The 144,179-nt window shown below is 45.0% G+C and overlaps 1 protein-coding gene and 2 pseudogenes across 2 annotated transcripts; 2 read left to right on the forward strand and 1 right to left on the reverse strand.

Moving 5' to 3' along the window:
- Positions 1–25,501: 25,501 nt before the first annotated feature.
- Positions 25,502–93,063, reverse strand: LOC147901051 (Guanylate-binding family protein). 2 transcript variants are annotated; one of them, XM_087376261.1, is made up of 5 exons: positions 92,925–93,063; positions 50,806–51,060; positions 50,479–50,691; positions 25,971–26,243; positions 25,502–25,854 (listed from the first exon to the last, which is right to left on the reverse strand). In XM_087376261.1, the coding sequence occupies exons 1-4, from the start codon at positions 93,057–93,059 to the stop codon at positions 25,980–25,982; spliced, it is 867 nt and encodes a 288-aa protein (XP_087232387.1). In that variant the 5' UTR covers positions 93,060–93,063; the 3' UTR covers positions 25,502–25,854; positions 25,971–25,979. The 2 variants fall into 2 exon arrangements, with proteins under 2 accessions (XP_087232387.1, XP_087232388.1); XM_087376262.1 differs by lacking the exon at positions 25,971–26,243.
- A 14,933-nt stretch (positions 93,064–107,996) lies between these two features.
- LOC147901052 (uncharacterized) lies at positions 107,997–116,984 on the forward strand (annotated as a pseudogene).
- Positions 109,116–109,874, forward strand: LOC147901053 (uncharacterized; annotated as a pseudogene).
- Positions 116,985–144,179: the final 27,195 nt, after the last annotated feature.

The following is a 144,179-nucleotide window of genomic DNA, read 5'->3' on the forward strand; positions in this document are numbered from 1 at the left end:
TAGCTGAGCGTGCGTGAATGCTTGGAAGCTCAGCAACTTTGTGGGAGGAAGAAGAAGCTCTGTGGGAAGCTTTGTGGGTGACTTTACTTGCATCCGAGTGTGCAGAGACCTTGGAGGAACCTTTGGAAAAGTCACTTTGGCTTTGCGAAGTGGTTTTGAGAGCCTGTTAAGAGCTTTCAAAGAAAAAGTCGTTTTTTGAGCTTTTCCCTATTCCGTTCGATGACAGAGACTCCGTATTGACTTGTAGAGGCAACTATTGCTTGCTTTTGGTGTCCACTTCACTTCAGGAGCCTGGAAACACCTTCATTCTTGAATCTGGGATCATTTCATTGGATTTCTGACTCACTGTGTCAGTTCCTGCGTTTTTTGCCCGGGTGTTGGAACTCAAGTTTGGAGCAACCATTTGCAGATCTGTCAGTTCCGGTGGACTCAGGAGGTCCTAAAACTTCTATGTTGCTCATCATTCGCACTCCGGTGGAGTTTACAAACAGCTCTGTTTCCAAAAACGTTTTTCAGTCCGTGTGTTGGACCCAGTGATTGAGACCACGGTTTCCAAAACCGTCTGTCCCATTGCGTTCCGGACGCCCAAAAACCCATACCTATCAGTTCTTGGGTGATTCGGTGGAGGATCTTCAGAGTTATAAATCTCTGTGTATTCGATTTCGTCTCTCTGTTATGCATTTTTCATACTAAGGTTTTGAAACCTTAGATTTATGCCACATGGCAGTGGATAAGTGTTGACTCCCATTTCTCACTCATTGGTTGGGATTTTGGAGTTCTGGCAGAAGAGAGATATTTGCAGATTTTCTTGCTGAGTCCAATTATGCGATGGCGCCCATGTTTTGAGGCATCTCAGGTTCTATTTTCAGTAGCGCTCATTACCGTGGGACTATGATTTCTTGAGCATACCTTATGCAGATCACTCTGGTTACAGTTTGAGCAGTGTAGTTTGAGCAGTGTGCGCTCATTTGTGGTATGCATTGGGTTGCAATGGATGATTTATAGGCCATTTGGATGCATTGCGGTCCTTGTTGGATGCGCTGATAGGCCCAAATTGCCTTGTGGGATGCTATTTTTTATGGATGCTTTGCACATGGATGCTATTTTATGCTGAGGGACAGCTTTGACACATTGCTGGTGATGCACTGATAGTGCTATGCTCTCTTGGATGAGATATTATTGATGCATATGCCAGTGGACGGTGTTTATGCTTGAGTCATTTGGCACTTATTGGCATTTTCTTTTAGGTCAGATTTGCTCATATGGATGCATAGTATATGCACATGAGTCAGATGCATCTTTTGATGCTTTGAGCTTTGAGTTTTGGTGATATTTGACTCTATTGTGGCATACACATTTGGGTGCACCTGGTATTTGTTGTGATTCTCTCTTGCAGGCACTAGCATTTGGGATTTTGCTTTATTTGCATCATGGCATCCTCTTCCATGTCTGAAAAGGAGTTTTTCAGCATTAAAAAGTTTGATGGGACAAACTTTTCTTTGTGGAAAGAACAAATAAGGGATGTGCTTATTCAAAAGAAGCACATTAAACCCTTGGCAGGGATTGAAGCTAAGCCTGCGGATATGTCTGAGGATGATTGGAATGAGTTGGATGCATTAGCAAAGTCTACTATTAGACTTCATCTTGCAGAGTCAGTTTATTTCACAGTAGTAAATGAGCAGACTACGGAAGATTTGTGGAAGAAACTGTGTGCCACTTATGAGAAGGAAACTGCCTCTAATAAAGTTTATCTCATGAAGAAGTTGTTTGAGCTGCAGATGAAGGAAAGGGTCTCCATTGCTTCTCACTTGAATGAATTCAACATGGGATACCTTCCGTACAGCTGTCAGTAACTCTGCACCTGGTGGAGTGCTGAAATTTGATGATGTTGTGGGTAGCTTGTTGGCCGAGGAGATTGGACGGAAGTCTGTGGATGGCAACAAGCAGGATGCAGCCTTAAATGTGCAAAGGGGCAGATCACAGTTCAAGGGGAAGTCCCAAGAAAGAGGAAAGTCACGTAGCAAATCCAGGGCACGGAACGTTGAGTGTTACCATTGTGGCAAGAAGGGCCATATGAAAAAGGATTGCTACAAGCTGAAAAGAGAGCTAGGATAAGAAAAAGAATGCAAATTGGGGTGCAAATAAAAAGGAAGAGAGTCCAAGGGAGGACAAAGGAAAAGTGAAGATCGAGGAGATCAATGCAGTCACACATGATAGTGACAATGATGTTCTCTTCATGTCTAGTTTATCTGCAGAGTTGCTTACCACTTCAGATGATGCATATTCCCAGGATTGGATTTTGGATTCTGGTGCTTCATTCCATGTTACTCCCCATAGGGAATGGTTCTCCACTTATGATAGTGGAAAGACAGGTTGTGTGCATCTTGGAAATGACTATGCATGTGACATAGTGGGAGCAGGTGACATAAAGTTTTCTTTTGCAAATGGGTCTGCATTTGTTTTGAAACATGTGAGGCATGTGCCTAAGCTGACCAAGAGTCTTATTTCAGTGGGTCAGCTAGATGATGCTGGTTTTCACACCACTTTTGGATTTCAGAGTTGGAAAATTCAGAAGGGCTCTATGCTTTTGGCCAGGGGTGCCAAGTGTGGGACTTTGTATCCCTTACATGTATCAGGGGTATTTGATCATGTTGTTGCAATAACCGAGCAGCCAAGCACTTCTTTGTGTCATTGCAGGTTGGGGCACATGAGCCAGAATGGAATGAAACTCTTAAGCCGTTTGGATTATGTACCGCATTTGAGTTTCTCTGATTTTGAATTTTGTGAGCACTGTCTCTATGGGAAGCAGACTAAATCAGCCCATAAAAGAAGGGGAAAGAAAGAGTTTGAAATGCTTGATTTGGTGCATTCAGACGTATGTGGTCCCATGCCTACACGGTCATTAGGCGGGGCTGAATACTATGTGACATTCATTGATGATGCAACTAGGAAAGTGTGGGCTTATGCTATAGCTCGAAAGAGTGATGTGTTCTAGATATTTCAGAAATGGCTGGCCTTGGTTGAGAATCAGTCAGGTACAACGCTTAAATGCCTACGAACTGACAATGCTGGAGAGTATCTCTCTCATGATTTTCAGCATTTCTGTGATACACGTGGGATTAAGAGGGAGCTCACATCCCCTCGTACTCCAGAGCAAAATCCAGTTGCAGAAAAGATGAACCGTACCATTCAAGAAAGGTTGCAATGCATGCTTTCCAATGCAAGTCTTTCTGGTGGTTTTTGGGCTGAGGCAATGAAGACTGCAGTGCATGTGATCAATAGATCACCTAGTAAGAGTTTGGATGGTGGTATTCCTGAAGAGGCATGGAGTAGCAAGAAGCCCTCTTACTCTCATTTGCGTATATTTGGGTGTGAGGCATATGCACATGTGCCAAAAGAGCTTCGAAAGAAGCTAGATCCTAAGTCTAGGAAATGCATCTTTCTGGGTTATGGTGAAAGTGGAGAGATGGGCTATCGTCTCTAGGATCCAGAAGCAAAGAAGATCATACGCAGCCATGATGTGGTCTTCAATGAGAAGAAGATGCATAAGGCACCCATGAGGGATGTGGAAATGAGGAGAATCACTTTCCAGGATGTGAATCCACCTACATATGTTGATAGGCAGCAAGCTGTCCATGCACCAAATGTGCAAGAAATGGTACCACCAAGTACTCCCACAGGTATACAATCAAGGGTAGATGATGGATCATCTATTGGTGGAAATGATGAGCCAAATGTGGCTGATATGCAGGTGGGACAGCAAGCTGAAATGCCCTTGAGAAGATCATCTAGAGTGTCTAGACCGCCTGATAGGTTTGTTCCAGGGGTAGACTATGTGATGCTTACTGATTGCGGGGAGCCTTCTTGCTACAAAGAGGCTATGATGCGTGAGGATCAACGCAAGTGGGAGTATGCTATGCAATCAGAGATGAGTTCACTTATGAAGAATAAGACTTGGGACTTGGTTTCTTTGCCACATGGAAAGAAAGCATTGCCATGTAAATGGGTCTACAAAATGAAGGTCACAGGTGATGATGTGCCTAGGTACAAGGCCCGTTTGGTTGCTAAAGGGTTCAAGCAAGAGAAGGGTGTGGACTTTCATGAGATATTCTCTCCAGTTGTGAAGATGACCACACTTAGATGCATGCTTGGACTAGTGGCAGCAGAGGATATGGAGCTTATGCAGATGGATGTCAAGACAGCTTTCTTGCATGGGGATTTGCATGAGGAAATTTACATGGTGCAGCCGGAAGGCTTTGAAGAAAAGGGCAAAGAGCATTTAGTTTGCAAGCTGAAGAAGAGTCTCTATGGTCTTAAGCAAGCGCCTAGAGAATGGTATCAGAAGTTTGATGCTTTCATTCGGTCCCAGGGTTTTAGAAGGAGTGAAATTGATCACTGCCTCTACACTAAAAGGGCTAAGGATAATAGCCTCATAATCCTGGCACTATATGTGGATGATATGCTATTGGCTAGCAAGAATACTTATGAGCTAGATGCATTAAAGGCCAAGTTGCATGAGGCCTTTGATATGAAGGATTTGGGATTTGCAGGTCATATTCTTGGTATGCGCATCACGCGTGATCGGAGTAGGAAACTCCTTTGGCTTTCACAAAAAGAGTATGTTACAAAAGTATTGCAACATTTCAATATGGAGGGGGGGAAGGCAGTGAGTACTCTATTGCCTCCATATGTGAAACTGAGTCATACAGATAGTCCCAAATCAGATGAGGAAAGGGCCATGATGGCCAAGGTTCCTTATGCATCAGCGGTTGGGAGTCTTATGTATGCTATGATAGCTACTAGACCAGACATTGCATTTGCAGTGGGAGTTGTTAGCCGGTATATGGCTAATCTAGGAAAGAGGCATTGGGAGGCAGTTAAGTGCATCATGAGGTACATGAAGGGTACCAAGGAGATGTGCATCTGCTTTGGTAAAGGAGACATGCGTGTACTTGGGTACACAGATTCAGACTATGCAGGGCATGTGGATAGTAGGAGATCCACTTCTGGTTATGTGTTCACCTTTGCAGGTGGTGCAGTGTCGTGGATGTCTCGCACACAAAAGTGTGTTGCTTTATCTACCACAGAGGCTGAGTATGTTGCAGCCACAGAGGGTTGCAAGGAGGCTATATGGCTTGATCGGCTAGTGGGAGATTTAGGGATTCATACAGGTGTACCGACATTGCATAGTGATTCCATGAGTGCTATTCAGCTAGCACGGAATCCGGTCTTTCATGCAAAGACCAAACACATTGAGGTCAGGTACCATTTCATCAGGGAGGTACTTGAGGACAAGCGCATAGAGCTTGTCAAGGTTCATACAGATGATAACCCTGCAGATATGCTGACGAAGAGTCTACCTAGTCAGCGGTTTGAGTATTGTCGTGTATTGATGGGCATTGGATAGTATGCTCACTAGTTGTTCTCTCTTAAAGGCACATTGTCCTTTAAGTGGGAGGTTGTGGGGGTTAAAGGTCACTGTGCCTTAACCCCGGTTATGTACAATACTCAAACACATATAAATGAATGAAAAAGAAGATTAGGGTGGTTCTGCACCCACCAAACATGTGTGGCTCTCTGTCTCTCTCTATCCTTCTTCCGTTCTTGCTTCCGTTGAGAGCACTCTCAGGTGGCTGCGGCCTTTGAGGAATAAGGGAGGGGGGATAATCCCCCATGGGAGAGAGGAGAGCACTCTCAGGTGGCTGCGGCCTTTGAGGAATAAGGGAGGGGGGATAATCCCCCATGGGAGAGAGGAGAGGAGAGAGTGGCAGGAGAGAGAAGATGACAATGGTAAGGATGATGACAGTGAGAGGAGAGGGAATACGATGGCGGCAGTAGGATAGGGAGGATGGTGGGAGAGCAAAGATGGCAATGACAGGGTGACAACAGCGGAATGGCATGGGGCATGAGGGAGGGAGATGCTAGAGAGAGGAGAGAGAGGCAGGTGAGAGGGAGGAGAGGGTATGATCCCCCCTCCCTTACCCCTTGACAGTCGTGGCCGCCAGGGAGTAAGGGAGAGGGGGATATGCTCCCCCCTCCCTTATCCCCTAGCAGCCACTGCCGCCAAGGGATAAGGGAGGGGGGATAATCCCCCAAGGTAGAAGAGGGGGATATTCTCTCTCCTTCATTATCCCCTAGCAATTGTGGCCACCGAGGGATAAGGGAGGGGGGATTAATCCCCAAGGCATAATCCCCCATCTCCCATAATCCCCCAAGGGACCCACATAGGATTGAAATAGACCTTAAGGAATGAAGCGAGAGAAGCGAGGAACAAAAATAGAGGTAATAGAATAAAATGAAAGAATAGGAATGGAGGGAATGGAATCAAATGAAAAGAATAGGAACGGAGGGAACAAAATGAGAGAATGGAATGGAATGAAAAGATAGAGAATGGAATGAAATGAGAGAAAGAAATGGAATGGAGGGAGAGAAGCAAGGGATAGAATGGAGGGAATAAAATGAAGCAAGAGAACAAGGGTGTGGGAACATTGAAATGTAGAGGGTGTCAAAACAATGAGATGTGGGAGAGAAACACAACACAGAGAGAGTGTCAGAATAGTACAACAAAATAGAACAAAGAATGTTGAACAAAGTAGATGGAAGGGGTAGAACTTACCAACGTACTAGGAAAAGAATGTCGAAAAGAGTGTTGTGTATCGAAAGCAAAGAATAAGGAATGTCATAGAGTGAGAGAATATCGTAAAGTGAAGGAATGTTTAGGAGAATGTTGAAGAGAATGACAACACTTCTCTTTTTTAATTGAAATTTAAATCGCCCACGATTCTATTCCCGCACTTCTATTTTCTTAGTTCAAATTTGAATCTCCTAGGTAATCCCCTTTTTAAATTTGAATCTATCTGCACTATACTTGAATCTATCCGCACTCCCCTTATCTTTTCGCATCCTATCTTCTCTCATTTTGATTCCCTCCTTTTGACTCTTGTTGGTAAGTCTCCGACTCTCCCATTCTCTCTCACTAATCTACGTCTTCCTATCCTCTACCTCATGACTACTCCTTCCCTACCCATCTCTTCCTTTTCCTTCTCCTCTACTTTCCCACCCCTTCCTTTATGCTACTTTTGTTCTACCTTCGGATCCTCCTCCTTTTGCTCTTCCACAAATGATAAAACATGAAATCAATCATTCACATGGAATCAACGTAATGGGATCCTCCTCCTTTCGCTCTTCCTTTAGTGAACGACATGATATGGAATTGGTAGTTCACATGGAATCAATGAAAGGGAGGATGGAGAAAATGGAGGAGCTAAACCTCCAATTTAGGGGTTATCCCTAAATTTGGGGACAAGGGAAACCCCCAATTGTGGGGTACCCCCACCCTTATCCCTCAGTAGCCACGACTGCCAGGGGGTAAGGGAGCGGTGGTAATCCCCTCTCCTTTACCTCCCCTAGGTGGCCCGGTTGTTGGGAAAATAGTAAATTAATTAATTTAATTTATTTTTTATATTAATTTTGAAGTCCCCTCTCACTTATTCATTTGGCAAACGTGGTAGTAAGGGAAGATAATAAATTAATTAATATATTTTTGTTATATTAAAAATAGTTGATTTGATTTATTAATTTAAAAAATGAAAATTAGTTTATGTTTTAAATAAATTTCAATTTAAATTTTATCAATAAAAAATAAAATTGATTAGTTTGTATATATTAAAAGATATATTTGATTTAACATAAAGTTATAACTTAAATCAAATATATACCTTTTAATCTATACTAACTAACTAATTTTAAATTTATATTTAAATGAATTTAATAATATATTCAAATTTCTTTGGATTTTTAATTTTAAATTAATTATTGTATGTATGTATGTATGTATATATAAATAAAGTATATTGAGTTTAGTAAAATATTTAAAAGTAAATTATATATATATATATATATTATAGTCCTACGCTCACATGCAGTTTTTAACTCATAACAATACCCTATGAGAAAAGATTCAATTGATAAATCAATGAGCAGAGTTAGAGTTTCAGTCGGCACATTGCAAATTTTAATCATGGGCAGATCATACTTTCATTCAGTTTATATTTTGCATGCCATAATTGTAAAGCCTTATTGGCTATCTTTTTTCAATTTATGTACATATATGAGCCTTATAAAGCCTTTAGGGCTATTTTCCTGACCATCCATTTGAGAGTTTTCAAAGATTTTGTTAAATGGGCACACAGACAATTGTATCAGTGGGCACATTACATGTATTATTACAACTTTATGAGTGTCCCTATGCAATTGCACATTAGCATGGGTACATTACAATTGTATGATGGGCAAAATACATTGTCTTTCAGTTTATACTTTACACATCCTCTTTGTAAATCCTTATTGTCTATTTTTTTTGATGCATTGTATGTATCTAAAAACTTGTGAATCATTTTTTATGTAGGATTTTCAATTATTATGGAGCACTCTCAAGATATTAGAGAATTTCTCTCTAGCACCACCTTACATTTCAATGGGAAAGAGTATGCCCTTGATAACTTTGAAGAGAAGTGGACTCACATACACATGGGAAGAAAATTTTAGTTTCTCGTTCAAAGAAAAATTGAGCTACATCTTATGATGTCAAGGAAAGATATCGAGCAAAATGAGGAGCCATGGAATGCAAGCTTTTCTAAGAAAGATATAACTTCTAGCATGGTTGCGAGAATCACGATGGAGCCAAAGAAACCATACTTAGAAATTTTTGTGAACTGCTCACAACCTGATATTAGGGGCTATCATTTTATCTTATTAAGAACTCTAAAAAGGTTCACAATGCCACCTCCTCCACCATCAAACTTTATAGAATTATTTCTTTAAGAAAAACAAACTTTATAGAATTATGAGCTACATTGGAGTCTCTCATGGATAATGGATCAATGGAGCAAATTCTCGAGTGGAGAGACTGCATCAAAAGATTATGGTTGAGTACTTTAAGACATCTTCACACGAGATAGAACATAAATTTAGTCAAAAGCAGAGAGGGCACAAGCAAGATCAGAGCGATGCTAGTTTAGTTCAGAAGCAGGAGGGCACAAGCAAGATCAAAGGGATGCTAGTTTGATTCAGAAGCAACCTAGAGAAGGAGCCCCACATCAAGTGTCTGCACACAAACTCTTCCAAACAGAAATAGAAGCAGATGTTGTGAGTGATAAAAAACTAAAGAAGCAACACAACCATTGCATGCAAAAGAAGTACAAAAGATAGAAGAAGAGGACGAACGAGCCACGGCCATATTAGTGCAGCTTGTCAAAGGCAAAGAAAGATGCAAAATGGAAAATATTAGTACTGCAAGGGCCACAAATCACAATTCCATTTAAGGCTAGCTTCAAAAAAGACCATGTCCCTCCGTTAAGAAACTACAAATGAAAGAGGAACATAACAGAGAAGAGAAAGAGGAAGAAGAGTCAAATCAAGAGGTTGAGGAAGATAGAGATGAGCTCATGTCAATAAAGAACCTCAATCTACGCTCAATCTATGTCTTAATGAGAAGATGATGTCAGGTATATATGGATACAGAAGCCCTATGCTATGAATGCTCAAGATGTGGAGTTAGCAACCATTTTTACCAATAGCACGAATCTTGATATATCTTATGCTATGTAGATATTCAAGACTTTGGTAGATGGTAAGAAACCCATGGTCTCTAATCTAGTCATGCATCCAATGATGTTCAGCCCAAATATAGGTAGCCATGACAATGGAATTATGTTTGAAGGGCCTACAAAGATTGAGCAGATGTTCACCCAATTCTTCACACCATATCTTTGACAAATTCTGTATGAAGATGGTGAAGAGGTAAACGCCAAGAGAATTTTGAAAGAGGCAAAGAGAAAATTCTTGCTGCATGGTAAATCTAAGGTGATTGATGGTCAGCATTACACTTATTCTTGCAATGAACTTGCTAGACAAGCAAGGGATTCCAGAAGATTGACTCCAGAGAAAATTTTGAAGGTTCTTCGCTTCCATTTTTATATGGCCACAATATGTATTTTCAAGCACCTAACAAGATATTTAATTGAGTCTAAAAGACTGAATCATGATATTTTTGCAAAGCGTAAGATAACCTTGACATGGAAAATCCTAATGAAAGTGAGGTGTCTATGAATGACACTTGGTTCTCCAGCAACACATTTGAAAAGAATACCACAAAAGTAGATGCAGACACATTGATCAATTTTTATATATGTTTAAGTGCAGTTGTACCAAGGAGAAATCAAGAACGGGAAGAATCTCTCACAAGCTTCAAGGTAGTGAGATATAGGTAGACTATACAATAATTTTTCAGCCCAATGCGGTGTTTGAGCAAGTTGTGGCAATTTGTCGTGCATACAAGAAGGGTGACATCACCTATAAAGTTCTTTTGTTTCTATCCACAAAGTCAAAGGTTGAGAAAGAAGAGGTGACAACAAGAATGTGGAGGCCTACAAAATATTTGCCGGACACATATATGTATAACAAAGTCAAATGTTGAGAAAGAAGAGGTGACAACAAGAATGTGAAGGCCTACAAAATATTTGCCGAACACATATGTAACCATGGCAGGAGAGAAACTTCTCAAGAAAGAATAATTTTTTAGCAAGAAGGACAAAGATCATTGCATGTAGGAGTGCATCAACGTACAGGTGAAACATGATGCAGTGGATAGTGCGATTAGATATTTGCTCATTAAAAAAGATATCCATGTTGGTTAATGCAATATTGACTCTAGTATTGTGAAGCATATAACCGCTTTATTCACAGCTAAGAAAAAGGCATGGGCACATAAGTGGATTAAGAATCAGGAGTATGGGTCCAAAGTAGTCACCTCATACATGAGAACCCAAATCTCACCACATGTGATTGTGTATGTTGAGAAGATGGTGAATGTGCATCAAATGAGAATATCAAGGAATGTCAACCACGGCTTTCAATTCAATGTGAACATCACTTAGAATCTTGAAAGGTTATAGTGTACAAGGGTATTTCAGATGAGGACTTTCTACTTGATGAATCAAGTTGGAATAAGCCCCAAGTATTCTTCATCGATGAGGTTTCCTCCAATGATATTCACCAATTCATCAATAGAATACTATATACCACCATTAGTAGAGCTGCAATTTGCAATATTGTCATTTTTATTAATAAAGAAAACAAGGACAGATGCATAGCACTTCAGAGAAATTTTATGCCTCTGATTTCAAGATCTACAATGGTGTGTATGCAACCAAGAGAAGCAAGTCTTAGAGAGAATGCATATTAAAGTGCCAATGCCTCGAATCATTGCTATTATGCATGCGGAGTCCATTTCTGACCACTCGTGACAAGATAACATAAGGGGACTTCCAAGAGTTTGTGTCTCATGCTAGAAGAGAAAGAAATCCACATGCCCTCTTATCATTTAAAGCACTCCAAAATCTATGAATGTCAAGTAAAACGTGGAATCCTTTTGATTACTATATTGGAATACTTACAACCACCTAATTGGGAGGTCACCTTATTGAGGATGGGATATCTTTTTGAACATCTTCTCAGGAAAGGATATTCCACTAATATTATTGAAAGAAAGGCTTGCATGGCATAATTTCACTTGCAAGCTCATCTCACTATCGGCTATGAGAAAGAGGTGGAACATAAGAGGATTGGAGATGATCACATGGATGTGCTTAATGGCCCCTAAGATAAAACTTACACAGATAATAATGAATAGGATGCATGTAATGATGTAGAGACGATCATAGATGATGACATGGATGATCTTCATGGCTCACAAGATGACACAAAGAAACCACAGATGTATATCCCAGTATGATAATTACTTTTTTTTACAAGCATTATATTTAACTATAAACTATCAATCTCACAAGCTTTGTATTTTTTCATACACAGCAGAGGGGAAGCATGAAGAAATGTTTGCACGTGGATCCAAAGTCAATGCTACAGTAGGGAAGGCCACAGTCTTCCTTTCAAGTTTAAACAATATGGTGATTGTTGGAATAACTAAAAAGCAAATGTATGAGACTAAGAGGATCACTGAAAGACTTCCCTAACATAGAGAATCAACTACTTGGATTATATGGGAACTCAGAGCATAAAAGTTTGGCGCAACTCACACTAAAGAATTCTGAAGATATGTCTAAGCTATAAGACATGGGAAGCAAGTTTGATGTTTAGGCTCTCATTGGACAACAACATCAATATTTATCATTTGGTGAAGAAGAGATTCAAATCCTCAAAAATCGTGAGAAATAGGTTAATGATAAATTTATAATGGCCACGCTTAGGTTTGATACAAACTTTATCTTGGCTTAGTATTTATATTTTGATAAAAAATCTAATGAGCTAATGCTCGTTTATTTTTTGGTGCAGAGTATAATTATAGTATAATTATAGCTTAATTCCCAACAATTTTTGGGAAGTGTGTATATGTCATAGATTCCTTGCTTTCAAAAAGTCCATAGGAGATGTTTGTACATGGCTGCAATCTCTCAATATGGACAATGTACGAGTTATCATTATGCCATATTATGAGAAGTAAGTGACCCCACAACCTCATATTTACTTTTGCTAGAGGTAAGATGTAGTCAAATAATAAAGATTCTTAATTGGCCACGTAGTTCACATTGGAGTTTGCTGACTTTGGACCTTCATAAGAAGAAATGTTATTTTGCCGATTCAATGGCAAGATATCATGGCAATGTGTTAGCGTAAGTGTACTAGTAATGCCTTATAACTTTCATGGTATGTATCTTATGCGATGCATGTATTCATTCCCTTATATGTTATGATGGACACGTCTATATCAAAGTTAATAAGTGCAATCGGACAAGTTACAAAGTACGATGATGACTTATAGAAAGCAATGGACTTACAAGGATGCAAGGTTATAAAGCAAAATGATGCACGCAGCTTTGGGTGGAGAGTGTGCTATAACTTCAAGTTACTCCTCGATGAAAATTTTAATGTCAAGGGCCGACAATCCTCAATGTCAATATATTTTGATGCAGAACTATATACATTTGTGGCTCATACCATTTGATACGTAATTGCTCAATATCGAATTCAAGTAAACAACAAGACACCCAAATCTGCATCAAAGGCTCTCAAGGAAGTAGAGATTCAATATACTCCCAATGCATCACAACCTTTAAAGGAGTCTACTCCCAAAGCATCATAATCAAGTCCATGAGCAAAAGTAGAGATTCAACATATGCTCGAGGAGTCTACACCCAAAGCATCACAATGGAGTTCACGAGCAAAAGTAGAGATTCAATCTATGCCCAAAGCATAACAACATTTATAGGAGTCTACGCCCAAAGCATCACAACAAAGTCCATGAGCGGAAGTAGAGATTCAATTTACGTTGCAAGCATCACAGCCTCTAGAGGATCTATGCCCAAGGCATCACAATCGAGTCCACACTCAAAAATAGAGATGCAAAATATGCCCGGAGAATCACAGTCTCCAATGAAGTCTACGCCCAAACCGTCACAACCGAGTCCACACTGGAAAGTAGACAAATTCTATGCCCACAAATTCTATGCCCAAAGGAGAAGTCCATATACACCAAAAGAATCAAATCCTCCAGAGAAAGAGTCTATTCTCAAAGCATCACAATAGAGTCCACAGCAAGCATCAGAGTCAACTTCATTGTGAAGCATGTAGATAAATTTATTTTGAAGTAGCCAAAACTTTCTTGGCAAGTGATGCATGTACAAGTCCAAAGTCGCTAAAACTTTGTATTTGTTGCTTGTTTTCATTGGCTCATAATATTATTTTGATTGATTATATCAAATGCTTGAATACATAAGGGCCATTTACTCATGGATACATAAGGGGCATTTATCATGGATACATATTAAATGTCTGATGATTGAACTAAAAGCATCTTTCAGTCCAATTTATTATATACATTAAATGGACTCTCATGATAAGATTGCTTTATTTCTTATATTTCAATTTATTCAAAATTTATCGTCTCACATTATGGTCTTGCACTTGTTACCTCACACTATCTAGTAGGGCGTTCTCGTCATTGACAACTCATCCTCTCTCAAATTATTTAATTGGTTTCACTTTATTCAAAGTCTAATGTATTGTATACAATAAATATCTCATGATAAGAATCTAATAATTATATCATTCTTGTCCTCAATCACGTTATTTCATAGATTTTAGTGTTTCGAAATCTATCGTCTCACATGTCTCACATTATCGTCTTGCATCTGTTACTTCAGACAATCTAGTCATCTAGCATCCTCCAACATCATCATAGAGACATCTTAGCCTCTCCCAATGCTTTATTCTAAATCTTTCATCTCACATTATGAGCCTGCACTTCCTTAAATCCCTCTGTTGTCGTTTTTCTTCTATCTCACCTCGGAGTTTTATTGTCAGTGCTATTCTCCTATCCTCAGTCTTACTCCTTCCATCTCGCCTGCAACCTTATTCTCGAACTCTTCTTCTTATTTTCTCTCATTAGCATTATCCTATCCTCAACCTTCCTCCTTCCATCTTGCCCGCAGCCTTACTCTCAAACTCTTCTTCCATCTCTCCTTGGAGTCTCCTGTCGTAACTATTATTGCACTCATCTCGCCTTACTCCATCACTTTCTCTTGTTTCTCATTCCATCTTCTCTTAGCTCAACGCTTCATGGATATTTTTGAAGTCATCTCCTCCGTGGAGGTTGCCATTAGTAACAATAAAGATTGAATCGCGTAGAACTAGATGAATAGAGAGCAAAGAAAGGGACAATGAGCTCCATTAACCCAGGATGAAAAAGAAGAGTTTGCTCTTCAGAAGCATCTAAAGAGGGAGGGAGAGAAAAAATAAGTAGTTCTACTACCAAAATAAATAGTTTAATTTCATGTAAAATAAATTTTACTTAAAATAACATTGTTTTAATTTAAAAACATAAAAAATGTTCAAATTGTCCAAACTATGTTTTTTGCAACCGGGTACTTGAAATTAATTGACCCAAAACTTATTGCATGGTATATCAAAATCACCTATATTAAATGCATTCATATATTAAATTAATTTAATATATCCATAAATTAAACATGTTCAATATACATACTATATTCAATATATCTTTACGAAAATACGCATGCCTTACCACACAAAAGATATTCGAATCACACCAAATTTGGGAGCTCGTGTATCTTACTCATATTAAGACGTTTGCAAAGTATTATAGCCATTGGATGATGGTATAAGTACATCGATGCATATTTTTTGGAGCACTTACACAGTCCATGATAAAAAAACACAAAAATACGCATGTCTTTCCACACAAATGATATCCGAATCACACCAAACTCTACGAGCACATGGATCATACTCATATTAATGCCCATTAAAATTATGATACCCATTGGACACACACACACACATAATGGTATAAGTACACCGATGCATGTTTTTTGCTCGTTTTTTAAGCACTTATGCATGGTGCATGGTAAAAATACTAGGAAATAGGCATGTCTTACCACACAAATGATATTTGAATCACACCAACTTTTATTAGTGCATGGACCTTACTCATATTAAGTCCTTTGAAAAGTATCATACCACATTGAACACATATACATGATATAACGATGCATATTTTTAAAAGTACTTAGGCATGGTGCATGGGACAAGATTAAAATATGCATGTCTTGCCATAAAAATGACATCAAATGCACACCAAAACATGCAAGAATATGGATCTTGTTTATATGAAGGATCATGCAAATTATTTTACACATCACACACCCACACATGATGGTATTAGTACACCTATGCGTAGTTTTTGGAGCACTTAATCCATGGTACATGATAAAAATGCTAGAAAATATGCATGCCATGCCACTAAAATCATAACCGAATCACACCAACATTTGCAAGTGTATGGATGTTATTCATATTAAGATTGTTGCAAATTAATGTACCCATTGGACACATCCACATGATGATAGAAGTACAACTGTGCATATTGTTTGGAGCAGTTACACATGCTGCATGATTAAAAATTCAATATAGTCACATATTTTCAATATCTTTAATATATCAAATGTCTCAAACATATTCAACCTATCAAATATATTAAATACACAATAAAATACCACAATACTAGTAAGTTATTACATGGTCTAAAGCTTCTGCTTCTGTACAACAAAGCAAAGCTTCATTTTGTTGTAGAAAAGATTCAACTCTTGAGCGTAGCATTCGATAGCATATGTCTGATCTACTTACCAACCATGTACCATATCTAATTCTTGATCAATTGATATTGAGCTACACACTCCAATACTACTAAAGTTATAATTGTTTAATTGTCTTCTCTATGAAAAATCGTTTAGTTCTATCTATTGCAAGATGCCAATCAAAACATGAACATGATTTAAATCTAAATGCACGGTTGAACTTAAGACTCCTCGAGGACTCTTCAAAGGACAAAACTCACAAAGAAAGTAGTAAACAAATCAATGTATAGTTGATAATGAATTACATGCATTGACAATTGCCAAGTCCATGTATACTTGATTGACTGATTTTTGAACTAATTCATTGATTGAGTTATTTTTGAACTACATTTATGGCATCCATTTTAAGGTTGAAATTGGTCATAGAACTCTCAACTACTTCCTATCTTAGACCCATCCGATCTCCTAAGCAAAGAAGGTGGTTATGAACTATGCACAATTATGATTTTGATGTTGAATATATAGTGGGAAAAGAGAATATAGTGACAGACTTGTTTTCCAAGATGTGGGAATGTATTTTTTAAGATCTACAAGGGTTAGATCCATGGGATTATAAAGGAGTAATTCTTAGATCGTAAAGCTACTACTATATTCCAGGATTGCAAATCCTTGACTGCTAAGACTACCCCAACTTCAGTTTACACAATGGTTTACTGTAATATATTGGAAGAATATTTCGTACTGAAAATTTCACTTATAAGCTACGTATACATAACTAGCTCATAATCAGATATAATTAGGTTATGATGCATGTATTTTTAGATGTTAGCGGTACGTTGCTAGTATTTCTTTACACGTAATATGAATTTGTTGGCATGTTATGTTCTTATTCACTATACACAGGGCATAAGACCCGTGGATAAATGGAGTAAAAGAATACTAAAAAACACAATATGAAGAGAGAAAATTCAACCTCATTAGTTTTCATAATCAACCTAACGTTTTTTTGGCTATTTTTTGGAGCACATCAACACTCCCCTATACTCAACCTTCTATGAGATTTTTAGTTCTAGGCTGCTTCTTGAGCCGCTAGGCCAAGGCTTGATATGCTTGATCCCAAAAGGAAGGAACCGAGCTTGTTGCATCCCCAATAGGATCTAACCCTAAACATAGTCCAAACACAATCGACAAAACATAATAGAGATCAGCACATGACTGACCTCCCAACTACCCTTAAGCACATGGGCTAGAGATTGGACTCCCACAAGCCTATGCCCATAGCTCTAGTGCCCCATATGACCAAAACCCATCCCCAAGGAACCTTCATCATAGTATCTCATGATCCACCATGTAGAAGGCAAGCTTAAGATCCAAACAAAAACATCAAATGGTGTATGCACATTGAATACCAACACAATAGTCTTGGCAACTCTTACATAGAAGAGCATCCCATTTTATACGCTTAAATGAAATTGGGAAAGTTCTTATGTAAACTAGCAATCAACACCCAAGTTGAGTACTCTGCAGGCCTATTCATCCACTTAAATTTGCACTCCTGAATTAACTTATTTCAAAGTTTCCTTTCCCTGAAATCGATAACTCTTTTAGTTCATATAGAACATAGGTCAAATCTCAACGTCCATAAGTTCTTGGGGCGAAACGAGACTGTCCACTTCTTCCAATCTATTTGCATGAAAGACCGGGTGAAGTTTTACATCTGAAGGCAACTCTAGTTTATATGCAACTTCATTAATATTTTTCAATATTAAAAAGGATCCATAGTACCTAGGGGATAACTCTTATACCAAGCCTATCTGTAGCATCTTTGAATCCTTTGGTATTCGCAAGTGCATACACATCTCCTCAGAAAACTATATGGGTGAATGCCACCTATCGCCATAAAATCGTGCTCTATCCTAAGCACTCCTAATAAATTCTCATGCAACCAAGAAATTTTTAGCTGCATCTAGATGAATATTCTTCAATCCAACCGTCAAACAAGAGACCTAGGGTTACCAACAGATGTATGCTTGGCACGATTGTAGGCAAATACCACCATTGGAATGTACTTCTCCCAGTCGTATGGGCCCTTGGAGACATAAGGTCAAAGCATATCTCCCAAGACATGATTCATACTTTCTATTTGCCCATCAACCTCAGGATTATCAACAAAAATCATGCTCAAAGTGGTTCATAACCTTTTAAACACTTCTTGCCAAAAGTGGCCAAAGAACTTTGGTTCTCTAATACTGACTATATCAAAAGGCAACCCATACAAATAAATCGTCTTTGTAGGTGAAAATCTAGCCATCTTTTTAATCTATCCATCACATTATCAAGCTAGTTTTTTTAGTTTCACAGTATTTGTAAAACATATTACAATTTTATATTTTTTCTTTTGAAATTTAAAGAAAAAGTCGTAAATCCTAGCGAAACTTTAATTTTTTTCGCATAAAAGTTTCAAATCTTGGCGAATTTTTCAAACCTTTATTTTCATTAAGGCATACAAAATTTCAACACCTAGCATTTTACCACATAGTCAATAATCTTTAGGCCAATAAAATGCCCGTTTTACTAAACCATAGGTTTGCTCGATTCCCAGATGACCTGTGATTGGAGCCTCATGACATTCATGTAAAGTTTTCCTCCTAGCCTTTATGTTATTAAGAACATAAGCCTTTCCATTTCGGTACAACAAATCTAGAGAAGACCACCCGCAATCTGAACACATGGTATGACCCCTGAGTCTTAGTCTTTGTGTGGAGCTGCCTGCTTCGATCTATAGCCAATACTGGCTGAAATGACTGTCAGTCATACATAGCCCTCTCAGGTTATTATAAAGGTCATCTCCTATCTCGATAAAACTTAGAGTTTACCTCACCAATGTGACTCAAAGCATTGGCAATCTTGTTCAAGCTTTCCTTCCAATATCTAATCTCCATATCAAAGTCTTGCATTAGTTCAGCCGACTGTGTATTCCTTCCCTTCAACTCAAGCCTATCACGTATGTATTTGAGAGACTCTTGGTCTGTCAACACAACAAACTTGGATCCATACAGATAATGTCTTCCACTTTTTAATGCATAAATGGCAGCATATAAGTCCTCTTGAGTAGGCCACTGAACTTGAGTGGCATCTAGCTTTTTATTCTTAATAGGTACACGTTGGTCTTCCTATAATAAAGTTGCACCTACCGCAAAAGCACTAGCATTAGCCTTCGACGATGGATGGTGAGCTCGGATTCGATACAAGAATAAGTATGCTTCTTTCACCTTGAACTTGAGGGTATACAAAGCCTCATCAAGCTTATCATTCCATGAGATAGGACTGTTGGACCACAGCCCACATCCCTCAAGGAGGTTTGTCAAAGGAATGGTTAGCTTCAAATAGTCCCTCACTGACTTTCTAAGAAAGATAGTAAATCCTAGGTTTTGCACGAAGGTGCCTTACTGTGTGAGGAACGAGCCAATAGTCCAATATCTTTTGATTCTCTCATTGTCAATGCTGATGCCCTCTCGAGAGATTTTATGTCCAAGGTATTAGAGTTCTTTACGAAAGAAGTCACAGTTAGACTCCTTCACATACAACGTCTCACACCTTGGTGTCGCTAACACGATGCCGAGATGGTCGATGTGGTCCTCGAGAGAATGGTTGTATACCATAACACCGTCTGAGAAAACCACCAGAGATTCATGAAAGATATCATTCATCATGTGTCGGAAGGTCGTAGGTTCATCAACATTATTAACTACAGGGAGGAAAGTATAGTGTGGTATCCGGGCATAGAAGCTTCTTTTTAATGTCGCTTCTCAATGATAAATATCTGTCACTCAGTTCAAAAGTAGTAGGAAGTGAAGAGGTGTGTGAAGTTTATTATCCCCAACTTCATGTCATATCTTTTGGTGGAGACGTCAGGTATGTTTGGTATTGGATTCATCCCATCTTAGTAAAAGGTCTTGGGTATACTTGATTGCATGTTATGCCTAGTATAGGCATGTGTTTTTTGATGTGATAAAGATGCTTGGAAGAACTTCATTAGAAGAGATTGCAGCCCGTTTAAGAGAACTAGAAGATTATGAAGGTGATGCTCAAGCTATTAGCACGGTCAACATGATCATATCCTTTATGTTTGCACTCTTGAATATGTTGGTGAATCGACAACGCCGTCAGCAGGCACAATGATAGATTGGGGATTGTTTCATGCAATGGCAGCTTGGTATGAAGAAGAGTTAACTCTTTGGGTAGTTTTTGACCAGAACAATGGAGTGGTGATTCTCAATGCTTTCAACTTATTTTGCTATGCAAATGATGAAGAGTACAATATCTTGAAGCGGTTTTTCCCCCTATAAATTTTGAGAAGGGTGATTCTTGAATGCATGTATACACAATGTTTCCATGGTGCTGGTTGGTCACTTATTTTTGAAGATTTTGTTGAGGATCACATTGTGGAAGGTTTTCAACAAGTGGTTATGCATAATAAGTTAGTCTTGGTATACTAAGGCTCTGTGGGATCTTGTTTGGGATATTAGTTGGATCTTGGTGTTTTCTTTTTATGTTTCATCATGGTGAAGATTCTAGTGTTTCGAGGGACCCAAGGGCAAGACCCAGAGTCTTATCTTTGGGATTTTTTTCAAGGATGCCGGCTTTCTGGATGGTCCATGAAGAATCGGGTGGAGATTTTACTTGATTTTCTTGAAGATGTAGCCTTGAGTTGGAATGAGGCCTTGCCGGACTCTACCAATGAGGACTGGGACCAAGTGGTGGCAGCAAAATGAAGTAGAGATTTGAGGCAGTGGAGTCGCCAAATGCTTTGATCTTGCAGTTGGATCGGTTCTATCAACGAGAGGGTGAGATGGTCTCTACGTTGATAATTCGATATGAAACTTTATGGACAAAGTATGAAAGAGCAGCTTTGCGAGCTATAACATCTGCATCATCGGTCCCTCAAAGTCTCTCAGGGATGGAGCACTTAAAGATGACCAAATTTGTTATGTCTTTGGAGCCTCTTCGCTCAAAAGTAATGAGTAAAGATCCAACAACATACATGAAGGCACTTCGCATTGCGACCAAGAAAGAAGCTTCTCTAAAGATCGAATCCTCTTTTATGTCTTCAACAACTTCAACTTCTAAGGTGGAGATAATGGGCACTCCTCAGGTACCAAAGTCCTCTGAGTTAGATCATAATATCTCCCAATTGATGGCAGAGTTTGCTGATTTAAAATTGCATTTGGTTAATGCATGACAACCTAGAGCACCAAAGAGTGAGGATAGGCCTCAAGATAAGAGTGGGGTCACTTGCTATGAATGTAATGAAAAAAGTCACTATTGTCCCAAGTGTCCTAGATTCAGATAGAAAGAAGAAAAACAAGTATCCTTGTTAGAAAGGGGATGAGGAAAGAGAGGTAATGATGGCTAAACGGGGGCGTGGTAAAGAAAAAGAAGAAGAAGAAAGCAAGAAAGAAGTAGATGAGGAACATTAGGAAGAGGAACGCTGTAGTAAGAAAAAGAAGGCATCCAGAAGGAGAATTAGCCAGTCAGACCTTCCTTTAGAACAAGGCATTGGAAGCTATGACTTGTTGTCCGACCTTAAAGAAAAGGAAGCTCATATCACATTTGGTCAATTCCTTACTTTGTCTCCAAAACTACGGAAAGAATGGGAAAGCTAGCAAGCACAAGAGTGTCAAAGAAGAAAAATAAGAAATGAAAACAAAGTGAGTCAAAAATAAGTGTACTAGGTGTCTAGGGGGTGTTTTATAGTCTAGTGAGTCCTATGGATGCCACGTGTCATATTGGGAGTTATCCCATATGTATAGGTGTTCATATGAGTGTATGTGCTCTAATATAAAGGTTGTACTTGCCTAGTGTCAAATCAATCAAGTATCAAGCTACAAGCTCTTTGGTCTACATGTGAGTACTTTCATTTTGGTTCATTGCTATAGTCATTTCATTTCCATTTCATTATGTCTCTCTTTGAGTATCACTTCCTCTCTCCCTAGCCTACCCCCCCTCCCCTCTCTCTCTCTCTCTCTCTCTCTCTCTCTCCACCATGTTCCTTCATGTGGAATCAGAGCCTCCTTTCCTACCTTCCCGTTCTTCTTGCTCTACCTAGAGGATGAGAGAAGCCCGCAAATGGAAGCTCCTCTCTCCTCCATGATTGAGCTCCCTTCCAATCCTTAGCCTCACTTCGGGAGCTGATTTGGAGCTGATCTACCTCGCCATCAACTAGTTACCTCTTCTTCAACCTGAAATGCCTTGCCAATAGCCGCTTTTGGTTCCTCGTTAACAGTCGCTTCTGGTTCCTTGCCATCAGCTGCCTTACTAACCTCACCTCCTGCTACTCCATCAACCTACAAACAGACCGTACAACCCGCGGGCTGTAAGCAGACCGTACAGTCCGTACAGACCGTACGGACTGTTTATGTGCAGTCCCGTACCGTACCAACTTGCCTGCCTGTCCGTACAGCCTGCCCGCTAGACCTGTACACCTACTGCTCACGCTCCTGCCCTCGCCATTTTTCCTTGATACTGCCACCAACAGTAGCTGCTCCAGCCTCGATTGCGCCACTTGCAGCTGCCCCTGCCCTCAATTTTTACGCCATTTGCAGCTACTTATAGCCTCGATTGTTGTGCCATCTAATGCTGTCTACTGCTGGTGCTCCTGCCCTCGAAATCCATGCCAAAACTTGCTCGTGATCCGCCATAGATTGCCTCTCTTACCGCTTTCATTCGAGCTTCCACTCACGGATCTGATTTGAGTGGCCCACGATTTGCATCTTCAACTGAGAGGCTCCCTTGAACATTTGGTGACTCTCCGATCGGCACATTGAGAGTCATGAGAGTAACATTTTTATGGTGTGTGACTCCATGTTTCTAGTTAGTCCCTGGAGTCAAGAGGGGGATGTATTGTGGGAGCCATGTATTGGCATTGATAGGTCTATTTGTTTATTAGGCATGTGGCTTGAGAATTCCAGGATGTTGGTGCATTGGTCTCCTAGACCTCTGAGTTGGTCATGCATCCATGCATGATGAGCCTCTGAGCCATGCTAGATGAGCTTTCTATGTTATGCTCGCAAGCCTCTGAGCCATGCTCACTTGCCTCTGAGATTGTGTGGGAACCATGTCTAGTTCTAGACCGGCATGCACAGTTTTGATGATCGTCATTGTCATGTTCTGTTCTTGGTTCCATTCCAGTAGTCTCTCACCTTGCCTTCATGGGGGGGTGTTGGAATATGAAGCCAAAGTGAGTCAAAAATGAGTGTACTAGGTGTCTAGGGGGTGTTTTATAGTCTAATGAGTCCTATGGATGCCACGTGTCATATTGGGAGTTATCCCGTATGCATAGGTGTTCATATGTGTATGTGCGCTCTTATATAAGAGCTGTACTTGTCTAGTGTCAAATCAATCAAGTATCAAGCTACAAGCTCTTTGGTCTACATGTGAGTACTTTCATTTTGGTCCATTGCTATAGTCATTTCATTTCCATTTCATTATGTCTCTCTTTGAGTATCACTTCCTCTCTCCCTAGCCTACCCTCTCTCTCTCTCTCTCCACCATGTTCCTTCAGTTTGCATATGATACAACCCTATTTGTAAAGGGCTTACTCCAGAGACTAGAGGGACTTTGGCTCTCCTAGAGGTGTATCCTTTTGCTTTGGGAGCCAAGAACAACTAGAAGAAGTCAATTGGTTTTAGCACAAGCTCCAAAGAGCTCCAGTAATGGCACATTAACCTTCCCTTCCATTGGATACCCCATGCGCAGACGGCGAGATCCAAGGCTATCAGGTGCATTGGATAGTTCAGCAGAGCAGCAGATTTTCCTAGTGCTAGAGAGTTTTCGCCGCAAGCTCCTCTACATTGGAGCTTGGCTAGGCTCTCATTGGTAGGGCAAGCTTTGGTAGTGAACCAGGCCCTTTTGGATTGGCCTGGTTCATTGCCTACTATTGGTGCTTTCATAGGAGTTCATGGTGCAATTGAGGCACTTGGTGCATAATTTTCTTTGGGAAGGTGACACACAAAATACCTGGCTAGGGTTGGTTCTCCACTAGGCAAAGGGAGACCTAGTATCATTGATCCATCATCCAGACATGTAAAGAAGAGAGCCACAGTGGAGAACCTTATCGGTCAGAAGTCTGGCTCCAGGCTCGAAACCTTGGAAGCTCCTAAGGAACACACCTCGCATAAGAGGACAATGGCAGGAGTCTCACCCATGGATCTTCAAGGTGGCCTCTCTCATAGGGTAGGGGTTGCCACTGGTGCGAAGCTTGATGAGAGTGTGGTGGCATCTCTAAGGCAACCATCTGAGCCACCACCTAGAGTAGAGCTGACTTCCAGTGGCAGCCCCTGATTTGGCACCTGGACTCCAAGACTAGGACGGTCATGTGCTAAGGCAACACATACGCATTGGGTGGGCATAGTGGGACAACGAGCCAGCAAGAACACCAACGTATGTAGTCGGTTTCCCCAAAAGCTGGAGGAGAGGCTGAGGACTCTTGCCCACCTGATAGGGGCCAAGAACTGAATGCAGGAGATTGAGGAGGCAATCGCAGAGGCACAATGGGAGGGGCTTGACTAAATCCCAGATAACGCATACCCTCCACATTGGTTTGGGCAGTCTCCAAGACAGGATTTCCTCGAGATCACCATCATATGTAGTCAGTTTTCCCAGAAGCCGGAGGAGAGGTTGAGCGCTCTTGCCCACCACCTGATAGGGGCCAAGAACTGAATGCAGGAGATTGAGGAGGCAATCGCAGAGGCACGATGGGAGAGGCTTGACTAAATCCCAGATAACACATACCCTCCACATTGGTTTGGAGACAGGGTTCCCTTTAGGAGTCTTCTACCTATGGCAGACCCACGATGCCCTACCCAATTTTTTTCAGTATGAGCTCGAGCGATTACTCCATGTAGAGTCAGAGCAAGGGGATAAAGACCTGGGGGATGCTTGAATCTCATACTGATAATCTCCAAACACCTAATGATACCACTACTAGACTGCTTCAGGTGCATCGAGATAGCTTCTGCTTTCTTGAATAAACCAGCAGGATGGTGCTTAAGGCTCTTTTTAAATCTGAGAGAGCAATAAGCTGCTTTGTAAATTATTTTTACAGTAGAGGCCAAATCTAGCTTCGATTTCCATTTCCGAGCATCTACTCACTTTTTAGACTTTACACAAAATGATATTGGGAAGAAAGTAAAACAGTTGGGTGGAGTCAAACTGAACCACATGAGATCATCCTTCAATATTGCGTAATAAGGGGACTAAATTTCTATTAGTTCCTTCATCAAAATAGAAATGCTCAACTCCAACAAAGAACCATTCAAATGCAGGTTTTTGGCACCTTGTTTGCCTCATGGGCACATTTCAGATGTATACTGCACCTTTTGGACACCTTCAATAATTGAGTACCCTTGACACCGGTGGTGCATGTTGATGTCACTAAAGTATTATCCAGATACTCATACATGACATCAGGAGTAATTACTAAATCAGAGTACAAGCTGACTTGGTGGAATCATTTTTTAATGGAAATCACAAGCACTCCAGCAGAGCCCACTTCCAGTAAGTTGTGAAAATTCAAGGTTGAGCACCTCTCCATGTACGGGAATGAGCTCTAATCCTTCTCTTAGACACATGGAGAAATACCAGGACTGTAAAAGCAATGGAAATAAAAGGAATTGCCCACCTGCAAAAAACAAGTAGCTATAATACAAGATTTATCCAGAAACACAGGCTTACTTGCACATTAAACTTGATGTTTACAAACTACAAAAAATGCCAGCTCAACATCAAATCCTTCACCTGTCAGCATCAAAACATGGAATTATAAACAAGGCCCTCCCAAACTAGAACCACACTTTGCCATGCTGGATTGTAAAACAAAGATTCCGTCGACCAGAATAACTTCTTGTATGTCTCTAAACAAATGAAGGAGGACCATGCTGCAAATTCTACAGTTTTGACCTTGATAAAAAATCTTCCAACCACAACCATGGCCAATGAAAATATCACGATCAGATTGAACAATCTATCGTTGTATTTGTCAAAAAATGCAAGCTTTCCTTTTGATAGCATCTGTTTATATCAAAGTGGTGCATATCAGTCCCTGCAGGTCAATCTTATGCACTTAAGAGGTTATGTGCGATTTTGAAAAAAGTAAAGAGTAACCTGTGCTTGACTTTGCAGCAATACCTTCTCGTAAGTGCAAATCTTGTGAAATAAACTCACATTCTTATCACTATCCATACTTTCATTCTAGCTTTAAAAATATATATAAAGATTGTCAACCGAGAAAAGATAAAGATTAACATAATGACTTCTGAACAAACAGGCCAATAATTTGGCAGTGCTTGATAATGCTATTATTCAAACTTCAAATGCAGCAGTTGGAAGTTCTTGTTGTTTTATGTGGTCGAGATGCATCGCATTAGGATGAGTTTGTTTACAGGTCAGACAGCATAGTTCTCTTGGTAAAACAGAGTCAGAATTTTATGTGGAAACGTCTTACTTGATTTTTGGTAGAGAATGTGAGATTTGGATTCGTACATAAAAGGATTTAGAGCTTTGAGACACTTGAAAACAGTTGCTAGAATCTTTCAACCAAGGGGACATAGATTACGCCATAAAAGCAGTGAGACAGGTGCGCATGTTAAGCTTCTTATCCTTGATCACAGCTGCACCAAGTGCCACTTCCATCCCATGCTACAACCACTTTGACTCAAGAAGAGTCAAGATGCCCCCTAGATACCTGTATACCTAGGAACTCCTAGATCTAAAAGAGATCATGTGGCTTTCCGATCAAGTAAGAACATGCAAGGTTAAACGAAGGCATTGAACAACTTGCGGTTCGACGGGGATTGATGATGCATGATTATGCAATCTCTTTAAGTCTAGAGTGTTGGAGGCATGTAGGATTTTTGAGAGAAGTGTGAGAGAGAAAGGAGAGAGAGGTGTTCATGTTGAAGGTGGTCTGGAGATGTGAATGTACAGTTTTTCAAGGTGTGCAACAAAGAGTATGACTTCAGATGTGTGTCTCTCCCTCCTTCACCCTTGCTTGCAATACCGAGTACGAAGCATACACAGAACATTAACAAATAAAGCTTGCTTCAATAGGATGTCAGTTTCATAGCCAATGTGATCTTTTGGGTCATGTGGTCATATCTTTAGCTAAGTAGTTAGCCCCAATATTGCGAAGTGTAAAGGAATAGTTATTAACGTACCATACAACACTTATCATTGGGTGGAAAGGTTTTGATTGTTGACTAGGTCATTTTGTCAACATTTGATGTACTAGTTGCTTTGGAGTTCTAGTAAATGAAAGAAAAGTGTGTGATGTATCACCGAATGAAAGAAGGGAGTGAAGAGAAACACTAGTTCCAAACCCCTATAATTACAACATGAGGGGCGGAGAAAGTACATACTTGTGAAATTCAAAATAAACATGTCAATCATTCTTGACCTTGAGCAGTATTCAAATGAAGCCAATGAGGAGGGGCATGATGCCAAGTCATGCCATACTCCATTAAATATGAAGAAAGCATTTCTACACATGAAAAGTCTCTATTCTAAGTCTAAAGAAAAACAACAAGTGGCGGGTCTGCATCGACTATAAGAAACTCAATGCAGCCACCAAGAGGGACCATCATCCTCTTCCCTTTCAAGACCTCATCCTTGAGAAGGTAAGTGGTCATGAGATGTATACTTTCTGTGATGGTTACTCTGGGTTTTATCAAATCAAAATTGCCGAAGAAGATGTGCTCAAAACCACATTTGCCACACCATGGGGGACATTTGCATTCAAAGTAATGCCATTTGGCCTCACCAATGCTCCTGCTACCTTTCAAAGATTTATGCAGATGGTGTTTGCTCCTTATTTGGGAGATTTCTTGGAGGTGTTTTCAGATGATTTCTGTATATTCTCGTCACGTAAGGAGCACGTCATGAAGGTTAGGTTGGCCTTCCAAAGGGTCAATGATGCAAATGGTAGTCTCAACCCTGAGAAATGCACCATTGGAGCCACTCAAGGGAGGTTACTGGGACATGTCTCATTTGAGACATCTCCTTTGCTGTCGGGTTATTGTGTCAATTTTTTGCCAAACCTAGGGAGAATCATTGGAAGGAAGATCTGGCGTACATATGGGATTACATACACCACACGGATTGAGTTAGGCGGATTCCTGTGACTCAGATTGGACAGGTGACATTGACATCAGGGTGTTGTTTTGTGCTTGCATTAGGGGCCATTCTTGGATGACCAAGAAACAACCCTCAGTTGCCCTTTCTTCTATAGAGGCGGAGTACCGAGCTGCTTATAGTGCAACATGTGAGACGTTGTGGCTCTATTGGATACTTGAGAATATGGACATGATTCAAGAGGAGGCACGATGGTCATGTGCAACAAACAAAGTTGCATAGCCATCGCACAGAACCCAGTGTTTGGGATGAAGCACATTGAAGTCCATTACCACTTCGTACTAGAGCTCATCATCAATGATGTCATGCTGTTGATGTACTGTCCTACCACCAACAATCTTTTTGACGTATGCACGAAGGCTTTCCCATGGGAGCAAATGGAACCCCTCTACAATATGCACACTCAACTAGATCCATTAGATCTAGTAAGATCTGATGGTTCAAATGCAGCCACCAAGCAAGTGGGGGCTCATTCAATGTCACCTGCTCCACATTCTCTACTCCATTGGTGGATCGTGGGAGATCAATGGTTGTGGTGGGGAAAAATGAAGGCCGTTGAGGGTCTTAAAAAATCCGATGGCCACAAGCATTTCTCAATTTTTGAAATTTCTTTTTACCCCGAGAAGGTAGAAGTCATGAATCGGTTCATGTATCCCGTTCTATTTGCTTCTCGACAATTGCTCGACACTGAGCGACGCTATTCAAAGGCTAACAAGCATGCCTTGTCTTTGGTGTTCTGCATTGAGAAATTTAGGCATTATGTGGCTGGAAAGTCCTTCATTATACTCACTAGCACTGGTCTTGCAAAGCAGGTTCTTCAATCACCAAACCCCATGGGCCGGTTGGCCAAATGGTTGGCACTTTTACAAGAATATGATTTTTATTTCAAAATTGTAAAAGGGGGTTGTTCCAACTTGAAGAATGCTTTGATTGATTTAGAGGAGTGCCTTGATGTAACCCTTGTAGCGGCCATAGAAGTTGGGGATCCATGGTATGGTGGTATCTACAGGTTTCTGACTGCTTTCTCCTTTCCTCCAGAAAGTACTAGCTATGAGAGAAAGAAGATCCGCAGAGATAGTAGGCGCTACACCCTCTTTGATGGGGTGTTGTACCGTCAAGGCATGGATGGGCTACTAAGACGGGCCATTGATGCAGATGAAGTGCCTAAGGTATTGAAGCATTATCATGATGGATTTTGTGGAGGCCACTATGCCAGTGACTATACAGCTAAGAAGATTTTACATGCTGGATACTATTGGCCGACCTTGTTCAAGGATGTCACTTTGTATTGCAAAACCTGTGAACCATGCCAATTCTTTGGTAGGAAGGATTTGCGTCCTAGGCAACATCACCCAGTGATGTCCATCCATCCGTTTCAGAAGTGGGGAATAGATTTTGTCGGGCCCTTGCCCATGACTATCCGCAAAAAGAAGTATCTTTTGGTAGCCACTCAATATGTCACTAAGTGGGCTGAAGCTATGGCCCTCCCCGCTGCAAATGGTAAGGCAGTTTCAAATTTCATATTTGAACGTATCTGCACAAGGTTTGAGACACCCATGGAAATAGTCTCTGACCATGGGAGTCCATCATCTATGGCCTGTGTGCCCGGATCTGCAGTAAGAAGGGATGCAAAAAAATCTGAAAGCTATATGCATGACAGCATCAGGATTTGATTGTAACACCCCGTCTGAGTCAACAAGCTGCGAGACACTATCTCTACTATGTCTGGGTCCACAAGTAGAGAAAAAGTGTTTGTTGACCCTGCCACCCATCTGAATCCAAAAGGATTCTCGTGCATGAAAGACATACTCTGCTCTCTGATCCAACAATGTCTGCATATGAGCCCTTGCTGTAACAAGGCGCTCCTGAATCCAAGCATCTGTGGGCCTCTTCTGCTTTTCCCTTTGAAGGGACGCTAACTATTGGCGTATACCAATCTCACGTCTGAGAATCTCATGTCTCCTGGAATCAGCGACTGTATGATAATAGTCACTAATTTCAAATAAGGCTGTAGCTACCTGAGATGGGTGGACAGCTCCACCCTGTATGTGAGAAACCCAAATCTGTAAAATATCCTCCGTGAGGCTTTCCTTTGCATAAAAAGCATCCAGAATCCTGACACTGGCAGAGCGTCCTCTCCGATGAGGCTCAAGAATCTGCAACACCACTGGAAAATGATCTGAGGTGGAAACACCAGTAGGGATGCATAGAGATCTACCTCTGTCAAATGCCCAATCGTCTACATAAAATCTATCAATACATGCATGGATGGGCATGTGTGTTCTCCTTTTCGACCAAGAGTACAGGAGTGACTGTGGCATAACATGAAAGGCATCATCAAACCAAGTGTCCCTGCCACTGTACTAAGAAAGGCATCCCAGGCTGCCCTCTCCAAAGAATGAATTCCACCCTGTCTGCCTCCCTTTTTGTCTGATGGCAACTCAACCATGTTGAAATCGCCACCAATGATCCAAGAATCTACAATGGGGGCCCAAGAGAGTAACTCCTTCCAAAAGGAGACCCGGTCCCCTCTGTTGTTAGGAGCATAAAGATTGAGAAGACCAATCTTACGCCCTCCAACCAAAATAATGATCCATTGAGCTCTAGAGGGGGAGATAATTCCATGACCAGCAAGCAAGGGGAGAATAGAAGGAGAGACCGAAATGCAAGTACCTCCCCTTGTGCCCATAGCAGGCGACCAAAAGGTATGTCCTGAAAGCAGTTTGCCAGACTTAGACCAATCACCGGCATCCAACTTGTGTTCCTGGATAAAAAGGATATCAATAGCACCTCTAGTGACACCTGGATGAAGCTGATTTCGGATTAGCTGCCTACAGCGACAGTGTGGAACTCTGCCTAGTAGGCCCTGTATGTTCCAGTTGACTATCCTCATCGGACAGGAGGATGCTGCATGGAAAGGCTTACCTGACCTAGTAGAGGAGACCAGCTTCCCTGGGCTGAAACACTTCTACTGAGGGCAGGAAACTCAACAGGTGAAAGGATCCCCACACCTGTTGAGGGGGAGGCCCTATCAAAAGGAATCCCAATGATCGGGACCCCTAAGGTGGAGGGCACAAACTCCTCATCATCCATGAAAGTCGCTGAATCTGCCAGTGCCGAAAAACAATTCCTCATAAGCAAGTATGGCCAAGGAGTGCGAAGAAGACCTAAGATGGAGGAGAAGGACCTGCCAGGCCTCTATCAGTAGAATTGGAGCTGGGGGCTGAGGAGGCCTGTGGCTGGGATAAAGAGGAATCTGGAGTCCTCATCTGTGCATGCACTTTCTCGGTCATCCTGACTGTGGCAGGAACAGTCTGTGGGGAAGAAGTATCTGTAGCCCCCTCGTGGTCAGAAACCAAGGCCCCTCTTGATGTGGAATTATAGTGTCTGGGGCTGCAGCAACATCCACCTCTAGAGTTTGGATGGCATCTGTCTGAACATGATTAAAGGTCTTCTCCTGAGGTAAGGGAGCCGCTCTGATAGCTCTCCATCGTGGTACTGGGTGTGCTGCAGGCATTGGGTGTCCTGCTGCCCCTGGTGATCCTGGGGTGCACGAAGCAGGGCACCCTGCTGCTCTAGGTGGTCTTGGAGTGCGTGGTACAGGGCGATGGGGAGGTGCAATCGGGGTAGTACATGAAGGAGCCGCACCAAAAGACCTCTTGGGTCTTTTTCTCTTCCTTGGGCAGTCTCTAGCAAAGTGCCCAAGAGTCCTGCAAATCCTGCACTGGTCCTGTCTACCTGCAATCTCGACTCTCTGTCGAAAGAGAGAGCTGTCTGGATGCTGAAGCATGATGTGGTCATCTGAGATGTTAGGGTTAGAGACAATGACCCTAACTCGAGGCACCCCGTCTTCTCTAACTGCCTTTGCCAAGGAAGAAGGCATGCCAGGAAGGGGGGGGATCTCAGCGACCACTCCGAATGTGGCTCGATAGTGGCAAGAAGTCAATGGTAGACCTAAGGAAGACCAGGAAATCTAATGAACAGTGATGTGACCTAACTGTCCTCCTCGACCGGATCGAAGCCCAAGGTGTAGGGTAAAAGAAAGATCCTCCTCAAACCCAAAGCCAGCGGATTAGCTTTGAGAACAAGGGCTGTGGACTTGTGGGAGTCGAAAACCACTTGGAACATTCCACGTCCCAAAAGTCGAGTATCCCTGAGGTGTGGGGCGAGATCTCTTGGTAACGCCGCTAGCATCCAATCTCTAGCCTGTGATCTAGAAGGGTGTGACCCAAAGATGCGGGCGAAAAGTGATGTGGAGCCCTCTAGTTCCACATCTTTCTGGAGCTGCTGCAACTCGTCTTCTGAAAAAATGACGGTTCTCGTGGCCGGTGGAGGTGGACGGAGATTGGCTAAATGGGGATCCATTCGCCAATCGATGTGAAAAGGCCGATTCAAACACTGAAAAAACTCCATCCGTGAAACTGCTGCCTAGGACGCCCTAGAATACGGGCACAGGAAGAAGGAGAACAGGAGAGGGTAGGAGAGAGGGGAAGAGGAGGAAAGGAGGCGGGGGGGGTTGGGGGGGGGCGGGGAGGGGGGGTAGACGGAGGTAGGCTGCGGGCGGAGGCGGAGGGGAGCTGAGAGTTCGGAAGGGAGGGGGTGGAGGAGGGGGAGGGGGCTGGCGGGGAGGGAGAGGGTGGGCGGGGGAGAGGAAAGGAGGGGGCGGGTTAGGAAGGGAGGGGGTGGGGGGGGGAGAGCGGGCCAGGGGGCTGGTAGGGGGCAGCCGGGGGGGGAGAGGGAGGGCGGGGGAGGAGGAGGGGGGAGGGGGCGGGGGTGGAGGAGGTGGGCGGGGGGGCTGGCGGGTGGGGGAGAGGGAGAGGGAGGGCGGGGAGGGAGAAGGAGGGAGGGAGCAGGGGTGGAGGAGGGGTGCGGGGGGGCTGTCGGGTGGGGGAGAGGGAGGGAGGAGGAAGGGGAGCGAGCGGGTGAGGGAGAAGGAGGGAGGGGGCGGGGGTGGAGGAGGGGGGTGGGGGGGCTGGCAGGTGGGGGAGAGGGAGGGCGGGGCGGAGGAAGGTGAGAGGCAGGGTGAGGGAGGAGGGAGAGGGGGCTGGCGGGAAGAGAGGGAGAGGAGGGGCAGCAAGGGGAGGGGGAGGGAGAGGGGGGGCAGCGAGGGTGAGAGGGAGAGGGAGAGGGGGCTGGCAGAGAGAGAGGAGAGGGGGGGGGGCAGCAGCTCACGGGGAGAGAAGCAGCTCAAGTCACATTCTGGCTCTTTGGTTTTCATCCCATTGTGACTTTCTAGAGTCTAGTGGCACACTATATAGTGTTGTACTTGTCTATTGTCTATCACATTAGTCAACATCAAGCTTTATATCATGTGAGCATTTTGGTTATCATTGCCTAGCACTTGTTCTTTCATTTGCTTTCCATTTTTCCTTTCCATTATGCTTTCCATATTTCCATTCCATTCCATTATGCTGTTGAGGACTAGCTGTTACCTTTTCTGCAGGTGGCGGGGTTGGAGACACCCCCATCATGTAAACTTCCTCATCTAAGAACTCCTCCCCCCCATCTAATCCTTCCATTGATTCAGACACCGAGGATAAGAGAGTATCACTGTCTTGCTCCTCTTCTTCTTCTGGTTCCGTGGCACCTGGTTGCACCGGGATCTTCTCCTTAGAAGCACCAAAAGACATGTGTCCTGTCTTCCAATAGCTGACTGCATCACTCTTTCTCAACCATGGTCTCCCGAGTATGGTTGGGTAACTCCTGCCTGTATCTTTGATGTCCACTACATAGAAATTGACAGTAGTGGTCAACCCATTGATAGTGATAGACAAATCCTCAATGACTCCCAGGGTGGCGAGTCGTCGACCATCTGCTACCTTGATTCGAGTGGAGGAATGCCTTGTGCATTTCAAATTCAATTTCTTCATGATTCGGGGCACCATGATATTACATGCAGCTCCCCCATCAACACACACATTTTTGACACGGCAATTATCTATGATGACATCTACTATATGTAGGTGCCGATCAATTTCTTCAAAGATAGAAGATACCTCTTGTACCTTTCCCTTTTTATTGCTCCTCCTTGTTGAGAGCCCTTGCTGCAGCTCACGTCTCACCTTAGGGCTTAACGCTATTAGCTGAGAGAGCGTGATGCTCAAAGACCGATGAGCAAGATCCTGAACGACCGAATAGTCCTCTTACCCTAAGCCGATGGGAAAATCCGAGGGCGACCACTTACTCCTGCGGGATCTTTTAGTCTTCTCTGTTGGTGGGTCTGCCATCTCAGCATCTGAGGGCTCTGAGAAGGACACCTTCTTTCTGGGGCGGCCTGGTCCACGGTTTGGAGAGGGGTCCGAGGTGATACGACTTCTTTTCCCGAGGTCAAGGATCTCTACGTCAAAATCCTCAGTACAAAACCTGATTCACCCTTGGAATATTGGGACATTCCGTGCGATAATGACCCTTCTGGTGACACTCGTAGCATACAACATTAGCACGGTCTCTTGGAGGGCGGTTGGCTTGATTTCTAATTCCCACCATCTCAAGCCGAAGATCAGCTAGGTCATTAACTCCGGGTTCCTTAGCAGGAGGGGCCTCTTTAGCTGGAAAGGCCGAGGGAGTAGAAAGGAGGGGGGCTCATGGGCGAGGCTGGGGAAATCTTCAAGGCGGAGGTTGAGGATATACTCCTTATTGAGGGTAAGCATCTAAGGGAGGACCATACATTTGAGGTGGAGGCGGTGGATACATCCCTGATGAGGGGTGGGGGTATGCCCCTGAGTTAGACCCCCCAGGTTGTTGTTGCAAGAATTGAGGGGATTGCGGAGGGACAGTCATCTTCTTTGAAGCAGGGTCAGACTGAACTTTATCAAACTTTTGAGCAATCTCATGTGCTAGCACCATAGTTTCTGGATTCTCCCATTTAAGCTTGAGGCGAAATTCGTCACTTGCTCCTGCTACAAGGTAGCCCAACACATGCTGAGTCATTCTAGCTCGAAATCCGGCATTGTCCTCCTGCGTGTGGCAATTAAACGGTCCAGGAGCACGGCCGCTCGATCCACATATCGACGCGCTGTCTCACCTTCTAACTGCTTCAAGTTTGCCACCTGCAGGTACACATTCTTCGGCTCCTCTTCTTTGCCGAAATACTCAATCATTGCTGCTGTCAACCTTGGCCAGCTTTGGCGAACGTCTTCGGCCTGCTTCTCATACCACACTTGAGCCAAAACCCTCTAGAAATGTGAAAAGAACCAGCAGCCGTCTGTCTTCAGTAAGAAAGTTGAGAGAAACACAACGGCGCTTGAAGGCCACAAGATACTCATTTGGATTTTCTTCAACCCGTCCACAAAACACGGGAATGTCAGCCATGCTTGGAAAATGGAAAAGAGAGAGACGAAATGAGGCTTATCTATGGGCAAACAATGAAAAGAGGTAGCTTGAACTGAAAATTGGGTGAAGATACATCCACAAAGCACACATAGGCAAGGTAGGGTGTGACTGGTGTATTGTGAAATACTACACGGGAAGAATCTTCAGCATAGAATAGCACATAAATAATCTTAAAAGGACCAACCCTCATGATATCACATCCATCTTTACAAGCGAGGTTTAGAGACACGGCGCTGCATGAGGTTGTTCATCAAGGCAAACAAGAATGCCATGACAAATGTCAACAGTTGAAGAGCTTGCACATCACCTTCAGCTTCTTCCAGTTCTTGTAATCGCCATGCTATTTCTTCAAAGGGTGTGCGGTCTGGCATCCTTCTTTTGAGCAATGTCCTTGAGGACCTTTCTGATGATCTTCCGAAGTCGGTAAACTCGTATCAAATATGCCCAACACTTAGTTTCATGATGACCACAACCTTTGCATTCTTTACAAATGATCACCCTCATTCGTGGCTTGTAGCTTTGTTGGGGCGGTGCTTCCACTCGCTTCATGCGTGATTGAAGTACAAGCTTCACGTGCTAAGAAATCAGCAACTAGATTTTGAGCTCGAGGGAAATGCTGAATTTTTACCTCTTCAAATTGGTTGCAAAGTTCCAATGCTTGTTGATGTCATGGAACCAAGTCTTTGCTCCGCACCTTCCACCTTCCACTAACTTGTTCACACACTAGTTGGGAATCTCCTTGCACCTCAAGTTGCTTGACGTGATGTTCTTGTGCCTTTTGTAGCCCAAAAATGAGTGCCGAATACTCAGCTCAGTTGCAAGTACTTGCAGGTGCAAACTTGCTATAACAATACTCCTCACCACCCGATGAAGTGAGCTTCACACCCACGCCAGCAGCCTTGGTCGAAGGTTTGTAAGCTCCATCAAATTGAAGGATCCAAGATGTCATCACACCAAGACTAAAATCCGGACATCCCAAGTTTCTTGGTCGTCCAAGATAGGTAGAAGGAGAGGGTGGGGAGAATTCAATACTTGAGCCAAACATTCAGCACCAAATAAACTCGCAATCCTTTGTTGATAGTTTATCTTTAGACCAAAAAGAATTACAACTTGAAGCTCGAAACGAGGTACAAAACGTTGATTAAGTACAAATAGATTCCTTGGTCGAAACATTACCAACCATAGCCGAGGCCTAGAAACCTTTGTAGTGAGATTGAGAATAAACCATTCAAGACGAGCTTATCCACAAGAATTAACAAGCAGATGTGCCAAATCTCCCCCCAAGCTTGGGGAGCATCCCACCTTTCGAAGAAGGACACCCTTTTAATTACCTCCGAAGCAGCAAGTAGCTCGATCACCGCACAATGAGTAGAATTAAAATCAAAGTTCTCCCCGCGTATCAATAGTTCATCACCTTGAATCAACCACGGTGTATCATCTCACCCGTCGTCCCCTTGAACAATGCACTGGACAATCAGCGGTTGAAGGTCGACATGAAGATCAAGAAAGAGATCTCGCCAATTGGTAGCCGTAATGAGCGGAGGACCAGGCACCAAATCCTTAAACTCGTCGAGAAGTGACATAAATATCCACCCTCCTCGTGTGGCGTGCGTCCGTGAAGTGGACTTGAAAAAGTTCCGAATCGGCGATCTAGTAGGAGATGTGAATAGAGCACATGAAATGAAGTACTTTTGCTTTTTACAGCAAGAGTAAACTCTCCACGGTTAGAGAGTTACAGTTCCCGAGATTTCAATATATAAGCAAAAATCATTACATTTTCATCACTTCCAACTTGTTGGCCCAATGATAAGTCTCCCTTTTGTGAAGGGGGAGGTCTTGGGTTCAAATCCTACTCTTTAATAAAAAGAGAGGAGAGGAGAGAAGAAGGAGAAGAGAGAGAAAGAGAAGAGGGGGGCGCGAGATCTGTTACAGTTTTGCAGAAACTCAAAAAATTTATCCGCGACCAGAAGACGCAGGAGCCCAGAAAACCATCACGATCTGTCTGCGATGCGCGCGGGTGTGCACAGTGGGCGCACGTAGGAGCACAGATGTTGCAGTTCTGCAGATGCGACCGTTACAAGCAGAAGATTCGCTAGCCAGAATACACGTAGGAACCGCAAGCATAAAGCAGGCCGACTGGAAGCACAAAAGCAGGGAGGTTTTGCAGCCGTAGAGACAGGGAAGGCACGTAGTTTGGAGGCGCAAAAGTAGAGAACTGCACACGGAAGAGGCCGCAGAGCCGCACCCAGACGTAGGAGTAACAGGTTTTACCCCACTAGCCGTGGAGATTTCGATCCCAGCAGCCACACCATTTCTATTAGCCGGAAAAGAAATCAGGACAAGTGGTTAGACACTAAGCATGGCCACGCTCAAGGGCCATAGAGGAAAGGAGAACGTGAGGGCGAAACGTTATCATGGGAGGGGAAAAGGGATTAGAAGGAGAGGGAATGAAGAGGGAGATATGGCACAAGGGGAAAGGCAGAGGGGGAAGAGAAGCATGTACATGATGGGAGGAGGAATGTAAAGATGGAGACATGAAGGGAAAAGGGCCATGCTTTATTTAAAAGGAAGGGAAGGGGAAATCAAAGTACTAGCTAGGTGGCTTTACAAGAATAAGCGTGTCCCATCAAGGAATAGCCCCCTCCTTTTATAGCCAAGAGAGGAGGTCTCTCCCAATAAATGCATCCTCCCACATGCATGGTGTGTGTGGAAAAGTCGCCCATGTGGGCTAGGTGGTTACGCACTCTCAATTGTGTGCGACAACCCTTTGTCTCATTTTTCCACATAAATCAAGCTCCATATCTCAAGTCTATTATACTCCCTTGGTCTCTCCCCAATTTTATAATACGTTCAAACCTCTAGGAGGACAAGTGGAGGGTTGGCACAAGGAATCTTGCCACCTCATCCTACTTTCTCCATTATTTAACTTGCATTCTTAGATCTTCTATACCTTCCCCACATGGGCCTATCCTACATGGAGGGAATAATCCAATATAATATCCATCTCCACTTATGTTATAGTACTTCTCCCATGGACTTTGGGCCATATCTCACTAAATGCAGCCTAGGTGGAGGGGTGGCACATGGAGGAGCCATGCCACCTTACATTTTATAATATTCCTACCATGGATTATGTACATCGCACCTTATGGGTCCTCTTACGTGGAAGGGTGGCACATGGTCATGCCCTGTCACCTCAACCCTGGGCCCTATGCACTCCATATTTTATTATACTATTGCCACACATACAAGCACACACTCATATTTATGCCTTTTTACTTTGGTCAAATTTATCCATAACAGTACTCTATCTCGCTTTGGTTTTTCAGATGCATGGATTAGAGGAGTGTCCTCTCTCTACAGATCAGCCCATAGCCAGGTGCTTATTGGGGGGGTAAGAGGGGACAGGTTTCAGATCTCCAGATCAGTCCGCCAGGGTTGTCCTCTTGCCCCTTTTCTTTTTCTGTTTGTGGCGGAAGCTATGAGTATCTACCTTAGATCTCAAGCTGATATTTATGGGCTCATACTTCCTCTCCGCCGGGAGGAAGAGCTCCTGGATAGTGAGTTGGCAGATGACACCGCTGTTTTTTTGGATGCCTCCCCCTGGACACTCACTTCCTTCCAGACAGCCTTGGATTTATTTTGCACGGCTGCAGGTGCACACATTAATTGGCATAAATCCAATGGTTTTTGGATTTGTGATGATGACACCCCGGATTGGGTTAATGATATTGGCTTCACTTGGATACAGAGGGGTATCTCCGTCAGATATTTAGGCTGCCAGGTTGGGGTGGGCATCTCTCCTTCACAACAGTTTGCTCCGGTGTTGGAGAGCATCAGAAGAAAGCTCCTTTTCTGGAGCTCAGCCAAACATGACTTGGCATCCAGAGTGGTGGTGGTTAACCAAGTTCTTCTAGCCACAGCATGGTTTGTATGCTCTTGTTGGTGCCACTCTAGAGATTGTATCACTCAGCTTAAGAGGCCCGTACAAAACTTTTTATGGAGTAGTCTAGATGGCACAACTGATGTTACAGCCACGGTGGCTTGGGAGACCTTGATTCTTCCTACAAGAAAAGGGGGTTTGAATATCATTGATCCGGATCTACAGTGCAGAGCCTTACTCTGCAAGGTCGTTGTGAGAGAGCTTATGCTAGGGCAAGAGCCTTGGAAGGATTTCTTTATCAGATGCATACAGTCTCGCATGCCTACCTCAGGAGAGGATTGGACACACAGTACCACATGGGTTTTCACCACAGCCCACCCCAGATCTCCTTCTTCCCCTCTTATGGTTGCTATCCTGAAAGCATGGGCCAGCTTCAGGAGTACTCTTCGCAGGATTCCCCCGTCCATCCGTGAAGAGATTGAAAGGCAGCCTATCATGTGGAACGACAGTATTTTGGATGAGCATGGCAGAGCACTTGGAGCTTCTCTTTACATGCAGTGGCCCAAATAGGAGAGGGGCCCTGCATCTACTGTGGGAACATGGAAAGCCTTCAGGAAGTTTCCTGCAAACCGATAGGCCCAGATGGTTCATAATCTCAGAGGGAGTGCAGGGAGAGTCCAACACATTAATGCAGCCTTGCCCTTGGATTGGGTGGACACAGATGACATGCCTATTACTTGTTCCACCTGGATGGGGGCATTTTCCAGATTGGGAATTCCTTTGCAGGTGATTGCTTTATATGACACACATGAGGATGCCCTAGTCTTTGATGTTTCTTCGGGGGGTAGGCTGTCCAGATCCACAGACGGTATCTTGTTGGAGGTACCGTTTTAGCCAGTCAGGATAGTGGGCTTCATGGAGCATGGCTCTCTTTCACAGTGGTCCTTGGATCCTGACCCGCTACTCATCGCCCTGGGCTCATGGAGGTGTCCCAATTAAGTTTTTGCAGTGGGACCCTGGGGAATGGGAATGGATAGATGAAGGGCACCGAGAGAAGGGCATCCCCTTCTTTCGTTACACGGTCAGTAATGCCAGGAAATTCTAGCTCAGCTGTAGGGGTTGGAGGCCTACCAGAGCTCCTCATTGGGAGAACTTTCAGATTTCTGCTGACTTGCAGAAAATTTTTTGGCAGAGGCTCTGGAAATCCCATCGGAATAGAAAAATCACTCTCTTCTTTCGGCTTTCTATTCATGGTGGGATAGCAGTGAACCATTGGAGATCCAGGTTCGGGGCTGATCCTACTTGCCCTCATTGCCTTTCTGCTTCGGAGACAATACAGCACTGCCTTTGGGATTGCAAACAGGCGAGAATCATATGGAAGGGGATTGCAAGACTTTTCAGCACTTTTGTTCGCCTCCCCTTCTATATGACCTGGGGATCAGTGGCTTGGCTCACTCTTTCAGGGCTCCAGGTTTTCATTGAGAGAGATGATTCCTCTTGGCCTCTTCACATTCGACGACACCTTGTAGAGTCGTGCTCTCTAGAGGATGTTCCGGCCACTCTCTTCAAGGCTGCTCATTCCTCGGTTGACTCTCCATGGGAGGTCTTAGCTGGCATTGCAGCATAGCACATTTGGAGAGCCAGATGCACTGAGGCTTTGGAGGGTTCTCAAGTTCATCCTTCTCAGATCTTGGCCAGTACTTGGACAGATACCGTACACACTCTGATGGCCATTTGAGCGACCATGCAGGGATCTTTTCGAGCAGCCTCCTCCAAGAGAGTTACTTTTCTCAGAGATCGGAGAGACTCTCCCTTCTTTGCTGAGACTTCTATAGGGTTGAGTTGGCATTTTCAGCCTCAGCCTTGGTTTCTTTCTACCTCATTCTTCTGAGGTGTTTTTTATTACATGCTTAGCATGTTGTATTTCCGCACAGAGCTTGCTCTAGCGAGATTCTTTCTTACTTAATAGAAGTCTCTTTTTTGCCCAAAAAAAAAAGAAAGTCACAATGTCTATGGGATATCTCCCAATATGACACGTGGCATGTCTAGGACTCACTAGACTATAAAACCACACCTAGAACACTCATTTTAGACTCACTTTGGCTTCATATTCCAACAACCCCCATGAAGGCAAGATGAGAGACTATTGGAATGGAACCAAGAACAGAACATGACAATGACGGTCATCAAAACTGTGCATGCCGGTCTAGAACTAGACATGGTTCCCACACAATCTCAGAGGCAAGTGAGCATGGCTCAGAGGCTAGTGAGCATGGTACAACAGACTCAGAGGCTCATCTAGCATGGCTTAGAGGCCCAACATGCATGGATGCATGACCAACTCAGAGGTCTAGGAGACCAATGCGTCAACATCTTGGAACTCTCACGCCAGGCCTGATAAACAAATAGACCTATCAAAGACAATACATATGGTTCCCATAGTACATCCCCCCTTGGCTTCATAACAGGACATGTTAGAAAGCCACACACCAAAATAGGAAAACTAATACATCTTTTTAGGAGGACTATCCAAGGCACAGGATCTTTAGACTCAATGAAAACCAAACACTCAATGCATATCATTTTAGGGGGACTACCCAGGGCAGAGGACCCCAAAATACATCAAGCTGTAGGAATAATAAAAATAGATCTCTTAGAAGTAAAAGATGTCCTCCAAGTAGCTAATGCACATGTGTGCACATCTGCCAGGCGATGAAGCGCTAGGCAGGAATGCCCCAAAAGATGTGTCGATGAAGTCCATGGGGTAGCTAAATGGAGCACTCACATAGTGACTCTCAAAATGGCTAAGTGAGAGTCATTGATGTCAAAGTAGATGCCGGAGGTGTCACGAGCACTCAGAGAGTCGGTCAAAAGTGGAGCTCAGGCACCAAGGACAATCGGGGTCGTAATCGGAGAAGTCGGGAAGTGTTTGGAGCTCACATCAAGCTTGGAGCAGCTTCACTTGTTGTTGACGGAATGTGGAGCAAGTGACGGGTAGAGAAGAGGGTCTGTTGCAGGACAGAGAAGAGCTGGAGATAGGCGGAATTTGTAGCCAGTGTGGACAGCAAGTGCAGCGTGGGCAGTAGGAGCTAGAGCTGCATGGGCAGCAAGTGAGCAGGGAAGGCAACCTTGTGGCGAGCATAAGAGAGCTCAGATGGCGTGGATTTCGAGTGCAGAATGGTGAGGGCAGAAGCAGCTACTGTTGGATACGCATTTCGAGGCTGGAGCAGCTACTGTTGGTGGCAGTCCCAAGGGAAAATGGCGAGGGAGCGTGAGCAGCAGGTGTACGGGCAGGCTGTACGGCATGGGACTGCACGAAAACAGTCTGTACAATCCGTACGGCCTGTACGGCCTGCTTGTAGCAGGCTGTACGGCCTGTTTGCAGGTTGATGGAGTGCAAAAGAGGTTGGCGGCTCAGTTGGCTGAGCAATGGCGGGCAAAGCACGGGATATGTGGCAGCTCTAAGTCGTGATCGAATCTCAGCATCATGTCATAGATGGGTAGCTTCACGTTGGTGAGGCTTGGGATGGAAGGGAGCTCAAGGTGGACAAGCAAAGGAAGAAGAGGGAGTGCTCAAGGAAGGAGAGGAGGAGAGTGGAACTAGAGTGGAAGAGGCTAGCCTCTCCATAGGTCTGAGATGGGCTTCAAGGCCTCCTCATTCCTTGAGGAAAGCTAGCTCTGATACCATATGAAGAGACATGGAGGTAGGAGAATGCCAAGCTAACTAGGGATGGAATGGAAATATGGAAAGCATAATGGAAAGGCAAAATGGAAAGCAAATGAAAGAACAAGTGCTAGGCAATGATTACCAAAATATGCACATGATATAAAGCTTGATGTTGACTGATGTGATAGACAATAGACAAGTACAACACTATATAGTGTGCCACTAGACTCTAGAAAGTCACAATGTCTATGGAATATCTCCCAATATGACACGTGGCATGTCTAGGACTCACTAGACTATAAAACCACATCTAGACCACCTAGAACACTCATTTTAGACTCACTTTGGCTTCATATTCCAACAGTCTCATTGGCTCCTAAGAGTGTGAATGATCTCTAACCAAGGATGTGGATATTTCTAATGAGCTTGCTTGCTGTGTGCACACTAGCGAGATGCTGGAGACGATCTCCGAAAGGAAACCATCCGTTGAGGATATGAAAAGATAGTGCCCTAGCATTGGTTTGTAGTTGAGGCCTTCAAAGTGGTGAGAGATCGTTGTTCAACGTCTCTACGAACTTGGAATATGAAATTCCATTCAAGTGATGTAGCCTCATAGAGTTGAGCATGCCCTACTTAGACTTTTACCTTAGGTGAGTCATTATGGGAGCCTAAGGAAAATGGAAGGAAACTCGAATTAAGCAGTAACTGCCCCACCATATATGGCTAGGCTGAGTGCAAGCCCATAAACAATGCTTAGCAATCTCAACCTAGGAAGAGAATGCATAAAGATTTGGGATCTGCATATGCTTGGTTGCCAAGTGCCCAATACCAAGCATAGAAAGGTGATTATTTCTCTAACTATCCACTAAAGATGATGCCTTTGAGTGTGAAGACAATCCTTACGTGAGGCCTTGATCAATCCAACCTTGTGTTGCATGGGTTTCTTTGAGCAGTGGATCCTAGAAGTCTTTTGTAACCGGCCTTCAGTTTCCTAAAGGGCAGTAGACCATGACTTGCATTGCATATTCATTATTCACAGCCACATTGCATCATTTCCAACCACTTAACTTTATCCAATGCCACTTAGAAACAATTGGAGAAATAACTGGATGGAGGCTGGAGTGCCCCTGCTCAATGAAACCAAGTACAAGACACCACACTAGCCCCAAACACTTGGCGCCCCTTCTGGTATTTATTTATTCTTTAGGAATGAAATTGGTACATACAACAAGGGCTCGCCCTTGTGCTCTGCCCCACGGGCTATTCCATTGCCCAAGCCAAACCTTGGCTATAACTTGCATTCCATCCTAGTACACACACTAGTACCGAAGTGCCAAGGCAAAGCTAAGGCGCTCACCATTTGTCCATGACCAATTGTAAAGATATCTAAGCATTCCACAAAGACTGTAACCACCTATTAATGACCAAGCATCCATACACTTCCCAAAATGCTCAAGCAGCCTCAGGGTTTCCAAAATGCAATACACTGCCCCTTTGGCACTCTCCCAGGCACACCCTTTGTAACTAAGTGTCTGCTTAAGCCTATAAGGTCTAGAGGAAGCTCCAAACAACAGATGGAGCAACAACAAGCTTCCAAAAACCACCAAATGCAATCACATGAAAGGGATAGCGACAAGAGAACTCAAACCAGCTTCAACTGTCTGCAATCCAGCTCTGAAACACCTCCAAAAGCAACACATCCAGTGTTGAGGCTAGCAGGAGGAACTGGCAGCTAGGAGAGGGGAAAGAAGAGAGGGATAACGGGCTGGAATCTGAGATAGAATAGAGCAAGAGGATCACAGGCAGGAGAGAGAAGGTGAGCAGGCCGTACAGCAGGGAAAAAGGGCAGTACAACAGTGAACTGACATCCATACAGCAGCCTTTGATATCCATACAGCAACAGCATTAATGGCATCCGTACAGCCAGCGATGGTATCCCGTACAGCAGCAAATCAGTGTCCGTACAGCAGTGAATTAACGTTCGTACAATCAGCCTAGAAAAACGTGCATCTGTCCATACAGCCAGAAATAAAGGCCCTCGTGCAGCGGTGTTGAAAGGACCGTACAGCAGGTACATACTCCTTCAATGCAGTTCCTGCAGTCCGTACAGCCGCACAAACCGCCTCGAGATGCGTGCAGACCAAGAAATGCAAGGAGTCAAGCCTTCCTTGGAATTCGTACGGCCGCCCCTTCACCTCGGGATGCGTGAAGAATGCATTAAAAACCAAATAGAAAACGTGCGTTGGCCTTGGAAGGAGACGAAGAGGGTAGGTATGCATGAGGGAATGCCACGTGGCCCCCTCATTAAAGCTCTAACCCTTGCAAACAAATGGAACATTGGTTTGCCCCTCACATTAAAATCCTAACCCCTTCTAACGAATGAAACATTGGTTTCCTTAGGCCTAACTTTAAGACCCCTCTAAACCTTGCCTTGCCCCTAGCAAGTAGGCCTAGTGTGTGCACCTAGGGACTTCTAGGAAGTGTCGCTTCCCCTGGGCTAGCCCCCTAAGCCAAAGTTAGTCACGGTTCATAACTTCACGTCCCCGTGACATACCCTCCTCTTGAAACAGCAAACTATCAAATTTGCTGCTATAAACATAAACCACTAGCAATGATAATATGGTCTAGGAGAGCGCGCGAGTCCATCTATATATCAATGCATCATCCGTGTGGAGTGACTAGTACACTCATGTGCTAAGCTTGAAGGAGCTACAACCGAAGTCAGCTCAAAGCACAAGAACTGAGTGGACTACACCACTCTGAGTGAAATCTACAAGTAGGCCTAGTGTGTGTACCTAGGGACTTCTGGGAAGTGTCGCTTCCCCTGGGCTAGCCCCCTAAGCCAAAGTTGGTCACGGTTCATAACTTCACGTCCCCGTGACACTTTTCACTTTATCACTCAGCTCAGAGCTAGGTTCTCACATAGAATGGCAAAGGGACATTTTTCAAATTTCTAGATCCATCCGGCACGGCTGCCTGCTTGTCCCTTTCTATATCTCTTTGTGGCTCAGGCGATGAGTCATTTCTTCTATTCACAAACATAGATGGCTCTTCGTCTTCCCATACAGAGTGATGTCAACCATGAGCTTGCGAATGACACAACTGTGTTGCTTGAGGCTTTAAAGCGATCTCGGAGGAATTTTGTATAGCAGCAAGGGCTCGCACAATTCAATTGGTTTTTGGGTCAGTGATGCAGGAAACACCAAGATGGGGAGTTGACCTTGGCTTCATATGAGGATAGAGAGAGTTACTACCACTAGATACCCGGGTTGTCACGTAGAAGTCAATTTCTCCTCCTCCCATCAGTTTGCTCTCTTGGAGAATGTCAAGAGGAAGCTACTTTATTGAAGCTCCACCACCTTGTCCCTAGCCTCCAGATCCCTTGGTAAGCCAAGTCTATTAGCTTAGCCTTTGCTTGGTATGCTATCTCCTCCTGGTGCTTTTCATGTTCTTGTACTCAAGTAGGGTGTTGGTATAGAAGTTTCTCCGGTTCAGATGTAATGGCACACATGATACAAGGGCTTGAAGCACTATCATTTTTCCCTTACATGAGGATGTCCTTAATATCACTGATCCTAACATCAAGTGAAGGGCCTTGTTAGGCAACAAGTTATTATGGGATCCACTAGGATACTCGAGATACATGCAATAGTCTAGATGGGAGAAGGAACCCTCTGGTGCCTCCATGATGGGAACTTGGAGAGCCTTAGGGAGCTGCCCTCACTGGAGTGTAGAGATATATACAATGATATGGTGGTGTAGGATAGACTAGGACTTGGTCTATTTTGGAGTTTTAGTGTGCTCTAGTACTTGGACTATATATACCAAGTACTTGTACTTCATTTGGTTGAACATTTCACGCACAGGTGTCATGCAGTTGCATTGCACAAGTGTCAGTGCATTTGGGACAGATTTGGGCTGCACATTAAGTGCAAATAAATGTTTAGGTGTTGTGCATTTTGAAGCCAAGTGTTTGCTGTAAGTAGATGCACTTTTGGATGCCTATTGAGCAACATTTTCCTATTGCATTGTCAGCCGTTCTTTGGTTGAGATACAGTCTGATTTTTGGGACAGAAGCACATTGCATTTGAGCCAGTGTTTAGCTGTGGTTGAGTACAACGTTTTGGGGCAAAATACAAGAATGCAATTTCAAAATCATGGTGAGAAAAGGAGCTCAACATTTCATTGCCGATCACATGTCACAATTGAGGATAGGAGAAGAGCAGGAAGAAATAGAAGATGACCTACCAGATGCTACATTATTTCAAATAGACGTTGTGCCTAATTGGTGTGCAGACATCATAGGGTACTTAATGGCAGGAAGACCACCTCCTGAAATGAAAGCAGTGGATGCTAGGAAACTAATTCTAAAAGATGCACCCTATCAACTCATTGCAGGACAACTATACAAGATGGGAAAGGACCAGGTTTTAAGGAGATGTGTGATGCCACATGAGATCATGCCAATCCTTAGTGAAGCACATGGAGGCATTGCAAGTGGACATTTCCAAGGGGAAGCAATAGCAAGAAAAGTCCTTCTCGCAGGATATTGGTGGCCAACACTTTGGTCAGACATCATTGGGTACTTAATGGCAGAAAGACCACCTCCTGAAATGAAAGCAATGGATACTAGGAAACTAATTCTAAAAGCTGCACCCTAGCAACTCATTGCAGGACAACTATACAAGATGGGCAAGGACCAAGTTTTAAGGAGATGTGCCATGGATCTAATCACCGCATGCTTGTGGAAATTAAGGATGATCAATACAGGATCAAGGATCCAAAGAAAGGGTATGAGATTGTGGCTATAGGTTCTTATGAGGCCAGCATGGGTCTTTACAAGCTTGATGCTCAGCCCTATAATCAGCATTGTCTGTCTATTCTACTACTCCAGGTGATTTATGGCATGCCAGGTTTGGTCATGCACGTCACAGAGCCTTGGCATATTTGCATAATCATAATATGGTTGAAGGATTGCCAAAACTACAGCAGCCCGCTCAAGGTGTGTGAAGCTTGTGCTCTTGGAAAGTTGCATCACCTACCATTCAAAAAAGGTGGTCCAGGTTCAGTAAGAGCACAAAGGGTGTTGCAGATTGTGCATAGTGATGTTTGTGGACCAATGAATGTCACAACCCATAGAGGGTATCGGTATTTTGTCACATTCATTGATGATTATTCTAGGTTCATGTGGCTCTTCCCCATGAAAAGCAAATCTGAAGTGTTCAATTGGTTTAAGGAGTTCAAAGAATTGGCTAAGAACCAAACCAGTTCTAGAATTCAAAGACTTAATTCTGACATGGGGGAGAGTATACTTCACATGCTTTGGAGGGATACCTAAAAAATCATGGGATAAGGCATCACAAAACAATGCCATACACGCCTCAGCATAAACTGATTGCAGAGAGAGAATAGGACTCTCATGGAGTGACACGGTGTATGCTGAAATTTAAGAGAATGCAAAAGCATTTTGGAGTGAAGCAATTGTTACAGCCACATATATTCAGAATCGCTGCCTTACACAAGCAATTGTTATTTCAGAGTCTTTGGGTCTATTGCATATGCTTTGGTACTGGCTTAAAATCGATCCAAGCTTGATGATAAAAACATTAAATCCATCTTTGTGGGGTATAGCACTGAAAGCCGAGGCTTTAGGCTTTATGATCCAGCCACAAGGAAAGTAATCATAAGCAAGGATGTTTTGTTTGCAGAGCATGATAGCATGTAGCCCATCAGTGAGGAGTTCCCTCCATATGATGATACACCTCTAGACATCATTCAGTTTGAGGATGATGTTGATTTGGGTTCTCCAGTTGATGTTCCCTCTACCTCTCAGGCTCCCGCATGTTTGCCACATGTTGAGGGTTCTTTTCCCTCAAATGTTTCATATTTGCAGCCAGCTCATGGGTAGGGAGAACCCAATATTTGGAAGCATTACTAGCGCCGTCCAAAGGATGTTATTCGAGCTGCTATTCCCAGCAAGACAGCTGAAAATTCAGTTCCTAGATGGGCTAGGTTGACACTTGCAGATACTAAAGATCAGGCTATATTGAAGACAACCAGGGCCAGCACTCAGAATGCTAAGTAGCTGAATTTTGCTCTCATGACCCAAGTGATGGAAGCTGAACTGACCCTCAGCGCTTTGAGGATGGTCAGGGCAATCCGGCATGGCAGAAAGCCATGGAAGCTGAGATTAGATCCATTCAAAAGAATGCTACATGGGACTTGGTTGATACGCCCATTGGCAAAGAATGTGATTGGCACCACATGGATCTACAAAATAAAGTATCATCATGCAGATGGTACAATTGAGAAGTACAAAGCCCATTTAGTTGCCAAGGGGTATGCACAAGAGGGGACAAATTATGAGTAGACTTTTGCTCTGGTGGCCAAGATGGCTACCATTCGCTCTGTCATCTCTCTTGCTGCGTTTTATGGTTGGTTTGTGTGCTAGATGGATGTCAAGACCTTCCTCAATGGGGATGTCAAGAAGGAGGTCTCTGTGCATTAGACCCAGGGTTTTGTTGTTCAGGGACAAGAGCACAAGGTATGCAAGCTCAGGAAAGCCTTGTATGGGCCGAAACAAGCGACTCGTGCATGGTATCATAAGATACAGCAATTCTTGTTGTCCCAGGGGTTTGCCAACACTCATACAGAGTCAAATTTATATGTTCTGCAACAAAAATCAGATTGTTCATGCTTGTTTTTTATGTCGATGTCATCATACTCCTTGGCAGTAATTTGCAGCAAATTGCAGTACTGCAGTTCGTCTTGTGTCAGACTTTTGACATGATAGATGTGGGCCTCTTACACTACTATCTTGGCATTGAATTTTGGCAAACCAAGAGGGGATTTCTATGTCACAGACAAAATATTCGAAGGAGTTGTTGCACAAATTTAAGATGGAGAACTGTAAGCTAGTGGCCACTCCATTGGAAAAGGGAATCAAGCTGAGTAAGCATGATACGACTGAAAAGTTTGATGGCACATTGTACAAGTAGTTGGTGGGCAGTTTGATCTACTTATGCTCCACACGGTCAGACATTGCCTATGTCACAAGGCTCGTTGGAATGTATGCTTTCAGTATGCTGGGAAACATGGCAAGTTTGTCTGCATCTTCAAGATTTTTATGGGTTACAATCTTACATTATGAATATCAAAATTAATTACACTTGATTTTATGATATGCTTGCAAAATACTAAAATAAAGCAAACCAGCTCTCCTGATCAAATATCACCTTTTGCAAGCGTCGCTCATATAGCAACCTAGAAGGTCCTAAGCATACTTGCTCAAAACTCGTGTTGCATGCTACTAATCCTGCATTGAATTTGGCCATAGAGGGAATTTTCATTTCTTGAAGCCCCTCCAGTTTTTCTTCACATGAATAGTAAATTTGTTCACAATCCTTTGTGGATTTAAGATCATTTGCAACCTTCAGGGACTCATATGCCTGCAGACAAATTTCATCATGAGATTATATAATTGTATCTACGCTAAAGGGGGAGCTACTCATTTAAAGAACAGAAACAAGAAAGACATACTGGATTGAAAAATGATCTCTTACACTCTGAAGTTCAACCTCAAGTGCATGCATTGATACTTCATGATGCTTGTCAAAGTGCTCCTTGTCAAAACAAGCAAGTACGGCATTTGCAGTTTCATTATGCAATTCCTTGAGTCTATCCTTGGACATGGGAAGCCTCAAGTTAGAAATGTTTCTTTTATAAGTACTAAGACACTTGTCCACAACGGCCTTGTTAAAAGCATCCACCACTGAGCCAGCAGAAGGAATCTCTCCCTTGTTCAGGGCTTCAATTGTCTGATGCAAAAGTGAATTGGAGTATCAGAAAACATACCAAGCTGGAAGACAGCATAACTACTTAGTCTGAGAAAAATACGTCTTATCACAAAACTCTCATTCGAATTCAAGAAAAGGCACCCATGTGTGGGAATATTTCTGAGAAATCTTATGGACATCATATCTTTTGTTTAAAGAACAACGATTGTAAATACAGCATAAGAATGGTGGTTGTTTTTCCAACAGTTCAAAGGACCTGGGATCAACACTAAGTTGTCCTGGAATCTCTATCGTGCAATTGTGGAATTTGAGGTTTGTCTTGCACTTGAGAGAATGTTCTGGCATCATAGATCCCATTTGGTGGCACAGAATGCCGCATGGAAAACTTCACTGCCTCTTTGTTTCTTGGTAGATTACAAGAATTATTATCTAGAACAGATGCTGAACTTTTTACCATAAGACATTATGTGCCTTCCTACAAAAATGGGGAGCTCTACTTTAACGTTTCATTGGCACCAGATTCATTGCATGGTATAACATTCAGGTTTGGCTAAACCCTGTGTATTTCCCAGTCCATCCTCTCTTAAGGGATTGAAGCGCACCAAACCCAGTTTCTATAGGATCTGCACTGCATATTCATGCTTCAGGAATCGACCACTTGAGAGTTGGAGGGCCAAGTGTTTATGTTTCTTTTGATTACTAGAATGTCTTAGATTACATGTTTCTTGAGGGTAGAATAAACCATTATACGTGTTTCTCTAACAAATGAATCCCAGAAGAGAGGCATATAGATCTCTTTACAGTTGGGGGTCAAAGGAGAGATGCACAGGAAACTGTTGACCATTACTTTAAAGTCATGGATATCGGATTCATGAACTCTATCTGCTTTTGTGCAAGGTATAGGAGTTTCTAGATGCTAGGTTTCAGGATGGTGTTGATGTTGGTGTACCTTTAACAAGTTAATAAGAGTTTGGATTGAAACTTGCACTTTTCTCCCTCCCCTTTCTTCATCACCAAGGGCTTAGTGGCTTGGCTCTATTTGTCTAGACCTCAAGTGGTAATATACAGACCTGCACACTTATTGGGAGATCAAAATGAGCATTTCAGCTTGGCATATCTGGAGATCCAGATGCACAGAGGCACCTGAACCAACCCATCTCACCCCATGGCCAGTATTTGGAGAGACACTATACACTTTTTTTAAAAAAGTGAAAATTGAGTTACTTTATATTACAAAATCATGATCCCAAAATAGGACGATGAGAAATACATCAAGAGAAAGCCTCCATATAAGACAGATATACATCATGATCTATGCACTTGGTCTGCAAGCAATCATAGAAAGATTGTTGCAGAGAGCGCCTAAAGAAAGTAAAAATAGAAACAGTGGGATCACCAAAGGCTCTATGATTTCTATCCTTCCATAGAGCCCAGAGCGCCCAGTAGTGAACCCAAACAAAAAAGAAATCAAACTCTTTTGTAGCTGGGTGTATCCCAAAGATCCAGAAAAACTTTCCAAAGACAGCATTTGGAAATCTGGCATGTAAACAATGTCCAAGGAAAGTGAGAAAATTCGAAGTGGAGGAGCAATGCCAAAGGAGATGTGGCACAGACTCCTGTGGAACTAAGCATCTGCGACAACCAGCCGAAGCAATATGTCTGCGATGCCAATAGTTTTCCAGATGGAAAAACTCCCAACAGTACTCGCCACAAGAAAACTTGTTGTTTGAGTGGCATTTTAGAATGCCAAATTTGTTTCAATCTTTTGCGCCACCACTTTGCCGTGCGATTCATTCGCCAAAGCTGATTGAGCTTGTGAGAAATCCATGGTGGGGGTAAAAGAACCATGTAATGAAGAGACAGTAATATGTGACAGCCGTAAAGGTTTCAAGAACGATCCTGGAGAAGTAATAATCCAATCATGAAGACGTTCTTAAAGCTCCAATGGTGGAATGGGCTGAAAAGGCTGAAGCATAGCTGGAACTTTCCGCCAAATAGATCTGTAATGCATACCAAGGTCAAATTTTGCAGCAGCCAATGGAAAAAAAAGAGGAAACCCCTCATCTTGAATGACATCTTCCACTGAATGGATGCCTTTTAAACTGAGGAAATACGAGCGGTGAGGTTCCTGCACTTGCAACGAAGGGACAAAAACTCTAGACTAATGTATACTCTCTGCTTTGAGAGAGTTGCATTGTAAAGAATCTCACCCATTTCATTCCAAATGAGAGAGGATATGCTTCCAATCCAGCAGCATGCTAGAAACAAAAGGGCAACCTTTAATTTTTCCTTCCACGGAACCCAAAATAAAATCACATTGTGTAGGCTGCCAATATCCAAAAGCAAGAGTGTTGAGCTGTAATAACAAACGACGTATCATTGCAGCCCAAGGCTGAGAATCCTATAGAAAATGCAGCATCATCTTTCCTTTGTGAGCAAGGATATGCACTCGAATGTTAAGGATATGTAATCCCCCGTGCATTTTTGGTGAGCAGAGATGCTGTAATGAGAGTAATCTCAAGCTCTTCTGGCCATGTTTTGAACACCAAAAAGTTTCCAAAACAATGGACATAAAAGAAGACAATTCAGCCTTGCTATAAATCATGAGAGGCAAGTAGAATTGAATATAAGCTACCAGAATCGATTGAACAATTCGTAGCCTAACATGAAGAGACCATGTTGCCAAATTCCAATCTTCCAAGTTTTTCTAAGCTTGGCTAAAATCCAATGAGCTTGTTGGAGACGTGTAACCGGCCAATCCAAAAGATAGCTCAAATGCTGAACCATCTGATTGGGTGGAACAACTTTCCCATGCCATAAAAGAGCATGCCAGTCTTTAGAATGCAAAGGCAACAATTTAGATTTTTGAAAATTAATATAAAGACCAGCCGCCAACCCATATAATAATAATGCCTACATCAAGCAAGCTAGGTCCTGATCAGTATTCTGTGGAGTAAAAAAGAAATCAACTGCATAAGCTTGAGCTATCAAAGGGCTGCTGTCATGAATTTCCAGACCATGAAGCTCATCAGAGGCTACGAGATGATCCATATACTCAAGCATAGGATGAGTGGCTATGGCATATAAGAGTGCACTTAGTGGACAACCCTGCTGCTGATGAAAGAAAAGTGGTAGGAAACCTAGTGAAGAGCCTATGCAACTGAAGACAGGACGGGTGTGAAGCAACTCTTTTTCATTCCATGGAAATGTTTACCAGTTCAGCATGCATGGTCATGCCTCAGACAGCCAAGAGTAACGTTCATGAAAGCAAAAGGAGAGAAAAAACAACCAGCAAATCACTATAATTCAATTAGCTCTGTAGATGAGGTCGGGACTCCCTATGGGATCAGACTAGCAATATGGGCTCCAATAGAAATAGAGCAAATGCACGACGCCCAGAGCATGTACCCGGACCACAATGACTTGAGATGATACCCTCAACAAGCCACAAACAAGCACAAAGACACCAGGAAGACTCTCAACCGAGATGGCACAAGTGACACGATGAACAAGACTCAATCAGACATGAATAACGCACATATGTGGTACCACAAGCAATAGGAATGAGCCACAACTCCTCCAGATCCAAGATCCTCCAGACTTCAGTCGAACAGGTCCTCACCCTTCCTTGTCCACATGTATGGGCAACTTCCCAATCAGCGTTGTCTTCATGTATGCAGCAATCTCTCCTCAGTGTATGAGCAGTCTCTTGCGCAATCCTTTGGCTTTTCTCCTCAAATTCTCGTTCCCCTCAAGAACAAGCGATCAATAGCTCTTCAAATACCAACGACAGAAATCCATCGAAGGGGGGGCAAGCTTTGTACGTGCGCCTCAAGCAAGCAAAGCTCTCTCTCACAATCAGCGCAGAAGGCAGCGTAGATCACCAGCGATGTGCAATTAGCACACACCTCCTTCTCTTCTTTAAAAAAACCAGAGTCGTCACCTTCTCTCCTGCTTTTTGGAAAGCCTCTCTCCCCTCCTCTACAATCTGTGCTCCTCCTCTATAACAACGCAGAGAGAGAGCGGAGGAAAGCATGCTTGCTGGAAGGGGCTCGTAAAGGCGAGAGAAGGAGAAGAAGGACGGGAGCTTGAGGAGTAGGGATATTCCACGACAGAGGCGCTGCAACGTTGCAGGAGAGCTACTTGTGTGTAGCTGGGGTATCGCGACTGCAGGCTGGGAGGATGGTGGCCGAGGAGAGATCAGAGGACTTGGTCTGGAGGTTGGGGATTGCGAACAGAGAGTAGACACCAGGGAAGGTAGCTGGGAAAGGCCGTTGCAACTTTGGGAGGCTTGAAAGGTGGAGAGGAGAATTGTGAAATGCAAGAGTAGGAAAATACACTGATTGGATACAGTGAAGAGTTCTTTTCGACGTGGCTGGAGGAATCTCAGACAACAGGCGATGTCTGTGTAGATTTTTGGAAAATCCTTCATGCCACCCACGTAATGAGCCAAGTCCCCACGTAATGAGCCAAGTCCCAACGTATTGCAGCATTGGCTCCACGTAAAGTTGTAGCTTGCCACCTCTCTACGTAAATTTTCCACGTCATTGACTCCTTTTACCACCCTTCTACTTAGCCTCAAAAAACATTGCACCAAGACCATTGCTCACACAATTGGGGTCACATTTCACTAGCACACAACCATCCTTCAAAACAAGGTATTTTGATGCATGCCCACGAATTTACCACATTGGATGTAACACAGATATTGACATGACAACATTCCATGCACATAAGATCATTTATCACACACATTTTATAGAAAAAACTTTTACATTTGACATTCAACCATCCATAGTCAAATATTTACATCATATCATCTTTTTTTGGGAAAATATGTCTTTGGAGCCATTAAAAAACCCATCACTAGCTAACTATGTGCACCTATGTGTCTCCCTACATTATTCATAGTGCTAGTATTTTATTGCTTTTTTTGTCTTATCACCGCACTGAGCACTGAAGGATCCACTTTTCAGAAATATCGCCAGATAGTATACAAGCAGCTTTACTGTCATTGTAGAGCCAATAAATAATGTGCTGCAATTTTGGCCAAAACCCAATGCATTTATAGTTTGCAAAATAAAATCCCACTGAACTGTGTCAAATGCTTTAGCTATATCAACTTGGAGCATTAAAACATCATGTTGGGTATATTTTGCATATTATTCCTACATAGGCATTTGCAATATTATCAGTGATGCACCTACGAGGAACAAAACCATATTGCGCAGGATGAAGGCCATCATGCAAATACCCTTTAATCCGATTCACTACCATTTTAGTGATGATCTTGTAAATGCTAGGCATAAGGGTAATCGGCCTCCAATCAGCCAAAGACTCACATATCTACTTCTTAGGAAGAAGCTTGACCAGCCCTTTTGTCCATGAGTCTGGCATGTACTGCTTTCCCATGCATAATTTATCATGCGCAGCAAAGTTGACTTGAGGATATCCGAGAATGCAATAAAAATTTCAACTGTAAGACCATCCCCTAGAGATTTCCATCTGCCACAGGATTTTACCCTATCCAATAATTTTCTTTCAGTGAATGAATCTTCCAGATCTAGAGGTTGCTGAGGAGAGAGAATAGGAGAAACATGCTGTAATAACTGACACCTCGCATCAAGAACTTGTTGAGAAGGAGGATCAACTGCCCCAAATTGCTTGGAAAAATGATCCACATAGGATGTAGCAAGTTGGGCTCTAGAGGAAGTCCAAATACCATCAGGCATCTAGGTTTTGCAGATATTTGCACATTGTCTCTTGAAGTGCAGACTCTTAAAAATTCCTTTGAGGAGAAACCTTTGTTAAGAAAGGCTCTCTGTCTTCCTCGTCTCCCATTTAGTAAGTTTCCTGTGATCATTGCTTTGCAAACAGTATCTAGCCTGACATAAAACTGCATTTTCATCAAAAGACAAAGGCCAAAACTGACTTAATGCAGTCAAAGATTGACTAGTGTTTTTGGTTCTAGCAACAACCACTCTAAATGCCTTCATGTATTCTTTACCATAGTCACAAATCACTGATTGCATGCGAAATACAAATGCATCCCATGCATAATCCATATCAATATGACTCTGCTTTGACAGAGGCTGATATTCTACACCATCTCTTTATAATGATCATGCGCTAGATAGCTGTTATTCACAGTGAGGAGTCTCCTGTGGGACAGGGGATCAACTGAAATTTCATGAAAGGAGATCCTCAACCAAAGTGAAGCATGATCAGAATGCGTGAAGGCATGATCTATCCATAAAGTAGAAGTGAGAATGTCACCATAATGTGGATTGATTCTGTACCAGCGATCCAATCAAGCCTGATACAAAGGCTGAGCATTATGTTGAAAAGTAAAACCTGGTAGCAGAGGGGAAGTTTCCTTCCAAAGATCAACAAAACTAAATTGCAATATTAATTGAGACTAACTTTGCCTCTCTTAAGCCATCATATGTGTGTGACCTAATGTATTATCTCCTTGTTAAGGAGCATTATTAAAGTCACGACAAAGAAAGGCATGTTGCCACCAGGGATATCGCTGCATAGCATCCCAAACCATACTTGATGGTCATTTGATGGTCATTTGATCAAGTATGCAGGTGCCTTCCAAGGCTGCTTTTGTCAGAAAGACTATCTTCTCAAGGAGTGGAGAGGCTTTCACTTCTACTTGGAGGCCAGTACAAGTTTCAAGTGCACTTTCAGCCTCAACCTTGGATCTTTACTGGCCTTTTTTGTTGTGTAGGGCTTGACCCTCTCAGGATTTTATCATGCTACACATGGTATACTTTTGCCTCGAGCACATTGCTCTTGGGACATTTTTCATACTTAATAAAATCCCTGTTTGTTTTTTGATTGAAAAAGTAACACTTTTAAGTCTTTCTGATGGTGCAGTTCATCACAAGGGTGAAGAACCTAGGGGATCATATGTTTGCAATTAGTATTGCAATCACCAATGAAGAGCTTGCATGAAGGTGCATCTGTATTCCTTCCCGTAGGTATGACAGCCTCGTCATGGCATTGTATACGGACACCTCACTCACCTTTGAGGAGTTCAATGCCATGCCTCTAAAGGAGGAGATTCATCAAAAGGCTAGGCAAGGAGACTATTTAACTATTATTTTATCAAAAGGCTAGGCAAAGACTATTTAACTATCTCTATAAGCTCGAAGAAAGGAACGGTAAAGACTCCAGTAACCTCTCTTCTGTTAGAACCTGAAGTGAAGTTCAGTGTGTTTTAGTGTGTTCTACTGGCAGTTCTAGTAGAGTATATTGTGTGAGTGCCACGTGTCATATTGGGAGCCATCCCATATACATTTGTGCACTCTAGTGTGTATGCCTATCCTATAAAGGCTTGTACTTGTCACTTGTCAAATCATTCAATCTAATCAAGCCTACAAGCACTTTGGTCTACATGTGAGTACTTTCTTTTGGTTCATGCTCTTTCATTATGTAATTCATACTTTCTAGTTGTTTCCTTTGCTTCTGTCCTCCATAGCTCTCTTTCCTTCCTACCCTACCTCCTCTCCCTACTCCACTATGTTCCTTCATGTGGTATCAGAGCCATCCTTCCTCCTCCCTTTCTTTCTTCCTTTACCCTCTTGCTCTTCCAAAGGATTGAGGTGAGGGAGGCCAAGAAAGAGGATGTACTCTCCCTCTTTCCTCATGGAAGACAGCCCTCTTCTCACCCTTAGCCTCTCCATGAGCTGCTCTTCTTCAACAAATTCAAGCTTGGAGCTGTCGCCATTGGTGAAGCTGCTGGTCTTAGAGCTCTTCCTTGCAAAAACTTCACTCTAAGCTGCTGTTCCAGCTAGGGCGACTGCTCTAGACCCCCTTTTCAGCACGTTCGTGGGCTGTTGTTGCATTTCGAGGAAGTTTGGAGGCACTTCATCACCGGAAATCAGCTCCAAGTAGCTCCTACAGGCTGGGTGACTATTATAGAGCCACTTTCCAGCTATTCAACAACTTGAATCTGCAGTTCATGGCCTCTCTACCAGTCGCCACACTGTTTTTTATGATTTAGGGTTTGGTCGAGGTCATTTTTCAGCTGCTGCCTTTATCTCTACAGTCGCCCACCTCTATTACTGCTGGATGACATTATGAATAGCAAATCCAGTGCTGAAATTTGAGAAAAACACTCAAAACTGTGTTTTTTGACCTAAAACTCGAGTTTTGAAATTTCAGCTTGGATACTCAGTATTTTTAGGGATTAAGCCATGAGAGTGCTTGGATCAACCTCTGAACATGCTCAGACTTTAGCCTCTGAGTTACGTGAGGTGCACAGATTAGTAGTCCATCATTGTCATGTTCTATTCTTGGTTCCGTTCCAATAGTCCCTCACCTTTCCTTCATGGGGGGTGTTAGAACATGAAGTCGAGTGTGTTTTGGTGTGTTCTACTAGGAGTTCTAGTAGAGTATTATGTGTGAGTGCCACGTGTCATATTGGGAGCCATCCCATATACATTTGTGCACTCTAGTGTGTATGCCTATCTATAAAGGCTTGTACTTGTCATCATTCAATCTAATCAAGCCTACAAGCACTTTGGTTAACATGTGAGTACTTTCTTTTGGTTCATGCTCTTTCATTATGTCTTTCATACTTTCTAGTTGTTTCCTTTTCTTCCGTCCTCCATAGCTCTCTTCCCTTCCTACCCTACCTCCTCTCCCTACTCCACTATGTTCCTTCATCTTCTTTATAGGACAAGAGAACTAGAAATAAATGCTTCTACTTCAACAAAAGAGGCACTTTACAAAATGCTTCTACTACAATACATTCAAAATGATGTAGAAATAAGGCTGCAGACAAGAAGAATGGTATGCTAAATCTATCCAAGGAGGAGTCTTGTAATAGTGCTCAGGTTGAGTTGAGGCACTTTGTGGCTGTAGAAGAAATCTATACAAAGGCAACCTTTTCGCTTGGGTTTGACGTATCATGGATTATCAATACTGGAGCTTCTCCACATGACCAATTACAAAGATCGGTGCATCTCACTACTATTGGATGTCAAAGCATACAACTCGTATATCTCTTCACAACCCAAAATAATCATAGTATGAAATATCACATAAAATATTGCATGAAATATAGAATTCCGAGATCAGACGACACTATTGTGAACACAAAAACTGTCTTGCATTAACTTATACACGAACTTAGACCTAGAATCAAGCTTACAATAACACAAAGATGACTAAAAACTCTTATTGTTGCAAGGCTACTCTTCTCATGACTAGCTGCTTTAACTTTATAGAAGAATAAACAAATCCAAATGCTACTCAAGGGCTACTACACTACCAATCCAAGTGTCAGCTAAGAGACACCCAAGGGGACTCTCATGAGCCAAGAGACCACAAACCGATCGGAGGAGAAGGGTCACCCTTTGTGGAGTTGCTGCCTTATGAACTCCCAAGTGTGCCACTACATAGCCACCTACCATGTGGTAACACTTCTAAATCTTTAGAGAAAGACCCCCCCTATCAGGGTTTGCTAGTGCATCAATGTAAAATCCCAACAATCCCCCCTTAAACCAAGTAGGGGGAAATATAAATATGCAGTCACAAGATAACAAGCTTAACAATGCTGTCACCCACACAGGGTCCAAAAACAAAAAACTATCCCAAAATTGTCACCAACGTCAAACTTTAACTAGAACGCATAGTTATCCTTAGGTTGATCACGGGCATCTCTTGTCTACACCAGTCCAACAAAGTTGTTAGCTTGAGTTTCCCCCATAAAACATGCTTCCATGCTTGACTCTTTGGCTTGTGTGTCATATGCTCTTTTAGAGCCAAGCTTCGATGGTTGTACCTCTCTACCACAGGAGTCATAGGTTAGTTGGTTCTTCTTGTTACCAGTGTATGACACCTTACCCTTGTCTTTCACAACATACGCTATCTCGCCTCCAGGAAACAGTGCCTCATACCTACGCTCCTTGCTTATCAACATGGAGACAAACTTCATGAAAACCTAAAGAATTGGAGTTTAGCCTGACAATAGTCACCAATTCAAATATCTTGGAGGTAGATTGCTCAGCAAGATTGCTTTCGCATCGTCATCATCCAAAAATATTTCTATGTTAGTGTCAGTGTATCTATATAATGCCTTTAATGCCAATCATCATTGATTTTGAAAGTAAATTAGAAGTGTAGACAAACACCAGTATTCATCATTTGGGAAACGGTGAACCATGTGTTGGAACAAAGTGGAGACAGGTTGTGAACACAAGTGAGCGAGAGTGCACACACAAGAAAGCTCCAATAGAAATGTTCAAATGAAACAATACAAGTACTTGGTATATATAGTATCCAAGTAATACTGATCAACCATAGGGTTGACTTTATGCCTACAACACCATATCTTTGTAATGTCTTACAAATCCCCCCTCAAAGATATGGCTGAAAGTAGCCTGGAAATGTCTCAGGTGTACCCTGCAGTACCTAAAGTACCATGGTTGCACAAATTCATCCAAATGGATATGCAACCTATGGGAGTACATGAAAACAATGTCATTGTAAATCACTTTACAACCCCCCTTGACATTGTGAGAATGGCTCTGATCCCCAAGCCATGTCGATGTCATAAGAAAAGATCTGTTGATAGGGCTTTGGTGAAGATATCCGCCACATTGTCTTCAGATGGACAATAGATGAGATCAGTGAAGCCATCAGAAATACAATCCTGTACATAATGATAATGATTTTCAATGTGTTTCATGTGAGCATGAAAGACATGATTGTTGGCTATGGCAATGCAACTCTGGCTGTCACAAAAGATAGGGTTTGCTTTGCCATCCTGTGCATGATGCAAGTGATGCAAAAGCTTCCTTAACCACATTAACTCCGTAGTGGTTGAATTTGCAGCTTTGTACTTTGCTTCACTGGAGGAAAGAGAGACTCGCTCTTGCTTCTTATTGAGACATGAGATACAGACTAAACTCAATGAGAAGCAATAGCCAGTAGTGGACCGTCTGTCGTCAATGTCCCCTGACCAATTTGAGTCGGTGAAACCACTCAGCTCTAGATCACAATCTGAAGCATAATGCAAGCCAAGAGAGAGAGTGCCATGGACATATTTGAGAACCCTCTTTGCTGCATTCCAATGTGTGATCGTGGGACAATGCATGAACTGGCTCAAAAGCCCTGTGACGTAGGCAATATCAGGCCGTGTGGAGCATAGATATATCAAACTGCCAACCAACTGCCTGTACAAAGTGCCATCAAACTTTTCAGCAGCATCATGCTTACTCAGCTTGAGTCCCTTTTCCAATGGAGTAGCCACAGGCTTACAGTTCTCCATTTAAAATTTTTGCAACAACCCCTTTGAATACTTTGTCTGTGACATAGAAATCCCATCATGGGTCTGCCAAAACTCAATGCCAAGACAATAATGCAATAGGCCCAAATCTATCATGTCAAAGTTGTGACATAAAGCGGACTGCACTGCTGTAATTTGCTGCAAATCACTGCCAATGAGTATGATGTCATCCACATATAGTACCAACATGACCAATTATTCTGATTTTTGCTGCAGAACATACAGATTTGGCTCTATATGAGTGTTTACGAAGCCCTGGGACATTAAAAACTGATGTATCTTCTGATACCACACACGAGGTGCTTGCTTCAGTCCATATAGACCCTTCCTGAGCTTGCATACCTTGTGCTCTTGTCCCTTCCTCAAAACCTTGGAGCTGATGTACGCAGACCTCCTCTTTAAGACCTCCATTGAGGAAAGCGGTCTTGGCATCCATCTGGTACACTGATCAACCATAAAACGCAGCAAGAGAGATGACAGAACAAATGCTAGTCATCCTGGCCACTGGAGCAAAAGTCTCCTTATGATCTATCCCCTCCTCTTGTGCATACCCCTTGGCAACCAAACGGGCTTTGTATTTCTTAATTGTGCCATCTGAATGGTATTTCACCTTATAAATCCATTTCGTGCCAACCACATTTTGGGCGCATCACCAAGTCCCATGTGGCATTCTTCTCAATGGATTTAATCTTAGCTTCCGTAGCTTTATGCCATGCCGGATTATGTTGAGCATCCTTGAAGCTCTGAGGCTCATTTTCAGCTTCCATCACTGAGGTCATCAAAGCAAAATTGACCTTTTTCTGATTTTTCGGAGTGCTGGCCCTGGTTTTCCCCAAAGTAGGCTGATCCTTAGCATCTTGAATAGTCAACCTTGCCCAACGTGGAATAGATTTCGCTACTGTACCACTCGAGGCTGCATCAGCATCTTTAGTGGCCTCACGACGTTGATAATGCCTCCAAACATGAGGCTGTCTATTCTCATTAATTGGCTGCAAATCTGAAACATTGAGGGAGAGCCATCCTCAACATGTGGCAAGCCATCTGAACTATGAGAAGTAGAAGGGGAAGATCAAGAGACTCCATCTCATCATCCTCAAACTGGATGATGTCCAAAGGGGTGTCATCGTATGGTGGCAAGTCTGCACTAGTGGGCTGCATGCACTCATTCTCAGCAAAGAAAACCTCTCTGCTGATTATTACCTTCCTGGTAGCGAGATTATAAAGCCTAAATCCTCTGCTTTCAGTGCTATACCCCACAAAAATGCATTTGACACTCTTGTCATCAAGCTTTGTCCGATGTGCATTTGGAACCAAAAGCATATGCCACTGAGCCAAAAACTCTGAAATGACTAACCTTTGGCTTAAAGCCATACAAAGCCTCAAATGGAGTCACAATAACCAAAGCTTTGGTAAGGCATCTGTTCTGAATGTAAGTGGTTGTCACAACTGCTTCTCTCCAAAAAGCCTTTGAGACTCTCTTGAATTTCAGCATGCATCTCGTCATCTCCATGAGAGTACGATTCTTCCTCTTAGAGAGTGGATTATGCTATGGTGTGTAAGGGCATGTCAAGTGATGTTTAATCCCATGCTGCTTTAAAAATCCCTGGAATGCATGTGACATGTACTCTCCCCCTCTATCTGAGTTGAGTGTTCCAATTCTAAAATTGGTTTGGTTCTCAGCCATAGCTTTGAACTCCTGAATCCAATAGAACACCTTAGATTTTTCCTTCATGAGGAAAAGCCATGTGAACCTGGAGAAGTCATCTATAAAGGTCACAAAGTACCTTGCTCCTCTATGCGTGGGAATAGTCATGGGGCCACATACATCACTGTGCACTATCTGTAACACTCTGGTTGCCTTGACCCGATTCTTGCCTTGTTTATTGAATGGCAAGCGATGCAATTTACCAAGTACACACCCCTCACACACTTCATTTGCTGGTTGCTGCAATTTTGGCATTCCTTGAGTCATATTATTGTTATACAAGTAGGACAATGCCCTGTGATGGACATGTCCAAACTTGGCATGCCATAAATCAGCTTGGGAAGTGTTTGCTAAAGCCAATACCTTCTTATCATAAGGCTGAGCATCAAGCTTGTATAAGCCTCTGTCATATGTGCCTGTTGCTACAACTTGATACCCTTTCTTTGGATCCTTGATTGGTTATCCTGAAATTCGACCAACCTATGTTGATCATGGGCAATGTTTGAAACTGAAATCAGGTTTTTCCTCAAATCTGGAACATACAAAACATCTCATGTAACCTGTCTGCCATGAACAGGTGTGATGCTCTCAAACCACTCTTGGCGAGGAGTCATGTGCTTAGTAGCACCACTGTCGATATACCATGTATCACTTGCAACAAGAGAAGCATCCCTTAATTGATTTTCAGCATTCAAATCCTCCCTGGCATCCATCTTCTCATTAAATGCAGACACAAAATCTCTATCACCTTCGGCAAGATGAGCTTCACCATGTGCATCTGAAGCACGAGTTTCAGTAGGGACGACAAAATTACTGCTAGAGCTATCCCTTTGCCTTTTCTTTTCATTGGCAATCCTTTTCTAACACTCTGCAATGTAATGTCCTGGCTTCTTGCAATAGTTGCATTTGCCCTTTTTCTGATTTTTGCTTGAACTACTTGCATTCCTGACACGCGAAAATCTGCTTGCTCCTACACTGTTACGTCGATTCACGGGTGCAGGCACATTCAATAACCTCCCAGCCAACCTCGGTGGTAGCAAGCTGTCAGAAATTCAAATCCGATTACGTGAAAGCTCTTTTTTTTTTTGGCTTGCTTATGCCCAACGAGCCCCAAAACTCCCTAGATGGATCTAGTATGCCATATGTCTCCAAATTAGGGTCTTTCCTTAATGCATCATTTCTCTCTTGGGATATCATTGAATCCATTTGCCCCTAGGCATATTTTATGCATTTAAGTCCCTTAGCCTTAGATCCACCTAGTCTAGTGCCATGTCACCCTCACCAAGGACCTTGACCTTTATTCCTTTTTTATCATTTACATGAAGCCCAAACAAATATAATACAAACATTGATCCTTTAAAGGAAAATGCTGAGTGACCCTTCCGAGGTCATGTTATCTCGACTTGAGCGTAACATTCCTTCCCTCTTTAAGCATCAACGTCCTCGATTATAAAGTCTGGGAACACTCTCCGTAACTGGTATACGGATTCCCAGGTAGCTTCTGATAGAGGTAGACCATGCCATGCAACCAACACCGTGGGTATCTTCCGATTGCGCACTTGCATTGTTCCTCGGTCCAGGATTCCTGTTGGTTTGCGTCTTGCATTATCCTTTATCTCCTGAAACAAAACAACACCCTCGATTAGTGAGTCACCTGTATGCAAAAATTTCTTTAAACGAGAAACATGAAACACTGGGTGCACCTTACAACCCTGTGGCAATTCTAATTTATAGGCTACCTTGCCTATTCTTTTTAGAATTAACCATGGCCCACAATATCGAGGTGATAATTTAGCACACTCTCTTGCAGTCAAAGACTTAGAGTGCGAAAGAACTCTGAGAAAAACTTTTTCTTCTTCCTTAAATTCTCTAGCGGATCGGTTTTCATCCGCATACGCCTTAGCTCTATCCATAGCTTGGCGGATGTTTGCTCTCACAAGTGCTAGCATCTCCCGCATCTGAACCACAAAGTTCGTGGCACTAGGCACTTTCTGAGGTATTTCAACTATAGTTGGATTCGCTGGTCTATAACCATAGTTCAGCTCAAACGAACTGAACCCTGTAGAGGAATGTTTTCTATCATTGTAGGCAAATTCTAACAATGGCAACCACTTGTCCCATGTATGTTGCCTCAATGACACATATGCTCTAAGCATATCCTCTAAAATTTGGTTGATTCTTTCCGTCTGACCATCCGTTTCTGGATGATCCCCACTACTCATTCCCAACTCAGTCCTTAGTGTCTCAAATACCGCAGTCCAAAATTGACCGGTAAATTTGACATCCCTGTCTGACACTATGGATTTGGGTAATCCATGCAAACGAAATATATGTCTAATAAACAAATCCGCCACTTGCGGGGCACTAACAGACTCTCTAGTTGGAATGAAGTGAGCCATCTTGGTAAGACGATCAACCACCACAAGGACAGAATCATATCCACCTTGTGTCATAGGCAGACCCATAATAAAGTCCATCGAAATGCTCTCCCACTTACTTAGTGGTATCTCCAAGGGCCGTAAAAGTCCGGGTGGCTTCACCCGTTCTGCCTTACTGACTTGACACGAAAAACAGCGTGTCACGTATTCATTAATATGCTTTTTCATCTTCGGCCAAAAGAAATCTCGCTTCACGAGATCATATGTCTTCTCAACTCCTAGATGTCCCGCACATGGGCTATCATGGCATTGTTGAATGACTCTCTGCCTGAGATCATTCTGATTCAGTACTACTACCTTGCCATTTCTTTTCAGCATACCATCACTTATGGCATATCTTGCATAAGTTTGGCCTTTTCTAGATGTCAAGTCATCCTTTTCCCCGTGTTTGAACACATGAGCCTTAGGCCAAAGGCTCTGGACGAACTCGTCCACCTTTTGAGTTTCTTTAATCTTGATCTTTAGAGCACTCTCTAATACCGTGAAACTCATATTATGCATAATGCATGACAACACATCAGCAATTTTATTATCCTTCCCTCTTCGGTACCGAATCGTCAAGTTAAACTCTTGCATGAGTTCTGCCCATCTAGCTTGGCGGCCTCTCAAGTCAAGTTGTTTACAAAAATGTTTCAGAGTATCGTGATCAACATCAACATAAAACTCTAATCCATACAAATAATGTCTCCATGTTTTCAGAGCATGGACAACAGCATACAACTCTAATTCATGAGTTGGCCAATTTCGTTGAGAGGGAGAAAGCCTCTTGCTTTCAAAGGCTATTGGCCTTCCCTCTTGGAGGAGAACTGCTCCTACCGCAATGCCACTTGCATCCGTTTCAAGGAAAAACGGTTTCTAGGGATCAACTAGTTTTAATACCGGTCCTGAGACCACAGGTTGTTTTATGGTGTTAAAACTTTCCTGTTGATTCTGTCCCCATATAAAAGGTACTTTATCTGAGGTCAGATCAGTCAATGGCGATACTATTTCGGAATATCCTTTGAAATGCCTTCGATAAAATTGGACAAATCCCAAGAATGATCGCAAAGCGGTCAAACTCTGAGGGATTGGCCAAGTCAGTATCGCAGCCACTTTCTTTGGATCCATTTCTACCCCCTCATGAGTAATTATGAATCCTAAATATTCAAGTCTTACCATACACAGTATAGTTTTCTTTTAATTTACATAAAGACTGGCTTTCCTCAAAGTACTGAACACTATTCTTAAGTGTTCATGATGCTCAGTAATACTTTTACTGAATATCAAAATATCGTCAATAAAGTGTACTACAAACTTTCCGATATACGGACGTAGTAAATCGTTCATAAGCATGACGAATGTAGTTGAAGCATTGGTAAGTCCAAAGGGCATTACCAAAAACTCATAATGTCCAAACCTGCTTCTAAAAGCGGTTTTATGCACATCCACGGCTCTAATACGGATTTGATGGTAGCCACACTGAAGATCTATCTTACTGAAAATTACGGCCCCATGTAATGCATCTAGCAAATCATCGATCCAAGCCATCGGATACATGTGCTAGTGATATTATTCAATGCTCTGTAATCTATACAAAGGCGAAAAGTATCATCTTTCTTCTTCTTTAATATCACTGGCGAAGCAAAAGGTGAGAAACTTGGTTGAATATGCCCCAACTTGAGGTATTCTTCCAATTGTCTTCGTACCTCCACTTCTTCGGTAAAACTCAACCTATAGGGAGGTCTATTTACAAGTTCTGCCCCCGGGATTAGTTCAATCTTATGCTGAACATTCCGCTCTAAAGGTAACCCATAAGGTAGCTCATCCCTAAAACAATCAGAGAACTCCTCTGCTATTTGATTAGCCAGCTTGGCCATCTCTCCATTTTGGGCAACATCAGTGCTAGCCGAAGAATCATCAATCGGCTCTACCGATGCTGTACAAAGAAACAAAAACTCTTCTTGAGTTTTTCGAATTTCTATCATGGAAACCAACGGTCCTTGAGGTATATCCTTTTCACCTCGTAAGACATACAGCACATCATTCATCTCGAATTGATAAATGTGCTTTCTCCAATCTATGGCTGGATTCTTCCTAGAATGCCAAGCCTTACCCAGGGCTATGTCTGCATGAGCAAGCTTAGTCATTTCAAAATCAAGCTTGTCAGCATAGTCCTGAATTCGAAGCTCCAACTGGGTAACCCTTTGGTCCCATACTTCAAGAGAACTTCTGTCTGCCATCTTGACTGCATATGCATAGTCAGATGGGCTAGTCTTTAGTTTCAGCCTCTTTACAAGCTTGGAGTTAATTACATTGTGTGTTGATGCTGAGTCAAACAACACAATGACCTCATGATTAGCTACTTGCCCTTTCATCTTAATTAACTCCGTATCATTAAAGGCTGTATACCCCGTTGCTGCGGGCTTTAACATGATATTATCAAGTGCACTATTACTAACTTAGCAACAGACACACATAACAAAAAAAATTTCTTTTTAAACCCTAAACCCCTCTCAAGTAGTGGATGCTACACCATCTTTCTGTTGTTTTATCCACCACCTATCCGCTGCCTCATTAAACATATGGGTGGCCTCGCGGATTTTCTTCATATCATTCCTGATTTCACAAATGGTGAAGGCCTCGTCCCATTTGTGTAACCAGGTGTCAATGAACTACGGTCAGACATCCGACCAGAATACTTTTCTGGCCTATAATTGGTAATATTAGGCACCTTAGCCCTCCTAGGCTCGACCGTACGAACACTAGACTCTGGTTCCATCGGAGATTTACCTTTCTCCTCATGAGATGGTCTGGCAGACATACTATGTATCATTTTCCTGAGCTCAGACTGCCCCACATTTGTTTGCAACTGCTGCGCTAAAATCTGTTGCAAGGCATCCTCTAACATTGCAATTCTGCCAGATAGTGTATGACTTGCTAGGCGCGACACCTGCGGGGTCGGCCGGACTCCCGACTCTACGGGATCCATCCTAGAAGCTTCTTCTTCTACTTCCATTTAGGTCAATGGGTGTGTGTTTTTTAAATTTAAAACTGAAATCACAAATCACACTGTAACCAAAACCACTTTTCTCTATACTAGGGAAAACTCCTGCAATCCAAATTGACTCAAACACGCAGACAAATAAACAAGCATAATCTCCAAGAAAACTTAGAAGGCATAGAGAGCTCCCCGGTTATAATTCTTGTTGCATGAAGAGATCAACTAGTCCCTGTAGTCCACTCCAAATTATTGTAACTCACGGACTTCGCACAACAATTGACCCACGATTCGAACGCCCCCCCACAGCCTTCAGTACTAACCAAATTATTAACCTGTGACTGTCCTCATCCTCTGCACAGAGTTTTGCTTCACATATAGAGCACGGAGCTTGATCCAAGGCTTCTCTGCATACTTCTCAGCTGTTTCTGGAGCAGTCTGCGACAACTTTCAGTGAATTTTATTGATCTTCGATATGACAGCGTCCTGAGTTCTCCGCAAGCGTTCCAATTCCCTGAATTGCAACCAAGCTTGCTATATATCTGACGCAGCAATCCTTTCGATCTTTCTACTTCCTCCACGTAGCAGTTCACCGTCACGACGAAGGCACAAGACCTGGGCTTAACTACTCTCCAAAATTGCTCCGCAATAAACTACAGTGTGGTCTTTGTCTGGTTAGCTATTCACCGTAACGTGCGTAACTCTGCTAGCTACCTCACCTTCAACTCGTCAACAGCTTACGTGAACTCAACCATCCTGCGACAACTAGTTCCATGACCAGCGTTGCGATGACGTCCGTGAACACATAGTAACTTTGGTCGTGTGCTGCTCATCAGCTCTACCCCTGATCGTTCTGCGTGCTTCTTCTCATGGAGTGCACGTCCTATGCAATAACTAGCCCTTGCAATTTCTAGAGGCCTTTGAAGACAACAACTCGTAAACCTCCGCGTGCGCCACTGTTGATTATCCAACGTAACTTCAACGTTGACGAATTACTCGATGACCCGAACCAAACGACACGAACGATCTACTCTCCACAGATCGTACCGCTCTGATACCAAATGACACGCGAAAATCTGCTTGCTCCTACACTGTTATGTCGATTCACGGGTGTAGGCACATTCAATAACCTCCCAGCCAACCTCGGTGGTAGCAAGCTGTCTGAAATTCAAATCTCATTACGTGAAAGCTCTTTTTTTTTTTGCTTGCTTATGCCCAACGAGCCCCAAAACTCCCTAGATGGATCTAGTATGCCACATGTCTCCAAATTAGGATCTTTCCTTAATGCATCATTTACCCCTCTCTTGGGATATCATTGAATCCATTTGCCCCTAGGCATATTTTATGCATTTAAGTCCCTTAGCCTTAGATCCACCTAGTCTAGTGCCATGTCATCCTCACCAAGGACCTTGACCTTTATTCCTTTTTTATCATTTACATGAAGCCCAAACAAATATGATGCAAACATTGATCCTTTAAAGGAAAATGCCGACTGACCCTTCCGAGGTCATGTTACCTCGACTTGAGCGTAATAATTCCCCTCCTTGGGCTGAGTTGTATGGTTGTGTTTTGGCTCAAATTTTTTCTGCCTTTGCATCCTTGCACGACTTGAAGTTGTCATAATGTGCCTCTTCACATTTGTGGCAACCAAAAACATTGCTTGGACACTACGGCGGTCAAACTTCTTCTGCTCCTTTGTCGATGCTATGGGACTAGCAAGAGGGGCTATAGCAGATTGTTGTCTGCCTGTAGTCTGACCCGAAGAAGCTGCGCTGGATGTAGATGAGCCTGCTGGCCTCACCTCATTCCCACTGACAATATCCCACAAGCCCTTACCAACCAAGATGTTCTTAAGCATGAATGACCACAAGGCATAGTTTGGTCCATCCAGCTTGTCACCCTCGAACAAATTGCCAAAATTGTCTGAAAGAGTCGACATGATGCAAAATGGGATACCCACAAGCTACAAATGTACCTGCAAAAAGAATTGCAAGTCCCAAAAGTGCAACTGGCTGCAAATGTGCCTGCAAATCCCAAACTAATACTAGCTGCAGATGCAAAGTACGACTGGCTGCTTTGAAATGCCACTGACTGCGCAATGCAATCACTATAAAAATGGCATCAACCAATCACTGCACTCTGCTGCAATCTGAAGTGCAATCCCAAACTGAAAATGCACAACCCAAATCTGAAATAGCACACCCACAAGTGCTCAAATGCATCCAACGGAGCTCAAAGGCATCCATAACTGTAAAGTAACTGCAAATGCACTTGAGAGTGCAAGAGTATGGGCTGCAAAAATAGTCCCGAAGCGAAATACACAGCTCAAAACACTTACTGAAAGCGCACCTTGGCCGAAACCACCTACAAAACAGTCCATTGACTGTGTGGGCAAGCTGGAGATGACAAAGGAGCTGAAGTGAGCTGCTTGGAGCTGAATGAAGCTGTCGCGAGTACTTCTGAACAGAATTCACGTGTAGGGAAGAGCTTGGAGAAGTATGGAGACACCTGGAGCTGCCGGAACACACCTGGGAGAGGTTGGAGCTGAAAAGAGTCCAGATCTGAGCAAAAACGCCAAAAAATAGCTGAAAACTACTCGAACTCACCTTCCGACAAGTCATACGGACTCCCAGCACTATCGCGCAACTGTACGAACAGATCCGTACGTACGTACGTACAACTGTATGGACAAAAAAGAAAAAAAAAATCGCCTGAAATGGTGCAGGACAGGTTTGTTTGTATGCGGGCAGCTCAGAATTTTTAAAAAACGTCGAAATCGGACCTCAGAAGGTCAAAAAACAGCCGATGGACTTTTTTTTTTCCCTGCTCTAAAACAAGTTTCTGGTGACGAAACGAGGCACCGGACTGAACTAGAGAAGGAGTTGAATGCTGGAGCTACCTCAAACGAAAGCTGGAGAGCTGAATGTGAGAACTAGGAACACGCACTGGAGCACCAAGCTTGCGGGTGTCTGGAAGCAAGCGCGGGAATGGTCTCTAGAGATGGAAGCGCTCTGATACCAAATGTTGGAACAAAGTGGAGACAAGTTGTGAACACAAGTGAGCAAGAGTGCACACACAAGAAAGCTCCAATAGAAATGTTCAAATAAAACAATACAAGTACTTGGTATATAGTACCCAAGTACTACTGGTCAACCATAGGATTGACTTTATGCCTACAACACCATATCTTTGTAATGTCTTACACCATGACATTAGACTCTATAGCCAAAATTTAAAGGGAAATTTACAGTAGCAAGTACTTACAAATCAGTAGTATATAGAGTCTAGACTAGAATTAGAGAATAGATTACAAAGCTCAAGCCTTAAATTTTAAATTTCAGATTTCAGTGAAGTAGACAGAAATCAGGTTTCAATATGCGGATTACAAAGCTCAAGCCTTAAGCCTTAAACTTTAAATTTCAAATTTCAGTAAAGTAGACAGAAATCAGATTTCAGATTACAAAGTGAAAGCTCAAGCCTTAGACTTTAGATTTCTGATTTCAGACTTCAAAACTGTAGAGTCTAGACAGAAGTGTGATGGCTTTTGTGTCATTAGGTGCACAAGTTGATGAAATGTTTTCTAGGGATAGAGGTATACATAACTTTCGGGTCCATGGTAGTGTGTATCATCGTGTGGGTAGTTTGTTTCCTGATGATACTAGGCACGAGATTCCACGTCTCGCACAGTTATCTGTATTTGACACAGAGCACGAGTTGCAGAACCGCTTGGATGCGATGCCTGGTTTGGATCCAATGATTTTGGAATCCTTGCAAAGAATGATACATGCATGCAATCCTTATGCCAATGCATGAGCATCCTTCTGCAGATGCAATGTGGCAAGAGCAAGCTTCTCTTGCTCGGTCTTGTCTTGATGGGCAAAGTATAGCTCAAAATGACGAATCCAATTGAGTATTTTGTCAGCCTCCCTTGCCCCATCATATTTGGGGAACCCAATTCTCTCTCGCGGTTGGAATTTGGACCTCTTAGAAGTGGTACTCAACTCTTCATCCCCAAAGTTTAAAGTCCTCTTAGTCCCTAATCTTGTTATGATTGTTGTACTCTCCTTGGAATGGAGTCCCTTCTGCTACCTGCATCTCATTGAGCGTGATAGCTATTAGCAACCAATGCTGGGAGAAGCTAGTTAATAGCTACTGTGTCTACTAGCTAGATAGCTGCTACACCAATGAGAAGGCTCCAGCATTCAACTGGTTGTTGCATATGAGTCAAGGACAACGTGTTAACGACTAAAGGGGCAAATGAATAAAAGAATACGTGCAGGGGTGTAGCTATGGTGGGCTGTCAACGATTCACAAACAAGCGCTTACCTTCGTGCAGTCACCAGTGTGAGCGATGTGCTGGCAAAAGGAGATTTGATTCTCCTTATAGTTTGTTGGGGCGATTCTCCTTGTAGTTTGCTGGGGCCCTCATTATAGCTGCTATAGCAGTTGCAATATAGTCTATTGGTCGATGGAGCTATGCTACATGCACTCCTTGTAGAAGGCGAAAGCGCTGATGGCTAGGTAGACAAGACTGCAAGCTCTCTGGCAGCGAATGTCAAGGAGTGTCATTGGCAGTGCAGCATATGCTTGATTGAAGGCTTTGCATGGCGGAGGGGATGGCAGCTGGGATATACTTTGTAGGTTGCAAGTGATTAGGATTCACATCAGCACGCCTGTGCACAGGTGCCATCGTATGGAAGACTATTCTCCAAAAGTGATTTGCGAAACTTTATAGGTAGGTATAGTGCACCCTGCTCACGTTTCATTGAAGCTGAAACGTTTCGAAACGTGTTGCATGTTATGAAAAGTTTCAGTTTCAACGAAACGTGTTTCATTGTGACTATGGACCGTGTTGGTGCTTGCATTGCTTGTATTACTAAGACTTTCTCACAGTCCATCTCAATCTCTCCATTGAAATGATGTGATTAAGAAGCCTCACCTTGACTTCTGCTATATGATATTTACTCAGGTTTAAATTTCAATGAGCATCATCTATCCTCTTTAGAGCCAATCAAGTTTTCTCCAGACGCTCTCCAACAATACTATGGACGCAAAAGTCATCTATAAAGACTCATGAATTTCTCCAAATAAGGTTCAAGAACTTGACACACATGAACCACTGAAAGGTGGAAGATGCATTGACCAAAACCCAAGAGCATGACTCTGGAAAGCATAAGTCCCCAAGGTTTCACAAATGTTGTCTTCCTCTAATCTTCCTATGCAATGTGAATCTAGTAATACCCTAGGTACCCATCACATACCATATACCTTTCATGTCCAGCCACTAGATCTAAATTTTCTTGGAAAGGAAGGGGATTTGTATCTATGTTTGTGTAGGCATTCAATGGACGCATATCCACACAAAACCACCACTTTCCTCCCTTCTTTGGTGTAATTGCGATAGCTGATGCCCATTTTGAACTCCACAGAAAAGATAAAGTGTGTAGTTGAGAGCCTATTTATCTCCTGCTTTAGCACATCTGCTAGAATCACCCTCAACCTTCTAGGTCTTTGAACTACCTATTTACAATCTAGACTTAGCTTGATTTCATGCTGCATCATTGTCATACTACACATCAGCCTATAGTCTATGACAAAAAGCTAAGGAAAGACATCAAGCATATCCAATTATTCCTCCTCCTCCAAAGCCTCTATTTTTTTTTTCCATAGAAAAGACTTCTATTAATTATGAACAAAACCCGCGAGAGCAATAGCTCAAGGCGGAAATACATCATGTGGTGCATGAGAAAACACTCCTCAGAAGGAGGTAGAAAATAACCAAGGTTGATGCTAAACATGCCATCTCAACCCTGTAGTAGTCTCAGAGAAGAAAGGGGAGCTCCCCCATTCCCAAAAAAAATATAGCTCTCCTAGCAAAGGCTGCACCTACATGGTCGCCCAAATGGCCATCAAAGTATGTATAGTATTCATCCATATATTTTCTAAGATACAAAAAGGGTGGACCTCGGACCCCTTAGTGCATCTGGCTCTCCAAAACATGCCACGCTGCAATACTTGCCATTATCTCCCAAGAAGAGTCCATAGAGGCGCATGTACAGCTCTAAGGGTGAAGCGGGAACACGATCCATCAACTAAATGGCATCGAATCGATAATGCCCAAGATGAGTCATGTCTCTCATAGAAGACCTGGGGACCCGAGAGAGAGAGAGCCAAGCAACTGATCCCCAAGTCACGAAGAAGGGTAACAAATAAAGGAATGCCCTTCATCAATCCAATCTCATTTCCTGGGATCCCATTGCAAGTACTTTATAGGAACACCCCCATAAAGCCACAATCTCCACGTTTCCAGAGTAACAACACATGGGTGAGGGTCTAAGTACCTTGAGCAATGGTCCACCAATCCAACAATCTTGACCGGTGATAGGACAAAACCTGTATCAAGTTTTTGAGCACTATATATAGCTATGGGTAGGCACATAGTTGTACACATCTAGGGTAGGTGTGGGCTTTTGGCATTTGTGGATTTTTCTTTCACAAGCATGATGGACTGATGTATAGTTTTTTGAGACAATAAAGTATGTTTTGCAGGGACTTCATGGGAAATGATGAAATGCAATCTGGTTGTACCAGACTTCCAGAGCAAGGGTGTCCAATGTGTGGTCAAGTGAAATTTTTTTGGGTTCATGTAAAGTCAAATCATGAAGGGTTTTTTTATATTTTCCTGAGTAAATGTGCACTTGCATGTTACAGGAATTGGATATGTTCTCGTGTCCATGTCAAGGGGCTTTTCATGTGGGTTTATGGGGGTGCATGCAAGCTTTAATGTGCATGCTAATGTGTGTGGGAATTGTGTGACTAAAGGTTCAAAATGTGCATTTAATGTGCCTTGGGGGGATATTTGCATTTTTTAAATGGAAGAGTGGTAAATTGTACGTGATGACGTGGCTGGAAAATCTGGAAGGGAATGTATGCATGAAAGGTGGCTATGTGATCAAGGATTGGGGATGCTTTGGCTGACGAGTGGGCTGATACGTGGGATGGCGGCTACTGGAGAGTGCTGGAAAACGTTGATGAGCGAGAGAGATCGAGTTGGGGGGAGAAAGCGGAAAAGAAAGAGAGAGGAAACTATCTGTTGGTCGATGAACGGATGGTTCATGGGCTTCAAAGTGTTGTACAAAAGCAGTGCGTCAAGGTGTAGAGGGTTGTGACGATGTGAGAAGGTGATTGGGCTGTGTACGGGCTGTCAACGGGGTGTGATGATCTGAAAAAAAAAAGCACAGGGCTGATGGACGATTAGCTGAGCGGAGAGCTAATGGCTGATCGACATGAAGTGCAAGTCGCTTATTTTTTTGGGCTGTGGGTTTGTTACCTATAATCACGCACAAGTGTGCAGGCTGTGTGGGGGAGCTTAGCTGGAACAAAAGACAGATTGGGAGTTGTCGCTGCTGGAAGCACTCATGATGTGGCTGCTTACAATTCTGTATGACATACAGCTTGTGTGCAGATGCAATAGTGACTGAACGAAAATCATGATAGGGACTTTGATCGTTGAGGTTTCATGAATCTATAGGTGGAGGGGATAACTCGATGGATTAGCATTCTTGGGGGTTCTTTGTGCATGAGGGATCCGTACAAGAAGCATAATTACGAGCTGTTTTACTTATACAAGCTGCTGGAAGGAGGTGTTGTGCATACATCATGTGTGGTTGATCTGTCGTACAAAGAACGACTGTGTGTATGAACAACTCTTAGTTGACACAGAGCTACAACAAGTCAAAGCCTTCTTTCCCCTCCCTGGTTCATAAGCTCATCATCTACAAGCCCACATTGCAGCTGATCCCTATGAAGTCTCAGCTATCTGACGTGGTGAAGTACATAATTCCTGGTTGTCTTTCCTTTTTTTTCCTCATCTTTTTGGCAATCCTGCTAGGGACAGGAGGAGTTTTGAATTCAGATTGGGTATTCAAGACAAAACGGCCCAGAAGATTGGCTGGGGAATGTTGCTTGAATTTCTGTGTGGTTAGGGATTGAAACTATAAAGATAAATCCTCGCATGAGAGTGATTTATTGTGAGTTATGTGGGGGGTGTGGACACAGGAGAGATAGATGCCTTGATGTTGAACTTCGGGTGATACGTCTCCGTGCTAAGGTTCAAAAGGCTTTGAAAGTGATTGCTCTTAGGAAGAAGAACGCCTATCAGATGCAGGGTAAGTTTTTTTCAGTAGAGTGATTATTTTGTTTTCTTCCCAAAAGAGGTTGGGTGGTATTTCTGGTTGGAAGTGTGTTTGAGATAAGTTAGTCAAGAGGAGAGATGGCTCATGAATTTCCTCGATTTCACGGGTTGCCCAATGAAGACCCAGAGAGGTTTTTAGAGTGCGTCGAGTTCACAGCTCTTATTAAAGACAGGAATGCTCTAGAAGTCCTTCTTCAGATTCTATCCTTTTGTCTGTTGGGAGAAGCGAGAACTTGGCTGCAGACTTTCTCTGCAAGGATGCGTGATGATCAGGGTGCTCACAGAAACCCGACTTATCTAGAGGTGAGGACAGCTTTCCTGGACAGGTTTGTGTGTGTTAGAGATCCTGATGGCATTTGGAGAGAGCTATGTTTATTGCAGCAACAGCCGGCTCAGTTAGTGGATGAGTATGTCGGTAAGTTCACTGTGTTGTGGAAAAAATGGCAGGTGGCCTTATTACCTTAAGTTCCTCCCAGAGTCATAAAAAAGGATAGGTTTGTTGCTGGTCTGAAGCCGTAGATTAGGATAAAGATTGAATGTAAAGAGCTGGTCACTTATGAGGATGCTCTCAGGGTAGCAAAAGAGAAGGAGAGGAAGTAGATAAGATTGTCACAAATGATGCAAGAGATGCCAATGGTTCAGCATGTGCCTGAAATTATCTCTCATGTGAAGCCAGAAATACAAAAGCCTAAAGTCAGGAAGGAGGAGAATATAAAAGAAGAAATTCATGAAATGTCGGAGCTTATGAAGAGTTTGAGTTTGAATTTGATGCTGCTGTCCTTGAAAAAGCTCCCATCCAAGTGGTGGAAGTAATAGGCATCTCAATTGTCCAATCCACCAGGATGGCTGCATCTATCTGCTGAATCTTGCGTGCTACCCCTTTGAGGTGACTCACGGACTATAGCCTCTGATCCTCACGTAGCCTGATAAAAGCCTTCCAAGTGCCTACTGTGTAGGCGAGGCCTCACTCCCACCCAAACCACTGCATATAATGGGAAGTGCCCAGGGGTCTGCCATGCTCATCAAGTATACTATCGTTCCAAATGATTGGCTGCCTATCAATCTCTTCAAGGGTAGAGGGCGGAACCCTTCGAAGAGTGTTCCTGAAGCTCCCCCAAGCTTTGAGGATAGCAGTCATGAGAGGAGAGACAGGAGACCTGAGAGAGGCAGAAGTAAAAATCCAGCGAGGGCTGTCCACCCAATCATCTCCTAAGGTAGGTGTGCAAGCCCGAATGCGTCCAAAAAAGAAATTCTTCCAAGGTTCGTGCCCAGGCATGAGTCCCCTCACCACCACCTTACAAAGCAATGCCCTGCACTGCGAGTTCGGGTCAATGATATTAAGGCCCCCTTCCCAAGTAGGGAGAATAATGGGTCTCCCAGGCCACCCTCGCTGCAACATCTGTCGTGCCATCAAGTCCACTCCATAAAAAATTCCTGACTGGTCTAATGAGCTGAGTGATGCAATCTCGGCACCAGCAAGAACACACAAACCAGGCGGTGGCTAAGAGAACCTGGTTCACTACCACAACTCTAGAGGCAAGGTCGAGTTTAGCTGAGCTCCAAAAAAGGAGCTTTTTCCTTATACTTTCTAGTACTCGGGCAAACTGTTGTGCTGGAGAGATGCCCAATCCTACCTGGCATCCCAAATATCTGACAGGAACACCCCTCCGAATCCAAGAAAAGCCAAAGTCAACTCCCTAGCCTGGAGTGTCCTCATCACTGGTCCAAAAGCCAAAGGATTTATGCCAATTAATGTGTGCCCCTGCAGCTGAGCAAAAAATATCCAAGGCTGTCTGGAAAGAATCAAGTGACTGCGAAGAGGCCTCAATAAAAATAGCAGTGTCATCATCCAACTCATAGTCGAAAAGCTCCTGCTCTTGTCTCAAGGGCAATCTCAACCCATAAAGCTCAGCCTGAGATCTAAGGAAGATACTCATAGCTTCTGCCACAAAGAGAAAGAGTAAGGGGGCTAAAGGGCATCCTTGACGAACTGATCTAGAGATCTGAAACCTGTCACCCCTTATCCCTCCAATCAAAACTTGGCTGTGGGCTGATCTGTAAAGGGAGGCCACCCCTCTAATCCATGCATCTGAAAATCCAAACCGTAGAAGAGTGCCCTCAAGAAAACCCCAATCTACTCTGTCATAGGCTTTCTCAAAGTCCAGGAGCTAAACTGTCAGCCTCTGCCCGCTCTGCATAGCCCACTCTGTGGCTTCCCAAAAGGAAAATATATTATCAAATATGCTCCTGCCATGCACAAAGCCTGTCTGAGTATCATGGATGAGGTCTGGAAGAAGGGGCTGCAACCAGATGCTGATCGCCTTGGCTAGGATTTGTATAGAGTGCCCAAAAGAGTGATGGGTCTCCAATGGGATACAAAATTCATGTTGCCACCTTTCGGGATAAGGTGTATGAGTCCCTCGGTCATTGAGTCAGGCATCTCACCCGAGTCCCAAATGCCCTGCAGGGCTGAAGTAATATGATCACCTATCATATCCCAAAAGGCTGTAAAAAAAGGAGTAAGACCATCAGAACCAGGGCATTTGCCCTTATAAAGGATGGAGAGAGCACTCTTGAACTCTGTGTTGGTAAAGCCTGCATCAAGTGAGAATATCATCTCTGGTGTGACCAACACAGGTAAACTCTACCAAATCTCATCATCTCTAGCCACATCACTGACCTGTGTGTCAAGATCTGCGGAAAGAAGGGAGGCATAGAAAGCTGTTGCTAAGTGTAGGACGGTATCCGGATGAGACCGCAAAACGCCGTCAGAGTCAATAAGCTGCTTGACACTCTCTCTACTATGTCTGGGACCAAGTGTAGAGAAAAAGTGTTTATTGACTCTCCCTCCCATCTGTATCCAAAAGGACTCCCGTGCATTGGAAGGCATACTCTGCTCTCTGATCAAGCAATGTCTGCAAGTGAGCCCTTGCCGTAGCAAGGCACTCCTGTACCCAAGCATCTGATGGTCGTTTTCGCTCCTCCCTATGCAAGGCTGCCAACTGCCGGCGGATACCAATCTCCCGCCTGAGTACCTCACCTCGCCGAGCACTAGCAACGGAGTGATAAAAGCCACTGATACTGGCAAGTGCTGTGGCCGCATGTGAAGGACCGGCCACCCCCCCTGCATGTGAGAAACCCAGATCTCCAAGACTGCCTTTGTGAGGGTCTCATCCGTGTATAAGGCATCGGGGATCCTGATACTGTGAGACCGTCCTCTCAGATGGGACTCTGAGATGGACAAAACTACCGGAAAATGGTCGGAAGTGGAAACACCAGGTGCGATGCAAACTGTCCCCCCTCTATCAAGAGCCCAGTCATCCACATAGAATCTATCAATCCGGGCATGGATACGCATCTGCACCCTAAAACAAACGTGACTGAGACTGAACATGAAATGCATCATCTAACCAAACATCTCTGCCACTGAATCTAAACAAGAAGGCATCCCAAGCTGCTCTCTCGAGGGAATGAATACCACCTTCTCTGCCCCCTTGCTTATCAGAAGGTGCCTCAACCATGTTGAAGTCACATGTAGTTGTGTCACAAAAGTCGGGGATCCCATCAAGTAATCTACAGTGCTATTACCCCCTTGATGTTGCAAACATGTAAGCCCTCTAGACAATGGCCATTTCTAAAGACCATCGTATATAATTAGGTTGTATATGCTCCCATCTCCAGTAAATGACCCATACCCTATCACATGTGGTGCATCCTTTGAGTGTCTCACTATCCCAGGGTCTACCTCTGAGAGAGAGAGAGAGAGAGAGAGAGAGAGAGAGATAATATATAGTCTTCTTAAGACACTTCAGAATGGATACCACTATCAAATATATAGTGAGTTTGGGATGTTATTGGATTCCTCTAGATATATTATATAAAGTGGTTCTTACATCAAAAAATTCTAAGAAAAGGATTCATACAAAAATTTCTATGCTATGAATATGTGTCTATCTTACTAGTGTGCCAGGGGGTTTTAGGCTAGTACCATTGTTGCTATATTTCCCTCGATATGCATATATGCTTAGCAATGGAGGAGTGTGTGTTCTTCAATTTCTATCTCCCTTGAGGGATAGATTTTGCAAGTTCTTGGATCCCTTCGATTGCTGCTCAAATTTTGGGTCGGTGTCCATCTACTCCTTTCTACCTCTATTGTGAGAGCTGGTCCTTATTCTGCAGATTACCTCTCGGTTGTACTCTTGCATTTCATATTCATCCATAGGACACACAACCCTTGTATGGATGTGAGAAGGGCAGGGTTGCCTGTTTGTGGTAAGGGAATAGCCCCTTATAGGGCTGCATGGAAGCCCTTTATATGTAGTAGGGGGGTCAGCCCTAGGAGCATGTGGGTTGGCCCGGCTGTGTGCCCAACCCATATATGGAGGGTAGTAGCCCCTTGTATGGCTTTGTGCAAGGTAAGCAAGCGCCCTTTATAGGACATGCCTTTTGCCTATTTGTGGACGGAGATCATACATCAGGGGGGTTGGCCCTAGGAGCATTTGGGCCAGCCTGGCTCTGAGGGGACAACCCCTTGTATGGCTAAGCAAGGTGGGGTAAGCCCCCTTTATAGGGTAGGACTTTGGCCTATTTGTGGCAGAGGATCAACCCCTTATAGGGATGTATGGTAGCCCTCTAGATGCAGTAGGGGGGTCAGCCCTAGTAGCATGTGGGTCGGGCTGGCTGTGTGCTACAAGAGATGGCAAAAAATGAGTGATGGTATATAGCCCCTCACCCTCGTCTAGTCGGCTGGTCCATTAGGCTGACCATTAGGCCTAGGTGGGTTAAACCACATGCTCCTAGGGATGCCCCTCTTGTTGCATATAGAGGGCTACCATGCAACCCTATGAGGGGCTGACCCCCTGCCCACAAACAAGCCAGTTGCCCGCCCTATAAAGGGGGCTCACCCCGCCAGGGGGGACTGGTCCCCTCCATCTGATGGGTTGGACACACAACCCTATGAGGGGGTGACCCCATTGCCCCACATAGGTCAACCAAGTAGTCAAGGTTGGCGATCGGCATGTTGGACCACCTCTGGCTATAAATAGGCCCATAGGGGTGGGACCGCAACATAAAAGGGGTGGCCACACAATCCCCCCATAGTGATGAGTAGAATGCACCTCCACACAAGCTACCACGTGGGAATAAGCAGGACACAAGGGCCCCATACATGGTAGGACACACCCACCTCAAATTTGCTTAGGTATACATGCTCCCTAGGGCACTGGAATAGCAAAGAGCTACCACAATAGCTATTCTACACTACCCTCACATGGGGCAAGCACTGTGAGAAGTGCAACATAAATGAATGGAAGAGAGAGAGAGATATATATAGCATGCCTCACACACACACATTGAGAAGGAGAGAGAGGCACACTACAAGTGATCTCTGGACAAATCCCTACTACACCTGGGGGAAATCCATGGAAACAATGGGTTGCTCGAGAGATCAGAACACACAACTCAACAACCAAGTGAAGGGAGCACTAGGGAGTGGATGAACTGCTCCTCAAGTGCACAACAAGGTTAGCTCTGCTCCTTTACTAGGCCCTCCAAAAGATGTGATCTGGTGCTCCAATAGATGAATGAAACACCAAGGAGGAGCCCCAACCTCTCCTTGGTTGGTCAACAAGAAGGGAAGCTAACCAGCTACTCTCCCTATCCAACTTATATTCAGGGGGACCACCCCCCTCTGCCCTCTTTAAAGGGTTGGCAACCCTACTGCACCTCCTAGAGGGCGTACCACCTACCCTGCTCATGGCACACAACCCTAGATGTGGGATGATATGGCATGTCTTTGATGGGTTATCTAATTGTGATGTGGTTTTCTAGAATGCCATGGAACAACAGGAGAAAGATCTTGAACAGATTTTTGTTGCGACGAATTATGTTCTTATGGTTCCTGAAGGTTAATCCAAGTCTAGATTCAATTCCTTACCTCCATTTCTTTTGTTCTTTAGTCTCAAGTCTTTGTACTTAAATGCAACATTAGATTAGGATTATTGTTGGAGTTCACCCTATCCTAATTCTCATGTAAATGGGTGGGTGAACAGTTTTTGGAATGGCTAAATGGATGGCAGCTTTGATTTGTTATTTCCTTGTAGATAACTGGTCCTTTGAGACATCTATCATGAATGGATGAATTCTTTGTACTTCTAGTCATTCAATAATGGCATGTTGGCTTTTTTAGGTAAATGATGTTTTGCTGTGGTTGGACAAGTAAATGCAGTTTGTCTAATTTTTGTAGTAGCTTGACCTTCTACAATAGTTCACTAGGCAATAGATACCATGGATGCTTTAGCAAGTTCATAAAAATTTTCAAGATAACTCGGTTGGCACAAGATTTGAAGAAAGCTACTTATCTTGCTCCATGTGGATTGGGAAGCTTCTTGCCAAGTTTGGTTACATCAATATTGTATCTACATCACTTTTCGTATGGAGTTTTATGAGGATCAACATATGTGACAGTAGGATTGATATGGTTGAAATCCAACTTTTTTGGTAGCCAATGAAGGACTATTTTTCAAGGTGAAACTTCTAGAGTATGTTTAATCTGATAGATTGGTTCTTTCTTAAATGGAGTAAGTTTTTGTGCTTCTTGTAAAGTTTTAGTGTACAATAGGAGTTTTGATCATATAGCATGGTCATTGGAATTATTGTTGGTATGGTTTCCATGGTCATGTTGGTTTTGGTTATAGCTTGATGTGTCTCTCTTCAATTTCATGAGTCTAATGGTAAGACTATGTGCTAGATTATTGCTTTTGATAATCCACGAATTTGCAATGTCAGCCCACGAGAGCAACTCTTTCCAAAACAAAACACGGTCCCCTCTGTTATTCGGAGCATAGAGGTTGAGGAAACCAACCTTACATCCGTCAATCAAAAGTAGAACCCATTGGGCCTTGGAGGGGGTTATGGTACCGTGTCCAATGATCAAAGGGAGAATAGAATCTAAAACTGATATGCATGTACCTCCTCTGGTTCCCAAGGCAGGAAGCCAAAAAGTCCGGCCTGAAAGCAGCTTACCTGACTTGGAGCAATCTCTAACATCCAGTTTGTGTTTCTCAAGAAAAAGCATGTCTAGGGAACCACCTGAAACACCTGGATGAAGCTGATTCCTGATCAGCTATCTACGACGGCGATGAGGAATGTCACCCAATCCCTGTATATTCCAACTGGCTATCCGCATCAGCGAGAGGAAGCAGGTTGGAATACCTTACCCGACCTGGTGGCGGAAAAAGAAACCTCCACCGGAGCTGACCTCCTGCCATACACACGAGGTCCAAGGGGAGGAAAGTCCGCAGGTGAGAGAGAGAAAGATCTCTCAAGAGGGATGCCGATAACTGGCTCTCCGAAGGGTACAAAATCATCACCTGGGAGGTCAGAGGGGTCCTCCACAGTGGAAAAGGAGTTCCGCTAAGCCAATCTTGGGGAGGGAGTACGAAGGATTCCTACCGAAGCAGGGAGAGAATGTAAGACCCCCTTCCCTCTATCCACAAAAGGAGGCACCTGTATTGAGTCCTGATCAAGAAGTGTTGCGGATGAGGTGCCAACAACCTGGGCTGCTGAGGAAGGTACAGCTTGATCCTGGGGTGGAGTCGAACAAGGCTCCTAAACACTAGTCTCCTCCTGAGGCTCCATTTCCTCCTCCCAATTCCTCGGAGGTATTCTTTCCGACAGGATTAGTGGTCTCGGTAATCGGGCTGCAGCCACAAACGGGGTCTAGTTTGGGTCCCAAACGGATGAGTTATGAGGGGTTAAAGTAGGGGTAAATTTTGCTTTTTGGGGGGAGGGTCTTAAGAATGGTGTGAATGGACCTTAAGTCCAACTGAGGGGTTTGAACCAAGTTAAATCAAGTTAGATTAACTAACCTATATCCTCCCAGTTACTATAACTGGGAGGTTAACCTAACTAGGTTCACTAACTATAGTTTACTAACTATAGTTTACTAACTGAAGGTTAGTTAGACTAACCTAACTGTCAGTAAACTAACCTACTTAAGTTAAACTAACCTTACCTAACCTAGGTTAAACTAACCTAGGGTTAGAGTTAGGTTAGGGTTTTTTTTTTTGGAAAGCCGTCTGTGTGTCGGTGGGAAAGATGTAGCGGTGACCGGGGGGGTTCGACGAGCGGTCGGGGGGGGGGGGGGAGTTGAACAAAGGAGAAAGTGACGGTTCTCGCGGCCGGTGTGGGCGGTAACGGATTGACTGAGTGGGAACCCATTCATCAATCGAGGTGAAAAAGGCCGATTTAAACGCAAGGAAGAACTCCGTCTGCTTTCTTGTAGCCCAGGAGACCCCTAAAGGATAAAAGGGTACTCCAGATGAGGGAAGAGGGTGAAAGGAAGAAGGGAGAGAGAGGATGAGCAAAGGAGGAGTCAGCAAATAGGGGGTGCCGCAAGAGGAGAGGAGGGAGAGGAGAGGAGGGGGGGATAGAGGAGAGGAGGAGTGGAGGAGAAGGGGGGGGGAAGCAAAGAAAGAGCGGGGGGGGGGAAGGCGGGGGGAGCACCAGGTAGGGGGGAGGGGAGGGAGGAGGCAGCGCGTGGGAAAGGAGGCAGCGCGCGGGGGGAGGCTACAGCAGCGAGGGAGGGGAGTCGGGGGGGAGGCGAGGGGTAGGGGGGAGGGGAGGGAGGAGAAGCAAGGAGGGGAGGGAGGAGGCGGGGGGAGCAGCACGTAGGAGGGAGGGGAGGGAAGAGGCAGTGCGCGGGGGAGGAGGCAGCGCGTAGGGGGGGGCTGCAGCAGCGAGGAAGGGGAGTCGGTGGGGGAGGGGAGGGAGGGGGCAGCGAGGAGGGGAGCAATGGGGAGCAGCAACAGCCAGTCGATCTCATCGTGTCCAGTGCTTTAATTGTGGAGAGTGGGGATATTACAGCACACACTGTGATAAGCCTACTCGTGCTGGAGGTGATGTTTATCCATTGCCAACACGGTTAAACAATAGGGTGAATAATCATAGTGTAGAAGTAAAAGATGCAGGTCAGCCTAGTACCTCTGGAATCTGTAAAGCCACTGCAAAAGAGAAAGGGAAAGATAAGGCAATTACATTTGGCTTGTTGGAGTTGGAGGAAGTTAAAGATGTCATGCCATTAGGGAAGAGAGATAGAGAAGAGGAGGTTGGTCCGAGTGCAAAGAAGGGGAAGCAGTCTGAGGAGATGATAACCTACCAAAAAAGAAGAGCAGAAAGCCCAGAAGGAAGTACGAGACTATAGATTATCCCATGGGGAAGGAGCACGGAGATTATGATTTGGTGGAAGATCTTTCAGCGAGGAAACCGGACGTTACATTTGCCCAAATGATTGGTCTATGCCCAAAGCTTAAAAAAGAATGAAAGCGGGCCGTAAATCCAGCAAAGAGGAACTCTCATAAAGGTAAAATTAAGCTGATGTCTGTCTCAGAGTTGCCAAATCTTTTACCTACTGTAGAAGCCTATATAGATGGGGGTGCATAAATTTGTGTGATTACCTAGGCTTGTATAGAGAGATTAGGACTGAAGATATCCCGCTCCTCTAGTTATCGCATCAGAATGGCAAACCACTCCAAGGTGAAGACTTTAGGGATAGTACCTGGCCTGGAGGTTGAGGCATTCAGTGTTTCATGTCGAGTGGATTGTCATGTGATGCCTGTGAGGTTGGGAGCCTATCCTTTGATTCTTGGAAGGCCGTGGTTGAGGAAGGTAGGTGCAATTTAGAAATGGCAGAGAGGAATCTTTTCTGTATATACGAATGGGAAGAAATTGAATTTCGATATGGTAAGCAGGGCTGAAGTTTCAGATTCAGCAAGTGAAGAGGAAGAGAGAAGTGAAACCAGCAGTGAGGATGAGAGCTCGGTGACTTCAGAAAGTGATGAGTGAACAATAGCATTGGTGGATTTGGTAGATGAGGATTCACAGGTGGATTTTGTGGGGGCAGCAGGGTTCGGTGAGGAAGAGGTGGATAGGTTTGAGGTTATAAAGGATTTAATGCAGCCCAAATGTTCTCAAGAATCAACCCAGGTGTTGATTGAGCAATCATTGAATCGTGATCTCAATGTTGAGGAGAAAGAAGAATATTTGAAGATGTTGCAGAAATACCCCAATTTGTTTATCACCTCTTATGAGGAGATCAGGGGATTTAAAGGGAAGCCTTTGAGGATTGAGCTGAAGGAAGGTGCCAAACCTGTTTTTCAGAAAATAAGGAGATTAAGCCCGGAACAGAGAGATGTGCTGAAGGAAGAGGTAGATAAGCTTCTCAAGGCAAGAATAATTTATCCTGTAGTTCACTCTGATTGGATAAGTCCTGTGGTCATAGTGCCAAAAGGTGTAGACAAATGGAGAGTCTGTGTCGATTACAAACCTTTGAATGCAGTGACAAAGAGAAACCACTATCCTCTGCCTTTTTTGGATGATATTCTTGATAAAGTGGCGGGTCATGAAATGTACAGCTTGTGTGACAGATATTCAGGGTACTTCCAAATAGCCATAGCCTAGGAAGATCAAATCAAGACTACCTTCATTACCCCCTAGGGCTGTTTTTGTTACAGGAAAATGCCTTTGGACTTACCAACGGCCCCTTGCACTATTAGAAGAGTTCAGATCTGATTTTATCACCTTTCCTCGATAAATTTTGTAAAGTGTTTATTGATGACATCCGTGTCTACAGTGGAAGAAGGGAGCACTGTGGCAAGCTGGATCGGGTATTTTATGAGATTGATAATAACGGTGGCCAATTAAATCCTAAGAAGACTCAGTTAGCTCAGACTAGCATTAAAATATTGGGGCATATTGTATCTGAGAATGGGATTGAGCCAGCTCCAGGTAAAGTAAAAGGTTTAGTTATGATGTCCTCTCCTGAGAATACCAAGCAGTTGCATACCTTTCTCCAAAAGGTGAAGTATCTGTCGAGATTTATTCATATGTTATCTCATATTTTGTATCCTCTTCAGCAGGTGGTAAAATCTGAGCCTCTGAAATGGACGACAGAGAGTGAAGAGGTGTTTGAGGCAATTAAGGAATCCTTGACTCATATTTCAAGTGTAAAGCCATGCTATTCTTTTGCAGCATGGAGAGTTCCAGATATATGAGGCCAGTCTACTTTGCCAATAGGGTGAAGAGTGAAGTAGAGAGGAAGTATTCAGCAGCTGAATTGGTCTTGGCTAGCCTCTTGTATGCCTGTAGGAGATTTCGGTCTTATCTATTATCCAGGCCTTTTGTGGTTCTCACCTCATGTTCACTACTGCCTCATATGTTGAATAGTACAAACACTCCAGGAGCATGATTAAATGGATGGTAGAGTTACAAGAGTACTCTTTTACTTTCTTGGTTGAGAACTCTACTAGAGCTTCCTTGGCTGATCTTCTCACCTATAAGGAAGGACCTATTTTAGTTGAAGATGTGGAGAAGAACACTGACATGAATGAAGAAAAAATACTAGAGGATGCATTTGTTTTACACTTTCATGGATCTTACAATAAAAGTTTAATTAAAAGTACAAGAGTAATTGTCATTTATGATCCTCGAGGAAAGGAGATTCAGAAAATGAGAATTCAGCTCGAAGCCAGCAGTAATAATGAAGCTGAATATGCAGCCCTCTTCGAAGGTTTGAAAGTATGCATTAGTCTGGGTATAAAGAGACTCATGATTAAGGGAGATGCTCTGTTGGTTGTGAAGCAAATTTTAGGTGTCTGGAAGGTTAAGCATGTTCATTTGGCTGTACTTCTTATTGTCTGATAGATGTTCTTTACATGAAAGGGTCTGATCTGGTGCTTAGAAGAATTCCTTGGCATGAGGAAGTTTTTCATATTCTACAAGCTAATCACGAGGGAGTATGTGGAGGACATTTTGCTTTTAAAATTATGATTAGGAAAATACTTACAGAAGGGTATGTGTGGCCATTCCTCCAGAGAGACATAAGACATTGGTGGAGGTCATGCCTACAGTGTCAGCAGATGAGTAAGAGGATCTTACATCTAGAACTCAGAAATATCATGCTTGCTTATAATATTTTTGAGAAATGGGGAATAGATGCCATCGGTCCTCTACCCATGACGGCCAAGGGAAATTGTTATGTGCTGCCAAGGGAAATTGTTATGTGCTGACAGCTGTGGATTATCTGACGAGATGGGCTGAAGCACGAGCAGTACGGGCTGTCAATGCGAAATCTGTATGTAAATTTGTGTATGAGGATATCTGTTGTAGATTTGGTGTGCCACTGGAGTTGCTTTCTGATAGAGGTCCAGGTTTCAGGAGTGAACTGATGGATTTATTATATGGAAAGCTGAAGATTAAACACAGATATGCAAGTCCCTATTATCCTCAATGTAATGGGATGAATGAAAAATTTAATGGTGTGTGTACTAATATCATGGGAAAGATCATGAGAACATATGAGAAGGAGTGGGACCTTGTTTGCACTGGGCTTTATGGGCTTACAGGGTTGTAGTAAAAGAAGGCACCCAGTTTTCACCATTTCATCTTGTTTACGGGAAAGAAGCTCTATGACCCTTGGAAGTAGAAATTCCTGCATTACAGATGTTAATGAAGATAAACGAGGATTCAAATTTTACTTTCCAGAACCGGTTATTGGATTTGCAGGAAGCACAACTAGACAGACAAAAGGCGGTGGAACATTATGCTTTAATTCAAGAGGAGAACCAGAAGAGAGCAAACAGGAAATTCAGGGATAAGAAAATTGACGAGGGTGATCTAGTTTTGAGATACAACAGTCCCCAATCCTTGATCACGTAGCCACCTTGCATGCATACATTCCCTTCCAGATTTTCCAGCCACATCATCACGTAGACTTTACCACTCTTCCATTAAAAAAATGCAAATATCCCCCCAAGGCACATTAAATGCACATTTTGGACCTCTAGTCACACAATTCCCACACACATTAGCATGCACATTAAAGCTTGCATGCACCCCCATAAACCCACATGAAAAGCCCCTTGACATGGACACCAGAACATATCAAATTCTTGTAACATGCAAGTGCACATTTACTTAAGAAAATAAAAAAACACCCTTCATGACTTGACTTTACATGACCCCAAAAACATTTCACTTGACCACACACTGGACACCCTTGCTCTGGAAGTCTGGTACAACCACATTGCATTTCATCATTTCCCATGAGTGCTCAAAAACTTGATACAGGTTTTGTCCTATCATTTTTCCCATCCCCCAGCCTGCAGACATTCAAATCTTGCAGATAGGGGTATATAAGATTTGCATTTCTTCATAGATATCCTCATCCATGAGGTCTTCCGGCTTGTCCGGTTTCATCACAGTAGGTCCACAGCTGCCCACACTCATGATCCTATGAAAGTATTTCTTTAGTCTGAAGCCATTGACTCTATTCTTATGCTGCTGACCATCCAAATCCTCAAGTTGATATGAGCCATTTTTGAATTTCTTTGTCACACGAAAAGGTCCATCCCATTTGGTCACAAATTTCTTCTTGAAGGTAGAATCCAGACTATGCTTTGGCTTGACGAGTGGGCTGATACGTGGGATGGCGGCCACTGGAGAGTGCTGGAAAACGCTGATGAGCGAGAGAGATCGAGTTGGGGGGAGAAAGCGGAAAAGAAAGAGAGAGGGAAGGATCTGCTGGTCGATGAACGGATGATTCATGGGCTTCAAAGTGTTGTACAAAAGCAGTGCGTCAAGGTGTAGAGGGTTGTGACGATTTGAGAGGGTGATTGGGCTGTGTACGGGCTGTCAACGGGGTGTGATGATCTGAAAAAAAAAAGCACAGGGCTGATGGACGATTAGCTGAGCGGAGAGCTAATGGGCTGATCGACATGTAAGTGTGGGTCGCTTATTTCTTTGGGCTGTGGGTTTGTTACCTTTAATCACGCACAAGTGTGCAGGCTGTGTGGGGGAGCTTAGCTGGAACAGAAGACAAATTGGGAGTTGTCCCTGCTGGAAGCACTCGTGATGTGGTTGCTTACAATTCTGGGTATGACGTACAACTTGTGTGCAGATGCAATAGTGACTTAACGGAAATCATGATAGGGACTTTGATCGTTGAGGTTTCATGAATCTATAGGTGGAGGGGATAACTCGATGGATTAGCATTCTTGGGGGTTCTTTGTGCATGAGGATTCCGTACGAGAAGCATAAGTACGAGGGAAGGAGGTGTTGTAGATACACCATGTGTGGTTGATCTGTCGTACAAAGAACGACTGTGTGTATGAACAACTCTTGGTTGACACAGAGCTACAACAAGTCAAAGCCTTCTTTCCCCTCTTTCAAAAAGTCTGTGTGTTCCTGTGTGTGTGTTCTAGTCAGATTGTGTGGGAGATTGACTTGTTATTTGTGTGCTCTGGAACCTCGTTCATAAGCTCATCATCTACGAGCCCACATTTGCAGCTGATTCCTATGAAGTCTCAGCTATCTGACGTGGTGAAGTACATAATTCCTGGTTGTCTTTCCTGTTTTTTCCTTATCACCGGCTGAAATGGAAACTGTAACAAAACATCATCAGCGGCAGTTGATCTGGACAGCCAGCCACCCGCAAGGACATCAAAGACCGGGGCATCCTCATGTGCACCACAGACCGCAATAACCTACAGAGGAATGCCTGCTCCTGTGAAGTGCCCATCCAAGTGGAACACAAAATAGGCATATCATCTGTTTCCATCCAATCCACTTGAATGGCTGCATCAATTTGCTGAAAAAGCCTCTAACAATGGATTTAGCATTTTCAGATTTGCTGCCCTCCTCTTAGCTCTTTTATCACCCATGGTGTCATAACTCCTCCATGTGTAACTCCTCAAAACTTTTGTGGTGTTTGCTTCCTCTAGTTGGACTTGGGACCTGTGGATTCCAGGTCTGACTTTGTGACTCACAAGTTGAAGGTGACCCTAGTGACCTCTACGGTGATGGCATCTTCAAGGGCTCGATGTCATCAGCTTTAGTCTTGCTCCTACTTTAGCAATGCATGTCCCTTTGGACTGAACATTTTGGTCAACTAAAAGCCCAACGTTCAGTCATCAGAAGAGCATCTATTAGTTGAAATAGATACGGAACAAAAAAACTGACCTTCTACCAAGAGTGCCTCCCATAAGGTCACAATGAAGAATTCCCATTCCTTTTTACGGTCAAGTAATTGCTGATATATTTTCAAAGTTATTGAATGTCTCCAGTATTGTTTGCCATACACTTATTGTCTCAAAGAGAACTTTACATATATTGATTCTATACAAAGCCAGTTACCAAATTGTAGGCTTTGGTATATTGAGTATCATAATTTTTATAAAGACATGGGACAGAAAATTCAAAGAAACACTTACCTGTTGTAAGAAAAGCACAAATTCCCTTCCGTTTAGGAGATTCCCTTGGACAAGCTTGTGTTTGACTGAGATAACAATTTGCCGCAATTGATCACGGCGTCTAACATACTCAGGGTCAAGCTCCGTATCATTCATGTCACAAAGTGAGGCTATTATCAGTCCAAAGGAACAAAATAACTTGTTAGTAGCTGAAAATAAATCTGTCTGGATATGCATACATCCAAACATAGCCTATAAAGAAGAATTTCAATGCTGAACTCCAGAAGTAGCAAGCACATTCAATCATTTCAAGATGCAAGGGTAAGGATGCCAATCATCAAAGGATGCCAATCATTTCAGACAAGAGGACCAAGGATGCCAATCATCAAAGTACTGATTCTAAGGAAAACGTCAGAACCATAATAAGTATACACAGATGGAGTTGGAGCAATGAAGACAAATTATGAACTCATGTAGTTAAAGTAGCAATGGAAATGTCCAAAAGCATATACATGAATGAAACCCAGGAAGGAAGTTGATGAGAGCTGAGGACATTTTTGAGCCAGAAAGGTACGCTTAGTCTTTTACAAATATCAATTAAATACCCAATTAGGGAGAAATATTAATTCAAAATAACTGAAGGGGATTTGAAGAAACCCTTGAATGTGACATCCACTACATGGCTTATGCTCTCGTTTCTTTCTTACCTGCTTTATCAAGGGGAAAATACACAAGGTGTTGAGGTAGAAGAATACCAACTTATGAAGATCCATGACTATGCTTAATTTTTACTATGGATAGATTTTGGCAAATCTAGCTACTTATACGATAGGACAAAATGTGAGTAATTAAACTGGCAATTCTGGGCTGTTATGATCCTTCTTATTTGCTGAAATTTTTACTTGCACCCAAATTGATTGAGAAATGCTTTGTGGCACACCCAGTCTTCTACGTGCCCCAGTCAAGATTCATATAGGTCTGTATCAGTGTTTCTACAAGAACATGATGAGGTAACCATAAGCCTCTTCTTATACCCCCATATCTTCAGGGGACCCACCAATACACAAATGTGAGAAGCACCAGTGATGCACCATGTGGAAGTTGATAAACCTTGGTTCACCACTACGGCTCTAGAGGCTAAGTCTAGGATGGTGGAGCTCCAATAAAATAGGTGCCTCATCATATTCTTTCCATACTGGAACAAACTACTAGGTAGGCAGCACATCCACAATTACATCCAATCCCGAATATTTCGTACTAGTGTCCCCCTCTGGCTATCTGAAACCAGGTTATTTTCCCATCTTAGTGTGTCTACATCAATAACCCAAAATCCAATGGATTTGTGCTAGTAATGAGTACATATGCGAAAAGGCAAAAGTTCTCCAAATTTTCTTTGATGCATCATAAATTTATGTCTGTGAATCAAAGAAGTGATACACCACCTCAGTTACAAAGGTAAAGACAAGAGACAAATAGATAGCGGTGGGCAGATCTGGAAACCTGAAATCTAACTCCTCTACCACTCAGACTCCACAGATCTTCAGAGGACATTCTCTTGAGGCTCCTTTTCAGCCTGTCAGGATTGCAAGATACATGGAGATGGGTAGAGACTCACAGTGGTATCTTGATCCAGACCCCGTTCTCCTGGCTCTTGGATCTTGGAGGCTTTGGTTGTATGGAGGTTCCCCTATTAGATCCTTGCAGTGGGATCCAGGGGAATGGGAGTGGATAGATGCAAGGCACCGAGAGAAGAGCATCCCCTTCTTTCGTTACACGGTCAAAAATGCCGAGAGATTCCAGCTCAGTTGTCGAGGTTGGAGGCCCTCTACAGCTCCCCATTGGGATACTTTTCAGATTTCTGCAGAGATGCAGAAAAACTTTTGGAGGAGACTTTGGAAATCCCTCAGGAATAGGAAAATCATGTTATTCATCTGGCTTACTATTCATGGAGGGATTGCAATGAACCTGTGGAGATCCAGGTTCGGGGCTGACCCTACATGTCTTCGATGCCACTCAGTAGTTGAGTCGGTGCAGCACTGCCTTTAGGAGTGCACTTAGGGGAGGACGATTTGGAAGGGTGTTGCTAGGATACTTTGCATTTTTCATAGAGCACCCTTCTTCATGACTTGGGGATCAGTTGCTTGGTTGTCACTCATTGGTCCACAGGCTTTCTTCGAGGGACATGACACAGATATAGCTTTCTTTGTTCGACGACACCTTGTGGAGTCATGCTTCCTTCGGGATGTTCCGTTTACTCCATTTAGAGCTCCCCACGCTTTTGTAAACACATCTTGGGGGATTCTGGCTAGTATTACAGCATGGCATATTTGGAGAGCCAGATGTACAGAGGCTTTGGAGGACTCCCAAGTTCACCCTTCTTAGACTATGGCCAGTATCTGGGTAGATACTATACACACTTTGATGGCCATTTGGGCGAACATACAGGGAACCTCCAGGACTGCTACTGCTAGGAGGGTTGCTTTTCTCAAAGTCTGGAAGGATTGTCCTTTCTTCTCTGGCTCTCCTTCAGAGATGAGGTGGCATTTTCAGCCGCCACCTGGGATTTTTGTTTGCTCATTCTAAGCTATTTTTTCTCATGCTTGACATGATGTACTCCCGCACTTGAGCTTGCTCTGTGGTTTTTATTCATACTTAATGAAGTACTTTTCTTGAAAAAAAAAAAACTCCTCTGCCACTTTGAGTGACAAGATGACTTTGAGCTCAGCGGTAACATGAGGAAACACCTCCAACCGACTACTCAGAGAAGCCCATAATCCTAGAGGCCCTTCGAAGATAGTGTGTGCATGCGTGCACGTACACACACTTTTTTTTCTTTTTAGTGAAAGCTTTGATTGATTATATTACAAGAATAGTCACCTCAAAAAGAGGTGCTAGAAAATACGTCAACTGAAGATCTCACTATAAGTCAAATACACATCTTGATCTATCTGGCGAGTCTGTAAGCAATCAAAGAAAGATTGCTGCAGAGAACGCTTAAAGAAAGCAAACAAAGAAAAATTGGGATCACTAAAGACTTTACGATTGCACTCTGTCCATAAAGTCCAAAGTGCCCAATAGCGAGCCCAAACAAATAAAAAATGAAACTCTGGTCGTTGTGGGATGAAAACCAAAGACCCAGAAAAAATTCCCGAAGAGAACAGTCGGAAATCTCACTCGTAGCCTCTGTCGAAGAGAATCCAAAAACTGCTGAGAAGACGGGCAATGCCAGAATAAATGAGGCATAGTCTCTTGAGAAATCAGACACCGATGACATAAAGCAAGAGCAATGTGCCTACGGGGCAACTGTCCAGATGGAAAAATTCCCAGAAGCACTCACCATTAAAAAAACATGTTGCCGAAGTGGAACCTTGTATGCCCAAAGTTGCCGTAATCTTTTCCTCCACCACTTAGCTAGCCTATGAATCTGCCAAAGAGAATTAACCCAGGGTTGAGGCAAAAGGATTTTGTATAATGCAGGCATGGTAATCTCAGATAGCCTCAAAGGACGAGAGAAGGACCCAAGTGAAGTCAATGTCCAATCCTCTAATCGATCCTGGAGTTCCAAAGGGGGAATCGGAACCAAAGGCAAAAAGACAGACATGAAAGATGTAAGATCTGCCTTAGTGAACATGATCAATGGCAAGTAAAATTGAATATATGCCACAAGGATGGACTGCACTATTCGAAGACAAACGTGCAAAGGCCAGGTTGCCAGTTTCCAATACTCAAGCTTTTCTGAAGCTTAGCCAAAACCGAATCAGTTTGTTGTCGGCGAGTGAGTTCCCACCCCAAAGGGTAACCAAGATGATGAATAAACTGAGTGGGTGGAATGATATCCCTGGGCCATAATAGACTATGCCAGTCTTTGGAATGCAAAGGGAGCAGCTTAGACTTCTTAAAATTAACATGAAGACCAGCTGCCAAACCATAAACAGAGAGGGCCTGCATCAAGGCACCAAGATCATGGGGCGTATTCTTCGGGGTAAAGAAAGAATCATCAGCATAAGCTTGAGCAACCATGCTGCAATTAGCATCCAATTCTAAGCCAATGAAGTGATCATGTAGCCATAAGATGATCAATATATTGCAGCATAGGATGAGTAGCAATGGCATACAGGAAAGCACTGAGAGAGCATCCTTGGCGGACCGAACAACGAAGAGTCCACTCATCAGAGAGATATCCCCAGAAAGAATGCAAGCCGCATTGCTATCTCTGTAAAGCTAGTAAATAACCTACTGCATTTTCTGTCCAAACCCCAAACCTCGCATAGTTTGTGAGATGAAATCCCATTGAGCTGTGTCAAAGGCTTTTACAATATCTACCTGCAAGAGTAGAACATCCTGCTATGTGTATTTGGCATATTCAATCCCAATATAAGCATTGGCAATGTTATCTGTGATATGGTGACATGGAACAAAGCCATATTGGGAGGGATGCAACCCATCATGCAAATAACCTTTAATCCGATCAACCACCATTTTGGCAATGAACTTGTAAATGACTGGCATGAGCGTGATTGGCCTCCAATCACCAAGTGAATCACATAGCTCCTTCTTTGGAATCAGCTTGAGAAGACCCTTTTTCCATGACACAAGCATCTGCCGATTTTGCCATGCTGTATTTACCATTTGCAACAAGGTGAATTTAAGAAGATCCCAGAATGCAAGAAAGAATTCAACAGTGAGACCATCCCATTCTCGAGATTTCCATCTGCCACAGGATCTCAGTGCATCAGACAATTCCCTTTCAATGAAGGGATGTTCAAGTTCCAAAGCTTGAGCATCAGACAGAATTGGATGAACATGCTGCAAAAGAAGCTGACGTGCAGACACGACCCGAGGAGAAAGAGTATCCACATGCCCAAAATGAGTGGAGAAGTGCTGCACACATAAATCAGCAAGCTCTGAACGAGATGTTGACCAAGAACCATCAGGCATCCGGATCCGACAGATTTTGTTAGCCTGTCTTTTGTAGTGTAAACTCTTAAAAAATTGCTTGGAAGAGCAGCCTTTATCCAAAAAAGCCCGTTGTCTGGATCGGGTTTTCCATTTATTAAGCTTTCTGTGATCATTGGATTGAAGAGAGAATTGAGCCTGACATAAGAGCATGCTTTCCTCTGAAGACAAAGGACGAAGATGAGCAAGCTCAGTCAAACTCTGACAAGTAAATTTGGCATGTGCTACTATCTCCCTTGTGGCTTGCATATAGGATTTGCCATAATCCCCAATAACTGCTTGCATCCAAGCAACAAAAGCCTGCCAGGCATAATCCAAACCAATGTGTATCTGACGAGAGAGAGGCTGAATAGCATCAGAGACCAAGGCTTTAAAGTCAGCATGCTCTAGATAACTATTATTAATCAGCAAAAGCCTTCGGCAAGTCAATCTGTCAGTGGGAAATTCATGTAAGGAAAGCCTCAACCAAAGAGGAGCATGATTCGAATGTGTGAAAGCATGATCAACCCAAATTTGACGAGTAAAGGCATCACAATGCTGTGGATCAACCTGATACCATCTGTCCAAGCGTGCCCGATAAGAAGATTGAGCATTATGCTGAAAGGTATAGCTCGAAAGCATGGGCTGTAATTCCTTCCAGAGATCAACTAGGCGCAATTGAAGCAAAAAATCAGACCATGCTTGTGTTTCAGAAGCCAACATATGAGTGTGACCTGAGGTGTTGTCACCCGATTGAGGGACATTATTAAAGTCACCACAAATGAAGGCATGTTGTCGCCATGGATGGCTATGCATAGCAGCCCAGATCAAAGCTCTATCACGAGAAGATCGGGGGGCATAAACCGTCCAAATTCAAAAAATTTCCCTTGAATAATAATCCATCTACCATGGCGATCATTGAGAGCCACAACATGTTGAAGGTCGTGCTTTACCAAAAAAGCCACACCAGAAAAGGAGTGCTCTTCAGCATAGAAGATATCATAACCAGCAAAATGGCCTATCTGACCAGCATACATATGCTGATTATGCTCTTGCAAAGTAACTATATCAGGCTGCAATTTCATGATATACATCTAGACCAGTTTCCATTTGCAACCATCACACATTCCCTGTACATTGAGAGTGACACAATTCAGATGATCAAGCATATTTACAGTTATGGGACAGGTATGTACAGCAACTAACGGGCTGTCTACGTCTGCATTTCTACCTCAATGTTCGGGTCTTTGCCCTAGGATGAAGCATCAGCTTGAGGAGAGGACAAAAGTGCGGCAACTTCTTCTTCAGGAAACAAGGTCCAATTTGCAGTCACATCAGCCCACAACACCAGAGTTTTCAGCAAGTGTTTTCCCATGAGAGGATGCACCACTCCAAGTCCGAGAAGGCAAAGGTCGCCTGGGGGACTTTGCGAGGAGTTTGCCATCCATTAGTCAAAAAAATTTCCCCCTTCCCCTGAGGTGGAGAGGACAAAGACACAGGAAAAGAAGCATTACCATTTGAGACAGCCGGGGCTTTGCCGTGTCTTGAACAAAGAAAAATTGTTTGACCCCTTTGTTTTTTACCATAGAAGAGGCATTTGCATTCTTATTCAAAGGCTGAACCATTTCAGCTTGCACTGGCATCCGTGGAGCTCCGGAAGGGCATTGTGAAGCCATGTGCCCAAATTGCTTGCATTCAAAGCGAGCACCTGCAAACAGCCCCCACTTGAGCTTGTAAAAGGCACTCCCCGAAGCTGGAGTGGGATGATCTATATCCCACAAAATGCAGAAGCGATTCGAATTTCCATTGGGTCGCGGTGGACATACCACCTTACCGAGGGAAGCTGCAATTTTAGGTATAAGAGAAGAAAAGCATTGAGGAAAATCCACAACTTCTACCCAAATAGGGCAACGATGCCGAATCAATGCCTGATAATCCCGGTGATAAGAAAAAAAAGAAAAGACAACCAGGAATTATGTACTTCACCACGTCAGGTAGCTGAGACTTCATAGGGATCAGCTGCAATGTGGGCTCGTACATAATGAGCTTATGAACCAGATTTCAAAGCACGTGTCTTTGTATTAGGCACCGAGACAAACCCCCACAAAAAAAACTGACTGAGCATGGATCACACAGACTCAAAGAGAGACAACAGGCTACACAGCCCGAAACAGACTGAACTTAGAATTGAACTTCCCCCCAAAACTCAGAAAACAGTCAGCCTCAGAATACTATGAACCCACAGCCCACATGAAGGCTATCTTCATGACTCCTAGAGATATCAACCCACAAGCCTTTTGGAGTCATATCTTTCCCAAGATCATCATCAAGCACTAGCAATGATGCAGCCTGCCATCTCTAGAGATTCTATTAGTTGAGGTCTCTGCAGCAACAACCGGCACCCGCCTGTGGCCAAAGGCCTCACTATTTCCAGCTTTGAAGCAACTGAGTGCTCACACCACAACTAGCCAACCCGTGCGCACATTGCAACACTCTCTTACTCACACACAACCTCCATCCAAGGACCTCCAGCCAGCAAAAATGATGCCTCAGCCATATAGCTCCTTCCAAAGCAAACTGCCCACATAGTCATCCTCCTCAAATCCAGCAGCTCCCAATAAGAGCAATAGCCAGTGCTCTCCACACTAGTCTGCTACAGCTCGTCGCTCATCTCCACCTTCACGACTTCTCTCATGCACATAGAGCTCATGGAGCTCACGCCTCTTCAAGGTCCTTCAGCCTGTGTAGTAGCGACGCCTTCCCCATGAAACCAAGAAGCGCATGGTGCATACTTTCTGTCGCTCACAAGCCTTTGTGTCGCTCTATACCTCCAGCTAGTAGAAGCACCTCAAGCAACTGCCACATAGTTTGCTACAAGACTCCAGCCAGAGCCAACTGTGCCACAAAGTTCATCAACACGAAGCACCTAGAGCCTATATACTCGAAGTTCCTGCAGTCGAAATCCCACGCCTGTCACATACACAATCACCACCGCAGCTTCCTTGGCTCACAAAGCTCTCTTTGTCAACATACACGATGTCTTCATGCACAGGTTTCAGCTTCTTGCTCACGCACGACCTCCCATCAACAACTCCGAGCCTCTCCAATCTCTCTGGTCGTTCCACCCCCAACTCTTCCAGAAGCCCCTCATCAAATGCAGCCAAATGATCCTTAGAGGTGATAAACAAATTGGGGTATTTCTGCAACATCTTCAAATATTCTTCTTTCTCCTCAACATTGAGATCACGATTCAATGATTGCTCAATCAACACCTGGGTTGATTCTTGAGAACATTTGGGCTGCATTAAATCCTCGATAACCTCAAACCTATCCACCTCTTCCTCACCGAACCCTGCTGCCCCCACAAAATCCACCTGTGAATCCTCATCTACCAAATCCACCAATGCTATTGTTCCTTCATCACTTTTTGAAGTCACCGAACTCTCATCCTCACTGCTAGTTTCACTTCTCTCTTCCTCTTCACTTGTTGAATCTAAAACTTCAGCCCTGCTTACCATATCAAAATTCAATTTCTTCCCATTCGTATGTACAGAAAAGATTGCTTTTTGCCAATTCTGAAATGCACCTACCTTCCTCAACGACGGCCTTCCAAGAATCAAAGGATAGGCTCCCAACCCCACAGGCATCACATGACAATCCACTAGACATGAAACACTAAATGCCTCAACCTTCAGACCAGGTACTATCCCTAAAGTCTTCACCTTGGAGTGGTTTTCTATTCTGATGCGATAACTAGAGGAGCAGGATATCTTTAGTCCTAATCTTTCCACACAAGCCTGGGTAATCACACAAATTTGTGCTCCTCCATCTATATAGGCCTCTCCAAAACCCTTTCCTTTATGCCAGGCTTCTACAACGGGTAAAAGATCTGGCAACTCTGAGACAGACATCAGCTTAATTGTACCTTTATGAGAGTTCCTCTTTGCTGGATTTACAGCCCGCCTCCATTCTTTTAAGCTTTGGGCATAGACCAATCATTTGAGCAAATGTAATGTCCGGTTTCCTCGCTGAAAGATCTTCCACCAAATCATAATCTCCCTGCTCCTTCCCCAAGGGATAATCTGCAGTTCTATACTTCCTTCTGGGCTTCCTGCTCTTCTTTCTTTGGTAGGTCATCATCTCCTCAGACTGCTTCCCCTTCTTTGCACTCGGACCAACCTCCTCTTCTCTATCTCTCTTCCCTAATGGTATGACATCTTTAACTTCCTCCAACTCTAACAAGCCAAATGTAACTGCCTTACCTTTCCCTTTCTCTTCTGCAGTGGCTTTACAGATTCCAAAGGTACTAGGCTGACCTGCATCTTTTACTTCTACACTATGATCATTCACCCTATTATTCAAGCTTGTTGGCAACGGATAAACATCACCTCCAGCACGAGGAGGCTTATCACAGTGTGTGCTGTAATGTCCCCACTCTCCACAATTAAAGCAAAGGACACAAGGTGCAAATGACCCTTGACCTCGTCCTGCCTGCCACAGGCCTGAATTATTTGAAGAAGGCATGCTGCCTCTGCCATAACCACCCGATGATCTACCTCTTCCCCTACCGTTCATCAAGTTGAAACTCAAACTCTTCATAAGCTCCAACAGTTCATAAATTTCTTCTTTTATATTCTCCTCCTTCTTAACTTCAGGCTTCTCTATTTCTGGCTTCACATATGAGTTAATTTCAGGCACATGCTGAACCATTGGCATCTCTTGCATCATTTGTGACAATTTTATCTGCTTCCTCTCCTTCTCTTTTGCTACCTTGAGAGCAGAACACAAGTGACCAGCTCTTTACATTCAATCTTTATCCTAATCTCCGGCTTCAAACCAGCAACAAACCTATCCTTTTTTATGACTCTGGGAGGAACTTCAGGTAATAAGGCCACCTGCCATTTATTCCACAACACAGTGAACTTACCGACATACTCATCCACTAACTGAGTCGGCTGCTGAACCATTCCTGTCTTTAATGAGAGCTGTGAACTCCAAGCACTCGAAAAAACCTCTTTGGGTCTTCATTGGGCAGCCCGTGAAATCGAGGAAATTCATGAGCCATCTCTGCTCTTAACTAACTTATCTCAAACACACTTCCAACCAGAATTAGCACCCAACCTCTTCTGGGAAGAAAGCAAAAATAATCACTCTACTGAAGAAAGCTTACCTTGCATCTGACTTGCATTCTTCTTCCTAAGAGCAATCACTTTCAAAGCCTTTTGAACCTTAGCACGGAGACGTATCACCCGAAGTTCAACATCAAGGCATCTATCTCTCCTGTGTCCATACTCCCCACATAACTCACAATGAATCACTCTCATGTGAAACTTTGTCTTCATAGTTTCAATCCCTAATCACACAGAACTTCAAGCAACATTCCTTAGCCAAGCCTCAGAATACTATGAACCCACAGCCCACATGAATGCTATCTTCGGGACTCTTCAAGATATCAACCCACAAGCTAATCTTATCATATCTTTCCCAAGATCATCATCGAGCACTAGCAATGATGCAGCCCGCCATCTCTGGAGATTCTATCAGTTGAGGTCTCTGCCGCAACAACCGGCACCCGCCTGTGGCAAAGGCCTCACTATTTCCAGTTTTGAAGCAACTGAGTGCTGACACCACAACTAGCCAACCTGTGCGCACATTGCGGCACCCTCTTACTCACACACAACCTCCATCCAAAGACCTCCAGCCAGCAGAAATGATGCCAAGCCATATAGCTCCTTCCAAAGCAAACTGCCCGCATAGTCATCCTCCTCAAATCCAGCAACTCCCAATAAGAGCAATAGCCAGTGCTCTCCACGCTAGTCTACTACAGCTCGTCGCCCATCTCCACCTTCACGACTTCTCTCATGCTCATATAGCTCATGGAGCTCATGCCTCTTCAAGGTCCTTCAGCTTGTGTAGTAGCGACGCCTTCCCCATGAAACCAAGAAGCGCATGGTGCATACTTTCTGTCGCTCATAAGCCTCTGCATCGCTCTGAACCTCCAGCTAGCAGAAGCACCTCAAGCAACTGCCACATAGTTTGCTACAAGACTCCAGCCAGAGCCAACTGTGCCACAAAGTTCGTCAACACGAAGCACCTGGAGCCCATATACTCGAAGTTCCTGCAGTCAAAATCCCACACCCGTCACGTACACAATCACCACCGCATCTTCCTTGGCTCACAAAGCTCTCTTTGTCAACATACACGATGTCTTCATGCACAGGTTTCAGCTTCTTGCTCACGCACGACCTCCCATCAACAACTCCGAGCCTCTCCAATCTCTCTGGTCGTTCCACCCCCAACTCTTCCAGAAGCCCCTCATCAAATGCAGCCAAATGATCCTTCTAGCAAGCTCCCATCGTTCAGCTCCTAGCCGCCATGTCGCTATCTAGAAGCTCCCCTTCTTCCTCACGTAGCCACATTCGCATGAGTAGGATGCCTTCCCAATCAGTCCAGCCACCTCAGCCTAATTTGCCACCTCATCAGTGACATTTTACCACTCTCAAGACATTTCCCCCAAATCACATTAAATGCACATTTTGGACCTTTAGTCACACAATTCCCACACACATTAGCATGCACATTAAAGCTTGCATGCAACCCCGTACACACACATGAAAAACCCTTTGACATGGATACCATAACATAACCAAACGCAGAAATACTTATATGAGTGACCAAAGTCCTAATCATAAGAGCCCAAAGCTGATCACCTTGCAGAAATTGCAGCAACATTTTACCCCTGTGGGTAAGAATATGCACATGAATATCCGTGATGTTCAATCCACCATGCATCTTGGGAGAATAAATGTGATGCATCGAAAGCAGCCTGAGACTTTTTCTGCCATGTTTGGATCGCCAGAAGATTTCCATAAAGACAGACATGAAAGATTAAGATCTGCCTTAGTGAACATGATCAATGGCAAGTAAAATTGAATATATGCCATAAGGATGGACTGCACTATTCGAAGACGAACGTGCAAAGGCCAGGTTGCCAGTTTCCAATACTCAAGCTTTTTCCAAAGCTTAGCCAAAACCGAATCAGTTTGTTGTCGGCGAGTGAGTTCCCACCCCAAAGGGTAACCAAGATGACGAACAAACTGAGTGGGTGGAATGATATCCCCGGGCCATAATAGACTATGCCAGTCCTTGAAATGCAAAGGGAACAGCTTAGATTTCTTAAAATTAACATGAAGACCAGCTACCAAACCATAAACAGAGAGGGCCTGCATCAAGGCACCAAGATGATGGGGCATATTCTTCGGGGTAAAGAAAGAATCATTAGCACACACACACACACACACACACACACACACGAAAAGGTTAGAGCATCAAAGTAATCTTATGCCAAAGTGGACGATAATGCATTCCAAGGCCAAATTTGGCAGCGGCCAAAGGAAAAGTAAGGGGAAATCTAGCATCATCGACAACATCTTGAACCAAACAAATCCCCTTCAGACTTAGAAAATACGAACGTTGAGGCTCCTGCAAAGCCAAAGGAAGGGCGAACACTCTAGACCAATGTCTACTTTCAGCTTTGAAAGAGTTGCCTTGCAAGGAATCACTGCCATGCCAATCTAAGTGGAAAAGGATATGTTTCCAATCCATTAACAAATGGGAAACCAAAGGACAGCCAGGGATTTTGCCTGTCACAGAACCAAAAAGAAACTCCCACTGGGAAAGCTGCCAATGAACAAAAGCTGAAGATTCAACATGCAAGAGTAAATGACGAATCACGGCAGCCCATGGTTGAGAATCTTGCAAAAACTGCAGCATGAGTTTCCCCTTATGGGCAAGAATGCGCAAAAGGATATTGAGAATATTAAGACCTCCATGCAGCTGTATCTGAAGCAAACGCAAGATTTTTTTGCCATCGCGAGAATACCAGAAGATTCCCATAACCTCAGACATAAAAGAGGGAGGATTAGCCTTGCTGAACATAATAAGAGGCAACCAGAATTGAATATACACCATTGGAATAGATTGCACAATTCGAAGACAAACATGCAGAGGCCAAGTTGCCAATTTCCAGTACTCCAGCTTTTTCTTGAGAGCTGCGAGAATCCAATCACATTGTTGACGAGGAGAAAGTGTCCAACTTAAAGGATAGCCAAGATGACGAACCAATTGAGTTGGTGGGATGATTTCTCCAGGTCATAAAAGAGAGTGCCATTCCTCAGAATGCAAAGGCAACAATTTTGATTTCTAAAAATTTACATGAAGCCCAACAGCTAAACCATATAAAGAAAGAGCTTGCATTAGCTCAGAAAGATCCTGCTCTGTATTGCGGGGAGTGAAAAAACAATCATTTGCATAAGCTTGAGCAAGCAATGGTTTACTGTCATGAATTTCCAAACCATGTAGCTTATCCGTAGCTACGAGATGATCCATATATTGAAGCATGGGGTGCGTGGCTATAGCATACAGGAGTGCACTAAGTGGACAGCCTTGATGCACCGAACAACGAAAGTCCATGCTTCAGAGATATCCCTAGAAAGAATGCAAGCAGCACTGTCACTATAAAGCCAATATATGATATGCTGCAATTTCTGCCCAAATCCCAAAGCATGCATTGTCTAAGAGATGAAGTCCCACTGAATAGTAGCAAAAGCCTTGGCAATATCAACTTGCAGCAGCAAAAGAACATCCTTCTCTGTGTATTTGGCATACTCAATTCCAACATAAGCATTTGCGATATTATCAGTGATATGCCTGCGAGGAACAAAACCATATTATGCAGGATGTAAACCATCATTTAATACGATCAACCACCATTTTGGTGATGATTTTATAAATCACACACACACACACACACACAGAGAAGAAATGAAGGTCATGAAGGTCCTATCTTCCCCTCTGGGATTAGTTAATGAGTGCTTTTAAGATTGAGGAAGGCATAATACCAGTGTCCCAAATCTCATGAAAAGATGGAATGATGGTGGCCCTAATGGAATCTCAATGAGTAATGAAAAAAGCAAGAATGTTATAGGTCGCTCATCCGACTCTAGCCTATCCAACTTCGACTATGTGTTGTCCGACCTCCCGTCGGAGATCACACCTAATACGCTTGTATGGCCATACTTGTTGTCGAAATGGCTACATAGTTTTGTAAGCGCCGCCCTAGGCGCTTAGGTGTCAATCAGGTTTGAATGTCAGTTTGCTTAAACACCTAACATCATCACACAACGTGGATGAGTGTTGGCAGAACATATACTTCAAGGGTGAGTTGCCCCATTTGTAAAGGTTACCATTTGTGAAGGGTGAGTCGCCCCATTTGTAAAGGTTACCATTTATTGGAGATAACAGAAGTATTCAATTGTTCGAATTGTCTCTTTTAGCTTAGTTGTATCCGGCGCTATGAGTAGAGAACTCCGTAGTGGAACGAGCATTGTGTTCTTTAGGTAATCTTCTAGTATTTTTGTTGGTCTTTTTGTTTGCTCTAGTCTTTCAATTTGTTTCTTCCAGAGTCTGATGTCATCTGTTTGTGTACTCAACCCGACTTGTGACTATCATTTATTACATACCCACTCTTGATACATTCGATAGCTAATGCAAAAAACTACCGTTAACACTTTGGCGACCATGATTTCACAAGAACCCGCATCGTATATGTCCACACATGACGTAGGCATGGGAAAGGCATGGCACCGACCCATCGAACTAGGGGAAGAGGATTTTGAAGAAGTGGAAGAGAAGCGTTGGGTCTGGCCCATTGGAGATGACCAAGATGGCGGAAAGGAAGCACAAGCCGTGGAGGGTTTCGAAAGCTTGACCTACTTGTTGGATCATGCTTATGGTGTGTGACTCCATGTTTCTAGTTAGTCCCTAAAGTCAAGAGGGGGATGTACTATGGGAGCCATGTATTGGCATTGATAGGGTCTAGTTATCAAGCTTGGCATATGAGTTCCAGGATGTTGGTGCATTGGTCTTCTAGACCTCTGAGTTGTTCATGCATCCATGCTGATACATGAGCCTCTGAGTCATGTTTGGGATGTAAAAGCCATATGAGTGCTCAGTCCGACCTCTAAACCATGCTTAGACTTCAGCCTCTGAGTTGGCATGGGAGCCATGTCTAGTTCAGACATTGCATAGTTTAGTAGCCCTGTCACACTGTCATGTTCTGTCCGTGGTTCCATTCCAGTAGTCTCTCACCTTGCCTTCATGGGGAAATGTTAGAATATGAAGCCAAGTTGAGTCAGTTTGATGTGTTCTAGTGTGTTCTAGTGTGAGTTCTAGTCTAGTGTGTCCTACGGATGCCACGTGTCACATTGGGAGTTATCCCTTATGCATTGGTGTCAATATGTGTGTGTGTGCTCTATATAAGAGCTGTACTTGTCTTTTGTCAAATCAATAAAGTATCAAGGTACAAGCTCTTTAGTCTACATGTGAGTACTCTCCTTTTGTTCATTGCTCTAGTCATTTCATTTCCATTTCATTATGTCTCCTTTTGAGTATCACTTCCTCTCTTCCTAGCCTTCCCACTCTCTCTCTCTCTCTCTCCACCATGTTCCTTGATGAAAGGATGTATTTGTATTCCCTCGGAAGTCCGGGAAGCGAGAAACATGGTGAGTCGAGTCCATGTCCTCCATCGTGAATCCATGATACCAAGGGATGAGGTAAACCAAATGTGGTCCTCCCAAGAGGATAGGGCTACACTCCACGAGAGTCAGAGCGGTATCCAAGGAGCCTAGCTGGAGGAGGAAAACATCGCGTCCATAGATAGTGATCCCCATGCATGGTCTGGATCGCCCACCCAACTTACACAAATGGATAAGAAGGCGGGTCACTCTACTAGTTTGGACCTTGGGGCAATACTTGCAATGCCACTTGCAAACATTGGACTTCTCTTTCACTTCTCAAATTAAGTAAAATACAAGGAAAAGACTTCATGATCTTGAAACATTTTTGAATTGCGGACCAGGCAATGCAGCAAGGTAATTCCACTTGGATTTTGGCAAGGACCGTCCGTATTTCATTATGAACTAAATCCTTGACTATGGAGACTGATTGGGGGGTAGGGGGGAAGCCTTACAAGACTTCACACCATAGACCTTTGGTCTCCCGTGGATGTTAATAGACTATCTTTCTTTCTTTCTTTCTCTCACAATGAAGACATAGTTGTGCGAAGGAGAGAGACAAAGTTAATATGGCGCCCTTTGGTTTCCGACAAGCGGCTTGTGTGACGTTTCTCCTTCCGTAAGCATCACGATAGCCAATAGATAAATAAACTCTCCAGCCAATAACTCTGAAATATCCTTGGCTGTGCAATGGGGATACTTTATGGTGACTCAGACACGACTCTCTATGAGACAGAGACTAGTTCCCAAGGATATTTTTCAAGAATGTTGTCAAAAGTACCTACCCTAGAAGTGAAGGAAGAAGACCTCTATGGCATGAGAGAAGATGGTATGCTCGGACATTTCCTCATCCGAAGCGGAGGATGAGTCCTCTAAATCCATCTCCAATGCCTCCATCGGGGCTATGATGTCCTCCACCCAAAGTGGAGGATGAGTCCTCTCAATCTGTCTCCGTTGCCTCTATTGGGTCTGCTATGTCCTCCAACATAGCATCAAAGAGAACAAAGACAAGTGACATACCAAGAAGGAGGCAAGCCACTCTTGCCCAAGCCACAGGTGGCTTCTCCACTCCATTGTCATTACTCAAGGAGCGGCAAAGACAAGTTGAAATAGAGATTGCTCGCACTATCATTAAGTGCAATCTCTCTTTTCATGTGCGTAGATGTGAACGGTGGCGAAGAATGGTGAAAACCATAGCCTCGGTTGGTCCATGTGAAGGTTAGGATGGAGTTAGCTATAATGGCATGCGTACCAAGAAGCTTGATGAAGAGAGGGAGACAATCAACAAGTCTCTTGAGCCCGTGCGTGCAGGATGGGCCAAGTATCCCGTGCGTGCAGGGTGGGCCAAGTATGGATGCTCCATTCTCTCAGACGGATGGTTCTTATCTCTTGTCCTCTTGGCACATACTTCTTGCGGGTTGTGGATGCGGGAGAAAGAAAAAAAGAAAATAAATTTTATTAGAGTCTTCGGAAGACCGATGGGTCTATGAGACTGAAAGAAAACCTGATACAAATCACAATAAGGGTGGAGCTACTGAAACGAGCATCATCACCCGTGTTGAATCCTAAGTCTGATCATACATAATCAAATACATCTGGATGTAACAATGAAAAGAAAAGGACTGGTGGAGCGGAGTGGAATACTCCGTATGTCATGTCCCCCTGGCTAGTGCATAGCTGGTGATGGGATGCTGGTGCCCGTCAAGGGGTGCCATGCGTCTCGGTCTCCTGGACGAGGCTCGAGGCAAAACCAGAGCCACCGTGACTCCCGTGGGACGTCTTCCGGGTCTAAACAATGATGGGTGGTCCCCCAGAGTGATCTGTGTGTCCCCTCGATGTCTCGTGTGTCGTGCGGGTCGGGGTCTTTGTCACGTCGGCGGCTAGAGACTAGACGATCAATGTCACTTGATGGGAAGAACTCTGTGATCCTGCTCTGAGAGGTGTCTGATGATGTGACCAAGCCCCGTCTCCTGAGTAAGTACTCTCTATGTCGGATTCCCTCATGAATGAAGGCCGCGAGGCATCTCTGATCTGGGTAGGCGAGGAATCTCAAAAGGAGCCCGGAGCCGTCTCTGAAGAGGCAGTGGTAGCAACCTCGGATCTCGTAGTACACTGGGCACCTGAAAATAAAATGCTCCTCCGACTCAACCTCCTGACAGTCGCACAGTATGCATAAGCGATGCTCCCTAGGAATCCCCTCTACTCTGCCGCTCTCTATGCGGAGGCGGTGTAATGATACCTGAAACTGTCCGATGGAGATCCGTAGTGAGTGAGGCATATGAAGCTCAGTGTACCCCGGTGGTGTGATGAATCCCTCCTCCGAAATGCGAAGATAGTAATCTCTGTAGAAACTCAGCTTCACTGAAAGCTCCCTCGGCTCCAACCAGGTCCTAAAGGTGTGTAGCTGCAGGAGATCCTCTCGAATGACCTGGTTGGTATGTGGCCCAATCGGGATGGTGGGTGGGAGTACCGGAGGGGCATCTAAACTATACTGAAAAGGAGGTATCCTATCTATGTGGAACCCTAGTCTCATAAACCATCTGTGAGTCTGTGCATACCAGCATCGCTCGTCTCCCTCTGCTGCCAACCTCATGGAGGAATCGAGAGCCAACCACGGCAACCTCTGTCTCCCTGATGTGCAGTCCCCATATGATCTAACCCGATGTAGATATGTGATGGTCTGAAAGGCTGCATTGAGCTGGAGTGGAGAAGCACCAAACTCGGCCTGAATGATGTGATGTGGTACAGACGGTTTCTCCCAGATCATCCGTGAGAGCATGAGGATTTGCAAGCGCTCCACCCGTAACCACTCTATCTCTAACATGTTAGGTCCCCAACAAGGGCTACCATACATACCGGCTGGTCGGACCAAGGAGTCGAAGAGAAGAGCCTTGGTCCGAGGGTCCTGGAAGTGGGAGTTAAAGCACTGTCTCTCTAGCCGAGCCAGTGAGGCATATCCCCTGCTCAGTCTGGCCTGCATCGCTGGTCTCATCGTGAAGATCAGTCCGGAGAAGATGACCCCCAAGTAAGTGTATGAGGATACGATCTCAACTGGTGACCCACCCAAAGTAAAAGTAAATTGTTTCCGTTGCATGTTTGCTCGAGAGGTGTTAAAGATCATGACCTTGGTCTTGCCAAGGTTGACCTCCAAATCATGGGATAAACAAAAAGCCTGCAGTGCATCCAGGTAGTGCATCCAGGTGTCGCTGGAGCCCCTCGGGTGTGGACAACAAGAGTACCACGTCGTCTGCATAAAGAAGAATCTTGATGATGATCCCGGCAAGTGAGCAACCGGTCCCTCCGAACGTCCCCATGAAAGTCTCAAGCTCATCGATGTAGAGGCCAAACAGGGTCGGCGGCGATAAGGGACAATCTGTTTGACCCCTATGGTACTCATGATCTCATCTGTCCAACCTGCGCCTATAAGAACTCGGCCTAAGACTCTCTCATACAGTGCCATGACTGCCCAGATGATCTCCTGATCAAATCCCAGTGTCTGTAGGCGTGTGATAAGACGAGCTCGAGGTACTGTGTCAAAGGCTTTGCGGAAATCCACAAAGCAACAGTATACCCTCTCCTTCCATGATCTGGCCTCCTCAATGACACTCGTGAGTGTGAGTATGTGATCCATAGTCCCATTGTCTCGCCTAAAACCGGCCTGACCCTCTACTCTGAGCCCTCTCATCTCTGCGAACAGGCTGACCGATGCATCCAATACAGCTGCATAGATCTTGGACATCACATGTCCAATCATGATAGTCCTGTAGTTACTCGGGTCCATGGGATCCCCTACCTTGTGGATGGGGGTGATGGTGTTGAGTGTGCAAGTGCGGGGGAAGCCAAGGCAAACAGCGTCATTGAATAGCTTTGCTAGGATCGGGGCTAACGTGTCGATCCCATATGCGATAAACTCAGTGCATAGCCCCTCGTGATCCTTAGCTCGGCCATTGTGCAGTTTCAATGTCGCGTCCTTGACTCCCCCTCTGGTGAACAACGTGCAAGTGGTGGGACGAGGTGTGTGTATGAGGTCTGGAGTGGGCTGGTGTGGGACATCATATAGATGGTGTGCATACGTGTGCCAGACTCTTGTGTCGGTGAGGGGTGATGGGGACCTACGCTCAAGGAATCTCCGCCAAAAATCCTTAGAGTTGTTGCTGTACAAGATGTGCAATAGCTCCTCCTCATTTTGATGAAGAAAAGCCTGCTTCTTCCGACGTACGAGACGTCGGTACTTGCATACCGTGTCTGGTATGTTCGGGAGGTGACATTTGGTTTCAAGTCGGAGCTGTCGGCGATAAGCCTTGCACTCCGCATCGTACCAATTGTTGCAGGGTACAGAACCAAGAGGTGGTGGTCTAGTGGACCGTGTGGTGTGGGGAAAGATTTGGAGGGCAGCCTCGTGGAGTGTGCGACTAATCATGGCAGCACGGTCCTCTATGAGTGGTATGTGATCGATGTAGGTTAGGAGTCTGTTTAGGCGTCCAGAGTAGGCCGGTGAGAGGCTGTGATCAAAATGTATGTCGTGGTAGGTGTCGTGCTTCCTATGTGGTGTGTGTGGTGTGGCTAAGCATGGGGTGGCGATAGTGAAGAATAGGTATGTGTGATCAGCTCCTGGAGGGAGTGGTGCTACGGTGAAGTCGGTGATACATGAAGTGAAGGTAGGGGATCCCATGATGTAATCTACTACACTAGTGCCCCCCCCGTGTGGGAAGCAAGTAAAACCACCTAAGGAGGGCCATAGGTCGAGCCCGTTGTAGATGATGAGATCATGCATCCTGTCCAAATCAAGGAGCGCGTGTCCATATGGTGTAACAGACCCGTGTCGGTCCGATGAGGTCCTAGTCATACTTGCTCCGTCTAGGTCCATGTCTGGAAGCATGATAGAGTCATCTCGGAAGTCTAGGAGTGGTGCCTGTCGCGTACTCGTCCTGGCGTTGAAGTCCCCAACAAGGAGAACTTCCCCGCGGGCTGAAAGGTCTGGGATATCCTAATGTAAGGGTGCATATGGAGATGTCTCACCCTCTTCTCGTGCCACTCTGGTGAAGTGGGATGTGTCTGGCGGGAAGTAGCATATTGCTATGAAAAGGTCACGGGTGTCTGTGCGTCACGGATCCGGATCCACATGAATCGGGAGTGTGCGTCCTTCCTCTCAATGGAGATGGCTCCAGCGAGGGAAGACCTGTACAATACTGCGACCCCGCCTGATCCTCGGACTCCTCTTGTATCCCTCGTCTCATCCCTGAAGGTTGACTCCCATGTGTAGCCACTACTATCGGTAGTGGACGCTCTGGGCTCTGGTGTGTCTCCGTGTAAAAGACTATGTCTCATCATGTATAAGACTCCGAGAAGTTTCTTGGGTCTGACCATAAGGTGCCATTACAGTTCCAAATGGTGCAGTCTAGGGTCTTGAAAACCTGAGTCTCATAGGCCCCGTCCCCCTAGGGGGTACGGGTGGGAGCCCGACGGGTGCCGGTCAATAACCTACCATCTTGGACCACAGCCCATTTCCCCTCCTTGCGGGCAACATCCCGCTGCTGCAGAAGAACTAGTCGCTCCTCAATCTGTAGCGGTGTCAAGTCCTCGTCCATGGACAGGGTGGGATGCTCTCGTAGAGAGGCTCGGCGTCGGAATGTCGCTAGACGAGCATGTGAATCTCTGAAGCGAATGACTAGGGGCTGCTCTCGGTTGGGATCTCTCCCAACACGCCATGCTCCCTCTATGCCATGGTCAGGGACCCCCATGGTGGTAGTCACAAAGGTAATCGCCTCCTCCATGGGTGTCGTAGTGGTGCTGGTGCTGTCTCGCGTGATCCCTCGTATCCGGATGTTGAGGGCCTTCGAAGCCCTCTGCTGCTGTTCCTGTATGGCGGCTGAAACGGTTGCCTTTGTGGGCTCCCGTTTTGCCACGTCCACCCATCTAGTCGTCTCTGCTATAGCCGACTGTATCGTGGCTATCTGTGCCTCCATCTCTGTGACTAGGGTCCCTCCAGGCGCTGCTCTGAGGGTCCCGAGCTCCTCTCGAAGCTGTGTGATGTCGTGTCTGAGTCCCTGGATAAGGGTGCCCTGCTCGTGTATAATGCGGGCCTGCTCCTTGGGTGTATCGGGCCTGCTCCTGGGTGTAATGTGTCACCTCTGCCTGACGGGCCCGGATGCTGTGTATCTCAGCCAATAGGGGTCCCAAGCATCTGGCGGGGGCCTAAGATGTCCTGGTCCACGTGGGAACTGGATCTCGAGAGGGGTTGGAATGAAGGTGGGCTGCTGAGGTTGTACTGAGGGTGGGGATAATATGATCTGGGCGGGCGAGTGATATGTAGGAGTAGCGAGGTCGGACGAGGTGATGAAGGATGGCTGACTGAGAGGTAGAGGTGATACTAAGGGAAAGTACTGTGGAGCCGTGGCTGATGGGGCCAGTGGTGAGGCTACTGGAGAGGAGACCTGTGATGATGATGCAAGAGAGGGGGAGGAGAGAAATGGCGTAGATGATGAGGCGGATGATGGTGGTGAAATAGTGGTGGTAACCATAGAGGTCGAGGATGTGGTGAGAAGGGAAGAAAAACCACCGCCTCCTTTATCTATTGCCACTTTGGGAAGCTATACTTGAGGTAAGTCGAGAGACATGTACTTCTTTAGATTCTTTCATCTCCAACAACAATCTACTTCTTCTTGAATGTAAGAAGCTGAAACTTGTCATGTAGGTCGGTCCCACAAATGTGGTGCAAGTTGTAACGGAAAATGCCTTAAATTGTAGGTCTATGGGTCACATGCTTGAAAGGGAGTTTTCCTCAATAGTGCTTGAAAGGGAGTTTCCCTCAATAGTGTGGACTCAATGTGCCAGTCATTGCCTTGACCTTCTCATGGAGGACATTGGTAAATTGCCATGGGTAAAGACCATTGTGAGTGATGCTTGCTCCATCGTGAGCTTCATCAACTCCAAAAACAAGCTTCTTGCCATCTTTCATATCTATTCCGACTTGAAGAAGCCATCAAAGACACAATTTGCTACTATGTGGCTACTTCTTGAGCGGCTCTATGATGTTCAAAACAAGCTTTAAAAGACGGTCGTGTCCGATGAGTATAAAGAATGGTTTGAAGGAGAGTCAAGTGCAACTCAACAAGACGCTAAAGACATTCAACAGCTTTGCTTGGGAGAGTATTTTTGGCAAGGATTGAAGGCCATTGTCATTGCCATTACGCCCTTGTATAAGGTATTGCGCATGACAGACATGGAGGGGGCTACTTTAAGGCTTCTCCATTACTTCATGAAAGAAGCCATTGTGGAGATTAGCGCCTCCACCGCTTTAGATATGGATATTAGTCCATCATGGTAACTTATAAACCTACAATGCTAATATCGGATCTCGTTTCTTTGATTTTGAATGTTAATTAATAATCTAACTTATAATTATTTTCTTTGAAAATTGACATTCGCGATATCTTGGATACCACGATGACATCCTCTTTCATGTCAACAAGAGGTGGAATTGGATGAAACGACCCATCCATGGTCTTGCTACCCTTATGCATTCCGCTTTCAAGGCCCCCTCTCTCTTTACGGATGAGGAGGGCCTGGCCTCCGATATAGATGCATATCTTCCAAAGCATTGCATGAGGACAAGCATGGTGCATTTCTTCAAGAACTCATAAACTACAATGACCAAAGAGGAACCGCATTTGCTTCCACCATGTGTTGGAAGAGGGACTCGGTCAAACCTCTTTTTCGGTGGGAGTCTTTTGGCTACCAATTGTCCCATCTACAAAAAGTAGCTATGAGGGTTCTTGCACAGGTAAAGCTACAAGACTACAATCTAATATTTAAATTCATACCTCTAGGCTCTCGCTCATTTACTTAACATTATGTACATTAGGATAGCTCATCGGGTGCGTGTGAGAGGAATTGGTCTGCTTACTCTCTCATACACACAAAGATACACAACAAGCTTAGCAGGAAACAATTGGAGCGGCTTATTTATTATCACTCTAACTTACGTATGTTGCGCAACATGCATGAGATGCCTATGGCTAGAAAGGTAGACTTTTCAAATTAGTCATATTTGTCCTCCATACTTGTATGTTGTACACAATGGTACTGTCACTTGACACTTGTAAGTTGTAGGTCATAAGTTCTAACTACAGTCCACACCTCAAATTTCACGTAAATGTGGATGAGTGCAAGCTATCGGCGAATAAGCTTAGAAGTGTCACTAGAGAGCGCGAGACCAGATTTTCAAGGACCTTTTCTTGGAGTTGGAGGAGATAGATCAACGAGTGTCACGCACTCGCATCGAGAGAAGGGTCACCCTTCTAGTTGGTGGCACTCGTGGTGGCGGAGCATCCACAGCCCGTATTAGGACATCCGTGCCACCGGCCCCCGAACCTATGTGAGCTGTGGCTCGAGAAGCACATCAACCACATCCATTGTTGCTGAGGACACACGTATGGCTAGAGAGCCGGAGTATGATGAGGAGAGCAATGTTCTTAGTGAGGGTGACTATGGTGAGGGGTCTCATGGATCCTCATCATCCTCTAGTGAGAATGATCATAGTTCTGAATTTGACAGTGATGGGAGTACCTAGAGGCTAGGACCTAGGCCCTAGGCTCTTGCCTGTAGTAAAGCTTTTTATAAAACTTTTGCATCTATATTGGACCTTGGTCCCCCTTTTCGTACTCACTACTTTATGTCACGAGTCATGACTCGCTACTATTTGTAATGATATATCTTCAGTCCTTTTGACATAATCATGACTCGCTACTATTTGTAATGATATATCTTCAGTCCTTTTGACATGAATCATGAATCATGATATATCTTTGGTCCTTTTAAGTTTTGTTACATGTAGAATGTTTGTTCTTCAACTTTCAAGAATCAAGTCACGTACATCTTCTAAGCATTGAATGTCCATTCAAGAATAGCTTGTACTTACTCTAAAACTCTAAAATATGTCCCTCTTTTTTTTGGTATTGAACGTATGCTCAATATTTTTTAGTTCTTTTAGTACTACACTAATATGAAACGCTACGTATCGAGAACCCAGTGCATAGAAGAACCCGAGACTTGATTGTGAAATCCTCATGAATAGCTGCGAGTTCATCCCGAATGTCAATAATCTTTGCAATGCTAGAGAGGCGAGGTGGAGAGGCGAACTGTATGGAAATCAATTAAAATCAGTAAAACGTAAATGATATTGTTAGTATCTAATGATCTGTTGCTCATAATGAAATTATGAGAGCACGGACAGCTCCGAGGGGAGGTAGAGCCCCAATACAACTGTTCAAAACTCCTCCGGGTTGCCCGGCGCAGCTACAAAACTTCCGGTACCCAAAATTGCATGAAAAAATGCGTGCACGACGCAAAACAAAGTCTCCCAGCTGAGGAGTGCTTCTTGGTGTAAAATCTCGAAACAAAACTAAAGCTCGAGATCACGCGAAGCTCGTGGGAGCTCAGGACAGGCAAAAGAGAAGTCGACCAGCAAGAACTAATCTCTTCTTCGCGATAGAAGTGCAACAAGAGCACGTGGGAGGATGGGGAAGCAAGTGATAGGGCTGGAAGGACTAGCACTGATACCACATGTAGGAACAAGAATGGAGAAGAGTTGTGAACACAAGAGAACAAGAAGTGAACACAAGTGAACTTAAACTGAAATGTTCAATCAAATGAAGTACAAATACTTGGTATATATAGTCCAAGTACTAGAGCACACAAAAACTCTAAAATAGACTATGTCCTAGTCTATCCTACACCACCATATCATGTATATATCTCTACACTCATTGTTGCTCCTCCTCCTTCCTCTTCTTCCTTTTTGAGTTTTAGATTTTGTTTTTTAGATGATTTTTTGCTAATGAGACTTTGTAAAATAAAATTCCTTCTTGCTTGAGTTACAGCAGTGGAAATGAAATAAAAGAGAACATCATGAAGAATCACACCATGATATATACAAGGATAGCAAATGTGCTTGTCAAAGATAAAAAAGTGGATGCTGGAATTTTAAAAAACATGTGTAGCTAGAGATCACTGAGGAAGGTCATGGTAGCCTTGCGTTTGCTGCACTCGGATCCATATTAGGCATGTTATTTTCTTCCTCGGCCTCAATTGTATCCATCACATTTCAGAGGTCTTGATACTTTGCTTTATACCTGCGGAATCTCCAGTAGTAATGATCATGTTGTGTTTGCAAGGTGGAATGTGAAGTCTGCAGTGTGGTAAGTTGTGCTCGAAGCTCTGTAAACTCATCGTCCATTGCTAAAAGCTTCTCTTCCAATTCAGCCACACGGGAATCTGATTTTCCCTTGGCAGACACTGAGTAAGTCAGTGCGTCTTGCAACTTAGTGAACTCATGCTGTAATTTCGATACCTCTATGGCATGCTCGCCTCGCAAAGTTGCCATGTCTGTCTCCCAATCCTGTTTCTAAATTTGCATCATTCTGTAGGCGTAAGTCCACCATTGAGTGACAAATGTCTTGGGCTGATCCTGTTCTCTCACTTGAACTTGGTTGTACCCACTATATCCGTCCATGAATCAGTATAAAGCATGACCTGCCACCGTCTCCAACACTCTATCGGTGAAGGGAAGGGGAAACTTATCATGTCATGTCACAGCATTCAAACTCTAGTAGTCAACACATACTCTGAGTTTGCCAGTGTCTCTTTTCGGTACAATGACAATTCCGCTAACCCAATCAGAGTAATGCACTGGGTAGATTAACCCCGCTTGCTCCATTTTTTGTATATCTCTTTGGACTGCCTTGCCGTAGTTAAGATTCATGCGGTATGGTCCTTAAATCACAGGGTCTGCTTCCGGGTATAAGTCGATGTGATGCTCCATGAAATCAGCGGCGGGCACCGCATTGGGATGTGGCGGTACTTGGCTCACCCATGCCCAGTCCTGTATGTGCGGGAGTATCCTCAAGGGGAAAGTCTCCCTCCACTTCTCTTAACCAAGATGGGGGAAAAGTAACTGGGGCGTTCTCTTGCATTGGTTGAGATGTAGACTCAGTGGGTGTTATGTTCCGTCGACGCCTCGGTGCCTGTCTGAGCATTCCCCTGTAAGGTAAGCCTTCCACCTCATAAGTGGTCATAGGAAGGTCTTCAATGGAGGGGTGGTCGCGGCCTCTGATAAGTAAAAGTCAAGTAGAGTAAAGTCAGCCACCATGTCCTCGTCTCCATATCCCGTGTGCACCCAATGTCTCCCCAAGACATCAAGCTCTTGGTGTTGGTCCCACTCCAAATCAGCAATGTCTGTGTCAGTGTCTACTAAAGCACCATCACCATCAATCTCTTCTCCAATATTGCTATTGTCTTCTGAATTACCATCATTGTACTCCGTAGTACCGTCATTGTAAGCTGGAGTACCATTTGTGTCCTGTGCAATACTGGCATCGTATACACTAGTACCATCATTGTATGCTAAAGTACCATAAGCATTAGCTTGACCAATGTTAGCAATGTTGGGTATTGTATTACCATCAATGTTCACTATAGTACAATCATTGGCCTCTGTACGATCATTGATGTCCCACTATGGTACCCTCTGCCCCCTGTCTCTGAGACATACTCCGCCCCTCGCCACTACCTTGTGCCATACCTCTAGCCACCATTCTCTGATACATGTGTGGACTATTGCAAAGACCAAAAGGCATTCTTTCATAAACTAGTTCAGCTAGACCATGTGCACATGCTTCTTGGTTGACTTCCGATACCCTACGTGAAGTGCTAAGGTGTTCCTCGCGATCTTCTTGTTGGCATATTTCGACCATGTTGACTGCTAAGGAGCCCAGGGCTCCCATCCAATCCAAAATGACAGCTTCCTCCTCTTCTTGATCAGCCCGATCCAATAAGTAGGTCAATCTTTCGAAGCCTTCCAGAGTTGCCTCCTCGCGGTTATCTTGGTCACCACCCAAGGGCCAGTCCCCACAAGCCCAATGCTCCTCTTCGACTCTTGCTTGTTCTTCAAAATCCTCTTCTCCCAGTTCTATTGGGATATGCCATGCCTGTCCGGTGATGGATCCCAAGGGCAACCGAACTTCATCATTCGACCAATCTTGAATGGCCTTTGCGGACTGCAACCATGGTCTACCAAGAAGTAGAGGATAAGTTTGTTCATTTTCGGTCATATCGAGAACAACAAATTTGGATAGAAAAGTTACTCCTCCAATTTTCATGTGAACACCTTCGACTGCACCCATTGGTTTTACTCTGCGCTAATCAACCATGCGCACTTGAAGTGAACATCATTTATCAACTTCAAACCAAGTTTTCAGAGTGTACCTTTCGGCATGATGTTCACCGCTGCCCCGCCATCTAGGAAGACGTCCTTCAGCTCTGTCTGAGGGGAGGGGGGGGGGGGGTTCCTAACACTTCCGGAGGTATTACCGGAGGCCTAAGGCCACTGGTGCGAGAAGCAAGTAAGACATGCCATGGGTGTCACCGATGGTGTGTAGACGAGTGCGAATCGATGGTGTCAACGATGTGCGAGCGGTGCAAGTGCAGAGTGATGTGAGCAAGAAGAAGACTAAGTAGAACAACATCATAAAAGCCAACCCTTGACATGAATGGAGCAGAACTCCAACCACATGACACAGGGTCCGTTGTACCAGGTGAAGGGAGAGGAGGGGAGGAGAACACAACGGAAAGAGATCTTAGAGAAGCGAGCACAGATGGGAAGTAGCATAGTTCATTAGAAGGAATGAATCATATATTCATAAGAGTTACAACAGATGAAGCCAACCCTGGACATGAACGGAGCAGAACTCCAAGCACATGACACAGGGTCTGTTGTTCATACCACGTGAAGGGAGAGGAGGGGAGTAGAACACAACGGGAAGAGATCTTAGAGAAGCGAGCAGAGATGGGAAGTAGCATAGTTCATTAGAAGGAATGAATCATATATTCATGAGAGTTACAGCAGATGATTGATACACCAGGAGAAGATACACATGAGGTGAGCTCTTGACTCTAGTCTCCACTCCCTCAATCACACCCTCCGCTTCTACTAGAATGTCCCCCCTTTTTCCCCCGTTTCCCCCTGTTCACCTTCTCCTCATCTACTCCCCTCCATTGGAAATCTCCTTCCCTCCTTCCTATTGGATGTCTTCCTGCATCCTTAGCTGTTCCACCGTTTGTCGGCCGCTTTGTCCTTGATGGCTTCTGCAACACTCTAGCTTGTTCTGAGTCAGTGAATCCCGTGCTCCATGTCTACTCCTGTCTATTCCATGTGCTCCTGACACTAGTTGGTTGCGAGGGTTGGTGCACCACCTATACCTCTTAACTGTTGGATTGCTTCCCATGTGCACCAACAGGTACCGCCTGTGCACCTGTGCACTGTGTTGGACTGCTTCCCATGTGCACCAACATGTGTACCCATGTGCATCATTGCGCCAATACTTCACTCTGATCAACTTTGACCATGATCGGTCAAGGTTGAGGTTTAGTACTCTTCGGTCATGTACTACTCCCGTCATATCCAAGTCATGTCCAGGTCTTGTACAAGTTATGTACTGCCAAGTCATGTCCAAGTAATGTCCAGGTCTTGTACAAGTCATGTACAGGTCTTGTACAAGTCATGTCCAAGTCATGTCCAGGTCTTGTACAAGTCATGTACTACCAAGTCATGTCCTAGTCATGTCCAGGTCTTGTATAAGTCATGTACTGCCAAGTCATGTCCAAGTGATGTACTGTCAAGTCATGTGCAAGTCATGTCCAAGTCAAGTCATGTACTGTTTGCTCCAGAGTGACCAAGATGTGAACACATGTGAACACGATGCGACTAGGTATGACCAAGGTGTGACTCTTGGTGGGAGTCGTGACCGGAGACTCAGAGTACAATAGATCCCCTGCCACTATCATTCACCGTCCCGGTGAATAACAAAGGTTCTGTGTGAGAAAACTTTAAGTATAAATTGTAAATAAGAAAGTGAACTTGACATCCCCAAAACTGAAAAAGAAATGGATCATGGCCTTACAACTCCAAAATTGGAATACAACTCCAAAACTGAAATAAAACTGGCTCATGGCCATACAACTCCAAAACTGAAATAAAATTGGCTCATGGCCATACAACTTCAAAATTCCTTTCTTTACATGAGAACTGCAGAATCCAAATGCACAGAGCTGGGAAAAAGAAATGCCGAAGTGAAAGATCCAGAAGCTACTACTTGTTGGATGAAGGTCACGGAGGAGGAGGGAGAGGGTGTGGTGGGTGTGCTGATGTTCCGAGGGTGGTCTTCACCTCCTCCTTAAATGTGTCCATGAGGTTGCGGTACCAGTGAGGTGTATTTGTCCTGTAGGGCTGCAAGCTCCCTCTGGATCTCTGGATCTCAGCCTGCTCAGCTGAATGACTATCCTCTAAAACCTTCCTGTTGGCTGCCCACTCTGCCTCTTTCGCTCCAAGACACTGTTGAAACTCGTCCTACTGAGCTTTCCACGCAGCCTCCCTTGCCTGTAGAGTTGTTCCCCACTCCGCTTCTTTCACCTGTAATGTTGTATCCCATTCTTTATGCGTGTTGGCTACCTTCTTTTCATGTTCCAAGCGGAGGTGTTGCTTCTGTGATAGAAGCTTGCAAACCTGACCCGTAGTATTAAAGAGGGAGGCACCCATCTGAATGAAGCTGTCATCTATGATGCGCTGAGCCATATGAAGCGATCTTTTAGCCCATGCATACCTGTCCCGATAGGTCATTCGGTCAGCCATGTCGATGAGTTTGCCATATTCCTCGAAGGTTGCTTCCATTCCTTCTTGCTCTGGGTCCTCGAGAGCTGCCACCAGAGCAAGTGTGTCGATGTCTAGGTAGCAACTCGGAGCTCGGGATGCTTACCTTCACCAGAGGAATTTGTCGGTGGCAGAGTACACTGACAAGTTCAGAGAATGTGTTATGAAAATAACAAACCCTCTCCCTATGTCGGTTCAATTGAAAGACTATATCTATGGACTGAACGACAAGATTAAAATGGAAGTTCGGGCTAAATATGTGACTACATTAGATGAATCTATTGTAGTAGCCCTGAACTATGAGGATGCCAGAGGCACATCTAGTGGATTTGTGCAGGCAGGGACTCAGCATGAGTACCCGAGAAAAGGGGGATTTCAGAGGAAATGGACTTCAAAGACAAGTGTCTCACAGCCAAGTGGCCAAACCAAGCAGGTGAAGTCGGTTGAGGGACCATCAAAGACAAGTACCACCGTTGGAGTGAAAAGAAAAGTAACTCCAATGGCAGCCCGGGCTTGGTCAAAGTCCTCGTTGACCCCTGAGCAAAAAGAGAAAGCTAGAAAAGAAGGATTGCGCTTCGGCTGCCTTTGGCGACATCAGTGGAAAGATTGTCCACTAAACAAAGACCGTCGCACGGCCAACATGATAATATCTGAATGCGACGCGGAAATGCAGGAAAGTCCCAATGCGAAACATATGCACATGCAATGGGCGGGACCTTCTCAAAGGTTAGTACCTGTGCTGTTAAGTGTGTCTGTTACTAAGTTAGTAAGCGGTGCATCTCATAACATCCTTTCAAAGCCCGCAGCAACGGGGTATACGGTTTTCGATGAGCCCGAGTTGATTAAAATGAAAGGGCAAGTAGCCAATCATGATGTGATTGTGTTGTTTGACTCAGCGTCAATGCACAATGTAATTAACTCGAAGCTTATTAAGAGGCTCAAGTTGAAAACTAGTCCGTCTGACTATGCTTATACGGTCAGGATGGCAGACGGAAGTTCAACTGAAGTGTGGGACCAAAGGGTTACCCAGTTGGAACTTCGAATTCAGGACTATGTTGAGAAGCTGGACTTTGAGTTGACCAGGCTTGCTCACGCAGATATAGCCCTAGGCATGGCTTGGCATTTTTGGAAAAATCCAGCCATTGATTGGAAAAAGCATATTTACCAGTTCAAGATGAACGGGGTAGAATATGTTTTGCGAGGTGAAAAGGATTTACCTCGAGGACCATTAATTTCAGCCATGGAAATTCGGAAGACTCCGAAAGAGTTTCTGTGTCTATGTATAGCATTGGTAGAGTCGATTCCTCACTCTTTTCCTCTCCATCGAAGCATGGGCCTGCACTGGTGGCTCTGCTAGGGAATTCTCTTGTAGCAGATTCCGGGCTCCTCTCTTATTAACCTCGACATCAACACCTCCTCCTCCCTCCTTGCCTCTCCAGACCTCGACATCGACCCCCCCTCCGCACTCTTTTCCTCTCCATACGACGCCATCGTTCATGCCTACCCGTGCCCCTCGCCACAAGTACAAACCCATATTACCCCGCGATACTTTATTCGTTGACTTCCATCGGGCTCGGGCAGGCCACAAAACAGGATCGGGACCATCTTCCATGGCATCACTTGGCAAACGCACCGCTGATGACCTGGGTGCGGGGTCTACACCACAGAGCACTTCGAAACGACCTCGAGCAGCTGCAGATTCACCTCCCTCCAACAGGATCACTATCATATCGGATGAGGAGAGAGGGAGAGCAAAAGGACGGATGTAGACTGATAGAGAAGGAGGGGTGACGAGGGGGGAGGAGGGGGGCTGGAGCAAGGAGGGGAGAGGGGGTGATGCAGAGGGTGTAGGGAGGAGAAGGGGGGAGGGTTGCTCAAGAGAGGGGGACGTAGGCAGATAGAGGGGGGGGGGGGGGCTGCGCAAGAGAGAGGGGGAGGGGCAGGGTGGTGGGTAAAGGGAGAGCGGGGAGGGGGCTGTTGCGCAAGAGAGGGTGAGGCAGGTAGAGGGAGAGGGGGGAAGAGGTTGCGCAGGTGAGAGGGGGAGGGGCAGGGTGGCGGGTACAGGAAGAAAGGGAGGGGGGGGGGGGGGCTGTTGCGCAGGAGAGGGGGAGAGGGGCAGAGTGGTGGGTAAAGGGGGAGAGGGGGGGGCCTGGTGCGCAAGAGAGGGGGAGGGGGCTGTTGCGCAGGAGAGGGGGAGAGGGGCAGAGTGGTGGGTAAAGGGGGAGAGGGGGGGGCCTGGTGCGCAGGAGAGGGGGAGGGGACTGTTGCGCAGGAGAGGGGGAGAGGGGAAGGGTGGTGGGTAAAGGGGGAGAGGGGGGGGCCTGTTGCGCAGGAGAGGGGGAGGGGGCTGTTGCGTAGGAGAGGGGGAGGAGACTGTTGCGCAGGAGAGAGGGAGAGGGGAAGGGTGGTGGGTAAAGGGGGAGAGGGGGGGGGCCTGTTGCGCAGGAGAGGGGGAGGGGGGAGCGTGCTGGGTAAAGGGGGAGAGGGGGGGAGCCTGTGGCGTAGAAGAGGAGGAGGGGGGACAGGTGGTGGGTAAAGGGGGAGAGGGGGGGGCTGTGGTGTAGGAGAGAGGAGAGGGGAAGGGAGGGGGTAAAGGGGGAGAGGGGGGGGGGCTGTGGCATAGAAGAGGAGGAGGGGGGGACAGGTGGTGGGTAAAGGGGGAGAGGGGGGCTGTTGCGTAGGAGAAGAGGAGGGGGGAAAGGGAGGGGGGTAAAGGGGGAGAGGGGGGGCTGTGGCGTAGAAGAGGAGGAGGGGGGACAGGTGGTGGGTAAAGGGGGAGAGGGGGGGAGGCTGTGGCGTAGGAGAGAGGAGAGGGGAAGGGAGGGGGGTAAAGGGGGAGAGGGGGGGGGCTGTGGCATAGAAGAGGAGGAGGGGGGACAGGTGGTGGGTAAAGGGGGAGAGGGGGGGGGCTGTGGCGTAGGAGAGAGGAGAGGGGAAGGGAGGGGGGTAAAGGGGGAGAGGGGGGGGGGCTGTGGCGTAGAAGAGGAGGAGGGGGGACAGGTGGTGGGTAAAGGGGGAGAGGGGGGGCTGTGGCGTAGGAGAGAGGAGAGGGGAAAGGGAGGGGGTAAAGGGGGAGAGGGGGGGGGGCTGTGGCGTAGAAGAGGAGGAGGGGGGACAGGTGGTGGGTAAAGGGGGAGAGGGGGGGCTGTGGCGTAGGAGAGAGGAGAGGGGAAGGGAGGGGGGTAAAGGGGGAGAGGGGGGCGGGGGGCTGTGGCGTAGAAGAGGAGGAGGGGGGACAGGTGGTGGGTAAAGGGGGAGAGGGGGGCTGTTGCGTAGGAGAGAGGAGAGGGGAAGGGAGGGGGGTAAAGGGGGAGAGGGGGGGGGGCTGTTGTGCAGGAGAGGAGGAGGGGGGAAAGGGTGGGGGGTAAAGGGGGAGAGGGGGGGGGCTGGTGTGCAGGAAAGGAGGAGGGGGGAAGGGTGGTGGGTAAAGGGGGAGAGGGGGGGCTGTGGCGTAGGAGAGAGGAGAGGGGAAAGGCAGGGGGTAAAGGGGGAGAGGGGGGGGGCTGTGGCATAGAAGAGGAGGAGGGGGGACAGGTGGTGGGTAAAGGGGGAGAGGGGGGGCTGTGGCGTAGGAGAGGAGGAGGGTGGTGGTAAAGGGGGAGAGGGGGGGCTGTTCAAAGGGTGGAAAGAGAAGGTGTTTGTAAGAGAGAGGTAGGAGTTGGACAGAGGGTGGAAAGAGAAGATGTCTGTAAGAGGGAGGTGGAAGTTGGACAGAGGGTGGAAAGAGAAGGTGTTTGTAAGAGAGAGGTAGGGAGTTGGACAGAGGGTGGAAAGAGAAGGTTTTTGTAAGAGAGAGGTAGAAGTTGGTGGACATAGGGTGGAAAGAGAAGGTTCTTGTAAGAGAGAGGTAGAAGTTGGACATAGGGTGGAAAGAGAAGGTTTTTGTAAGAGAGAGGTAGAAGTTGGACATAGGGTGGAAAGAGAAGGTTTTTGTAAGAGAGAGGTAGAAGTTGGACAGAGGGTGGAAAGAGAAGGTGTTTGTAAGAGAGAGGTAGGGAGTTAGACATAGGGTGGAAAGAGAGGGTTTTTGTAAGAGAGAGGTAGAAGTTGGACAGAGGGTGGAAAGAGAAGGTGTTTGTAAGAGAGAGGTAGGGAGTTGAACAGAGGGTGGAAAGAGAAGGGTTTTTTGTAAGATAGAGGTGGAAGTTGGAGAGAAGGTAGAAGGAGAAGGAGTTTGTAAAACAGGATGAAAAGGGGAGGCCGTAGTTAGAGAGAGAAAGTGACACAGAGTGAAAAAGGGAGGCCGCATTTTAAAGGTTGGTCCTTTAGAGAGAGAATGGCACGGGATGAAAAAAGGTGGTCACACTTAGAGAGAGAAAGTGGCTCGGGGTGAAAAATGGAGGGCTCTCTTAGAGAGAGAAAGTGACACTCGGGTGGAAAGAGAAGGACCCATTTAGAGAGAAAAATTGGCACCAAGGGGAGAGAGGAGGAGCCATGTAGAGAGAGAAAGTGGCACTAGGGGCAGAGAGGAGGACCCTTGTAGAAAGAGAAAGTGGCCCTCACTCAGAGGGAGAAGATGTCACCAGGAAGGAGAAGGATTAGGAGGGTGTTTTCTCATTGATCATGGTACCTCTTGATGCGTGACCCATTCACCGGGGCAGGTAGAAGTCTGCCTTCTAAAGTGGCCAAGTAGACTCCGCCACTTGGGATAAGCTTGGCAATGAGAAATGGACCTGTCCAACCACTCACAAACTTAGGTTTGTGTTTGAGAAACTTACTGGAATACAAGAGTACTAAATCTCCGACTTTGAAATTCCTTTTTCTGAGGTTCCGGTCATGCCAAGCTTTTTGTCGCTTCTGCCAAACTTCTTGAGCGAAAACTGCTTCACGTCGATGCTCTGCCAGTGCTTCCAAATCCCACAAGCGTTCCATTGTGCAGGCTTCAAGGTTGTCATTTTTGTCTGGAAGAATCTTGTGAGTGTCAAAATGAAATTCATAAGGCATAACGGCCTCCAGTCCATAGACCAGCTCGAAGGGTGAATACCCAGTACTCGCCTTGTAAGCCGTTCGATAGGCAAATAAAGCAGCTGGAAGTACGTCGTCCCAATCGGCTAAAGAATTTAGGCAAAGTTGATGCACGATCCCACACATTGTGCGATTTGAGCTCTCAGCTAGACCATTGGCACGTGGGTAATAGGGAGATGAAAATTTATGAACTATTTGAAGCAGGTGAACTAGTGCAGCAATGGTGTCATTTAGGAAGTGAGACCCTCTATCACTTATCAACTCAACAGGACAACCAAACCGAGAGATGATCTGGTCATATAGAAATGTGGCCTGGGCTGTACAGTTCTTGACTGCCTTGGCTTCGACCCATTTGGTTCCATAGTCGGTGGCAAGCAGAGCATACTTGTTCCCTCGGCGTGTGGCAGGAGAGATGGGTCCAATGAAATCCAATCCCCAGCGATAGAAGGGAGGCACCGGAGTGAATGGTTTGAGAGGGAGGTACTCACGCCTTGTAGGCTTGGGGCCCGCTCGTTGACATGAATCACATCTGGTCACATGAACATGGCAGTCGCGGAAGAGCTTGGGCCACCAGAACCCTGCTCGCATGATCTTACGAGCAGTAGCATCTGAGGCCATATGCCCTCCACCTATGCCAGCATGTGCCTCTTTAAGAATGGATTGTGTCTCGTGCGGAAGCACACACCGTCTCAAGATCTGATCCTTCCCAAGCTTGTACAATTGACCTGCAATCAACTTAAAAGGAGCAGCTTGAAGGATCCGTTTGCGTTTCTCTGTTGGATTTAATCGTGGAGGAAAGCCACCTGTAGACAAGAGGTGTACTATGTTGGCATACCATGGTGGGAAGCAGTCCACCTCAAATAGGCATTCATCAGGTAGTGCTGTTATTCCGAACCATCGGGTAAGTCATCGGTGATACCACTGGCTGGTTCCCCGGAATGTAACCTGGACAAGTGGTCTGCAGGTTGATGCAGTCTCCCAGCCCTCACCACAATGTCGAATTCAAATTCTTGAAAAAGAAGAATCCATCTGCTTATCCGGCCACCAAGAGTAGGCTTATTCAATAAATACTTAAGAGCTTGATGATCAGTGATGATCACAAACTTGTTGCCCAAGAGGTAGTGACGATACTTGGTCATGGCATAAACCATGCCGAGGCCCTCCCTTTCTGTGGTACTGTAATTGCGTTCTGCTCCATTGAGTTGTCGACTCGCGAAGTAGATTGGCAAATCAATCTTAGTATCCTGGTTAGGTTGAGCCAGTATAGCACCTACTGCCCACCCACTAGCATCCACATGGACATGAAAAATTACATCCCAATCGGGCTGCCTGAGGATGGGGGCGTTCACGAGGCGATGCTTCAGATCATCAAAGGCTAGTTGTTGTGGGGTGGCCCAGACAAACGATCGGTCTTGATGTAGGAGTTATGTCAGTGCAATAGCAATGTCGGCATAGAAACGTATGAACCTTCGGTAATATCCTACATGCCCTAAGAAGGACTTCACCTCTTTGGGTGTACGAGGGATGGGCAATGAGATGATCACCTCTACCTTTGCAGGATCCGTGGTCATGCCCTCAGCAGAAACAATATGACCAAGGAGAACACCTCGGAGTGCGAGAAAGAAACATTTGTCAGGGTTCAAACACAAGCGCACTTCTCTGCACTTATCAAAGACCCATCTCAACTTATGTAGATGATCATTTTGTATGGCCGGATCAAGATGGGAGGCTGATTTACCATTAAAAACAGAGAAGTCATCTAGAAATACCTCAAGAAACTTGCCGATATTCTCTTGAAAGAGTTTGGTTACAAGTCGTTGAAAGGTTGCCGGGGCATTACATAGTCCAAAGGGCATCATTTGGTAGGCGTATGTTCCCCATTGAGTGACAAAGGTAGTCTTGGGCTGATCCTGTTCTTTCACTCGAACTTGGTTGTACCCGCTATATCCATCCATGAATGAGTATAAAGCATGTCCTGCCACTATCTCCAACACTCTATCTGTGAAGGGAAGGGGGAACCTATCACGTCGTGTTGCAGCATTCAAACTCCGATAGTCAACACATATTCTAAGTTTGCCGGTCTCTCTTTTGGGTACAATGACAATTCCACTGACCCAATCGGAGTAATCCACTGGGTAGATCTGTTTGGACTGCCTTGCCGTAGTTGGGATTCATGCGGTATGGACCTTTAATCACAGGGTCTGCATCGGGATATAAGTCGATGCTATGCTCCATGAAATCAGCGGGCACCCCCTTCAGATCCTTGTAGGACCAAGCAAAGACATCCACAAATTCTTTAAAAAGGTCGGTGACTGCAGCTAGAAGATAGTCATGTTCCCAGACCCAAGTGGCTAACTTCAAATGCCTGGGTTGGTCCTCACTTCCAATGTTGAGATACCGCCAGTTCCGTGCCTCATCAACAGGGGAAATGCATTGGGATGTTGAGGTACTTGGTTCACCCATTCTCAGTCCTGTATGTGCTGGAGTATCTTCAAGGGGAAAGTCCCCCTCCACTTCTCTCAACCAAGATGAGGGGTAAGTAACTGGGGGGTTCTCAGGCATTGACTGAGATGTAGAATCGGTAGATGTTGCAGATGTTGTGTGCCTTCGATGCCTCGGTGACTGTTTCAGCATGCCCCGGTAAGGTAAGCCTTCCACCTCATAAGTGGTTTCCGGAAGGTCTTGAATTGAGGGGTGGTTGGCTTCTGATAAGAAAAGGTCAAGCAAAGTGAGATCGGCCATGTCCTCATCTCTGTATCCGGTATGCACCCTGGGTCCGCCCAAGACCTCAAGCTGTTGGTGGTGATTCTCCTCAAGTTCAGCAATGTCTATGTCACTTTCTTCTAAATCACTATCATCATCAGTCTCATCTTCATTAGTGTTCCTGCCTTCTCTATTACCATCATTGCACTTAGCAGTATCATGGTTGTACACCGTAGTACCATGGTTGTGCACCGTAATACCATGATTGTACTCTGAAGTACCATTGGTGGGTTGTGCACTACTAGCCTCGTCCCTAGTAGATCCTTCATTGTATCCTATAGTATTGTCAGCATCATTTTGACCAATGTCCTCCATGTCGGCCACTGGACGATCCTCAATGTTTACTGCAGTACCATCATTGTCCTCAGTACGATCTGTGGTGTCCACTGTAGTACCCCTAGTGACCATTCTCTTATACATGTGTGGACTATTGCAAAGTCCAAAGGGCATCCTTTCGTAAACTAGTTCAGCCAGACCCTGTCGTTCTGGGTGGATTTCTGATACTGCAAGTAGGTGTTCTTCTTGATCTTCTTGTTGGCATAGTTCCACCATGTTGACCGCTAATGAGCCCAGGGCTCCCATCCAATCCAAAATGACAGCCTCCTCGTCTTCTTGATCAGCCCGATCCAACAAGTAGGTCAAACTTTCAAATCCTTCTAGGGTTGTCTCCTCATTGATACCTTGGTCACCACCCTTGGGCCAGTCCCCACAGGCCCAATGCTCCTCTTCGACTCCGGCTTGTTCTTCAAAATCCTCCTCTCCTAGTTCTATTGGTATGTGCCTTGCCTACCCTGTGACCATATCTATTTCGAGGGATGTCAATCCCAGGGGCAATCGAACTTCATCAGTTGACCAATCCTGAATGGCTTTTGAAGACCGCAACCATGGCCTACCAAGAAGTAGAGGGTAAGTTTGTTCATTTTCGGTCATATCAAGGACAACAAAATTGGAGAGAAAAGTTACTCCGCCAATCTTCATGTGAACACCTTTGACTGCACCCATTGGTTTTACTCTGCGTTGATCAGCCATGCGTACCTGAAAGTGAACATCACTTGTCAACTTCAACCCTAGTTTTTGGAGTGTACCTTTTGGCATAATGTTCACAGCCGCCCCACCATCGAGGAAGACGTCCTTCAGCTCCACTCCATGGATCTCCACGGTGAGCTTGGGACTTTGTTCACAAGTGAGGGCAGCGTAGGCAGAGAAGTGGTCCGGTGTAGACCCATGCTGAGCCGGTAATGTCTCTGGTGGTGGCCCACTCGGAGTAGATCCCTTATGTCGACCTCCTGGGAGGCGATTCAGAAATGTAATAGTCTGATGCTTGATTTGGGGGGACAATAGACAAAGTTGTCGTAGAGTGAGGTTGGGTTTGAAACTCATAAGATCTTCAAACAAGGAGTAGTGGTGGACACTAGCATTAGCCTTTTGCAACTTCATCCTCCTAGCCTCTGGCCGAGGGTCGAAGCTTACACAAGGATGTGGATGTAGGTCTGAACTGTGAGTCATTGTCTCCAGTGGTTTCTCTTCCATTACTCCTTTCCCTTTTTCCTGGGCAGAACTAGGTCTTGTCCCCATGGCCTCTTCTCTGTTGAGTGCTGTTGGGGACAAAGTGGGAGGACCTACTCGTGCCTCCTTATCCCGGTACTGTCCGAGGGTTGTCACTTCTGTTGCAAACCTCACAGTTCTGGACTTGCGGGATGGAAGCTGAGGTGTGCTACCTTCATCTTCAGAACTTGTTTGAAGATCTCTTGTGACACCCTTTACTACCTCCTGATACCTCAAAGGCATAGAGTGATCCCCCGAGGATGAGGCACTCCCAGAGTTAGTGGTTGACCTTAATGGCTGTGGGCCCTTCGAGTTTGTTTCTGAATCACTATCAGAAGCCAGCATGGGTGGTCTATTCCTGGGCGTACTGTGTACCTTGGAGGAGGAGAATGACCTCGGTGGGGGAACACTTGTCGAACTCATTGGTGCTGAGGTCTCCGATGCTGACTCTGAGTCACCCTTACATTTGTCACCTTTTGTATGTGACCGTGTCACAGCGCCCAACACTGCGCCAATCAAATGGGGATTGTTGCCCTCCCCCGCCACTACTACATCAACCATATTCACTTGGGATGCGGGTTCCACTCTTCTATTGGGACAATCTCTGATGTAGCGGTCGTTTGTGTTGCACTGTGTACAAGAGGGCCCCCCGAACGGCTGTGTACAATCATCTTGGTAGTGGCCGTACTCGCCACATCTGTAACACATGATGGGTCTTCTAAAGTTTGTACCTCTGCCTGCACCTCCGCGTCCACCTCTTGAACCACCCCTTCGACCGCGTTGATAAGAGGGTCCATAGCCACCTCCTGACATAGGTGGTTGGTACGGGGCATAGTATGGCTGAGGATAGAAATAAGGGGAACCAATTGAATTGGGGGCAGGAGCTTGGAGCAAAGGGGGAGCCGGAAGCAATGGAGGTGGCATGACAGGAGGAAGAGGTGGGCTCAGATGCTCGTGCAAGAGGGGGAGCAGAAGATACTTCTGCTGGACCAGAAGTTATGGGTACCGTTCTGTTGACTGCAGCAACTAGAGGTTCCCCCGAGGTATACTCTGGAAGAAGCTTCCTTAATCCTTTGAGGTACCTACACTCAGAGGCATCATGTCCATGGATCTCACAAAATGTACAAAATGAGGTAGAAGTAGGTACCTTTCGCTTGGAGGGGCACTCCCAGTAACCATGGTTAGAACCCTTGCATTCGGTGCACCAAAGGCCACTTCGAATTTGGGCCTCAAAGGATGATTGGCCATCCACCTTTATTCTATCTTTCAGGCCTTCTTTGATTTCTAACTCCTTCTTGAGTTGCTGCCATGCGGATGATCCCTCCTCTCTTGGGAGTTGGGTGGTCGTATTCGTTGAGGAGGCAAAGCTTAACTGTGACCGTTCCATCTTGACAACTTCTTTTAGGAAGTCTTGAAGTGAGGCATGTTCAGGGAGTTTATCCACCAACCTTATAGCAATGGGAGGGGGTAATGCTTTCAAAAACCATCCCTTCATGACAGCATCATTAGGTGGCACAGACATCTTTGCCGCCAAGACCCTCATCCTTGTGTACATCTTAGAGATGCTTTCTCCAGGCTTCATGGTGTCAGTGGATAACTCTTGGACAATCATGTGTTCGAATTTTTCCAACTTGAAAGTACGTAAGAATTCCTCCCTTAGGTCTGTCCACGTCTGGAAGTGGTCCGGAGGAAATTGACTGTACCATACATCCGCGGCATCCTCCAATGACGAAGGAAAGATGTGAAGGAACGCATGCTCATTCTCCACACCTTTAGCTTTACATGCTATGAGGAACTTCCTCACATGAGCTTCCGCATCCTCATGGAGGTGGCCTTTGAATTTTTGAGTCTTTACGTGGACCTTGTTGAGTAGCTCAAGAAGTCTAGCTCTGTCTGGGAGACTGAGAACGGCCATCCCCACCCGAGAGGTTGGAGAAGATGCAAGAGTTGGAGGGAGTCCCGATGGGGCTGTAATGAGTGTTGGTGTTCCCAAGGAGGAGACCACCCCGACAACTCCTCCTGTGGAGGACCACAATGGGGAAGTCACTACTGATGTAGTCATAGAGGGAGTGTACCCAGATGGTAGCGCGTAAGTGGGGGGTCTCGGTGTTGCAGAGGGAAAGGGTGAGAACATGGAAGATGTGGGGGTGAAAGAGGATGGGAGAGCATTTGGGAAAGAGAGGGACGGAGCTGAAGTCATGGATGAGTAGGCAGAAGGGAAGGAAGGAGGTGGTGGAAAAGGCAACACCGGTGTGGATGGAAAGGGAGATGAAACCATCGTGGCAGGTAAAGGCATGGCCGGAGCAAAAGTACCCCCCAATGGAATAGATGTAGAAGAAGGATTAGCTAGGAGCCCGGAGCTATGCATAACAGATGAGGTAGCAACTTGTCCACAAGAGGTTGAGGGGGGAGCAGATGGAGTCACCACTCCGGTAGAAGAGGTGGTTGATGAAGACATCGTTGCAGGAAGAGGAGAGGGGCTTCCTTGACCTTGATGAGTCCCTGAGGAGCCCTCATCCTTAGTACCCTCTTCTTTCACCTGTTCTCCGCTTTGCACTTCTTCTTCTCCGGAGTCCGGATCTGACCACCAGGGTTCCTGTTGATCCAAGTCAATGAGAGTGTCGATGAAAATACTTGCTCTGGCTACTGCTCTAGTGGGCTCACTTTGTGCTCGAGTTGAGGGCTTCGCAAACTTACGTCGCACGTAATGCTTCTTGTACCTAGTTTGGTCTGCCGGAAGTCTTTTCTCCACTCTCCTCAAGTACCTCCTAGTTCTCTCACTAGCTCCTTCAAAGGTTTCAGAACTACTCGGCATAAGACCTCTCTCTAGGACCCTAGATCACCACTTCACTCGTGCTACTCAATACCAGCAGAGTCCCACCGTGATCGCCATAAACTGTTTGAGGGGAGGGGTTCCTATCCTTCTGGAGGTGTTACCGGAGGCCAAAGGCCACTGGCGTGAGAAGCATGAGTTTTGCAATGCTCTAATGCAATGGATCGTGCAGAGCGCACCGTGTAGTAGTGTGCGAGTGTCGTATGCTATACTGCAATGAACGACGACGTCGTACGAGTGCACTATGCTAAATGACAATCACCGGTGAACTCCACAACATAAGCAAAAATAAGAAAATCCTACACTGGTGAACAATCCCCATATCGGGAAGAGACAAGAGATGAGAAAGTGACCGAGTTGGCCAAAGTACATATCACTGGACGTGTCCCCAGGTCACAAGTCGCAAGTCACAAGAATACACAAGTCGCAAATCACAAGAATACACAGGTCTATCCCCATAGTAGACAAAGGGTACACACAAGTCTCTCCACATTCTCTCCTTGGCGAGCTCGTAGCTCTAGCCTCTATCTCTCCTCACTCTCCTCTCTTTTGCTCCCCCACCGAATGCCGAATGCCCCCTTTTTCTCTCTCTCCCTTCTCCTTCATCCTCATCCCCCACCTTGGAGGGTCCCTTCTTCGCTGAGAATCCCCCCTTTTCTTCCCATTGGTCATCCTCTTATCTCCTTAGCTGTTGAGGATAGCCGTTGCGCCGCTGGCTCTCTTGGTGGCTTCGGCGACTTCCTGACTCCCTGACTCGCCAGCCTGATGGTGTAAATTCTCCATGTGCAGGTGAGCTGGTTCACCGCACCACTGCACCACTGTATCACTGAACCACTGTGTAAATATAAATACTCCCGACTGCTCCATGTGCTAAGCTCACTCTCCATGTGCGCAGCTCTTGATGAGATCACCTTGGACACGATACTCCTGGTTGACCTGTGGTTGACATGTGTCGACCTGTGGTTGACAGCCTCGATAGTACTCCTGGATGAACCCGTGTGATCGCGTGGCTAACTTGTGTTGACACATGGTCAACATGTGGTCAACAGATGTCGTCATGTGGTCAACGCCTGTCGACAGGTGGTCGTGTGATAAGGTAACACCCATGAGCCCTCTTCTCTCGGAAGTTGGGTGGTCTAGGTGGATGTTGAGGCGAAAACTTAACTGGGACCATTCCATCTTCACTACTTCCCTCAAGAAGTCTTGTAGTGAGGCATACTCAGGGACTTTGTCAACCAGCCTTATAGCAATGGTGGAGGGTAAAGCCTTCAAAAACCACCCCTTCATGACAGCGTCATTGGGTGGCACAGACATCTTCGCGGCTAGGACCCTCATCCTTGTGTACATCTCCGAGATACTTTCGTCAGGCTTCATGGTATCAATGGATAACTATTGGTCAATCATGTGTTTGAATTTTTCCAACTTGAAAGTGCGTAAGAATTCTTCCCTTAGGTCTGTCCATGTCTGGAAGTGGTCAAGGGAAAATTGACTGTACCATACATCCGCGGCATCCTCCAATGACGAGGGGAAGATGTGAAGGAACACATGCTCATTCTCCACACCTTTAGCTCTACATGCTATGAGGAATTTCCTCACATGAGCTTCGGCATCCTCATGGAGGTGGCCTTTGAACTTTTGAGTCTTCACGTGGACTTTGTTGAGTAGCTCAAGAAGTCTAGCTTTGTCTGCAGGACTGAGAACGGCCATCCCTACCTGAGAGACTGAAGCAGATGCAAGAGTTGGAGGGAGTGCTGATGGAGCCGTAACGAGTATGGATGCTCCAGAGGAGGAGACCACACTGACAACACCTCCTATGGAGGACCACAATGGGAAAGTCACTACTGATGTAGCCATAGAGGAAGTGTACACAGATGGTACTGCATACGCGGAGGGTCTCGGGGTTGCAGAGGGAAAGGATGATGTGGGGGCTAAAGAAAATGGGAGAGCATTTGGGAAAGAGAAGGACGGAGTTGAAGTCATGGATGAGTCGGCAGTAGGGAAGGAAGGAGGTGGTGGAAAAGGCAGCACCGGTGTGGATGGAAAGGGAGATGAAACCATCATGGCCGATAAAGGCATGGCTGGAGAAAAAGTACCCCCGAGTGGGATAGATGTGGAAGAAAGGCCCTTCCGTCCCGCCCCTCCACCCCGCCACCTCCCGCCCTCCCACCCCGCCCCGCCTCTCCCCCGCTCCCACCTCCTCCTCACTTCACCCACTCTCCGTCCCCACTCCCCCACCCCACGTCACCTCCGCCTCCCGGCCTTCCGCTTCGCCTCCTCCGTCCTCCGTCCTCCATTCTCCCCGCTTTCCGCCTCCGCGACCGTCCTCTTCACACCCAGGCTCCACCCTCCCGCTTCTATCCTCCCCTTTTTTGGGTGGCAGCCTTTTCTTCATCGGAAGCCTCGCAGTTTGTCTTGGCGGTATGGCGGCTCCCTGCCCGGAACCGGAGGCCCAGTCGGACCCTCCCTCTCTAGATGCCTACCGCGTTATCCTGACAGAGCAACAATCATCTCGGGTTCAGGAGGTTGCCAATGACTTTGCCTGTACCTCTGTTTACCGCAGAGTCATTGGACACTCCCCCTCCAGATCAGCCATTAGGGACTGGCTCCAGTCCACTCTCATGCTAGAGGATGGCCATATTGAGGAGGTGGCCCTTATGGGAAGGGGCATCTTCTGGCTCAAACTCTCCAATGCGAAAGCTGCGAGCAACTTGATTGCTGGTTCCCCCACGTCGGTGGATGGAAAGATTATCATGATAGTCCCGTGGTACCGTGGATTCAGCGCAGCGGATTTTGATGTTCAGTTCCGTATACCTCGCCATCCCGTGACGCTAGTTTTTCCAGGTCTTGCTGCTGAGCTGCGGCCGATTGTCAGGGACCTGGGCTCCCATTTTGGCTGGGTTATGCACGACACTTTCGCCGATGCGGTGACTACGGCAGGAGCCCCTCGAGTCCGTGTGGCTGTGGCGGATCCTGCGACTCTCCCTGCAGTGATCAAGATCGTGACAGATGTCGGCAGTATCACCCAGAGCATGGTAGTCACCGGCGGACAGCCAGGCCAGTGCTTGAGGTGCCACGGCTTTGGGCACTTGGCGGCTGCTTGTCCACGTTTCGCCAGCTCTTCTCGGCCTCCCCCGCCCCCGCCCCCTCCCCCCCCTCTGGACAGCCACGTCAGGAGGAGCCGAGGCAGCCGGAGTCCGGTCCAGAGTTAGTGGGCGGTTGGACTAATGTTAGAAGGAAAAGAGGAAAGAACAAGAAGATTTCTGATAAAGGCAAGGAGGCAGAGGTTACCCATCCTGCAGCAGCACCTCAGAGACCTGACAGGCAGCCGCCCCAGGGACCTGGGAGAGCTTCTTCTTCGACGTTAGCCCGCCCTTCACAGCCTCAGATCCCCCTCTCTTCCGCTCCCCCGCCCCTTTCCACTCAGTCCCAGCCCCTTCCTCGGTTTCACCCCCCTTCTCCCGACCCGCAGCTTCAGCCCCCACCTCTTCCTCCTCAGTCTCCTCCTCCTCCTTCTCAGCCTCAGCTCTAGATGCATCCCCATCCCCCTCCCCCCGCCTCTCTCGACTCTCCTGCAGAGTTAGCTGCACCGACGGCTTCCCAGCCGAGGGCAGCCCCCGCTCCTCCTCCTCCACCTCCTCCGCTAGTCGCCTCCATGGAGTCTGAGTCGCATACCCCCCAGCCTCCTCCCCCCCCCCCTCCACTGGCAGGACACCTGGAGTCTACACCACCAGTGGAGCAGGCTTCCCTGTCCGCTAGCCCCTCAGTGGCAGACTCTGATGGGTCTCAGCTTCAGGAGAGAGAGCTTCCTCGTTGTTGGATCAGAGAGCACAGTATGCCTTTCATGCACGGGAATCCTTTTGGATTTAGATGGGTGGCAGGGTCAACAAACACTTTTTCTCTACTCATGGGCCCAAACATAGTAGAGATAGTGTCTCGCAGCTTGTTGACTTAGACGGAGTGTTACAATCAGATCCTAATGCCGTTATGCGTGTAGCTTCAGATTTTTTTGCATCCCTTTTTACTGCAGATCCGGGCACACAGGCCATAGATGATGCCATAGAGGTTATTTCGCAATGTATCCCTATATTGGTGAAGGATGAGATGTATGTTTCTCTTGATGCACCTTTCACCAATGTAGAATTCAAGACTGCATTACTTGCCCTTCACAAGGGCAAGTGCCCAGGTTCGGATGGACTTACCCCTTCTTTTTTTATTACTTTTTGGGAGCAGATTGGTGATCACATTACATCAGCCCTATAGGGCGTGTGGCACTATGGTGAGATGCCTGACTCACTTACAGATGGTCTCATTCATCTCATCCCAAAAGGGGGTAATAGGAATCTAGTGTCACATTGGAGACCCATCACCCTATTGGGCACTTTTTACAAGATTATGGCGAAAGCCATCAGTATGCGGCTATAGGTTTTTCTTCCAGATTTGATTCATGACACACAGACAGGGTTTGTGCATGGCAGAAGTATTTTCGATAATATTTTCTCATTTTGGGAGGCCTCTGAATGGTGGGCCATGCAGAGCCGCCAGAGGTTGGCCATAATACTCTTGGACTTTGAGAAAGCTTACGACAGAATAGACTGGGATTTTTTAGAGGGTACTCTATCTCGCTTTGGTTTTTCAGATGCATGGATTAGAGGAGTATCCTCTCTCTACAGATCAGCCCATAGCCAGGTGCTTATTGGGGGGGTAAGAGGGGACAGATTTCAGATCGGTAGATCAGTCCGCCAGGGATGTCCTCTTGCCCCTTTTCTTTTTCTGTTTGTGGCGGAAGCTATGAGTATCTACCTTAGATCTCAAGATGATATTTATGGGCTAAGGCTTCCTCTCCGTCGGGAAGAAGAGCTCCTGGATAGTGAGTTGGCAGATGACACGGCTGTTTTTTTGGATGCCTCCCCCAGGACACTCACTTCCTTTCGGACAGAGCCTTGGATTTATTTTGCATGGCTGCAGGTGCACACATTAATTGGCATAAATCCAATGGTTTTTGGATTTGCAATGATGACACCCCGGATTGGGGTATTGATATTGGTTTCACTTGGGTAGAGAGGGTGTCTCCATCAGATATTTGGGCTGCCAGGTTGGGGTGGGCATCTCTCCTTCGCAACAGTTTGCTCCGGTATTGGAGAGCATCGAAAGAAAGCTCCTTTTCTGGAGCTCAGCCAAACTTGACTTGGCATCCAGAGTGGTGGTGGTTAACCAGGTTCTTCTAGCCACAGCATGGTTTGTATGCTCTTGTTGGTGCCACTCTAGGGATTGTATCACTCAGCTCAAGAGGCCCGTACGAAACTTTTTATGGAGTGGTCTAGATGGCACAACTGATGTTACAGCCAGAGTGGCTTGGGAGACCTTGATTCTTCCTACAAGAGAAGGGGTTTTTTTTTTTTTTTCATGAAAAAGACTTCTATTAAGTAAGAACAAAAACCCGCGAGAGCAAGCTCAAAGCGGAATACATCATGAAATCATGAGGATAATAAAAAAACCCCTCAGAGTGAGGTGGAAAGAAGCCAAGGCTGAGGCTGTGAAAGTGCCATCTCAACCCTGTAGTAGATTCAGAGAAGAAAGGAGAATCCTTCCATTCCCTGAAGAAAGAAGCCCTCCTAGCTGAGGCTGCACGGGAGTCCCCCTGCATACCCGTCCATACGGCCATCAGAGGGCCATCAGAGTGTGTACGATGTCTGTCCAGATACTAGCCAATGCGTGCGAGGGATGAACCTGAGTACCCTCCATAGCCTCTGTGCATCTGGCTCTCCAGATATGCCAGGCTGCTATGCTCACTATAATCTCCCAAGAAGTATCCACAGAGGCCTGTACAGCTATAAAAGGATGGTGTGGAACCACATCCAATGAGCAGAACTCAACCCGATGACGTCGAACCGAAATGGCCCGAGAGGAGTCAAGTCCCTCATAGAAAACCTGAGTACCTGTAAGAGAAAGCCAAGCCACCGAGCCCCAAGTCATAAAAAGTGGGGAATGGGCAAAGTGACTGAAGATCCTGGCTATCCCCATCCAAATCAATCTCGCCTGTCTGCAATCCCATAAGTAATGCTGAATAGACTCCGGAGCAGAAAGGCAACGAGGGCAAGTAGGGTCGGGGCTCCGAATCTGGACCTCCAAAGGTTCACTGCAATCCCTCCATGAATAGAAAGCCAAAAGAAGATAGTGATCTTTCTATTCCTGTGGGATTTCCAGAGCCTCCTCCAGAAGTACCTCTGCTGATCCGCAGTAATACCAAAAGTCTCCCAATGAGGAACTCTGGAGGGTCTCCAGCCTCTACTACTGAGCTGAAATCTCCTGGCATTACTGACCGTGTAATGAAAGAAGGGGATGGTCTTCTCTCGATGCCCCGCGTCAATCCACTCCCACTCTCCGAGGTCCCACTGTAAATACCTGATGGGAACTCCTCCATAGAGCCAGAGCCTCCAAGACCCGGTGGAGAGTAACTGGGGGTCAGGGTCTAAGAACCACTCTGAATCTGATCCCTGCATCAAAAGGCCTATAACCCTGATAGGCTGAAAGGCAGACTCAAGCAAGATGTCCTCTGTAGATCTGAGCAATCTACCACCATCCTGAACACTGAAAACCAAAGCATCCTCCTGTGCATCTCGGAAGGCTAAGAGACCTGAAGTGGAACCCCGCCTCTCGAGAAAGTACCTTCCCAAGTGGAGGAAGTGAGAGGCATATCATCTGTGTCTATCCAAGCCTCTGGAAGGGCTGTCTCAATCTGCAAGGTCCTCCCTGCACTCCCTCTGAGATGTCCTGTCAACCTTGATTTGGTTTCCTCTGGAAGCCTACGGAAAGCTTTCCAAGATCCCAAAGAAGAAGCAGGTCCCCTCTCCCACCTGGCCCACTGCATGTAGAGTGAGGCACCCAGTGGCCTGCCACAATTATCTAAAATACTGTCGTTCCACATGATGGGCTGCCTATCAATCTCTTCCCGGGAGGAAGGAGGAATCCTCCGAAGAGAGCTTCTGAAACTAGCCCAAGCTTTCAGAATGGCAACCATGAGAGGGGATGAAGGTGATCTGAGGTGTGCTGTGGTGAAGATCCATCTAACACTGCTCATCGAGTCTGAGGAAGGTGTGCACCTCTGTATGCTGCTGATAAGAAAGTCCTTCCACGGTTCCTGTCCTGGCATTAGTCCTCGCACCACTATCTTGCAAAGTAAAGCTCTGCACTGTAAATCTGGATCAATAATATTGAGACCCCCATCCTGTGTAGGGAGGATGAGGGTCTCCCAAGCCACTCTGGCTAAGGCATCTGCTGTGCCATCAAGCCCACTCCAGAGAAAGTTCCTGATCGGTCTTCTGAGCTGAATGATGCAGTCCCTAGAACGGCACTAACATGAACAAATAAACCAGGCAGTGGCCAGGAGGACCTGGTTGACCACCACAACTCTAGAGGCAAGATCCAGCTTGGCTGAGCTCCAAAAGAGAAGCTTCCTTCTAATGCTCTCCAACACGGGAGCAAACTACTGCGTGGTAGAAATACCCAAGCCGACCTGGTAGCCCAAATACCTGATAGGCACACCCCTCTGGCAAAAATTTGGAGGTTTGGGGGAGGAGGGAGGTTCGGTGAGAGAGGAGGAGAAGGTTCGAGCCCCAAGCTGTAACATGGGCCTCACAAGACGAGGGAGTGCTTGCCTATTGTTGTGATGTTGAGGGGCTACTTGCACTATGCTGTTAGTGTGATGTAATTGCCATTTTCATGATCTCTATAGATGGCAATATTTGCACAGTACTAGACTATCTTGATGGATTCATACATGTTGCATCCATTGCTAAAACAAGCGACAATGTTCAGCTTCTTTATGATAGCAAGGGAAGATTAATCATTCATTCTATAACCCATAAAGACAATCTTAGCAAGGTTTGAGCTCCCAGCTTTGGTGACAAGGGGATCTCTTGCATCATGACATACAATAACCATAGGATCAAGGATCTAGATCCCTTGATTAAAGCTAATGATACAATCAAGATATCGATTGAAACTGGGAAATTGGTGGAGTTTTTAAAGTTCAACATAGGAAATATTTTTAATTCAACATTCAATATACCTCTTGGGTTATAGACTAGGAAGTGGTGTCAAAGAAAACAAGACACATCTGTCCATACGAACAAAATAGCACCATGTAACTCAATCTTTTTGAAAGCTTCGATGCATCAAACTTAGAACATCAACATAAGTAAGCTTAATGAAAGATCAAATAACTCTTATGAGTTTCCTCCCCCTTTTCCATGGTTGCTTTGCCACAAGTTACCACACCACTCATACATAGACAGATGTACACACAAATAGACACATACACGTATACTAACATCACATGCACACAAAATTACACATGCATGTACAAAAAAATGCGTACAAATTTTTTTTTGGGTTGAAATCCATGTACATTTATATTACAAGAAGCAGTCCCTAAAGAGGGGACATGAAGCTACAAATACATGCATACACACATAAACACTACCACACGTACATGCCAGGGTGACTCTAGCAATTGCCTAGGTGCCCCCTAATACTGCTTGGTCTTTATCATTATGGCTTCCTTGAAAGTTTTTTGTTCGATTTGAATCATTCCTTCAATGAGTAAACTTTACCCTTAACCCTAGGTATAACAAATCTCTCTCTCTCTCTCTCTCTCTCTATCTATCTATCTCTATTTCTATCTCTTCTCTCTCTCTCTAAATTTTTTGGACTTTCCCTTTGTGATTGTCTGTGGCCTCATGCATATGGATGACTTAACCCCCACCCCCCCCCCAAACACACACACACACATAGAGAGGACCACCAGTGTTTTAGGGGGGGGTAGTAGTGCACATGCGTGTATGTATAAGGAAAATAGTCAAAGGAAGAGAGAAAGAGAGGGGGAGAGAGAGAGAGAAAGAAAGAAAGAAAGAAAGAAATTTTATTAAAGGTCCACGGAAGGCCATACATGGCCTATG

Source organism: Dipteris shenzhenensis, chromosome 6 (assembly GCF_047967505.1).
Source record: "Dipteris shenzhenensis isolate YYH24624 ecotype China chromosome 6, Dip_SZ_1.0, whole genome shotgun sequence".
NCBI classification, from domain to species: domain Eukaryota; kingdom Viridiplantae; phylum Streptophyta; class Polypodiopsida; order Gleicheniales; family Dipteridaceae; genus Dipteris; species Dipteris shenzhenensis.

What these genes read in the sequence shown, in the direction of transcription:
- LOC147901051 (XM_087376261.1), bottom strand. Translation starts at nt 93,059, where the DNA reads ATGAATGATACGGAGCTTGACCCTGAGTATGTTAGACGCCGTGATCAA. An exon ending in TTGAGGTTGAACTTCAGAGT is followed by an intron (nt 50,692 to 50,805) that starts GTAAGAGATCAT and finishes ATTTGTCTGCAG; the next exon opens with GCATATGAGTCCCTGAAGGT. An exon ending in ATGAGCGACGCTTGCAAAAG is followed by an intron (nt 26,244 to 50,478) that starts GTGATATTTGAT and finishes TGATATAAACAG; the next exon opens with ATGCTATCAAAAGGAAAGCT.